The 108,260-nt window shown below is 53.8% G+C and overlaps 7 protein-coding genes across 15 annotated transcripts; 5 read left to right on the forward strand and 2 right to left on the reverse strand.

The window, feature by feature from the left end:
- Window positions 1-6,406: 6,406 nt before the first annotated feature.
- LOC121154364 (anomalous homeobox protein-like) lies at window positions 6,407-10,502 on the reverse strand (the record flags this gene model as incomplete). Its single annotated transcript, XM_040977313.1, has 4 exons — window positions 10,094-10,502; window positions 9,406-9,533; window positions 7,272-7,395; window positions 6,407-6,578 (listed from the first exon to the last, which is right to left on the reverse strand). Coding segments are annotated over exons 1-4 (742 nt in total), but the record flags the coding sequence as incomplete, so codon positions are not given.
- Window positions 10,503-17,923: 7,421 nt separating this feature from the next.
- On the forward strand, window positions 17,924-20,213 carry LRRC14B (leucine rich repeat containing 14B). The gene is made up of 2 exons (XM_040977631.1): window positions 17,924-18,810; window positions 19,568-20,213. The coding sequence occupies exons 1-2, from the start codon at window positions 17,924-17,926 to the stop codon at window positions 20,211-20,213; spliced, it is 1,533 nt and encodes a 510-aa protein (XP_040833565.1).
- Window positions 20,214-23,160: 2,947 nt separating this feature from the next.
- CCDC127 (coiled-coil domain containing 127) lies at window positions 23,161-26,540 on the reverse strand. Of its 2 annotated transcripts, none has more exons than XM_040977633.1 (3): window positions 26,459-26,540; window positions 25,081-25,209; window positions 23,161-24,072 (listed from the first exon to the last, which is right to left on the reverse strand). In XM_040977633.1, the coding sequence occupies exons 2-3, from the start codon at window positions 25,199-25,201 to the stop codon at window positions 23,411-23,413; spliced, it is 783 nt and encodes a 260-aa protein (XP_040833567.1). In that variant the 5' UTR covers window positions 25,202-25,209; window positions 26,459-26,540; the 3' UTR covers window positions 23,161-23,410. The 2 variants fall into 2 exon arrangements, with proteins under 2 accessions (XP_040833567.1, XP_040833566.1); XM_040977632.1 differs by having other exon boundaries at window positions 26,463-26,528.
- Window positions 26,541-26,601: 61 nt separating this feature from the next.
- On the forward strand, window positions 26,602-44,928 carry SDHA (succinate dehydrogenase complex flavoprotein subunit A). Of its 5 annotated transcripts, XM_040977343.1 has the most exons (16): window positions 26,603-26,724; window positions 26,856-26,869; window positions 28,491-28,567; window positions 29,353-29,514; window positions 31,291-31,434; window positions 31,704-31,868; window positions 32,791-32,939; window positions 33,663-33,787; window positions 36,957-37,125; window positions 38,019-38,214; window positions 38,722-38,893; window positions 40,036-40,154; window positions 42,531-42,642; window positions 42,726-42,856; window positions 43,407-43,520; window positions 44,492-44,928. In XM_040977343.1, exons 1-16 carry the CDS (start codon window positions 26,666-26,668, stop codon window positions 44,576-44,578), a joined length of 1,995 nt encoding a protein of 664 aa, XP_040833277.1. In that variant the 5' UTR covers window positions 26,603-26,665; the 3' UTR covers window positions 44,579-44,928. The 5 variants fall into 5 exon arrangements, with proteins under 5 accessions (XP_040833279.1, XP_040833277.1, XP_040833275.1 ...); XM_040977341.1 differs by lacking the exon at window positions 26,856-26,869 and having other exon boundaries at window positions 26,604-26,728; window positions 28,478-28,567; XM_040977342.1 differs by lacking the exon at window positions 26,856-26,869 and having other exon boundaries at window positions 26,604-26,728; window positions 28,481-28,567.
- A 3,202-nt stretch (window positions 44,929-48,130) lies between these two features.
- PDCD6 (programmed cell death 6) lies at window positions 48,131-62,055 on the forward strand. 3 transcript variants are annotated; one of them, XM_040977347.1, is made up of 6 exons: window positions 48,155-48,316; window positions 48,691-48,752; window positions 54,413-54,457; window positions 56,969-57,121; window positions 59,415-59,524; window positions 61,447-62,055. In XM_040977347.1, exons 1-6 carry the CDS (start codon window positions 48,216-48,218, stop codon window positions 61,543-61,545), a joined length of 570 nt encoding a protein of 189 aa, XP_040833281.1. In that variant the 5' UTR covers window positions 48,155-48,215; the 3' UTR covers window positions 61,546-62,055. The 3 variants fall into 3 exon arrangements, with proteins under 3 accessions (XP_040833282.1, XP_040833281.1, XP_040833280.1); XM_040977346.1 differs by having other exon boundaries at window positions 48,167-48,316; window positions 56,969-57,127; XM_040977348.1 differs by lacking the exons at window positions 54,413-54,457; window positions 56,969-57,121 and having other exon boundaries at window positions 48,131-48,316.
- An 8,426-nt stretch (window positions 62,056-70,481) lies between these two features.
- Window positions 70,482-88,360, forward strand: AHRR (aryl-hydrocarbon receptor repressor). The gene is made up of 12 exons (XM_040977314.1): window positions 70,482-70,543; window positions 72,238-72,419; window positions 79,701-79,807; window positions 84,024-84,113; window positions 84,473-84,602; window positions 84,876-85,012; window positions 86,048-86,232; window positions 86,415-86,465; window positions 86,910-86,971; window positions 87,075-87,186; window positions 87,541-87,558; window positions 87,703-88,360. Exons 1-12 carry the CDS (start codon window positions 70,482-70,484, stop codon window positions 88,358-88,360), a joined length of 1,794 nt encoding a protein of 597 aa, XP_040833248.1.
- Window positions 88,361-92,048: 3,688 nt separating this feature from the next.
- Window positions 92,049-105,864, forward strand: EXOC3 (exocyst complex component 3). Of its 2 annotated transcripts, none has more exons than XM_040977349.1 (13): window positions 92,049-92,091; window positions 92,914-93,103; window positions 94,591-94,810; window positions 95,258-95,939; window positions 96,717-96,834; window positions 97,840-97,965; window positions 98,813-98,913; window positions 100,167-100,277; window positions 100,358-100,508; window positions 101,113-101,235; window positions 104,049-104,210; window positions 104,590-104,717; window positions 105,246-105,864. In XM_040977349.1, the coding sequence occupies exons 2-13, from the start codon at window positions 92,960-92,962 to the stop codon at window positions 105,415-105,417; spliced, it is 2,238 nt and encodes a 745-aa protein (XP_040833283.1). In that variant the 5' UTR covers window positions 92,049-92,091; window positions 92,914-92,959; the 3' UTR covers window positions 105,418-105,864. The 2 variants fall into 2 exon arrangements, with proteins under 2 accessions (XP_040833283.1, XP_040833284.1); XM_040977350.1 differs by having other exon boundaries at window positions 92,075-92,128.
- The last annotated feature ends 2,396 nt before the right edge of the window (window positions 105,865-108,260 follow it).

Here is a 108,260-nt window from a genome sequence, read left to right on the forward strand (position 1 = left end):
GAAGAATTTCCGAAGTCCCCAGCTGCTGATGCCCATCGACACGCCAGGCATCAACTCAGCCTGTGACTGGGGCACTTACCTCTGGGGGAGAAAGAAGTCAGGAGCTGGCATGAGGGGCTGCATCACCAGGAAACCACCGACCTGGACTGCCCCTCCACTGCCTGAGCCAGGGCCCTGCTCCAGGTACACATTCAGCAGACTGCCACTGGATGGGTCAGTAAATCCTGCAGAGAAACCAATTTCAGCCCACAGAGGACACAAAGACAGCTGAGTGGAGAAAGTGACACAGTCCAGCACAGCTAGCTGGGGTGGCAACATAAAAACTCAGGAAAAAAACATTGCAACCACAACTGGTAATTGCCTTATTAGTCCTTAGGAGACAAACACAAAGGTTTGTTTGTCATGTAAGATCTTACACCTCCCTCCCCAGTACTGCTCAGCCACTTGTCCCTCCATATAAGCATCAGTTAGCATCCCTGCTGCTCCACTTCTGATCCAGCATCCTGAACATGCAACTGAAAAAGCTGCAGATGATGGCCCAAATCTTGGACCCCTGCACCCATGTGAGAGTCCTGGGTGAAGCTCCAGGCTCCTGGCTTTGGCTCCACTGCAGTCACTGGTGAGTGAGCCCGCTAAAGGAAGATCCACCTCTCTCCCAGCCCCTCTTTGGAACTCAGACATTCAAATAAATAAGACTATATAAAACAAACAAAAAAAATAGTTATGATGGATTGGTCAGTTCTGGGTGATCCTTTCTGACCCGAGTCTAGCAGCATGCGAACAGCCCTCATCTCAGAACCTGCAGGGAGACTCATTTTGTCCTCCTTCCTGTCTACCTGGTAGCTACCTGCCCAGACCAAGGAGGCCTTCCAGACCAGCTGGGGAAAGTCTGGATATCAGGGCTCAGACATAGTGGAAAGATGGGTTCCATCTTCTTCAAGACAAAAGTGGAAAGTCTTGGCACATTGGCCAGGACTGGTGTGTCACATGGCAACTGGTGTCTGAGAGAGAGAGCTGGGACATAGAGCAGAGCAGACTGTTACTGAAAAGGCCCAGGTCTGCAGACACCATTCTTATTAAATTAAAAAAAAAAAATTCTTGAAAAGAACTAAACCTGCAACTGGAGGGTGGGAGCAGGCATGTTGGAGTAGCAATAAAGTTAAGTCCAATCCAACTGCCTGTAAAGGCCTGCAGAAAGCAGAGCATGGTGTGAGTGGCTGGAACACTGTAGCCATGTGGGAGACCCAGATGAAGCTCCTGCTTTTGGCTTGTCCCAGCCTTGGCCATTTTAGTCACTTGGGGAGTGAGCCAGTGGACGGAAAACCTCCCTCTGCCTCTCCCTATCTCTCTGTAACTCTCACTTTAAAACAAATAAATGAGCCAGTTTATATCATAGTGGGTAAAGCCTCTGCCTGTGATGCCAGCAACCCATATGGGCACCAGTTCAAGTCCCAGCTACTCCAGTTCTGATCCAGCTCCTCATAAAGTCCCTGGGAAAACAGGAGAGGATGGTCCACAAGCTTGGATCCCTGTAGCCCCAAAGGAGACCTGAAAGAAGCCCCTGGCTCCTGGTTCCTGTTGCAGACATTTGGACAGTGAACCAGCAGTCCTGGAGCTGCTCAGAGCTCTGGGAACCATGGTTCCAACCAGGCCTGCAGACACTTCACCTAAAAATGACAGGGCAAAAGGAGGCTCCCAGCAACGAGTTTCCAAACAGAAGGTGTGAAACACAGTATCCCTGTTACAAAGGGAGACAATTTTTTAAAAAAGATTTATTTATTTATTGGAAAGTCAGATATACAGAGAGGAGGAGATACAGAGGAAAATCTTCCATCTGATGATTCACTCCCCAAGTGAGCGCAACAGCCTATGCTATGCCAATCTGAAGCCAGGATTCAGGAACTTCTTCCAGGTATCCCACACGGGTGCAGGGTCCCAAGGCTTTGGGCCGTCCTCGACCGCTTTCCGAGGCCACAAGCAGGAAGCTGGATGGGAAGTGGAGCAGCCGGGATTAGAACCGGTGCCCATATGGGATCCTGGTGCGTTCAAGGCGAGGACTTTAGCCGCTAGGCCACGCTGCCAGGTCCAACAATGTTTTTTTAAAATAAAAAAGCACAACTGTAAGAAACAAAAGCAAGTCTGGTGCTGCAGCACAGTAGCTCAGAAGGCAGCCTGTAGCACCTGCTGGTGTCCCACACTGGAACGCCAGCTTCCATTCTGGCTGCTTCTCATTCAGCTTCCTGCTAATGTGCCTGGAAGGTAGGGAACATGGCCCAAGCCAGGCTGCCTGCCACTCCTGTGGGAGGCCAGGATGGAATTGCCAACCCCTGGCCGTGGTGTGGCCCAGAGCTCGTGTTGTGACCATTTGGGAATGAACTGACAAGTGGAAGCCATCTTTCTGTTTCTCTCACTCTGTCAATCTACCTTCCCAGCAAATAGACACTGCAGAGAGGTACCCATGCATTGAGCAGTAAGAAAGGGGGGTGAATGCACTGTGATTCACAAGGTAGGGACTCCAACTCCATTACATTTGATGAGTACAAACCATGTCTAAATATTCTTAAATGTCACTGACAGCTAAGTGGTAGTAAGAGACACTAGTACACTAACAGAGGGGTCTATGCAGCTCAGGCCTCCTCCAGCAGTCGGTGCCCCAGCTGAGTCAAGCACCACAGAGGGGAATGAAGGGTGGAAACTCTCCTGCTTCTCAGGCTTGGGCACACATTCTTTACAAGAGAGGATGAGTGATCCAGGATGCCTGTGGGGCAGTCTCTGATATGGTGGCACTGAGTCTGGGTCTAATTAAAGACCAGGAGTCCGGGCCCGGCGCGGTGGCGCAAGTGGTTAAAGGTCCTCGCCTTGCACGCCCGGGATCCCATATGGGCGCCGGTTCTAATCCCGGCAGCCCCGCTTCCCTTCCAGCTCCCTGCCTGTGGCCTGGGAAAGCAGTCGAGGACAGCCCAAAGCTTTGGGAACCTGCACCCGCATGGGAGACCCGGAAGAGGCTCCTGGCTTCGGATCGGCATAGTATCGGCCCGTTGCGCTCACTTGGGGAGTGAATCATCGGACGGAAGATCTTCCTCTCTGTCTCTCCTCTCTGTATATCCGCCTTTCCAATGAAAAAATAATAAAAATAAATATTTTAAAAAAAAGACCAGGAGTCCCAGCAGAAGAGCCTGGCTCTCCCCACCAACAAACAGGATCTAAGTAGGTCAGTACCGGGTGCAGACACGGTCTGCTCCAAGTAGACTCACCTGTAAGGTTAGGATCGCTGAGGGCAGCAACAGACACAGCCAGAGCATCATCTAAAGGGTGCATCACAAAGTCCTGCCTGTGACTGGGGACCAGATGTCCAGCCTGCAAGGAAATATCCTTGGAGGATGCAAGCGCAAGGGACATCAACCATGATTCAGAGGCCACCAGAGAGGGCTCCACAACACTACTGTTGGCAGGCAGAGTGCAGAGACCAGAGCCAGGGCAGATGGTGAGGACGGAGGCAGGATCATGGCCATGCTCTTCCTGGTGCATCTCACCACCCTGCAGGAACCTGGAAAACATAGCAAAGACTGTCCCTCAGTCGACAGTGGGGGCAACACAATGTAGGCTCGTCTAGGTTCAACCACAAAGGCTGCAGGGCCCAGCACAGCACTAACACACTGCTCCTATTCTTTATTTTTTTTAAGAAGAAGGGTTTTCTTTATTTTTATTATTTTTTTTTATTGGAAAGGCGGATATACAGAGAGGAGAGACAGAGAGGAAGATCTTCCGTCCGATGATTCACTCCCCAAGTGAGCGCAACGGCCGATACTAGGCCGATACTATGCTGATCCGAAGCCAGGAGCCTCTTCTGGGTCTCCCACGCGGGTGCAGGGTCCCAAAGCTTTGGGCCGTCCTCGACTGCTTTCCTGGGCCACAGGCAGGGAGCTGGAAGGGAAGTGAGGCTGCCGGGATAGAACCTGCGCCCATATGGGATCCCGGGCGTGCAAGGTGAGGACCCTAACCACTGCGCCACCGCGCCAGGCCCCTATTCTAAACCTATGACTGCCACTACAAGGACTGTATTCCTAAGAAAAAAATCTAGAAATACAAAAGACATTTATGTAAAAGATTGATTAATTTGAAAGGCAGAATTATAGAAAGAGAAAGAAAACACATAGAGACAAATCTTCCATCCACTGGTTTATTTCCCAAATGGCTCGGCTGAGCTGGTCTGAAGCCAGGAATTCCATCTGGGTCTCCCACATGGGTGCAAAGACCCAGGGAGTTGGTCCATCCTCTGCTGCTTTCCCAGGCTATCAGCAGGAAGCAACTAAAATTTAAACCAGCAACCACACAGAATGGCGGCACTGCAGGGGCAGCTTTACGCACCACACTGCAACGCCAGACCCAGGGCTAGACTATACCAGACCTGGCTTCCAGAGATACTTCATGAAGACCAACCACAAAAGCATTCATAGTTTATTTACAATGAGCTTCAATGCAGTGTTGGCAACTTAACATGATTAGCAAAAGCCCAATAGTCCAGAAAATAAATGCCAGTTGATTTTAAAGGCATACAAGGCAGAAGTTGGTAACGAAGCATTGCATTTCAAGGAACGCTCACTGCATCCCCTCCCTTGACTTCAATAACACACCATTTTACAGCTGGAATCGAGGTCATACGAATCTACCAGAGGCCCAGGTACAAATGTCCTCAGGAGGGACCACATGCAACACAAGCGTGTGACCTAACGATCAGACCTGACATGAACCTCAGGCCCACAGCTGACAAACACTGAGCTCTCTGTACTTTCCTTATCTTTATGAGGCAGCAAATATGGGCTGGTTGGAAAAGCAGCAAAAATCAAATTCTAAAACTCTTTCATGACCTGTTCCTCCTTTTCTCTATCTGCCTACTGTGAGAAGGACTAACTAAATAAGCCAAGAAAAAACACTACACGCTTAAAAATCCTTCACTTAGCAGCAGCATGGCCTCCCCCTAGGTGACTTCTGGACACCTCACCACTAGGAAACCACACCCCCAGCTGCTCTCAGGACTCAGCCTCAGCCTTGGTCTGAGCTTGGATTCTTGGTTCACTTACACTCTTTCGAAGCTGGTGTTGAAGTGTGTTGGGTTAAGCTGCGGCCTGCAACTCTGACATCCCATACTGGACCCAGCAGTCTCAGCTGCTCCACTTCCAAGTTACCTCCCCAGCAATATACCCGGGGAAGCAGTGAAAGATGCCCTGGGTGCCTGGACCCCTGCCACCCAAGTGCAAGACCCGGAAAGAGCTGGTTCCTGGCTTTGGCCTCGCCTGGCTCCAACTGTTGAAGCCATTTGGGAAATGAACCATAAAATAGAAAAAAAATCTCTTGTTCTCCTTTCAAACATATTGTTTTAAAAAGTGCACTTGGTTTTCCTGTAATAAAGCCATATACTTCTTCTCCAAGGTTCAAAAATGCCTGCTACAGGTGCTCAGCTTCTTCCTTCCCACATTACTTCTGCGAGGTCTTCCTGGCAGTACACAAAGCAGAGTGCTCAGACAGCATTCTGCAAAGGAGAAAGGTGCTGACTGCACGGAATGCACAACAGACAGACTACAGCAGACTCACAAACCACAAAAGCTGGGGTCGTCTGCAGGCGAAGTCAATCTCCCCCCTTTTTCCAAACACACATGAAGGTGGGCCTCACTCCATGTCAGGTTCCAGAGTCACAGCTGCTCTGTCTCTGACGTGGCTTCCCTTCCTCCAATCAATCAGCAGTCACTGACCTGGTACCTGTGCGGTGGCCCCAGCACACTCATGCCCACTCCCCATCCTCACCTTCAGCTGAGAAGGCGAACGAACAGGTGAGATGGCCCCATAGCACGTGAGGACAACAGTACCTGGGAGCCAGGGGCCTTGAGATCGTCTCAGCTCCAGGAAGGTCTGTGACCAAGGCCAGGGCCTCCCAAGGTCTTTGGAGGGCGTCTGGAGACTGCGGAGGTACGCCGTCCCTGGGTCAGGCTGGAAAAAACAGAGGGAAGGAGAGGCTTCGTGACTCTATCTCGGCCTCCCTTCCAGCAAGTAGAGCAGGGTGTGGCCACTGGGTCATCAATCTTTGCTGTGAGCTATCCCCAGACCCACATCTACTCCCTGATCCCCACACCGATGCCCATCTATCTCCACATGGCAATCTGGGCACACGGGTGGGGGGCCAGGCACCTACAACCTCACCTACACCATTCCTCGGCACAGTCTGACTCTCTCTACCTTCAGGATTAGCTGGCCACCAGGTGAGGTCTTGACTGTGCTGAACATTGGTGAGGTCTGCACCTATAGCCACAGTGCCCCTGTTCCAGTGTCCCGTAACAGTTAATGCAACGAGGGGGCTTGTCAGAAAGCAAACCTCCAGATACCATGATGCTAGGGCCTTGGAGACACCCACCGGACCAATGACACCAGCGGTCCAGACGTCTCTCCTTTGTACTGGGGTCTTCGGCCACCACCCGCTGGGCTGGCTGCACATGCTGGAGCAGGGACCGCTGGCACCGCCGGTAATTAGCAAACCAGTTGTAGACCTGCTCTGCAGTCAAGCTTGTCTCCAAAGCCAAACTCTCCTGTCCGAAAACAGCACAATTAGCTTTGTTAACTCCTGGTCCGTGCCCACACTTCCACAGAAACCAAGCTGACCTCTCCAAAGGCAGCAGAATCGGCACCAGCTGCGCTGGTGGCTGACCAGGGCCTCTCCTAGCCACCTGCTTGGAGAAGACACAACACCTCCCAGGCCCAGGCTCAGTTCGGGAGTCAGGCCAGGCCAAGCGTCGTAGGGAGCCGAGCCTCAGCAGGCCTTGTAGAGCAGGCCCGCAGTGTCCTGAACCTTGCAGAGCAGGCCCACAGTGTCCTGAACCTCGGGAGGGGCCCGCTGTGTGCAGTCACCGCCCCCAGCACCATGCACCCCACACATGGGGCGACCCTGAGCAAAAGCCCCAGCAGAGAGGGGGGACCCAGCCCAGTAAGCAGCAGACAGGAGAGGCCACCAGGAGGAGCCATGCGACCACGGGACGGATGTGCTGAGGGAGCAGGAACCAGGCACTGTGGGCCAATGCCCCTACCCTCAACCCACACCCAGTACCAGCCATCTCAGCCTCCATGCCTACAGCCACACTGAGAACCTAAGAAGGCGACTGGGACTGCCCTCTGTAGACTAGGCACAGGGCACGCCCTCCCAAAAGAGGATAAAGAACAGGCGTGGGGGCAAAGGCCCAGGGACAGGCAGCTGAGGCAGAGGTAAGGCTTCCACCTGTTCTTACCCGCAGAGCCTTGCTGGGGTTAATGCTCACGGCCAAGGCAAAGTCTTGAAGCCTCCTGCGGACCTCTCTGGGGAAGTTCCGACTCTTGAGGCCATCCGGGCAGAGGCCTGCGGGTGGGGGATTCCTGGAGGAGATGAGAACAGCACAGTGAGGAGGCCCAGCGGTCCCCTGCCCTGTGACAGCAACATTTCTGAGGCAAGGCTGTCCCACAAGTGAAAATCAGCGTCTAACCCACACACCTGCAGGCCATGGCGGGGAGCTCAGCCCCAAGGCCCCCAAAGAGGGCTCCAGGATCTGGGTTCCCACCCCTATGTTTTCACATTTCCATGTGGCTTTTCCCTGTCCTCCCTGTCTGCCCGTGGGACTTATGAGGCAAAGTCCTTGGCCTTCCCACCCATCTCTCAGTGCAGCCCCACCCCCATACCCTTGCGCCCTTCTCTGCCCAGCACTTCCTCCCTAGATTTCACTGAGTTATCATCACTGACTTGCCACCATGGCGCCTGCCAGCCCACTGCACCCCTCAAACACATGGGGACCGCGGCAATGAGGCTGCAGCTGATGTTCTGTGTATTGGCTCCACTTCCCTGCCTCCCTAAGGACTTTCCAGATTCCATTCCAATTCAAGTGTTTCTTGCACCAGAGGCATCGGGGCTGGTAAACATTCTGGCGGCTCTCACCTCCCCCCAGCCCTCCGGCTGCTGCCTCAGTCAGGGCTCTCCCAGTAAAACTTCTCTAGCTTCACCCAGGGTCACTGAGCCAGCTCCTCCCCTCACCACGGGCAGCAGAGGGTCACTGCTGTTCTCCTTTATCACCCTGGACTTCCTTCTCTGCATGCCACACCCCGCACTTCCCCTCACCCCCTCGCCACTCCTCAGCTGACCACTGCAGGGGGTATGAGGAGCAGCTAGGCTGCTCAGGCCACTGGACAACATCCCCAGCACTACTCCTGAGATTGAAGCCTCCTGGAGCTAGGCAGGGGACATGTCCAAGTTGGTCACAGTTTTTCGCCACCACTGAATATATCTTCATTTCTACTGAGGACAAATATCACTTCAGTTGAAGATTTCAGCTGCAAAGCCTATGTGGACGTACATAATGCAGTGGGCACCTTACACATCCCAAATGCAGCTCATCTCCCTGGAACCACTCACCCCACCCCTGTCCTGTGTGCCTTAACAAGAACCACCACACTCCTGGTTCCGACCCAGGGCCAAAAGCCCTGGAATCTCTTCCCTTTTCACTGCATACAACTGTTCTTGGGCCATGATTTGGGTCCTGGACAATGCCTGAGCCGCAAAGAGACACCACCCTTCCTGACAGCCCTCAGGGTCAGCCAGCACCATCAGAATACAGCCCTGGGCTCTCCTTGTGGTTCATCAGTCACTCTCCCCGCAGGTGAAAATTCAGCCACCACCTGTCCCTATGGTTACAGGCGAAGGTCACTGCTGCATTTTCCAAAGGCTGTGAACACCCCTTCAGCCAGCGGACATCCCCTAAACCAGAGGTCTTAAGCCAGACCTCTGAGGTTGCCACTCCCTCTGCCTTAAACACTGGTGCTCACAAGACCACCACCATCCCTCAGGTAGGGTCTCCTTCCAAGGCTGGGACAGACCTGCACTACCAACACTGAAGAAGCCCCTCCCCACAGCCCAGCCCCCTCAGACCACGGTCTCTGCAGAGACCTGCCTGCTAGCGATGATCGATCCGCTAGCACTTCGTGGTCTCATGTCAGTGCCACCTGCAGGAAAGCAAAGCCTAGGGTGCCCCAGCATCCAGACCCAGGGAGTGCTCCCCAAACAGCTTGAGTGACAGGATGCCACCCCTACACTGGTCACCAAGTGGCTGCCTCTGCTGGGCTTCCACTGGCAGGCTGTCAGCCTCTGTGTGGTGGGTCACACAGCCCTAGCGGTCCCAGGCTCACTGACTGCTGGACTCTGAAGGACTTGCCTCACATTGGCCTCCCTGCAAGCAAGCCTCTGTAGTACAATCCATCTCTTCTTCCAGGAGCCACAGGGAGGGGTGGGGTAGCACTCAGAACAAGACCTGTGAGCCTTGCTTGGCAACAGAAAATAACGTAAGGGCATGGCCAACCCCTCAGGAGCCCCTGACACACAGAGCTAAAGCCCAGGAGTACCTCTTCCTGCAGCGGAACTTCTGCACCGGGGTCAGCGCAGCCACACCCAGCTTCCTCCTGGCCAGGTCGTAGTGAATGTCATTCCAGAGCTGCACCAACTCACGGCTGCCTCCTGGCACCCGACAACCCTGTCAAGGAGAGTCCACTAAAGCCACATGTTGGTAGGAAGGACCAGGTCTGGATGGACCCACGGTTAGCAGTGCTGAGGGCTACAGTGGGAAAGGAATAAACAGGCACAAGCTAGAACATGGAACAAGTGACATCAAGCGGCCAGGGAGGCATCAACTGCACAGAGCAAGGTCTTGGCCTCCTGCAGAGGGAATGACATACTGACAGGGATTCCAGGTGCCGCCAGACTGGGGACCGGGGTGATGATGGGTGTACCTGGCCATCTGATCACTGTCAGCGCTTCAAAGCCAGAAAGAAATCAGGTTTCACTCCACCTGCTGTGTTTATGAGCTGGCACCACTTGATGCACATCCAGTACTCAGATTCCCAAGCTGCTTGTAACTCACTCAAGTGAGAATTACCGGAACTAATCTTTGTATAAAACACCTCTCCCAGGCAGCCCTAAGGGGTTGGTCTGTGAGATGTGGGCCAGCAACTCATTGCTAGCTCCCGGCATATGGATAATGCTTGAATGGTGCACCCTGCCCCTCCTTCCAATGGCCACTGAGCCCACATGTACCTCCAGAAGCCGGCAGGCCGCCTGTTGCTGCTCCTGCTGGGCCAGGACACGGGCACACACCAGGGCCACATCTGCATTGTCCAGGAGGTGCGGGCACAGCCGGCTGTCCAGAATGGCAGAAACCAAAGGCTGCATCTGAGTGAGGTCATCTTGGATGTCATGGCATAGGCTGCCCGCGAGGGGCACCAGCTCCGCCGGGGGTGGGTGGGTGTTCCCGTGCTCCCTCAGCAACATCAAGAAGCTCTGCATCATGCCACTCTGCCAACAAAGACCAAGATCAGACCATGTGCACACAGCAGGCCACACTGCAACCTCCATGCCAGATCAGCTGTGGTGCCCAACTGGGAATGGCCAAGGACCACACGCCTGCAAAATTTCCTTCTACCCTCCACCAGAAAAAGTCTGAATCCTGAGAGGGTGACCCCATGGGAGAGTGGCCAGCACTAGTCCACCTCTTTGTCAACACTATTACTGATGTCATTGGAATGAGGTGGGGAGAGAACTCCTGCTAGTCTACTCCCCAAATATCCACAAGAGGCTATGCAAAGCCAGGTGAAAATTAGTATGGACCTCCCACGTGGACAACACAAACGACCACCTGAGCTATCACCCTGAGCTATCACCCGCTGCTTCCCTGCCTCCCAGGGTGCAGTTGGGGGCCAGGCTTGAACCCAGATACCTCACAACGATAGGTGGGATCCCCGGCAGACTTAACTGTTACTCCAGAGCCTGCCCCCAGTCACCTGACTTCCCTGAGCCTCCCTTTTCCGCATGAGATAAACTTGATTCTGTTTCCTCGGGGAGGCCCCCAAGGCGTTCCGGGGCACTTGCCCACTGCCGCTGCTGCTCACTGAAAACGCTCAGCTTCCACAGGTTAGCCTGGAAAGGGCGGCCATGAGCAACGGGGTCTGTACCCAGAGCCTACCAAAAACACTCCCGGGCTAAAGCCTAGGCCTCCACTTCGCCTGGTGCCCTGTGCCACCGCCAGGTCTCACTACAGTGCCAGCTCTCTCCTCACGGGGTCCTGACCCCTCACCGCCTCCTCACTGGGTCCCGACCCCGAGTCCCAGCACCTCCTCACATATCCTCAACCCGTGTCCCAGCACCTCCTCACCCGGTCAACCCCCACAGGGTCCCGACGCCCCCTCACCCGGTCCCGACGCCCACTCAGGGTCCCGAAACCCCCTCACCCGGTCCCGACGCCCCCTCAGGGTCCCGACGCCCCCTCACCCGGTCCCGACGCCCCCTCAGGGTCCCGACGCCCCCTCAGGGTCCCTACACCTCCTCACCCGGTCAGCCCCCTCAGGGTCCCGACGCCCCCTCACCCGGTCCCGACGCCCCCTCACCCGGTCCCGACGCCCCCTCACCCGATCCCGACGCCCCCTCACCCGGTCCTGACGCCCCCTCAGGGTCCCGACGCCCCCTCACCCGGTCCCGACGCCCCCTCAGGGTCCCGACACCCCCTCACCCGGTCCCGACGCCCCCTCACCCCGTCCCGACGCCCCCTCAGGGTCCCGACGCCCCTTAGGGTCCCGACGCCCCCTCCCCCGGTCCCGACGCCCCCACCCGGTCCCGACGCCCCCACCCGGTCCCGACGCCCCCTCAGGGTCCCGACGCCCCCTCACCCGGTCCCGACGCCCCCTCAGGGTCCCGACACCCCCTCACCCGGTCCCGACGCCCCCTCACCCCGTCCCGACGCCCCCTCAGGGTCCCGACGCCCCCTTAGGGTCCCGACGCCCCCTCACCCGGTCCCGACGCCCCCACACCCGGTCCCGACGCCCCCACACCCGGTCCCGACGCCCCCTCAGGGTCCCGACGCCCCCTCAGGGTCCCTACGCCTCCTCACCCGGTCCCGACGCCCCCTCACCCAGTCCCAATGCCCCCTCAGGGTCCCGACGCCCCCTCAGGGTCCCGACGCCCCCTCACCCGGTCCCGACGCCCCCTCACCCGGTCCCGACGCCCCCTCAGGGTCCCGACGCCCCCTCACCCGGTCCCGACGCCCCCTCAGGGTCCCGACGCCCCCTCAGAGTCCCGACGCCCCCTCACCCGGTCCCGACGCCCCCTCAGGGTCCCGACGCCCCCTCACGGGGTCACCTCTCACGGGTCTTCACTCCCGGCGCCAGCGTCCCAAACCCTGGACCCGCGTCCTCCGAGAAACCGGGGCTCCGGGAGACCAGGGCGGTGGAGGTGGGGGAGCTCCGGAAGACAGACGGCAAGGAAGGAGCGCGCACCGGGGCCTCCACCGGGCTCACCGACCTGCCCTACCGTGCCCGCTGCTCTCCTGCTCTCGCTGCTCTCGGCCCGGGTGCAGCCCCTGGTGGAGGCCCAGGCTCACACCCCGTGCTGGGCCCGACTCACCTGCAATACCGTCCGCTTCCCGCTTCCGCTGCGCGGACGTGCCGCACCAGCTCCCTCACTCCCGCGGGACCGGAGGCACCGTCGCCCGCTGGCCCAGGACTGGAGTGGTCGCTCAATGTATCCACCCGCGGCCAATCACGAGGGGGAGACTGGCGGGGCGGAGGCGCTTAGGGGCAGCCGGAAGGAGTGGAGCTGCCTGGGGTGGGAGCCCTCTGCCCGGGGCGGGCGGGAGGAGGCGCGCTCGCCCCACGCGCTCGCCCCACGCGCTCGCCCCACGTGCTCGCCCCTCTCCCGGTTTCCCGGCGCTGGGCGCTGCTCCCCGAGACCCGCTCCCCGTCCCCAGCCTCCCCGGAGAAGGCGCTATTGGAATCCACACGCGCACGGTTCTGAATGCCCCAAAAAGGGCTCTGCTTGTGGGCAGGGAGGGGTTCCGACCCTAGGGCCTGAGCCCTAGTGACCACCGCACCGAGGAAGACATTAGGCACCTGTCGTCAACACCGGCCCCCACGATCTGGCCTCGCCCCTGCGTGCGGGGAAACATGACTCTTGTGCTGCAGACCGACCACGTAGGTTTCCAAGGTGGGCCAGGTCAGACTTGAATACAATTTTATTTTATTTTTATTGGAAAGTCAGATATACAGAGAAGAGGAGAGACAGAGATGAAGATCTTCCGTCCAATGATTCACTCCCCAAGCGGCCGCAATGGCTGGAGCTGAGCCAATCCAAAGCCAGGAGCCAGGAGCTTTTTCCGGATATCCCATGTGGGTGCAGGGTCCCAAAGATTTAGGGTGTCCTCGATTGCTTTCCCAGGCCACCAGCGGGGAGGTGGATGAGAAGCGGGACTGCCAGGATTAGAACCAGCGCCCATATAGGATCCTGGCATGTTCAAGGTGAGGACTTTGGCCTCTAGGCCATCGTGCCGGGCCCTATGTGTATAAACTTTTAAAACATATGACTTATTGGGCCCGGCGCGGTGGCGCAAGTGGTTAAAGGTCCTCGCCTTGCACGCCCGGGATCCCATATGGGCGCCGGTTCTAATCCCGGCAGCCCCGCTTCCCTTCCAGCTCCCTGCCTGGTGCCTGGGAAGGCAGTCGAGGACGGCCCAATGCTTTGGGACCCTGCACCCGCGTGGGAGACCTGGAAGAGGCTCCTGGCTTCGGATTGGCTCAGCTCCAGCCGTTGCGGCCGCCTGGGGAGTGAATCATCAGATGGAAGATCTTCCTCTCTGTCTCTCCTCCTCTCTGTATATCCGCCTTTCCAATAAAAATAAAAGCCTGACCATCTGCTTGCACTGCAACATGGACACAGCACTGCATGCCTGCTCAGCTGTGCTCGGCTGTGCTCGGCTGTGCTCGGCTGTGCTCGACGGGAAGAGAGGTGCTGGGAATACACGTCCCAGAATGCACTTTGAGATACAAGGGGATGGTGCTTCTTGTCCCAGAGTGCCCATTAGATGGCTACCTAGTAGAACATCCTTTGCCAAAATTCCTCACAAAAGGCCTGGGTTAGGAATTGCTGTCCCAAAGTACCCCATGCCAGGCTGGGCAGCGTGACCACATGTTCCAGGGTGCTCTCGGATCAAGTAAAGGTTAGGGCCTGGGACTTCCTATTCTAGATGGCTGATGACCTCTGGTGCCTACTTGCCCACCCACCTGCGCCTGGCTTATGAGCGCACATGCCGAGCCACCACCCAGCTAGGCAGAGGAAGGCTGAGTGGTGTATCACCGTAACCCTAACCACCACCACACACAAGCAAAAATACATAAAGCCCTCTCCGCAGCCCATCGGGGAGCACTCCACTTGCTAAAGATTGTCTGGGGCCTGCATCTCAGGGTGCTCTGCAAGGAGTAGCAGTGGTGGTAAGGTTTCCTGGGACCTAAACTCCCTGAATTCAATGCTTGTTAGCTGATGGGTAACTCCAGCTCCTACAGGGCTTTGAGAACCCTGACATGGGATTCCAGCTCCCAGAGTGCCTGTGGGGACACTGAGTGGGACTCCAGTTCCCAGAGCGCCTGTGGGCACCCTGCCGTGTGACTCCACCTCCCAAGAGTGCCTTGCTGGTGAATGCACCCTGCCACTTTCTATCACAGAGGGCCTGGCTGGTGCAAGGCCCAAGGGTCTTCCATTCCCTTCCAAGCTTTGGCATGCAAGCCGTTCGGCCTTGGACCCCTGATCTTCCAATGACACGTGTCCAGAAACACCATCTGTGTTCCCCACTTGACCCTAAGATGGCTCAGGTTCCTCTGTCTAGTGTTCAGAATGCCCTAGAGGAATAGAGGCAGAAAAGGCAGCTTCACACGCTCTCTCGTGGCCACCAGCACTCACTGCAGGACGCTCCTCCAGGCCTCTCCTGCCAAATCAAGGGAAGCAGCCCAGCCCAGAGAGGCATTCTCTCTCAAGCACCCTCTTTACAGAGGTTGCACAGGAGTCCCATGACAGAAGCCTTACGCACGCCCTCAGGGTCTGCATTCGCATGGAAAAAGCAGTCTAGAGCCACAGCACAGCACAGCACAGCACACAGCACACTCCCTCCCAGGAGCCCAGCAGCTTTCTGTCTCCTCCTTCCTGCCTGCCTACCTGCCTCCCTCTGTCCTATTTGCTTTGATCTTATTTGCTTTGAAACACAGAGGAACAGAGAGGGAAAAGCAGCAATCTTTCTTGCATCTGCTGGCTCACTTCCCCAGGGACCACCACCAGAGCCAGCAGTGGCTGGGCCAGGACAAGCCTGGGAATCAGGAGCTTCCTCCAGATCTCCCACAGGAGCACAGGAGCACAGGGCCACAGGGCCACAGGGTCACAAGCCCCTGCACCATCCTCTGCTGCTCTCCCAGGAGTACCAGCAGGGAGCTGGACTGCAGGGGAAACAGCCCGGCTTTAAAATAGCACCAATACAGGTCATCTGCCTGGGAGGCTGAGACACCCATTCCACTGGGATATCATTCCACCCATGCTGGTTTCTTTACCAGCTCCTTCACCATGCAGGTTGCCTCTCCCCCTGGTTTGCACAACTTATGCCGTTGTGTGCTGTGAGAGCAGCCAGTACAGATGAGGAATCCAGGCATGTTGCTACTCTACCTGTCCTGGTGAGAAGGACCTCTGTGGGGAACAGACATCCGCTCTTGGGATGTCTTGTTGCAGATGGCACATCGGCGATGGCCAATGGTCCATAGCTGGCCTGCAGGAGAGAGAGTCTTGAGTCCAGGATGGCCCTGGTGGAGGGTGAAGCATTCCCTGGTGAACGAGAGGGCAGTGGCATCTGGCTGAGGATGGGTGTAGCGCCCAGGTCGCTGTCAGCACGCCCTGGAGAAGTGGGTTAAGTGCCCTGCTCTAGATTCCCTATCCCTGAGGACATGTGCTCAGTTCCACCATCAGTGTGACATTGGTCAGAAAAGCCGGTTTCTCACTCCCTCTAGTGGCTTCCTTGACTCAGTGCAATACTTTCTCAGCGCGCTGAGTGCTCCTTTCCAGCTTCCCTGTGAAGTAGAGGAAACTCAGGGTTGTGCTTGAGTCCCCAAGGCCGCAGTGCTGATGAAACATTATTTGTGTGGTATGTGCAAACCACATGGGATGGTTCAAATTTCAGCAGCCCCACTTCTCATCCAGCTCCCTGCTTGTGGCCTGGGAAAGCAGTTGAGGACAGCCCAAAGCCTTGGGCCCCTGTACCTGCATGTTAGACCTGGAGGAAGTTCCTGGCTCCTGGCTTTGGATCAGCGAACACCGGCGGTTTTGGTCACTTGGGGAGTGAATCATCAGACAAAAGGTATTTTTCTCTGTCTCTCCTTCTCTCTATATATATAGCTGCCTTTGTTACAAAAATAAATTAATTAATTAAACGTTTTTTTAAAAATAGAGAAAAAATGTAACCTAGGTCACATATGCAGTGTAGTATCTTTTGTGCATCAAACAACACTAACTGAAAACATCACTGGCATCAAGCAACTTAAGCAACACATGTGCAAATACACCAACACACTTTTTTTTCTTTTTAATTTAATTTTTGATAATGTTTACATAGTTGATCAGGGTGGGGAGGGTCGAGGATCAGGGGATGGTGGGTGAAACCATTGTTTACATATTTTTTTTCTTGTATATGTCAAAGAAGGGATTAGGGCCCAAAATAAATCTTTAAATAAAAAAAACATATTGAGGCCAGGCTGCAGCAGGCAAAGCACTTCTGCACTGAAGGGTTGTGATGCCCCAGGAAGTCTGGTCCTGACCAAACAGGACAGTGTGGGTCAACTGGGTAGTTTTTATGCCTAGAGAATGGACCTATAACAGGACAGTGATTGCATCAGGGTGCATGAAGGAGTTGAAAGAATGTGGTTTTCAACAAGACAAACAGCTGCCTTAATCCTGGGGAAACTGGCTCCTCACAGCAAAATTCCCGTGCTGGGAGGGTCCCTGACATGCCCCCATGGCTACTCCTCCAGCCTAGCCCAGGGAGAACTGCTGGTTGGGAGCTCAGGGCCATACAGTCATGTGAGATGTCTCCACATGAGGAAGGGACCAAGTCCCCAACAACCTACAAGCTCAGCTTCTCAGAGGACACCACTTGATACCTGTGACCACCTTGGAACTACTGGTGTAGACTCAACAGGTAATACTGCTGATACAGGCTCTGAAACAACTGCTAACACTACTCAATGACTTGACAGTGTTAATATTTTACTTTGCTGCCTTGAACTTTGCTAGACCACCAGTGTCCCAGTCACTGAGGGATTTATAGGAGTTCATCTGGCCCCTGAATAGCCCCTGGTGCTGCCCTGTGGCCATCTACCATCCCACCTGAAACCCTGAGGAGCCCCTGACCCCACAGACCAGGCACAGCTTGTGTACTTGCTTGTGTCTTCCTCATAACCATGAAGCACCAAGGGTACAGTTGCTAACGTGGGCACCTGGGAAACTGACCGAGCCTCTGGTATCTATCATTCCTGCTCAGCTCCCATCTTCCTGTGTAACTGCCACGCTCAGTCACTACCAAGCAGGTGCTAGATCTGCTCAGAGGTTGAGCACCCACACTCCCTGGCACAATGGTGACCACATCACCTGTTGGCTGCAGGGGCACAACATGCAGCTTCACACACTGGTCTGGGAATGTGTAGCACCAGGTCCAACAGGAGCCCAAGGTCAGGACGGAGGGTGGCATGTATGCACCTGTGTCGAGTGACAAGCCAGGCCACACAGAGGGGACTCCAGAGAGGGCAGGCTGGACATCTACCAACCTGGCATCCTTGCCCTTACCTTGAGGAAGTGAAATCACACTCGCAGGTTTTGTGCAGGCTCCATGTCAAGCTGCTCTGCCTCCCCCCGTGGGGGCCACGAGGTCCAGCATATGCTTCTGGGGTCACAGCCAAGCAGGCACCCTGATCAAAATAGCAGTCACAAGACCTAGGGCAAAGTTGGCAGAAGCCCCTCTCTGCAGTAGCTAAAAATAAGCATGACAGGCCAGGCGAGAGCGGAGGGACAGGCAACATGAGGTCGCTGCGTTGCATGTCGGCTGAGGCACTTGTGTCCCACCCACAGCTGGCCCGGGAGGGCCTGGGCAGTGTGGCCCACGATCTCTACCCACTGCTGTTCAGGGCCAGCTACCTGCTAGAGCAGCCAGAGGTGGTGTGTGCTGTGCTGGGACAGTGGCCCCTGGAGGAGTTCCGCCTGCGGGCACTGCTGGGACCCAGCACCGAGCACTCAGAGGACCTACGGGACCGCGCATGCAGGGCCTGCCTGGAGGCCTGCGTGCAGGGCCTGGTGCGCCATGTGCGGCGGAGTGGCCAGCGGCGACTGCGAGTGGCCGATCTCACGGGCCTACAGGACGTGCAGGAGCAGCGCTGCCCGTGTGGGAGGGCCCTGGGCCGGTGGGGACGCACCCAGCTGCTGGCCAGGACCTGCTGCGAGCTGCAGGAGGCTCCCTGTGCGGCAGGGCACCCCGTGCAGGTGCTCACCGACCTCTTTGTCACCGATGGCAACTTCGAGGTGGTGGTGCAGGCCCTGCAGCCCACCGGCCCCACACCCTTACAGCTGCGCTGCCCCTCGGTCCGCGCTGACAGCCTGAGTCCTGAGCAACTTCTGCATGTGCTGCACCTGGCGGGGCCGGAGTCACTGCGCAAGCTTGAGGTGGTGCACAACGTGCGGCTGCACGCTGGCCACGTGCAGCAGCTGCTGGCCCAGGTGGGCTTTCCGCAGCTGGCCTCGCTCACTCTGCCCACCAGGGCCTTTGATATGCCCCAGGCCTGCTCCCCAACTCCTGACAGCCAAGACTCCCTCCTCACCTCCATTGCTGGGGAGCTGGGCCGCATGGCCCACCTCACAGAGCTGAATGTGGCCTTCTCCACGCTGACTGGCAAGGTCCCCACACTGCTCAGGTGAGTCAGAGTCTTGGGGGAGCGGGGAATAAAACCAAGCAGGAAGCGGGTTACACCCTCCTGGCCCAGTGAAGACACATGGGCTGAGGCTGCCCCTCAGGTTCCAGGGCGTCAGGCTCTCCGGGCTAACCAGATCACGGATGGGGATGGGAGGTGATCAGGGCTGGGCTTCCTCTTGAGTTCTTGTTGCCCCAGGGTCTGCTGGATACTCATGTTGAGTGTTCTGAGCAGTTGTGTGCTTGATGTGAAAGGAGATGAAAGGACTTTACCACCTGGAGTGATTACACTTGGCGTGCCCAGCGCCGCATGGTACAGACCATACATGGGAATGAGCAGGGCTGTGCATGTCCCTGCTCAGCTGTTGAGGGATGCTGAAACTAAGCTGTGCATGGTTCACGTGTGACACCTACATGTGCTTTGCTTCATGTGTTTAAAATGTGTTTTAAATGACCACTCACAGGTTTAAAATGTTTAAAGTATGAGATGCATGCATGTCATGTATCACACCTGCATTCACTTTATGGGTGACACACGTGCTGCACGTGTCACACTTATGTGTACTTCACCTGTAACTTCTGTATGTGCTTTGTGTGTGCTACCTGCACACTCTTCACATGCAACACTTGCTGCTCTTCTGACTTTTGCCACTGAGGACATAGGCTGCTGGAGCACAATTTCTGACTGGACTTGGTGGATTTTGACCTCCAAGGCCCCAGCCCTCTAGGCCTCCTCTTTACCTGTGCTGTTCTCCCTGCAGCTCCCTCAGAACCCCGCTGCGCACACTGGACCTGGCCCACTGCGCCCTGAGCCACACAGACATGGCCTTTCTGGCAGACTGCATTCATGCCACCCACCTGGAGGTGCTGGACCTCAGCGGACATAACCTGGTCCACCTGTTCCCCTCAACCTTTTTCAAGCTGCTTCGCCAGGCGGCTGCAACGCTCAGGGTGCTGACACTGGAGGAGTGCGGCATTGCTGACAGCAATGTGGGCATGATGATTCTGGGCCTGAGCCCCTGCAGCTGTCTGCAGGAGTTCCGGTTCCTGGGGAACCCACTGTCAGCCCGAGCCCTCAGGCGCCTCTTTGCTGCCTTATGTGAGCTCCCCCGCCTGCGGCGCATAGAGTTCCCTGTGCCCAGGGACTGCTATCCCGAGGACATTGCCTACCCGCAGGATGAGCCAGCCCTGTCCAGGTTTGACCAGCAGAAGTATGCAGCAATCTCTGAGGAGCTGCAGGCAGTGCTGCTACGAGCCCAGCGAGACGACATTCAGGCCTGCACGCCCCTGCATGGGAGCTTCGACCCTGACGTGCAGGAGACCAGTGAGGAGCTTGGGGCCTTCCTGCTGCAAGCATTTAGAGCTGCCCTGGACAACTTCTCCCGCATCCTCAGACAGATAGAATAGCCCACAGATTGCCCAGGGGACAGGGAGCAGTTCCTTCCAGAGCAGGTGAGGCCCATGTGGCAGGGGGAGCTGGGTGCCTATGGAGCCTCACAGCTAGGAGGGGACAGAATATGTCAGAAGAGGGCTGAGTTGAGCACATCCACGAACAGTCAGCAAGAGACAACAGGGGTGGCCCCGTGCCTGGAGCGCCCTGTGCCCTTCAGCTTCTCCCGTGTGCTGCAGTTCCTACTCCTGGGCTCTACATAAAAGTTATCTGGACCGCAGGCACCAAAGCCGCCTGTATCCAGGACCACTCGGGCTGTGTGCTGACCAGGCTCCCTCTGAGGACTGCTCTGGGGGCTAATGTGATGCTTAGTGACGTTTGCACCTGGTCTGCTCCCAGATCTGCTCTGTGCCAAGTGTGGCTGACTCAGACATGGCAAGGCAATAAACCATTTTATCAGGTTGGAAACTGGCATGTGGTTTGGTTCACCCCCCACTCCCAATTACAGCAAAGCTGCTGGCACCTGCACACACCAGCCCTGGGTCTGTCCTCCAGGTCCCTCCCCTGCTGTCTATCTCACTAGACTTGCCCGTGGGCACATGCACTCTGGCACTCACTGGATGGACTGCAGTCTGGGGCAACAAGAGGCCTTCATCCCTGCTTACCCAGTCCTGCCCACACACATCTGTTCTTCCTCCTTCCAGATCTGACTGCAGAGTGCAGGACCTACGGTAAGCCTAAGGGGAGCTGGGCAAGGTTGGCTGTGCTCAGAGGGAGTCTGGTGGACCAAAAATCCCAGTTCTCAGGCCAGTCCAGGCCTCAGGTCCCCCTCCCCATCCCCTGGACAGGGTCTGTGCAGCTGCAACTTCCTGGCACCACAGGAGCCCCCAGGCTGAGGGTTCCATGTAGGTCCCAGTCCTGGATTCTCATTGCACCTGCCTGGCCCAACCCTGGGACTCTCCCACCACCACTGTGCTGTACCTGGCCACTCCCCAGCACAGGCCTAAGGAGGAGGGAGAAGAGATGGTCCAAATGGATGGGAAGAGAGATAGACATTTCTCATTTCCTTTTGGAAAAAATACTCTCCTGATTTTCACTGCATCAGAGACTCCATCTTTTGTCCCCAAGTTCATTCCTCAAATGTTTCTAACAGCCAGGCTGGGCCAGGCCAAAACCAGAGGCCAGGGGCCCATCCAGGCCTCCCACATGGGCGTCAGGAATCCAAGTGGTTGGGCCATCTTTTGCTGCTTTCCCGGAGCATTAGCAGGGAGTTGGATGGCAGTACAGAGATTGGACTTGAACCCTGCACAAAGATGTGGGTGCAGGTACCCCCGTGGCTGCCCATCTGCCATTCCAGGTTCCTCTTTATTCTGCTTTGAGGCCCTCCTAAAAGATCTGATGTCAATCCTGGTTCCCAATGGCCTGGGTTCTAATTAGCAGAGAAATGCTGTAACTGCACGGGCACTTTGGCACTCACTTCACACTGCAGCTGTTAAGGTGATCAAGCAGGAGTCTGGCTGCTGCCCCACACAGGTGCTCCACAAACACCGGCCCACATGCCAGGACCATACTGTGCTGCTTGATGCAGATACTCAGAATCAGAGGTGGCCGGGCAGTCCCTCGGGGTCACGTCTGTTCCTTGCTTAGCCATGCCATTGTGTCTTTGTGACTAGAAAGCTTTCTCCTTCTCAGAGAGATAAGCAAAGGGTTGAGCAGATTCTTCATGACTTAGCATGGAACCAGTAGTTGCAATCCTGGACTCCAGGTTCTGTGAGGCGTTTGCTGTCATCACATCTCACCATAGGTGTGCTCCTCGAAGAAAGCCAACCCTGAGTGTGCCAGCCCACATATGCTCACATGCACATGAAAGCACATGTATGAAACATGCAAAAGCATTATGTTTCCTTACCAAAACTTTAACAGGGGAGATGAACATCTTGATTGCATGAGTTGACAAGGGCCACAGGGCTGGCTGTGGCTGCCAGGCGGTCATTTGGATCTCATTACCACCAATGAGAGGCTCCCTGTGCCAAAACTTCCTGGGCAAACTCTGGGCCCCCACTCAACCCTGGTCTCTCCCCTGGAGTCTGGACTGGGGTGTGCCACAGGGAGGATGTGCCATGGGGGGGTGCCAGGTACTCTGCCCCAAATTAAAACGCTGGATGCAGACTTACCAGTACCCTGGCAGACATTTCACGTGTGTAGTCATAGCCGGGTATGGGAGGTGCTGCTACCTGGGGCTTCCCAGGATCCTCCAGATGCTAAGCCCTGTGCTCTCCAGGGTAACAAATCTCAGGCACCAGGTAGGCCAAATCCTAGGAGACATACAGCAGGTCAGGGGCAATGGGAATGGTCCTGGGGACCCCACACAGAAGGCAGTGACAATACTCACATAGGATTAGAGAATTCTATGGTGTCAGGTCATGTCAGCTATGTGTGAAAGGACCAGCACGCCTGCCTATCTCCTGGCTTGAAGCAGCAACTGAGATAACTTTTGCACATGAACACATGGAAGAGACTCTGTGTAGAGGAAGAATCACCTAAGTAGTAAGAGGTGTTCTCACTGCTCTGGAACCCCGGTCACAGGACAACATCCATGCTCATACCTGCTCCCATGGAAACATGACCATGTCCACGTTCACATCTGCTCCCCCGGTCACAGGACAACATCCATGCTCATACCTGCTCCCATGGAAACATGACCATGTCCACGTTCACATCTGCTCCCATGGAAACAGGACAACATGCATGCTCATACCTGCTCCCATGGAAACAGGACCATGTCCACATTCATATCTGCTCCCCTGGTTACAGGACAACATCCATGCTCACACCTGCTTCCCCGGGCTCCTTCCCTCCACAGGATGAGATCCTCCCAACATCACACAACCTCCTTCATCACTGACAACTACTTCCTTCTATCATCACTGATAGTTCGTAAATGTCAGATCACAGAAAAATCACTCAAGCAAGAAACAGTTTATTTAGGGAAAAATCAAAACAAAGCTACTTACAGTAAAGATCAATACTGCATTTCACTCATTACTTTTAGAAAAACAACTTTTCCCCTGAGATAACTGGGAGGCGATGCTGTTCAGGTTGGAAGCCAAACAAGACACCCTGTGCTGCATGAGCTTCACTTAGCCATGGCTCGTGGGGACACCCGGGGCCACCACAGCCAGGACATCACCAGAGTGACCACTGCATGCTGGGCTCACTTCTCTAGGATGACCTTTTCTACCTTCCTGAACTTCTTCAGTTCAACAAGCAGCTCCCAGTACTGGAGATACAGCCACATGAGTCGGCCATTCTGGCGTTTGTTGGTATTCCAGATGCCACCACAATGTGTATCATGCTTAAATATGTCGGTCAGCCCTGACACCATGTCCAGGTCAGCAGCCACTGGGTCAACAGAGGCACGCACCAACAGGCTCTTCTCCATCTCCAGGCGCTGGCCGCGAGGCAGCAACCGACTACAGTAGATGCTCTGGCGCTCTGTGAGTGCATCCTCAAACTCTTGCAGCAGACGCCGAGCTCTCTGCTGCCAGTCCTCCTCCCCCTGCAGGCAGCGCAGGTAGGCACCCCTCAAGGGCTGCAGCTGCCTCGCCTCCTGTACAAGCTGAGCCCGCTCCTGCTCCAGAAGCTTCCTCTCCTCCACCATCTTGCGTCCCTGAGAGATCAGAGCCTCACGAAAACTAGCTGTTCGGTTTTGCTCCTTCTCAAGTTCCAGGGATAGCCGAGCGACGGCCCGTCGACTCTCTGAGATTGTGGCATGGTACTTGGCCTCCAAATCCTGCTGGAAAGTGGCTGTCTGCTCACGATATGCTTCTCTCTCTCTCTCGATTTCTTTTTTGGATTCCCTAGACCAAATCCAACCTGACATGGACAAGGGAGGAGAAAATCACACACTTAGTCAAGTCAGTAAGGCCTCAGACCTCAGAGATACCAGGAACACGACATTCTGTATAGAACCGTACAGCTAAGTTCCCTTTTCTAAAACTTATTTATTTATTTGTAGTAGAGGACGGCTGAAGCCCGTGGGTCCTTGCACCCGTGTGGGAGACCTGGAAGAAGCTCTAGGTTCTCAGCTTTGGACTTGTCCGGCTCCAAATGTGATATCTGCACAGTGAACCAGTAGATAGAAAATAGCTTTCTCTAAATTTGCCTTTCAAATAAAAAGTAATAATTTTTAAAAGTTAATTTACTGGGCCTGGCGGTGTGCCCTAGTGGCTAAGGGCCTCGCCTTGAATGCACTAGGATCCCATATGGTCGCCGGTTCTAATCCCGGCAGCTCCACTTTCTTTCTAGCTCTCCTCCTCTCTATATATCTGACTTTGTGATAAAAATAAAATAAATCTTTTTAAAAAAAGAAAAGAAAGTTAATTTACTTATTTGAAAGTCAGAGAAACAGACACAGAGGGTAAGAGAAAAAATATCTTATAAGCCAGTTCACTTTCCCGGGAAGAGAAAGCATCATATCAGAAGCCCAAAAATGAAAGGTAAGGAAGTCATGAGCAAAAGCTGTTACCAAAGGCAACCCTGTAAAACAAGTGGAAAATCAAAGTCTCTTCAGGACTCCTCCAGCATTCTAAATGCAGGCTAACCCTTCTAACCCACCTGGCCTCCCCTCATGCAGGAGAGCTCGGCCACAGTGCTGAAACGGCAGTTCTGGCAGGAGAGGCACTGAGACCAAGGGAAAGGGTTGCTCTTTGGGGCCAACTGTGGGTCCACAGCTACAGCCCATCCTGCAGTGCCTGGCTGAGTCCATTCTAGCTTTCTGCTAGCGGCACCTGGGAAGCCACCCACGTTCTTTAGGTTCCTCTACTTTGTTGCATCCACACTTAAAGCCCCCAAACCAAAAATGTCAGGAAATCCATGACTTACGGAAAGCTGCCAATCCCAGCATTGGAACTAACAGGGCATAATTCCACCTGCTTCCATCACCTCCATCAGCCCTGGAATGAGGGCGGATATTCCAATTTGGGGGATCATTTAAATTATTCATGGATCTACCTTGAAGTAAAAGAAAAATACCATTAACTACATAGGAGGAATATGAGTACATCTGTCACAAGCGCATCATCCACAAAGGATTATAGGGACGATTTTTTCATTCAAGAAAATGTTTCTAGTTCCCTGGACGCAGCACAGAGTAAGCCCTATGGCACCAAGGAAGTAGAACAAGACCTCAATGAGATGAATGGACCATCTGGAAGGGCAAAAGAGGGACAGATCAGCTCAGGAGCCCACACACAGGCAGAGCGAGACCCACTGTACCCCGACTTGCACATGTCTGCCAGCTATGCTTGGTTTCCTGTGTTTCCCTGACAACTTCCAGGGTGTGTTTGTAAGGAACCTTCTGGATATGACCAGCATTTGATCCTGTAGGACAGTTCCTCACAGCAAACCATTCAAAGCACACACACACAGGTGAACAAGATACTTCCACAAATTCATGGAAAAGGTAACAAGATGCATCTGCTTTGCTGCAAAAATACTTAACATCCGTGCAGTTTCTCCTGACATGTTTTCCATTAAGCTTTTGTTTTGTTAAAGATTTATTTTTTATTGGAAAAGCAGATTTAGAGAAAGAGATACAGAAAGTCCTCCATCCGCTAGTTCGCTCCCAAATGGCCAGATTGGCCAGAGCTGAGCCAATCTGAAGCCAGAAGCCAAGAGTTTCTTCTGGCTCTCCCAAATGCAGGTGCAGGGTCCCAAGGCTTTGGGCCATCCTCCACTGCTTTCCCAGGCCACAAGCAGGGAGCTGGAAGGGTGGTGGAGCTGCCGGAACACAAACCTATGTCTATGAGAGGTCCTGACACATGCAAGGCGAGGATTCAACCACTAGGCCATCAGGTCGGTACCTTCCTTTGTATCCACACTTGCACATTCTACTGCTTCCATCTCTGAAGAAGTGAAACCAGCAACATGGGCTGGCGCTGGGCATGCATACTGCCCACCTCAAAAACGTTGTGAAGGGGGGCATAGTGTTTCAGCAGAAGACACAGCAAAGATTACGCATAGAACGACACTAACACTCCAACTTCCAAGACACCAGGGGCCAGCAAAACCATCCCAGGAGACACGCGACAGGCCAGGAAGCCACCGGCGGGATCGCTCCTTCCCTTCCCCGACCCTCCCGGACCCTCCCGGACCCTCCCGGACCCTCCCGGACCTTCCCCGACCCTCCCCGACCCTCCCCGACTCTCCGACTCTCCCCGACCCTCCAACCCGCCCCGACCCCGCCCCGACCAGGCCGCACCTACAGGGCTGAGGGCGCCAGAACCGCCCTGGTCCCTGGCGCAGCCTTCCGCGGGACCACTCTGCGCAGGCGCAAGACTGCACCCATCGGCCCCAGCGCGGCGAACGCGCAGGCGCAGAGTTTCCGGGTGAGGCCCTCGGCGTGGTGAGCGCGCAGGCGCGGCCGGAGCGAGGCCTGTTTGGGCAGCTGTGCGGCTTGGGGGGCGACATGGCTGGGGTCCGGGCGGTGTCGCGGCTGCTGTCTGCGCGGCGCTTGGCGCTGACCCAGTCGGTGAGTCGGCCCGCGGGCGGGAGAGGCGCTGCGGGCGGGACGGAGACCCCGGACGGACTGGAGCGGAGACTCGTCCTGGTGAAGGTCGTGCCCCGCGGGCCAAGGTCGCGCTGCCCTGGGACCGTAGGACGTGGCCCGGCGGCCAGACGGGGCCGTAGGACTCGGCCCCGAGGCCGGACAGGGCTGCGCCTCAGCCGGCTCTCCTGGGGGACCGGGAGGACCGGGGCGACCGGGGCTGCCTGACCAGCCGGGGCGTTTTGCCTTGATTCCTTGCAGCCGTTAATCCTGCAGTTTGGTTCTTTTTTTCTGAGGAAGAGAAGGTCGGCGAAGAAGGAGTAAAAGGAGGGAAGAGACATTTAGGGTGGGTTTAGGGTAGCTGGCTGAGAGTCTTGTTTGAACGTGGGTGCTGAGGGCACCTCCAGGAGGCTGCGTGCTTCCTTCACCTCGTTTTCACCGACTCTGCTGTTTTCTGCCGTTCTTTGCTTATGGCTGCTTTTACGTTCATTTCCTTTTTTAGCTGTTCTGAGCAGTTTATGGTGAAAGGAAGGTAAAGCCAAGGACTTGTAACTGGCCCCGTGGGACTGTTTTTGTACTTGTCAGGGTTGTGCCTGCAGGCTGTTTGTCCATCATTGTGTGCGTCATTAAAGCAGACTGCCCCTTGTTACATTGAGGATACTGCTAACCCTACCCTTGTCACTTTTTTCTCCATTCTTCTTTCTAATTCAGTCATCTGAACTTAAAAAAAAATTATTATTTGTAAATCAGAGTGACAGAGATAGCTTCTGTTCATGTGCTGCAAATGACTCAACAGCCAGGGCTGGCCCAGGAATGCCATCCTCATCTCCCAAGTAGGTGGCAGGAGGTCCCAGGTGCTCATAGCAGGCTGACGGGCTGTGAGTTAGCCCATTGGCCATTGCTCTGTCCTGCTCCTCTGAACTGAATGTTCCTTTTAGTTATTTCTTAGGTTGTTTCCTTGTGCTGTGATGAACATATCTATCTGTATATATATCTGTTGGAAAATGCTTGACAATTTTTCCACCCAAAAAAATGTTAAATTTCACTCTCCCATAGACAGTTTTGGAATACTCTGAGCCCAATGTTGTGGGATAAAGCTGCCACCTGCAATGCCAGCATCCTGTATGGGCGCTGATTTGTGTCCCAGCTATTCTACTTCCGATCTGGCTCCCTGCTAATGGTCTGAGGAAAGCAGCCAAGGATGGCCCAGGTCCTTGGGCCCCTGCATCCTTGTGGGAGACCTAGATGGAACTCCTGACTTTGGCCTGGCCCAGCCCTGGCTCTTGGAGCCATCTGGAGATTAAACCAGGCTGTGGAAATGCTCTTGTTTTTCCCTCTCCCTCTAATTCTTTCAGATAAATGAATATGGATTAAAAAAAAAAAAAAGACTGCTTCTTTTATTTCAGTTCTGAGTCGGTGCAGAGTCAGTTTGGAAGCCAGCTCCATCCAGAGCTATAGGGTAGAAGACAAGCTGGGGCTAAAACCTGGCCCCTCCACGGTTACTACAGCTGATGTGCAAGGAGGGTGGCAGGTTTTTATTTCTAATTTGTTTTATTTACTTGAAGGGTAAAGAGATGCCCTACCCATTGGTTTGTTCCCCAAATGCCTTCAACAGCTGGGGCGTGGGCCAGGGTGTGCTTCAAGAGAAGGTGCAGCTAGGACTCAAACCCAAGTGGGCACACCAGGTCACTGATGGGGAAGGAAAAGTCATATGACATCTGGGCTCTATTTCAACAGCGGCCAACAGCATTGCGGACAGGAACCCATGGTTTCCACTTCACTGTCGATGGCCACACGAGGGCATCTGCCAGAGTCTCGGATTCTGTAAGTCCTGGGCCTACAGGGAGTTCACTGTCACAGGTTGGAGTGAAGTGCATGGTGCACGGTCAGATGGCATGCAGCAAGTGGCGCAAAAACTAACACAGATACTGATATTTTTTTGTATGGAGCTCTCATGTACTTAAAACTTAGACTGAGTTTAAATTAAGTAAAGCAACAAAATCATTAACTGTGAATGAATAATATTTGCTGTGTTGGATGGTAGGTTTCTTGCTTAGCATAGGACCAAGTAGCCTTGTGAGCGAGGATCCTCATATGTGCGAAGGTGGCGGGAAGTTGGCTCACTAGTTCTGTCCTTGTCAGTCACCGCAGTTATTGAATCCTGAATCCCACTGGGCACCTTCTCAGCCATGTCAAGTCCTTTGAGCACAGCCTAAAACCCAAGGTATCTTCGGTGCCAAGGGAGCCCAGGCAATGTGCTGTGTACATGAGGATCTTGGAGGTCTGCCCTGCATTTGGAGTGAGCCATGTGTGCATGATTTTCATTGGAAAGAAAAGCCACCTTCAAAGTGCTCTTAACATTGCTGCTTCAATTTCCTGCTTTGGTGAGCAATTTAGGCTCCTGGTTGTTAGCTTTCTGGAAAATAAGTTGTGGAGGTATACCTCTACATTGTCAGGAAATGAGCTGAATACCAGTTTCTTGGTCCATGGGGGCTGGTGCCCTCTGAGGGGTGGGTCCCTCAGCCTGGAAGATTTTTGCCCACTGACCTCAGAACTGCCCTCTGCAGGATAGTTGAAGATGTGACTAACAGGTGGGTTTTCTTTTCCAGATTTCTGCCCAGTATCCGGTTGTGGATCATGAATTTGACGCGTTGGTGGTTGGTGCTGGTGGAGCTGGACTGCGAGCTGCCTTTGGCCTTTCGGAGGCAGGATTTAACACAGCCTGCGTGACAAAGCTGTTTCCCACCAGGTCACACACTGTGGCAGCACAGGTCCGAGCAGCCTTGTGTTGATTTCTTAAATGCCTGTGAGGCCCCGTGTAGCCAGCGTTCTCTCCTGTCCCCTCAATGCAGGTAGTCAGCACATTCTCACTTTAGAGACTCAGCCCAGAGCCTCTTTTTTGAGTAACCTGCAGGACTGGACTCAGGCTGTCACTCACATTGGCTCCAGTCATGCTGGGGTTTTCGGTGTTTGTCCAGTATTTCATTTTCCCCATGGCACTTCCTGGGTGAGAAGTTAGAAAGGTGCATTCTTGCTCTACCTGCCTTGCCCAGTACTAGCCAGGCCTCAGTAAATGAAAATGGCGGTGAGCTGAGATGATGGCGGAAAGAGATGCAGAATAGAAAATGCTCTCAAGTTGGGGGTAACTGGAGTTATGTGAAAACTTATGCCGTGATTTTACAATCTTGTTCTTTCTTTCATTCTGGGTCATACAACCTTTTATGTAGGTAGTTTTCCAATTTCAAAGTCATATCTAACTTCTTTTCTACTCTTTGGAACATGTTTCCTGATGAAGGCTGCTTTAAAGCTTTGTTGTGTGCCAAAGAATATTATTTGTATGATAGGAATCACAGCCTAAAAGGAAATAAACATTTAATTTTTTTAAAGATTTATTTATTGCTTGAAAGGCAGACTTAGAATAGTGGGAGGGATATTTCATCCGGTGGTTCACTCCCCAAATGGCTGCAGTGGCTGGGGCTGGGCCTAAAGCTTCTTCCAGGTCTCCCATGTATCAGCAGGATCCCAAACACTCGGCCATCTTCTGCTGCTTTCCCAGCACATTGGCAGTGGGGCAGTAGGCCTCCGACCAATGACCATATGGGATACCAGCATTGCTGGCTGCAGCTTAACCCATAACCCTACAACACCTGCCCAAATAAACTATGAATTTTAAATAATACACCAAGAAATATAGCTTTGAGGCATTGCAATATTAGTAAAAATCAAAAGGAGAAGGAAAGGGTTGTATAAATCAAATACTGGCTTTTGAGAAGGCTTAACCAGAAGAGTAAGACCAGGCGCTGGCCTGGGACGGTCTGAGAACTTGTAGGACTTCAAGGAAGGACCGTGTCCGGCCTCCATACTCGTGCTGCACCAAGTTCCTGTTCTCACAGATGCACTTTTCCTGTTCCATGTTCCTCCTCAGGGACTGACTTTGTTTGTTTTTGGTGGTTTCCCCCCCCCCCCCCACATTGTGCTTGGTTTACATCTGGAGGAAGGAGGGAAAGTGAGTTGGTAACTTTTATCTGTTGCAGGGTTCTTGGTTTATCTCACCTGAAGTGTAAATAAGGAAAATTAGGACAATAGGCAGGAATTCTAGCTTAGTAGATTGACTTTGCTCAAGTAAGGATTCAGTAACAACCAGAAAAGAGAGGAAGATGTTTAAGAATCTGCCATTACCTGTGAACAGGATCATCTAAAGAGGGAAATTGAAGTTTATGCAGGGGGAAGGATGAGTGTGAAATGTGTCCCTGTCCTATCGTATTCTGTGAGCCTTTGCAGGAAGGCAGGGTTCGTGGCCCTGCCCAGGCTGAGGACCTAGAGGGCTGGGAGTTTGTTGACTGGTGGGAAACGCTCCCCCTGCCATCTACACTGAGGAGGTCCTGTCACTTTGGACAAGCTCCAAGTGCCTGTTCAGCACATCAGTCCTCCAGACAGCAGGCGGGGGGGGGGTGGGGCAGCTGATTTTTTTCTAGAGGATTAGGCCCAGAAGACAGACAGAGTGAGCTGTTGTGCGCAGCTTTGTCAGAAGTGCTTGGTGTTTGCAGGGAGGGATCAACGCCGCCCTGGGGAACATGGAGGAAGACAACTGGAGGTGGCATTTCTACGACACCGTGAAGGGCTCTGACTGGCTGGGGGACCAGGATGCCATCCACTACATGACAGAGCAGGCCCCTGCCTCTGTGGTTGAGGTAATGTGGGGGGCTGCGGGCCCTCTTACCATGCATCCAGTAGAAGATTAAAGAAGGGATGCAGAGGTGCAATGAGCTTGGCTAACAAGTTTCCATCATTAACTGTTTGGTCCACCTGACCCATAGGTCCCTCTTTGCTGAGGTGTTGCCATTTTGCTGCAACATTGGAGCTGTGGGTTTCTGGGTAAACCCCCTTCTGGTAAAGATGATTGAAGTATATTACCCTGAGGGCTGCCTTCTTTAGGGTATGGAGTCTTTGTGTCTCACAGCTGGAAAACTATGGCATGCCATTCAGCAGAACTGAAGATGGCAAGATTTATCAGCGTGCGTTTGGCGGACAGAGCCTCAAGTTTGGGAAAGGCGGCCAGGCCCACCGATGCTGCTGTGTGGCTGATCGGACTGGTCACTCGCTCTTGCACACCTTGTATGGAAGGGTGAGGCCACCTGGGATAGGGGATGTGTGACCTGGCCAGGGGAGGGCTTGGGGACCATGCTATCACTGCAGCTGCAAATCCATTCAGGGGCTGAATAAACAGCAGCTGAGGGACCCCGTAGGACCTGTCTCGCCATTGCTGTCAGTGCATAGCCGGAGCCTTGGACTGTGAAACGCTGCTTTGAGGCAGTAGGTCATGCTGTAGAAGGTCTCCTGTGGAAATTTGAATTGATTTGAACTTAGGGCCTGTTACCTTCTGAACTAAGAACATAAATAGTATTTTAAGGCTTTTCATCATGTCTGACATACTGCACTGATCGATTTAATGCTTCATAGCTTAGAATAGGCTGAGAGCTCAAACCCTGCTTTTGAGATCAGTGGGGACTGGCTTGCCAGTGCTGGACAGCAGTAGATCCTCGTGGCCAAGGGTGTTTACAGGGCATGCCTGTCTGGGGTTGAGACATGGGAGCTAAACCAGGCTACCGAGAACTGCTTGCCCTCATTGCAAGGACTGTCAGGTCCAGCTGACATGGCCTGTGTAGTGCTGACCTGCCTGGGGTGGTGTGTGTGTCCATTGTTCAGCTGCCAGCTTCATAGGTCTGCAGGCTGAGGAGCTGTTTTATTTTGATAAGTGACCATTTGTGACCAGTGGCTCCCATCTGGCCTGTGACTCAGTAGTCTGTGAACTTCACAGTGGCTTTAAACTCAGTTGTGCAGGCGACCAGGAGAGCCTGGGAGGCTGTATGCGTAGGACTTGCTGCCGTCTGTGCTATAGCCCTTATGGGCATAGGGTCCCAGCACTCAGTTCACACTGCTCTTGATGTTGCTGGTGTGACTGAGCATGCTGGATGGGAGCTGCAGACTCTGCACAAGCAGTAACACTTTCAGTGTTGGTCTCACATTTACCTAACATCCCTTTTCAGTCCCTGCGATACGATACCAGCTATTTTGTGGAGTATTTTGCCTTGGATCTTCTGATGGAAAACGGGGAGTGCCGTGGCGTGATTGCACTGTGCATAGAAGATGGGTCCATCCACCGCATACGAGCAAAGAATACGGTTATTGCCACTGGGTAGGACTCCAGTTTCCACCATCACTGTGTTTCTCTATAGAAAAGGCATTCCAGAGGTTATGCTAATAAAAATAGAGGCCCAAGCGGATGACAGGTCAGATGCAAGCCTTGCCATACTGTGTGAGGGTGATAACCTTTCTTTCCATTCTTGGCTCCTCATCTGTGAAGAGTGACAGCTAGCTCCCACCCTGGTGGCCGGCTGGGGAGCATCAGCCACCCTCAAGGGTAGGGAGGCTGCCATCCGGTTGCAGCTAGAGGATCGTAGAGTTGACCCCTCTTACATCAGCAGCCAGAAGCTGGACAGGGAGGTCATGTGACATGTGCCAAAACAACCTGTCTAGCAATGGCCACTGTTGACATTAGTTGAAGGACTCAGAAGTGCTGTGTGCCCCCTGATGAAAATAGCCACGTTCCACTTTATACATTGTTGGTTACTTTAACCATGTTAAAAATAAAAGGCTTCTCTACATCCAAGGGAACAATGAGCAGGTGCAGAGTGGAAGAGGATATTTGCCAGCATTAGATAAGGGTCTAACCTCTGAGATTGACCAGGAACTCAGACACACACCCCTGAGGAAGGGAGAAACTGGGATACACTGGGAACCCAGACAGACAGGCACGCGTGCGCGCACACACACACACGTGGAGGGATAAATACCAGATACACTGGGAGCTCGTGGGCTGATGTCTCATGTGTGTTCTGGTTCACTGTCTGGTTTCCAGTGGCTATGGGCGCACCTACTTCAGCTGCACATCTGCTCACACCAGCACAGGAGATGGGACAGCTATGGTCACCAGGGCCGGCCTTCCTTGCCAAGACTTGGAGTTTGTCCAGTTTCACCCCACAGGTAGGATCCTTTTTTGTGTCTCATCATCCTGTGGTGCCTAGTTATGGCTGTCACTGAAGTCCTAACACGCATCTGATTGTTGGATTCCTGTTGGTAACTCCGGTCCATACTGAAATGTCATTTCCTCGAGATTTTCCCTGATATCTGCAAAACCATTGAGATCTCCGTCTTAGGTCTTCTAAGGGACCCCTGGGCCCTGGCTTGTACCCAAGAGTAAAGCATATGCACACAGTGTCTCTCTCAGCTGGGTGGGGCAGGCACCAGTGTCTCATCCACCCTGTGTTTCAGTATCAGCTCTCAGGAAGACACAGTACTTCCTGAGTTGGTGTCCTGAGAGCGAGGTCATGTATTAAGCCAGACTCCAGGCATGGGCAGTTGATGGCAGAAGGCCAGGCCCCACCCATGACAGGCTCAGCCCCCAGGGGGGCGGGCAGGTGAGCTCACCTTGGGGCTGGATGGGTTTCAGAGGCTTTAGTACAAGGGAGAGCTGAAGCCCAGGTTCAGGGACATTCCTCAGAAACAACGGCTGTGAGGCAGTCTCCTGCCTGCTGGGCTGCTCGTGTGAGCTCTGGATGCAGACTGGACTAATGCTGAAGACCAGCCTCCTTTTTTCTAAATTTATCTTCAGACATTTTTATGAAGACTTACTGGTTGAAAGGCAGAGACAGCTCATTGATCTGGTTGTTCACTCCCTAAATGCCTGCAACAACTGATGCTGGGCCAGGCCAAAGGCCAGGAGGATAAAGCAAGGAACTCATTCCGTGTCTTCTATGTAGATGGCAGGAACCTAAAACTTAGGTCATCTGCGCCTCGCAAACCTATTTTGCAAGAACTGGATCGGAAGCACAGAGGAGCTGGGTGTTGCACCAGGCAGTGCACAGTGCCTAGCCCAAAGGCCCTGTTTTCTCTATTCTTTGGTACCTTTTTTGTGATTCCCGTCAGGGATGAAAAAGTAAGAAATGTATTTGTCAGTTTTTTTTCTGTGTTTATCCAACAAAATATTACTGAGCTTCTGAATTCCTTCAGTAGTTTTCAGTGTTGAGAGCTCTGATTCTAAAGCTTCCTATGTATTTATTTACTTGATTTTTTTATTTAAGTGAGAAGCAGAGACGGGTGTCAGCCACAGATGTACCCCCAGATGCTGGAGTGGCTCAGTCGAGGTCTCCCACGTGGGTGGGAGCCCAGGTGCTTGAACCTGCTGTGGCTAGGGTTAGGGTTAGGGTTAATCTGAGTATTCAGGGTGAACAAGCCACCCAGGGTTAGGGTTAGGATTAGGGTTAATCTGAGTATTCAGGGTGAACAAGCAACCCAGGGTTCGGGTCAGGGTCAGGGTCAGGGTTAATCTGAGTATTGAGGGTGAACAAGCCACCCAGAAATGCATGACAGTAGGAGAAACAAAAGGCAGGTGAAAGGCAAAAATTTACATTAGTTATAAAGCTTGTGATTAATCCTTATAATCCTTCTGGTACTAATAAACAATTTAACTTCCAAGTTATTCAATTTTTTCGATAAGTCCCCATCTCTAAAATGGAAGAGCTCTGTGTTCCTGCATGTCCTTAGTGTTACACAGTAAGACATAACTCAGTACACATAAGGAAGCTAGAACTGCCTGTGGTAAGAACAAGAAGCATTAAGTATACCAACAACCGTTGTCTGTCCTTGTTGCTATTCAGGGACTTCAGATATTCTCCAGTTTGCTTATTTCCAATGAAAGTGGTCACCACAATTTTATGGTACAAAAAAATATGAAGAAACTAAAATTGGGGGCTGCATGATGGCTCACTTGGCTAATCCTCCATGTGCAAACACCAGGCTTCCATATGGGCACTGGTTTGTTTCCTGGCTGCTCCACTTCCCATCCAGCTCCCTGCCTGTGGGAGGGAGAGAGCAGCAGAGTATGATCCAAATCCTTGGACTGCTGCATCCTCCTGGGAGGCCCAGAAGAAGCTCCTGGCTCCTGGCTTTAGATAGGCTTAACCATAGCCATTATGACCTTTTGGGCGTGAACCATGGATGGAAGATCTTTCTCTCATCTCCTCTCTGTAAATCTGGCTTTCCAATAAAAATAAATCTTTAAGGGCCCAGCGCGATAGCTTAGTGGTTAAAGTCCTCGTCTTGCATGCGCCGGGATCCCACCTGAGCATTGGTTCTAATCCTTGCAGCTCCACTTCCCATCCAGCTCCCTGCTTGTGGCCTGGGAAAGCAGTGGAAGATGGCCCAAAGCCTTGGGACCCTGCACCCGCTTGGGAGACCCAGAATAGCTCTTGGCTCCTGGCTTCAGATTGGCTCAGCTCCAGCCATTGCTGCCACTTAGGGAGTGAGCCATCGGATAGGAGATCTTCCTCTCTGTCTCTCCTCCTCTCTGTTTATCCGCCTTTCAAATAAAAATGAATAAATCTTTGAATTAAAAAAAAAATCTTTCAAAGAAAACTCTGAGACATTTAGCACATACTAGTTTAGAATCAAAGTCTTGGAAGTTTGCTTCACTGAGTGATCCTAGACCTATTTGTACCATCAGCTTTTATGTTTAATATCTTAAGTGAGAAACAGAGTGACAGAGGGAGAGAACAAGTGTGCAGCAAGTGGAACTGGAACTGGCACTCTGATATGGAATGCTGGCATCACAAAGCGTCGGCAGACCTAGCACAATAGCGGCTAAAGTCCTTGCCTTGCACGTGCTGGGATCCCATACAGGTGTGGGTTCTAATCCCAGCAGCCCTACTTCCCCTCCAGCTCCCTGCTTGATGCCTGGGAAAGCAGTTGAGGATGGCCCAAAGCCTTGGGACCCTGCACCCGCATGGGAGACCAGAAAGAACCTCCTGGCTTCGGATTGGCTCAGCTCCAGCCGTTGCGGCTGCTTGGGGAATAAATCATCTGACAAAAGATGTTCCTCTCTGTCTCTCTTCCTCTATATATCTGACTGTCCAATAATAAATCTTTAAGTTAAAAAGAAAAAAAAAAAGCACTGGTTTAAAACTGTCCCGCAGCATTGGCCCCTTGAGCTTTTTTGATATCTGGGTTTTATACTGTTTTTTTACTATTCCTCTGTCTTATTCTGAGCATCATTGTTTTTACATACCATTTTCCTGTCCTCCAAAAACATCTTAAAACAAAATGTAGATGTAGCAGCCCTGAAAATTCTTTTTGTTTGTTTTGTTTTGTTTTACAGGTATATATGGTGCTGGTTGTCTCATTACAGAAGGGTGCCGTGGAGAGGGAGGCATTCTCATTAATAGTCAGGGTGAAAGGTTCATGGAGAGATACGCCCCTGTCGCAAAGGACCTGGCATCCAGAGATGTGGTGTCTCGGTCAATGACCCTGGAGATCCGAGAGGGAAGGTCAGTGTGGTTCACCTCCAGAATGTCTGTGTGCAGGCGGGCATACTCCACATGGGCCCACACCTGTATCCGTGCCACATACCACCCTGCACACACACCCATATGCACTCTGCCTACATGCATACCCACATACATCCTGTGATCACCTGCACACATCTGCATTCACTACATAACTGTATATGCACTGTGCACACATGGATACTCACAGCCTGCATACACACTATATAACTGTACATGCACTGTGCACATACAGCCACGTTCACCCTGTGCACACCATGCTTACACATGCACCATAGACACACTGCACACATGTCCCCATTGCACACTTTTGCACAACCATGCATTCAGGGCAACCATACACACATTAGTATGTCATGTTTTTCTGATGAGCCGCATTGGGAGAGTAACCAGCATAATGCATAGCTTTCACATCTGAGTGTGTGTGTGGCTGATACTCAGTATGGAATAGAGCACCCAACCAGAGGTCGTTGTGTAAGTCCTGCGTGCTGTCTTGTGTGTTTAATACCCATAAGTGTTTCAACAACCTTTGAGTCTGGATTGTCTATTCTTCTATAAAGTAAGGTAGAGGCTTCCAGTACCTCAACATAGTGACACTTGTTTTTTGAAGTTTTATGTTTCAGAAATGAGGGATGGAGTAGGGTGTGAGGTTTGTTTGTCTTTTGATTACATGGCACAAAGGACTTTCTGATACATGTGCCAGGGAAATGTAGCAGATAATGACCTCAGAACTGACATGTGATGAGTGAGAGCAGTTTTCATTTCCATTCTTAGCCCTTGCTCAGCTCGTGGGATCAGGCTAGCTAACAGTGGATGCTGAGGGAAGATTATGGTCACTCTTTGCCTCACATCATGCTCTGTGCTTCGTCCCGCAGAGGCTGTGGACCTGAGAAGGATCACGTCTACCTGCAGCTGCACCACCTGCCCCCCGAGCAGCTGGCCACGCGCCTGCCAGGCATCTCTGAGACAGCCATGATCTTTGCGGGTGTGGATGTCACCAAGGAACCCATTCCTGTGCTCCCAACTGTGCACTACAACATGGGGGGCATCCCTACCAACTACAAGGGGCAGGTGATGATGGAGGGGCTGCCTTCGGCTCCTCAGAAGCACACTGCTGCATCTGACAGACTGCTTAGTGCAGGCTGAGCTAAGTGTGGTTCTGTTCCAGTGTTTGTGTTCACAGCTTGTTGTTAACTTCTCAGTCCTTCTCCCTCAGTCACAGATAGGTATTTGGAGGTCTTTACCTTTTATGAGTACCTCCAAGAGCTCCTGTTGTTTTCAGCATGAACTTGTCAGTCAGATGATCTGTAATCCATAACTGTTGGGTGTGTGGTTCATAAGGAATTTTTGGGTCCCTGTCTATCTCCCTGTCAGGCGGGATGGTTGGGAATTGTCTGTCCTCTGAGAAGTGGCAGATGAGAGGTGCCCCTACCTCCTACCTCGCTAACACTGGCATTCCTCCTGGCCAGCAGGAGTGGCCAGGGACATAGGGGAAACCAGGCAGAGCTGCCTTTGAGAGAAGATGGGTTCTCCGCCTAAAGCAGATACCTGCCTTGAAGGTGTGTTATCTTCACTCAGGTCCTTCGGCACGTGAATGGCCAGGATGAGATTGTGCCCGGCTTGTACGCCTGTGGGGAGGCAGCCTGTGCCTCGGTGCATGGTGCCAACCGCCTGGGGGCAAACTCTCTGCTGGACCTGGTGGTGTTTGGCCGGGCATGTGCCCTGAGCATTGCAGAGTCCTGCAGGCCCGGTACGTGTCTCCCTCTGTAGCCAGATGGTATGAGGAGGCTGGAGGGCAGTCTTCATTTGCTGCTGGAGGTTTGCCTGCTGATGGCACAGATGTGGTTTGGGTTTTCCCCAGAGGCTAACAGTGCTGGGCTTACTGCCTGTTTATTTTCTTAAAATTACTTACTTACTCATTCATTTATTTGCAAAATTTTTTTTTACAGTCACATAAAATTCGTTGTAAGAAGTTGTTATTCTAAAGGGAAATGTTTCGTGTCTTACTTGCCAGTGTGGTTCTTAGGGAAGCATGATTTAGGGTGTTAAACTATAATACTGTTAAAAAAGAAAACTATAATCCTGCTTAAGGAGGAAGGCAAAGCAAAGTGAAGGGTTGTCCATGTGTTGTCCTCCCTGGCAGTGCAGATTTGGTGGTGGTTTTTTCTTTGGGAAGTTTCCGTGCTCCCCAGCCCACTAAGACTGGGGAAGAGGACCATGTTGGTTGTTTTGCCTCATTGCTCAGAGCAGTAGAGTGAGGATGAGGAGGTCAAGTGGACACCTCTAGGCAAGGATGGTGGGAGGCCCGAGTCCTCACCATACAATGGTCTGGTATTAACTGCTTCTTTATGCACATACCACCTTCACAGATAGCTGTGATGAGACAGGAGTGGGTCAGTGCCCTCCTTCCTGTTTGCAGCTAGGAGGATGCAAGTGGCAAGTTCAGCTTTCCCCTGATCTGGCCACAGCTCAGGTGCCAGTAGAAGTTCTGACTGCAGAGTGTAAAGTCTTGTTCTGTAGGATTGTGGGACATTTCGACAGCTTCTTAAACTCAGAAGCAGAGCAACATCTTATACAGTGTTGCAAGGAGGCTTGTTTGCCCGGACATCTGTGTGATCTCTGCCTGGCAGAATTTGAAGGGTCAAATCCGTTGCATTGTCACTGAAGATAGGAAGAGCCATTCTCTCCTCTAGACAGGACTGTCTTAAAGCTAAAAAATTTAGTCTGCATTCTGTATCCTTGTGAAGGTTATGTGGGCTTGTGCCAATATGGAAATTTGTGGGACTGAGCAACAGAAGATATTCACTGACTCTGATACACATTTGCATCTAGTTTTTCCTGTGTGTTTTCAAAAGTTAAATTCTAGCTGCTTCTTGTTGATTTTTGTTTTAGGAGATAAAGTCCCTCCAATTAAACCAAATGCAGGAGAAGAATCTGTTATGAATCTTGACAAGCTGAGATTTGCTGAAGGCAATATTAGAACATCAGAGCTGCGCCTCAACATGCAGAAGGTGAGGATGTTGCCTGCCAGGTTGCTCTGCCTCAGCCCGGTGCCTGGGTGCATGGGCATGGCCTGTCAGCACTGTCCATTGTCTAGTGGGAGAAATGTTCCTGGTTTTGGCTGTGCAGAGTGGTAGCCACCAAGCACTATTTAAGATGTCGCTTAATTTTCTTTCCTTCCAGTTATGTTGAGGTAGCTGCATGTGTCTAGTGGCTCCTTGTTGTGTAGCAGAACCAGATCAGTAACAATGCTGGTGAAGCGAGACGGCATGAATGTCAGGGATTCCTGCTCCTGTCAACTTGAGGTTGTTTGCAAGAATGTCTGCCAGTGGTGTCAGGAGAAAATGCTTAACAGAGAAATGATTTTATTAAACTACACTGGGGCCATCTTCCATGCTTGTCTAAGAACATAGAGGCTTTTACAGGGTGACAAAGACCGGGATATGCAAGCTTTTGTTAATCACCAGCTTGGGTGGAATTAAGAGTCTAGGGTTGATTTTCCTATGTTAATTAGACTTGAACAAAGCCAAAAGGGAAGAATTTAGCCAAACAGAAAAAGGGAGAGGGGAGGAGATAGCCTTGCGGTTTTGGGGGGTGGGGGAGACTTGAAGGAGAGGTAGCATTGTGACACAAGCTCTAAGCCACAGACACTCTCAGCTCCTTCATAGTGGGCCTTTCCTTCAGAGTGGACTCACACACTCGGGCCCCAAAAGGAAGAAAAAGTGGAGCTCTGTCTCTGCCTCCGCATGATCGAGGGCTGTGGTTGAGGCCAGCGAGGAGATCAGGACTTGTGTGGGTGGGTAGCAGGGCATCCCTGAGGTGTTTGCAATGAAAACCCTGTAAGTGTTGCCCGGTATCTACCATGTGAGTCTGTGGCAAAAGTGATCTTTTCTTTCTTTTTTTTTTTTTTTCTTTTTAAGATTTTCTTATTTTTATTGGAAAGGCAGCAGGTTTATACAGAGAAGGAAATATAAAGCTCTTCCATCTGCTAGTTGACTCTCCAAGTAACTGCAGTGATCAGAGCTGAGCTAATCCAAAGCAGAAAGCCAGGAGCTTGTTCTGGGTCTCGCACATGGGTGCAGGGTCCCAAGGCTTTAGGGTCCTCCACTGCTTTCCCAGACCACAAGCAGGGAGCTAGAAAGGAAGTGGAGCAGCTGGAACATGAACTGGTGTCCATATGGGATCCCAGTGCACGCAAGGTGAGGATTTAACCACTGGGTCATAATGTTGGGCCTAAAAGAGATTGTTCTGCCAACTGCAACTATTCCTGAGAGAATCATAAGACACATGTTGTTCAGTAACAGTGCATGAATGTGGGTGGATGCTTACATAAAAGACTCAGAAAAATCAATAGCCTGCTCAAAGTCGGCAGTTGTGGTACAGTCTAAAGCACCCTCATCCGGAAGGGGGATAGGATGCAGAAATCTGACTGCAGGAGAAAATGAATTAGTGTGTAATACTTGTTGGGCTGACCTGAAAATCCACTGATGATGTGCACTCCTATTGGGTCTACGGAAAGTTAGCTGAAATGTCCTTTAAGTGATACAAACTCTCCTGGGTAGACATTGAACCTGGTGTCCAAGGGTAGAGTGCCTGGTTGGTACTCCCAGCTCCTGGATCCTGCCAGAGTTTCCAGCTCACTTCTGACCTGGTCCCAGACACTGGTCATTTGGAGAAAAGATAAAGAGAGGAATAGGCCTACTGACATGGTGAGGGGTGGGGTAGGGTAGAGGCACTTTTCAAAGGAGCGACCACAAGGAAAGATCATTGTGTTAGAGGTGTCTGTCCATCTGATAGGAAACACAGTTGGGCTCCTGTTTTACAGCTAGCCTAGAGTATGTCCAATTTGTTGGATGGCATGTTCCTTATAAGCATAAGCAATAAACTGTAAAGGCGCTAAGTGTATGTAAGGCACTTTAACAAAGTAACTGGAAGTCCCTAGCCCGCTGAAAGACAGGTAGATGGCTGGGTAGTAAGTGTTCCCGCCCCGTTTCTCCTCCTCTGCCCTCCCCACGTTGCCTCCCCATGGCACACTCAATCCCAGGCCACTCAAGTCATGCCTCTAGCCTGTGAGGGACTGCCATCATCGAGGGTAGGGAGGGCACACCATCCAGATGCACCTGAAGTCTGGTCTGCCGTTCTTGCTGCTTAGAAATGCAAAGTTCCACTGTAAATGAACTGCACACGATGGTAACCAGCGTTTCAAAAAGCTTTCATCATGCTCCACTTTAACATAGAGAGGAATAAACTCAAAGCCTGAACTTCCTAGTCCTTCTGTTGATTTACAGAGAACTAGATGCAGAGAACCAGCAAGCCTGGAGATGCTGCGGTTCTTGGAATGGCCTTTTCTGTGGGTTAGAAGTTCCCAGCCACATTTTGTATTGCAGGCAATGCAGACTCATGCCGCCGTGTTCCGGGTGGGGAGTGTGCTGCAGGAAGGCTGTGAGAAGATTAGCCAGCTCTATGGAGACCTGCAGCACCTCAAGACATTTGATAGGGGTGAGTGTTGGTTCCAGATGTAGCTGTTGGCAGGATGGCCGGTACTTCCTGCTAGGCCTGACTTGGCTTGTATGCTCCCACAGGAATGGTCTGGAACACGGACTTAGTGGAGACCCTGGAACTACAGAATCTGATGCTGTGCGCCTTGCAGACCATCTACGGAGCTGAAGCTCGGAAGGAGTCCCGGGGTGCCCACGCCAGGGAGGATTACAAGGTGTGCTCACCCCCTACCCCTCCATTTGCTCTGCATTTGCCAAAAGTGAATCAAGAAAATGTCTTTTTCTGTAGCTTTCATCCCTTTGTTCTCAGGATTTTTAGTACCAGTGTGGCAACCTTTGCACAGGAATCAGGCCCTCCAGGGTATGGATTTGCTCATGAACAGTAGCTGAGCAGGAGAAATCGGCTGAGTTCACTGTGGAGTTGCACCATCTAACCCACCGGCAGCTAGGCTGAGTTGGGTTTCTTTGTACCTGTGGAAGGAGATGTTGTGCACAGCAGGGCTGAGGCCTCTTTGGGTTGGCCTTTTTTAAGTTAGAAAGATAAGAAAGGCTGAGGTGAGATCCCAGAACATGGAGTGAACAAACTAAGGGTGTCCTATTTCAGTGTCTACCTGCTAGGATCCTCTGAATTCAAAGCAGCCTCCCTTGGTGGAGCTGGGCCTGGTCTGTGGTCACTCCCACAGTGGGTCAGCCTCATAGAATTGCTCATATGTTGTTTGCCATGTCCCTGATTCTGTCTGTGTTGTGTGGTATTTCCAACCCCAGGTGCGGATTGATGAGTATGATTATTCCAAGCCCATCCAGGGGCAGCAAAAGAAGCCGTTCACCGAGCACTGGAGGAAGCATACACTTTCTTACGTTGATGTCAAGACTGGGAAGGTAGGAAGGGCATGTGCTGCTGCAGATGAGCCACACTGTACAGTCTGGGTTTGGGTGAGAAGCCGAACAAAGCAGCCCAAGCTGAAGTTGAAGTGTGCTAGGTGCTGTTGGCAGCCATTGCCCATGGGGAAGCTTCAAGGGAGTTTGAGGAAAGGACAGCCCATGTAGCAGTGGCCAGACTCAGACCTGGGGGGAGCATGGGTGCTGCACCTGGGAAGAGGAGAGGAGGTGGTGCTTCTGGCATCCAGCAGAGACACAGATCTGGAAGCAGATATGGAGCACATATGTGGAAGCAGCCACCGAGAGCCCAGGGACAGTACAGCCCTTGGCCTCCCCTGGGCTCAAGGTTGCAGAGGGCAGGGACATGGAGAGGCCAGTGGGTGTCATAGCAGAGGTTTCCAGGCTCTTCCTACTTAGGCACTGTCCAGCAGTGTGGCATTTCTGCTGGTTATTGAAGCTCGGAAATGTGTTTCTGCCATTAAGCTTTCACAGCTTATAGATCAGCCAGTCATCTTTATGTGCTGTACACAACCGGGTATAGGATGCCCAGTAGGTCTTTAATTCAGTCATAATTGACTTTATCTCCAAGGCACACTTTTCTAACAGTATATAAAAACCAGACTTGTTAGCACAAACCTCTTTTTCTTTGAAGTAGAGAACCCTAGCAGTAGGACAGTATTTGTGGGGTTTGTTCAGATGGCTACCTCCTCTTTGTGAGGTGAGCATTTCTGTGAAGCATTGAGAATCTGGTACATATTCTTGTAATTGCTCTAATCCACTGTCCTCACTTACCATACCTCACGTAGTTAGTCTTCCGTGCATCTAGGTTCTCATCCAGCTACCATAAAAGGTCCTAATGGATACCTTTGTCTTTCCTGTGCTTATAACTCAAATTTTAGAGTTACACTTTCTCAAGACAACATGAGGTGCCTACACATTACATCCTCTTTCTCCCACTTTTATTTTTTAAGGTCACTCTGGAGTACAGACCTGTCATCGACAAAACCTTGAACGAAGCTGACTGTGCCACCGTCCCCCCTGCAATCCGGTCCTACTGAGGAGACCTGGGGGTTACACAATCCGCTTTAGTCATTATGTAAAGTACCCCAACCTGTCGTATCGTACCATCTGTAGTCCATCATAATGGCACTGGTTCAGCCAGTGACCAGAGCCTGCGAGACACCAGTGCCAGGGAATGTTGTGTTTGTTCTATCCCCTGCTTCCTTCCTGTGGAATGACCAGCTGGACATATCCATGTGAAACTTCGCACTGCCTGCCTCAGGCACGTTTGCTGCCCTGAAATACCAAATGCAATTATCTTTTTATTCTGCTTATTCAAATTCCAGAAGTTTTACTAAGTACAAATGACTTTTGGCACCTGAGCAAATAAAGAAAATATGAAAGGAAACCAATTGTGTAAATGAATTTTTTATGTTCAGCCTATTCTCAAAGGTTGGGCTCATTTTTATTCTTTAAAAAAATTTTGTAATTTACTTGAAAGAGTTAGAGAGGGAATCTTCCATTTCCTGGTTCATTCCTCATGACCACAGCAGCCATGACTGGGCCCATCTGAAGCCAGGGGCTGTGGTCCTCTTACAGTGTACAGGCATCACAGGGAAATCCTGCCCCCAGATTGCCAACTCAGCAGGTCCTGGTTGGGCCCAAGAACTTGCAGTTCATAAACTACACCTGGGAGACTTCCCATGAAGGGACAATGCCTACAACAGCCACAGCTGGGCTAGCCCAGCTCCAGGAGTCAGAAGCTCCAGATAGGTGTCAAGGGCCCAAGTACTTGCACCATTGTCGGGTTGCACATTATCAGGAACCAGGATCTGAAGAGGAATGGGGACTTGAGCCTAGGCCCTCCTATATGAAAGGCAGGTTCCCCAGACAACATGTTAAGTGCTGACCCAAATATTCCTTCACGTGGTGGAGTTCTTGAGACTGTTGAGGTAGAAAGGTTGATGTGGGAGAAGGAATTAAACTTAACCCAGATACCCCTGAAGCATGGACAGCAGAAGCACTGGTTTGATTTCAAAGAAACAATCTAGAGGGCAATTTGTCAATATCTGTCTACTTCTGAACCCACAACAAAGCTTTCAACTGAGTATGACCAAGAAATTCCCTAGAATGGGTCATCTGAAAATGCAAGTTTCTGTGCTGCTTCCCTTGTTAATGGGCCATGGACCAGAATATTCCACCCTGGCTTGTAAACATGAGGTTTCAAGTTTCAAAGATCATGCTAGAATTGAGTCAGTACAGAAGTAGAACACTGCCCAGAGATGGATAATTTCTAGTGTGGACTGAAGGAAAAGGTGAGACATGGAGTGATTCACTGAGACGTGCACAGTCCAGTGGCCACAGCCACACTGACTTAACATGACACAAGATCTACAGAGAGAACAGAAGGAAAGATGTATCCACTGGTCCACTCCCCAAATGGCCGCAGTGGCCGGAGCTGAGCCAGTCTGAAGCCAGGAGTTGCTTTGGGCCATCCTCCACTGCTTTCCCAGACCACAAGCAAGAAACTGGATGGGAAGTGGAGCAGCCAGGACACAAACCCCAGTGCCCATTGGAATCCTGGGGCATGCAAGGTTAGGATGTAGCTATTGGGCACGGTATCAGGTCCTACCAATGCCCTTTTACAGGGTGCAGTAAACATCTGAAGGGTGGTCCCTTGGGCTCCATACCAAGCCTGGGATCTACTGGCACACCTTTATTTCCACTGAATACTGGCTAGAGAAAGGAAAGGGAGTGGTAGGTGCAGCTCTGCCCCAGGAATCTCCATGGGGTTGACAAAGACTGTCAGTTTGCCTATGTCACAGCAAAGCCATCAGGAGACCCAAGACAACAGGAAATACACCACGGAGGCTCCAGCAGATAAGTTTGTGTGCATGCATGTGCGTGCTTGCTCACATGAGTACATGCCTCGGCTAGTACTGAGCAGCAGATATTTGCTGAGGGCTGGCATGTGGACAGTAGCACACCCTGGAAAGCTGTAAGGATGCTGGGTATTTAGGGAAGACAGGTCCAATATCTGTGATTGACATCAACAAGAGGAGAGAGTGGCATCTTGCAGGTAGTTTCTCAGCTCCTAGAAAGCTTTGCACAGACCTGGTTTGGAGGGTTAGAATTTGATCGGTGAGGAAAGAGCAGTTATGTAGGGAGATGTGCTTCCTCTGCTGACCACCGTGTCTGCATATTACCTGGCAGGACTGGACAGAAACCCTCTTCTGACAGGAGAGTGTGCCTTGGCAGAGGCGAGGTTGCTTGCTGGGAGTACAGGCCTTTGGGGCTTGCCATCGAGACCGGGGCTGATGGAAAAGGAGGGTCTGAAGCTGTACCAGTGGGAGTGTGTCAGCTTACACCTGTTTGTACATGCAGATGAGTGGGTTTCTTTAAGTTTCATAACTAATCTCCCTTTTAAAATTTATCCTTGGGTTTGGTGCAATAGCATAGTTGTTAAAGTCCTCACCTTGAACACCTGGGATCCCAGATGGGCACCGGTTCTAATCCTGACAGCTCCACTTCCCATCCAGCTCCCTGCTTGTGGCCTGGGAAAGCCATCGAGGAAGGCCCAAAGCCTTGGGACCATGCACCCATGTGGGAGATCTGGAGAGATTCTTGGCTCCTGGCTTTGCGGCCACTTGGGGAGTGAATCATCGGACGAAGATCTTCCTCTCTGTATATCCGCCTTTCCAATAAAAATAAATCTTTAAAAAAATTTTTTTATCCTTGTTGCCACTGAGGTGATGTTAAAGAAGCAAAGTTATGGCTGAATGTGACTGAATCAGAATTTACTTGGTTTCTCTGGGTTTCCAAGTCAGTAGAACACGGACCAGGGTGCCTTGATGCGGGGGAGTACACACGGGATGCGTGCAAGGCATCCCACTCGGGAATTAAACAGGAGGGAGCACTTGGTGCTGGGACACCTGCCTGTTCACAGCGTGTGTGCCTTGCCGAGGCGTTGCTCGCTGGTTGTAGGACAGGTCAGACTAGGGGTCCGACAAGGGCAGATCGTGTGAGGAGAAAACTAGGAACCCCCTAAATGCATAAATCATGAATAAAGTTGAGGTTTGCAGACCGACACTTGTTACAACTCGAGTCTGAGAAGCAAAGTGGGACGAACGCGACCTGTGGCGGGGCCGCGAGCTGAATAATGCATCAGTCCACTGGGAATGGTCTCAGGTGCCGCGGAAAACAGGCCACGGCCTTGGCTCGGCCTCACACTGGGGGCAGCTGAGGTGAAACACTGAAATGCTCAATGAGAGGGGGAAATAAATCTGACGGAAAAGTGCGGTAACTGGGACAGATTTCCGCGTCCCTAGCCCCGGGAGGGACATAGCCCTGGGCACCGGGCAGCCTTTCTGTGAGGAAACAGCGCGGGCAAGACGGGCGCCGCCCCGGGCCGGAAGGGAGCGCCGCAGCCCGCAGCTGCTCTCCGGTCCCCGCAAGGGCGCGTCTCCCTCCCGGCTTTCCTGACACACAGGCCGTACGGCGCACGCGCAGAAGTGCTCATTTATCGGCAAAGTACAGGACCCGAACTGGACTTCGCCGGGCCGCGTGACTCGGAGTTCGCACTTCCTGTGTCCCTGGAAGTGGCGTGTTCAAGCCCCGCCCTCTGGAGGCGGAAGCGGAGTCGCCCCGAGTCGTTCGCTCCACACTAGGTGCTTCAGCCCGGTGCTCCCTCGGCTGATGGCTGCCTACTCCTACCGCCCCGGTCCCGGGGCCGGCCCCGGCCCTGCCGCGGGCGCGGCGCTCCCGGACCAGAGCTTTCTGTGGAACGTCTTCCAGAGGTGAGGCCGCCACGATCTCGGAGTGGCGAGCGGTTCCTGCTCCCGGGGGGCCTCCCCGGCGCCCTTGTCAGACCCTCCTGCGCCCGGGCCCCGCCTGTAGTGGCCTCCAGTCTTCCCGTTGGCGAGGGAGGGCAAGGGGCGCGCGTCCCGGCCGCTCCAGCGGGCTGGAGGAGCCGGAGGCGGGGGCGGAGGCTGCGATTCAGTCTCGGGCAAGTCTGAGCCCGGAAGTCCCCGATGGATGTGGAGGGCGGGTTTGCCCGCTTCCCGGGCGAGGACGGCGAGGGAGGGAACCGACACGTAGTCGGTCCGGCCCGAGCACATCCCTGGCGTGCTGCGGGAAGGGGCCGGCTTACCTGGTCGTTTTGGTCTTGTAGAGTTGATAAAGACAGGAGCGGGGTGATCTCGGACAACGAGCTTCAGCAGGCGCTGTCCAATGGTAAGTGGACATTGGGGGTCTCCTAGGCACTGATGACTTGGTGCTCAATGGGTGTTATTGGTTTGCTGTGTGGAGTGGCTACCGGGTGTACTGAGAAACCGTGCGGACTTGACCCACAGCCCTGGAGCAAGGGCTCGTCTCGCCTTGGAGGGGGACCTTGAAGCAAGGGTTGGAAAGGGCAGGGCGGCAGGTGAAGGTAGTTAGCGTCAAAGTCAGCAGGCAGGCTGATCACTGATTCCCAAACCAGTAAGTTAGGGTTAGATTCTGGAAAATGATTCCCGGTCTGCAAGCCTGGGGCTCGAGAAAGGATTCTTGTTCTCTTTTTGACTACCCTGTAGTCATTTTTAATTAATTAATCAATCACTGGTTTCCCTGGTGATTACTGAGCCTGGCTGAGCCAGCAAAATGTGTCAAAGTAGAAGCTGCTGTGTAGATTTTAGGGGCTAGAAAAGCACATTGGCTCTGCAAGGGGAATTCCATAAGGTACAGAAAAAGTCCTTGACTTCCTCAGGTGAGCCCTGGAGGGCATCCCCACGGGCATGGAAGGAACAGTCAGAGACCCTGGTAGGGTACTACAGAAGGTCCAGGCAGCATCCAGAGGTCATTCTGGTCACTACAGGAGCTGCTGAAAGTGAGAAGGCAGTTGGGTTATGAAATAAAGGGGCTCTCTTCAGAATTCTGTACCTGTTGGTTTCTGCAGGTGAACTCTGAGGAATGTGAATGGAACATTGCTTCATTAAAGGACCAAGTGCAATGGCCTTTCTGAAAGTTGCACTAACCTGGCTTTCCAGAGGTGCCATTGAAGCCAGGAAAGGGCTCATTGTTAGGATGTGATGGAAATGCCAGGAGGTTCGTGTGCGTTAGTGGAAAGCAGCTTGATGTTGGAGGACACTGGATGAAGGAGTGCTGGACACTGCCTCACAGTGTTGCAACCCGAGTCATAAGGGAGCCCCTCTCGGTTGGCGCACACTGGGCATTTAGTGATTTTCTAATCATTTGTATTGAGCTGAAGGTTCTGTGTCTCACAGTAACACCTGTGATTTCCAATGAGCCCAGGATCCCAGTGGTGGTTATCAAGTGTTTGTGCAGCTTGTTTCCAGGAAACTAGGAAGTACCCTAACCCTGGGTCTTTGTTGTTGTTTTTCTTTTGGAAAGATTTATTTACTTATTTGACAGGCAATGAGATACAGAGAGGGGGAGAAACAGAGAAGAGAGATATTCCATCCACTGGTTAACTGCCCGAAATGGCTGCAATAACCAAAGCTGGGCCAGGCCAAAACCAGGAACCCAGGACTCATGCTAGGTCTCTCACATGGGTGCATGGGCTTAAGCGGTTGGGCCATTTTCTGCTTTCTCAGGCACATTAGCAGGAGATGGATTAGAAGAGAGAGCATGGTGGCATAACATGCTAATCCTCTGCTGGCATTTCATATGGGCACCAGTTCTAGTTTTCAGCCAAGCTTTGCCAAATTGTAGACTGCTGGACTTGGTACTTAGTATACTGTCTTGTACCTTCCCTAAGTGCCAATCAAGCACTGGGACATGCTGACCAAAGACAAGAAGAGTTTAGGAGATGATGCTGTGGTTTAGCAAGTAAAACTACTGTCTACAGTGCCAGCATCCCATGTGGATGCCAACTTGAGGCCTGGTTGCTCTACTTCCCCAATGAGCTCAATTCCTTGGACCTCTGTACCCACGTGAACGACCTGGAGGAAGCTCCTGGGTTCAGGCTGATGCAGCTCTAGCTGTTGCAGCTGCTTGGGAAGTAAACCAACAGATGAAAGATCTGTTTCTGTCTCTCCCTCTCCCCTATCTCCCATAACTCTGTCTTTCAGATAAACAAGTGAATGTTACTTCCTTTTTTCCTCTTCCTTCCTTCCTTCTTTCCTTCTTTCTTAAAAAAAAAAAGCGGGCCCAGCGGTATGGCCTAGCGGCCAAGGTCCTCGCCTTGAACGTGCCGGGATCCCAGATGGGCACCAGTTCTAATCCCGGCAGCTCCACTTCCCATCCAGCTCCCTGCTTGTGGTCTGGGAAAGCAGTCGAGGATGGCCCAGTGCTTTGGGACTCTGCACCCGTGTGGGATACCTGGAAGAAGTTCCTGGATCCTGGCTTCGGATCGGCATAGCATCGGCCATTGTGCTCATTTGGGGAGTGAATCATCAGATGGAAGATCTTCCCCTCTGTCTCTCCTCCTCTCTGTATATCTGACTTTCCAATAAATAAACAAATCTTTAAAAATTAAAAAAAAAAAGCTTGATAATACCCATAGAACATTCAAGAACTTACAACAAGGACCAGCTCTGGGAATCAAGCCACTGCTTGCTTTGCCAGAATCCCTTCCTGAAGCACTGCATGAATCCCAGTCGCTTCCCTTCTTCCTCTTTTTAATCTTTTAAAATATTTTTTAAAAGATTTTTTAATTTGAAAGGCAGATTTACAGAGAGAAGGAGAGAAAGAAAATTGATCTTCCACATGCTGGTTCACTCCCCAAATAGCCGGAACAGCCAGAGCTGGGCTGGTCTGAAGCTAGGAGCCAGGAGCTTCCTCCAGGCCTCCCATGTAGGTGCAGTGGCCCCAAAATTTAATTTATCCTCTGCTACTTTCACAGGCCAGGCGCAAGGAGCTGGATGGGGAAGTGGAACAACCAGGCCTCAAACTGCTGCCCCTATAGGATGTTGGCACTGGAGGCAGCAGTTTTACTTGCTAAACCACAGCATCATCTCCTAAACTCTTCTTGTCTTTGGTCAGCATGTCCCAGTGCTTGATTGGCACTTAGGGAAGGTACAAGACAGTGTACTAAGTACCAAGTCCAGCAGTCTACAATTTGGCAAAGCCTGGCTGAAAGTTTAATCCGTGTTGGGTGGTTGATCTTTTCACATGCTGTGCGCATCCAGGACCTACTTCAGAGACTTTCTGTCCAGTAGTTTAATCCGTGTTGGGTGGTTAATCTTTTCACATGCTGTGTGCATCCAGGACCCTACTTCAGAGACTTTCTGTCCAGTAGTTTCAAGTGAATGATGAAAGCTTTGTGATCCACTTTGTTCTTTGCTTTTCAGTTTTGAGAATATTCCACAGGTTCAGGTTTTTTGCAACTTTCTATACTGGGAGTGGTGGTCAAACATTTGTCCTGATGAGTGTGACAGTACAGGCCTACCAACCCTGCAGACTGACTGTGTGTGAGCAGTATACACTTACTCCCTCAGAATGTGTGTGAACAGTACACAGTTACTTCCGCATGGACTGACCATGTGTGAGCAGTACACACTTACTTCCTCAGATTGACCATGTGTGAGCAGTACATGCTTACTCCCTCAGACTAACCAAGTGTGAGCAGTACATGCTTACTCCCACAGACTAACCAAGTGTGAGCAGTACATGCTTACTTCCTCACAGACTGACTGTATGTGAGCAATACCCACTTACTCCTTCACAGACTGACGGTGTATGGATAGTACATGCTTACTCCCCCTGAAGACTGGCAGTGTGTGAGCAGTACACGCTTACTCCCCTATGGACTGACAGTGTGTGATCAGTGCATACACTGCAGACTGGCTCCTTGCGCTTTGGAGGCTTCCAAAGCACTGTGGACCTGCTCTCAACCCTTCCCCTCACTGAGTTACAGCCCTCTGTGCATGCTGTTTGAACCTTTCCCTCACATGCCTGTGTGTCAGCATTTCTATAACATTTTTCGACATGAATGGGAAATGCTGCTTGTTCCAGGGAGTTAGACCTCTCAGTGGTAAGCCACTATAGAAAGAGATTAAGGACCCTACTGGGCCTGGCGCGGTGGCCTAGTGGCTAAAGTCCTCGCCTTGAACATACTGGGATCCCAGATGGGCACTGGTTCTAATTTCGGCAGCCTGCTTCCCATCCAGCTCCCTGCTTATGGCCTGGGAAAGCAATTGAGGAAGGCTCAAAGCCTTGGGACCATGCACCCATGTGGGAGACCTGGAGGAGGTTCCTGGCTCCTGGCTTTGGATTGGCAGAGCTCTGGCCATTGCAGTCACTTGGGGAGTGAATGATTGGACGAAAGATCTTCCTCTCTGTTTCTCCTCCTCTGTATATCTGACTTTGTAATAAAAATAAATAATTTTTTTTTTTTAAAAAAAGGACCGTACTGTTGTTAGTCACTTCCTGGGTGGGACTGAATCTGCCAATGAGTCTGCTGACTACTGTCAGCAGTGTTCTTTGATTTCAGTGTAACTGTCAAGTACCCTGTGGTTGGATTGTTGGCATCAACTTGAGCTTTGATTTTTTTTTTTTTTTTGATCCAGACTGCCTTCATAGTATACCTCTCTGTGTCCTCACAGTGTTATTCAGTGCAGAACCCATCAGTGTGCCATTGCCTGACAAGGCCGCATGAGATGTCTGCCTCCTGCAGGCAGCTACACCTCCAGATGTTAGGTGCGCTGCTCCTGATCCACATACATGCATAGAAAAAGGAGGTCGCAGCTGGAAAAACAGAGAACTGGAGGCCTTGCAGTATTGGGATTGGCTGCCAGGGCTTCTGTTGGGGGTTAGGTAGGTTCTCCCATGTGTGATCACTGCAAGTCGGCACACAACAAGAAGGACAGGAACGGGAGCCCAAGTACAATGGGAAGAGAAAGTGCTGTTCCCATGTCTGAAACTACCTCTCTGACTTGGCCTTGTGGGTTTCTTTTTAACCATTTTTCAGTAATGCTTTTCTGTACATACTCCTGCCCACTGCTCCCTAAACATCTATACAAGAGGCTCCTGCAGCTTGCAGATCTGTGCAGTGGACACAGAGACAGGTGTCCCTCCTCTGTGGGAGGAGTGCACCTTCCCTATACTTGGGCCTGAGGTCCCAAGAGGAGTAGAAGAATCATGTGGCCAGGGGGTTATAGGGTCCCCAGAAAAAGCTTCCCACAGAAGGAGCCTAGGTTGAAATGTCAGGTGTGTGTTTCTGGAGATTTCTCTGGGCTGAGTTGTGTGAGCCCAGAGTACAGGAATGCAAGGGCTGCGGTATTGCAGACCCAGCCACATGCATTCCAGGCAAAACTGCTGACCAGGAATACAAGTATGACTGCCTGGCTCCACAGAGTGTAGGGCTGGTTAGGGCCACTGAGTGCCCCTACTTAAAAAGTTCTTTTTAAGTCTTTCAGTGAGTGTGAAAACTGGTAAATGGACACGTCACTGTGAATCTTGGGCATATGGTGAGCTTCACGTCCTCTCAGTGGAGCAGTGGCTGAGTTTTCAGGACCAGCAGTGTTCCCAAAAAACAGACTGCAGCTTAGGAGGACTCCACAAGTGGGGAAACCATGAGGAAGTAGTCTGCCATGAGTCCCGTGCTCCATGCTGCCTTCAACACAGCTGCTGGGGCCTGTGCTCTGGGCATCTTGGCAACTCCCATGCCATAGACAATGGTGATGAGAGTGAAACCATTGCTGCCTTCTCAGCTTACCTGGTCCCCGCATGCCTGGAAAATTCAGTGTGTGTTAAGGTAACGTGAGATGATTTTTTGGTTATATCTTGGGGAGAGTGAGCCTCCAGCTTTACATAATTGTAGTCAGCATTGAGTGTCTGGCAGGACACTAGATCCACAATGCTTACAGCACTTTCCTGTGGTCATGGCAGCCAAAACACCTCCCAGAGAGTCCCTGTAAAATGTTTTAATTGTGGTTGTTTGCTGTTTATTCCAGGTACATGGACTCCATTTAACCCTGTGACTGTGAGATCAATCATATGTGAGTATCTGTGGGCCTGGGCTGTGGAACCTGAGACTGCCTGGACAGGACTGTGCCTCTCATTGTGTGTGGCTTCACTGTCCCCAAACCCCCACCTGTGAGACAGTGCAGGGAGTAGGACATTGAACCTCAAACTTTTCCCCAAGCTCTGTCCTGTCTTCTGTGTATGTGGGTATGTGTTTGCTTTCACAGATTTTTATTTATTTATTATTTATTTGTTTTTATTGGAAAGTCAGATTTACAGAGAGGAGAGACAGAAAGAAGGAAAAGATCTTTTATCCACTGGTTCACTGCCCCCCCCAAGTGGGTGCAACGGCTGGAGCTGAGCTAATCCAAAGCCAGGAGCTTCTTTCCAGTCTCCCACATGATTTCAGGGTCCCAAGGCTTTGGGCCATCTGATGCTTTCCCAGGCCACAAGCAAGGAGCTGGAAGGGAAGTGGAGCTTCCAGGATCTGAACCAGTGCCCAATAGGATCCTGGTGCATGCAAAGCGAGGAGTTTAGCTACTAGGCTACTGCGCGAGGCCCAGACTTTTTATTTCTAATTTGACCCATCCCTTTTGTTTCTAATTCCTAATTACTATTTGCTTATCCAAAGTCTTTCTTGGTGTGTGTGTGTGTGTGTGTGTATGTGTGTGTAGTCTCTTACCACTTGTACATTTGTTAGTCTTAGTTTCAAGATTTTTTTTTTTTAAGTTGAAGGTAAGTGTGTATGTTTGTGAAAGAGCAGGAGAGAGTATACCAGAGTCTGGAATGTGGAATCAGAGGATGTGTTTGAATACGAAGCATTTTGAAACCTATGCATAGTTTTCTCACAAGGCTCATTTCCGTGACGAAGACCTTAGTATGGCACTCAGTTTGCCTTGTATTCTTGATATCAGTGTGAGATCCTGGGAAGGGTGCTCCTGGACAATTTCTTTTTGGATTGGTGTTTGAACTTCATGTAGACATGACCTGAACCAGGGGTATATCCTGCAGAAGGGTTTGCTTCGTTCATGTGATGCTGGGTAGGAATTCTCCTCTCGGCCTCCCTGGCTGCCCAAACAGCAGGATCTTGAACTGAACTCCAAGTGTAGGAGAGTCCCTGCAGCTGCGAGTCATCTGGAAGGGCTCTGACCCCGCTCTTTGTCTGTTGTTCAGGACTGGTCTTTTCCTTGCCTCTTCTCTGCATCTTTGCTCCCATTGCCTTGTTTTCAAGCTGTGAGCTTAGTCCTCTCACTTCCTGTGTCCAGTGTTTCCCAATGGGACTGCTGCTTGTTTCAGTCAGCTTACTGCACAACTGTAGCCTTGTGAGTATCTTGTGTTTAGATCCCTCCCTTTATTGCATGTGATCACTAGAATCCCTCACTTCCCGTGTGTGTTCTCTAGGATCTGTCACTTGCCATGTGTGGCCCTGTGGGAATTCTCTGACTTCTCTGTGGTAGCATCTGAGTCAATACTGTCTCCTTGTTTGGTAGCTTACCATCCTGTGCTGGCAGAAACTTTGCCTTAAGTCCAGGGAGATGCTGACAGGTACAGGGATCTGCTCCTGTGCTGAGTTCTATCGCCCATAGTGACTGCTGATCTGGGTTCTTAAGTGTGATCAAGTGAGGCAGCTACCTGTATACTCTGCCCTCTAAGCACAGTCTTGTCTCGCCCCTGGCTGCAAGTGTGGCTGGTTGTCAGAAGAAACACTGGTGCTCTTCTCTACACAAATTTTTAGTATGTGAAATTTAAACGAATGCTAGTCACTTCTGATGCAACCAATAACATTGGTGTTACAATCTCATAGTAATACTGTGATTTTTTTTTATTATTATTACTTTTTCATTGGAAAGGCGGATATACAGAGAGGAGGAGAGACAGAGAGGAAGATCTTCTGTCCAATGGTTCACTCCCCAAGCGGCCGCAACGGCTGAAGCTGAGCCAATCCGGAGCCAGGAGCTCTTCCTGGTCTCCCACGCAGGAGCAGGGTCCCAAGGCTTTGGGCCATTCTTGACTGCTTTCCCAGGCCACAAGCAGGGAGCTGGATGGGAAGTGGGGCTGCCAGGACTAGAACCGCCCATATGGGATCCCAGTGCATGTAAGGCAAGGACTTTAGCCACTAGACTACTGCACCCAGCCCCCATCTGCCAGTTTACTCTCCAAATGACCACAGCAGTTGGAGCTTGGCTGATCTGAAGCCAGGAGCTAGGAGCTTTTCAAGTTGGACAACAGGGTCCAAAGTATCTGGGCCTTCTTTTGCTGCTTTCCCAGGTGTATTGGCAGGAAACTGGATTGGAAGTGAAGCAGCTGGGCCTAGAACCAGGGCCACAGCACAGTTGTTCTGAGTCTGCATGTGTTTTGGCTTCACACTGCAGGTAATACAACAATTCAGCAGACAGTGTTCATGAGCCAGCACTGTGATTAAAAGGCTGGGCACCTCGCCAGTCTCCAGAGGAGCCAAGGTTGCTTGGAAGCCAGAGGTGGGTCTCTTGTTGTGCGATGTAGGCATTTGACCTGATGTGCAGTGTGTCTATTCTCTCTTGTCTCAGCTATGTTTGACCGAGAGAACAAGGCTGGCGTGAATTTCAGTGAGTTCACAGGCGTGTGGAAGTATATCACTGACTGGCAGAACGTGTTCCGCACCTATGACCGGGACAACTCAGGGATGATCGACAAGAACGAGCTCAAGCAAGCACTCTCAGGTTTTGGTAATTCACTTACCTTCATTGTGAAGCCTGGGAACCACTGCAGGTTCTTTGTGATTTTGTTCCAGTTACTGATGTTTTTCACTGAGTCTGTGTAATGTTTCTGTTTGTATTGTACAGGTTCATATTTTGGTATATTTGTATCATGAAGGCTTACGTTTGACATGGAGATTTTGTGGTCTTTGAGGATTTCTCACTTCCTGTGTGTGGTTTGTTAGGATCCCTCACTTCCTTCAGTTTTTTCATCAGAAATGAGATAAGGGCTATGCACATTGTCTGTGTTGTGTGGACTGGAGTGGTTTCACCAGCAAAACTGAGAATGTGGTTAACGTGGTTGAATAAAATAAGATGGTGTGGGGCACATTACACTTCATGTTACATCCAAATACAAGAAAGAAAAGATGAAATGCCCCACAGGAACATTGGGTTAGAGTTGTGCAGTTCTGTGCCCATTCTCAGGTGTATTCCGTGTGTGTGTGTGTGTGTGTGTGTGTGTTTGTGTCAGGCTTCAGCCTGTTGCCGTGTGCCGTGCTTCTCTTAGTGTTCATGGCACCTGTCCAGGATGCATCCAAGGGTCTGTCAGGTGGAATGACCCCTTGAATGCACCCTGGGGAGTGGAGAAACCTGACCAAGGCCATGGCTGCAGCAGATGCAGGTTTGGACAATTCCTTCAGATGTTTCATCCAGCTGTGAAGCACAAGCTTTGTTTTACTTAAAAGGCTGCTTACATGAAAGTGCTTCCTGTAGAAAACAAAAGTTAGATTATGTCTAACGATCTCACCTTGTTGAGTCTGAGGGTGGGTTGTAGGGTTAGGATGGCTCCTGCCCTCTCTTGGAGCTCTTTTCTACTCTCCCTCTCCTTTCCTTTGAGCTGGCCCATTGGGTGAGTCAGAACTACTTCCAGAGCTCACCAGCTGTGGGCCAGACTTGGGGCAGGGCAGGGAGAGGTCGCTCTAAATTGGAACTGCAGTACACCTGACCTTGTTTGCCTTGGTCAGGCTTCCCCTCTGGGAAGGCACATCCCTGAGTGGTTGCCTGGAGTGCTGTGAGATCCCACCAGGCTCTGGTTCTGGGAATGAGCTCAGTGGGTGTACATGAGACAACACTAACGCAGAGGATGCCTACCAGGCCTTGGTGTCCTTGTCAGACTGAGAACATCATGGAGATATCGACGCATGGCCAGTCAGGGCAGGCAGTGACAGAATCCTCTCTGCTGTCCCAGTCATTACTGCTCGCACCAGCAGGGGCGTGATGTTGAAGGAGTCAGCCTACGAAGCAAAACATATACTCCCTACTCTGCTGTCGCTAGCACTACCAAGCTCCTGTCTTCTGCTCAGCCTGTGGAGTGCTGTGAAATGGTCCTCATGTAGTTAGGGCCACAGTGTGCCCTGAATGCTCCTGAAGATGCTGTGTACCTGTGGGTGTGTTTGAGTCTTTATCAGTAAAACAGTGAGTTTTCCTACAGGTAATTGACTATGAAATTCACTTAGACAAAAAATGTACACATCCTTACGAATATGCCATGAGACTGAAAACCAGTAGGGCTGTTTGTTTTATTGGAAAGTCAGATCTACAGAGAGAAAAGTACTCTGTCTGCGGATTAATTCCCAGTGGCCACAAGGGCTGGAGCTGAGCTGATCAGGAGCCAGAAGCATCTTCCAGGTCTCCACATGAGTGCAGGGTCCCAAGGCTTTGGGCCGTCCTTGACTGCTTTCTCAGGCCACAAGCAGGGAGCTGGATGGGAAGTGGAGCAGCTGGGACATGAACCAGCACTCATGTGGGATCCTGGCACATGCAAGGCGAGGACTTTAGCCATTAGCCTACCACACTGGGCCCAATGGGACTGCTTTATCACCTGCTCCTCTCTCAATGAGGACAGCTCAGCCGATAGATAGGAATGGTGGAAGGAAGGAGACAGGCAAGGAGTGTTCCCATCTGAAGCAGCCCTGGGGCTATGGCCCTACCAGAAACTCTGGTAAATTTGAAATAAATTGGAGCATTTCGGGGCCTGTGAGAGAAGTTGAGGTTGTTCTAATGTTGCATGGATTCGCTCCTTGTAGGCAGGTATTCACCAGTTCCCTTCTGTGCTACTTGACAGGGAACTGGTCATATAGTTGGTCATACAGGACTTTGGTGGGTTTCCAGAACAGCTCTGCCATGGTGTTCCTTGCAGGGAGTGGACAGTGCTGGTCTCTGAGTCTTGCCAGAGGGCTGTGTGGCTCTCAGTGGATTTGCAGTTGTTTCCCTCCACCTGCCCCAGCCTACCACTGACACTGGTCTCCTCTTTAAGGCTATCGGCTCTCTGACCAGTTCCACGACATCCTCATCCGCAAGTTTGACCGGCAGGGACGGGGGCAGATTGCTTTTGATGACTTCATCCAGGGGTGCATCGTCCTGCAGGTGAGCAGAGGCCACTGGGTGCTGGAAGGGCATGGCCATCAGGCTGGAGTGGTGTGGTCTGGTCTTTGCAGAGGTAACTGCTTCTACAATGGGCATGCCGACAACATCATGTTCCTGCCTTGGAGGTATGCAGCAGTCGATTTGGAGGAGGCCCTTTCTCTGAGTGCTCTGTGCCTCTACACAAACTTCAGTCTGAGAGAACACACTGAAATCTCAGAGCTGCTTCATCATTGGCTGATGCCAAAGGGGAAAAACCAAGGCAGAACATGCAAGGTGCCTGTCAGACAGGGCAGAACGAGGACCTGACCTATTTCCTTGCAGCCCCTGCTGCTGTTTGAGATCCAGGGTCTACAGTTTTAGAAATGCAGTGGTTTCTTAACTGATTGGTAGCTGAACAGACTAATCCTTCATCTAAGGCACCGGCATCCCAGATGGGTGCATCTAAGATATTCCACTTCCCATCCAGCTCCCTGCTTGTGGCCTGGGAAAGCAGTCGAGGACAGCCCAAAGCCTTGGGACCATGCACCCATGTGGGAGACCTGGAGGAGATTCTTGGCACCTGGCTTTGGAGCGGCACAGCACTGGCCGTTGCAGTCACTTGGGGAGTGAATCATCGGACAGAAAATCTTCCTCTCTGGCTGTCCTCTCTGTATATCTGACTTTCCAATAAAATAAATAAATCTTAAAAACAAAAAAGAGTCCAAGCCAACCACTGCCATATAGGATGCCAGTGTGAATTTTGGGTTTTTTAAAGATTCATTTGTTTTAATTTGAAAAGCATATATTTTTTTAAAGATTTATTTATTTCATTGGAAAGGCAGATGTCCAGAGAGACAGAGAGGAAGATCTTCCATCTGATGATTCACTCCCCAAGTGGCCGCAACGGCTGGTGCTGCGCTGATCCGAAGCCAGGAACTTCTTTCCAGGTCTCCCACGCGAGTGCAGGGTCCCAAGACTTAGGGCCGTCCTTGACTGCTCTCCAGGCCACAAGCAGGGAGCTAGATGGGACGTGGAGCTGCCTGGATTAGAACCGGCGCCCATCTGGGATCCCGGCACATTCAAGGCGAAGACCTTAACCATTATGCTATTGTGCTGAGCCTGAAAAGCATATTTTTTATAGAGGAGAAATAAAGGGTCTTTCATCCACTGGTTGACTCTCCTGACTACTAGAGGCAGAACTGAGCTGATCCAAGCTGAGAGCCAGGAGCTTCTTCCAGGCATCTTACATGGGTGCAGGGGCCCGTGGACTTGAGCCATCCACCACTTCCCTCTCTGTGGGCGCCCCCATGGGATGCGAGTGCCACAGGTAAAGGATCAGCCTGCTGTACCACTGCATACCCCCACAAGGTCCACTGGAGTGTTAATCACAGGTTGCACGCTCACTCTGGGCATATCACTTAGCAGTGTGAGCATTGGAGTGCACACCAGCTTCCCAGGTGCTGGCAATGCCGACTTTTGTATGGGTGGTAGAGATCTGTATCCCTGCAGGGTCATGGGGAGGTGGCTCGTCCTCGGATCCTGGCCTGTCTGAGCTACACAGAATTGTGCTGTGGCATGCCTATTCTCTGGTTACCACAGTTCCGAGTATGTCATTCAGAAGGGGCCCTGGACCTTCCTGTTACAGGTTATGATGGCCAGGCTCCTCTGATTGGCTGGAGATGGGTGGGAGGGGGACCCTGAGCCCACACACACAGACAATCTCAAAGTATAGGGAAGGGCCAGGCTACCCTCCCATCTTTGGCAGGCCGGGCCTGTCCTGCATCCCAGTCCGCAGGTAGAAGTTCCCACTGTGAGGAGTCAGGTGTGGGAGGTGAGGTGCCTGTTCCTGAAACTGGACCTCACCTACCTTGGGGCTCTACCTGGTGAGCCTGTTCTGCTATCTGCATCAAGGTCTGATGGCCTGCTGCTCTGTGTATCCCCAGAGGCTGACGGACATATTCCGACGCTATGACACGGATCAGGATGGCTGGATCCAGGTGTCCTATGAGCAGTATCTTTCCATGGTCTTCAGCATCGTATGACTTTGGCGACATCAGCCGTCCATGTTCTTCAGTGTTGTGTGACGTCACCTCTGAATGACAGCATGACCACAGAAGAAAGACTGGAAATGCCAAATTTCTGACCTTTCAATGGAGTGGAGCCACAGATGTTAGATTTTATAGAATCTACCTGGGGACCGGTTGTACATATGTGGATAGCTGCCTACTATTCTCTCAATTATAACATGTCCTTGTAAGCAAACGCTACTGTTGGAACCCTAACCTTAGGGTGTACATGTTGGCTTTGGTGACTAATTGTGCCACAAGGTGAAAATGTCATGATGAGACAATGTGTCAGCAATTATGCTTACAGAAAATGTATCATGTTCATATCCAGGTACCAGTTCTGTAGAGAAAATGGTTTCTTAGCCAGTGGAGACCTTAAACGCACAGAGCTTACACAGGCTTTTCATGTGCCTTACTTTGTAAAGAGGAGTTTATTAGATCTGATGGAATATGTAATATAACAATAAAGTAACAGGTACCAATGAACTTCAGAGAACACACCATGTCTTGATCATGCCAGGCCTTGCCTGGCAACAGCCAGCTCAGACCTGCTTGCCTAGAACACCCAAGAGGTGGTCTCCGGAAGCCCAGCAAAGCTGTGGCTTTCTGTTTCAGGCCAGGGTTTAAGTTGTGTAAGACTTCTCTGCCCAGATAGGGGAGTTTAACCACACTACCTTGTCTCTGTCTTAATTAAAGGTTCTCGCTTTATTATTTGAAAGGCAGAGTTACAGAGAAAGAGAGGTCTTCGTCTGCTGGTTCACTGCCTCTGTGGTCAAAAGGACTGAATCTGAGCTGAACTAAAAGCCAGGAGCCTCTTTCCCGGTCTCCCTCATGGGTGCAAGGGCCAGTAGCTTTGACCAACTTCTGCTGCTTTCCCAGTCCATAGCAGAGAACAAGCACCCATGTGGGGTGCCGGTGTAGAAGGTGACACCTTAACATGCCTATGCCACAACACCAGCACCTTAAATTACATTTTTACACATAGATCATAAGGTACGGTAGCCTCATAGGCTGTCAACCCATGGCCATTTCTGTCAGCTCTGCCATGGCCATGTCACTTGCCTGATGCTAACCCAGCCTGGTTGCTTCTCATGTCTCATGCCCCATGCTGGGGCAAGCCTAAGGCCAGACACCGCAGTCATTCCAGGAGAGCTAGCTGCTCAGGTACCTCGGGACCAAGAACTCTTGCTCCGCCCCAGCCTCAACATTCTGTCGTCTCAGGTGACCTGGGGGTCCCCAGCTGTCCCCCTACCCTCCCAAGGACAGAACATAATGTTTGGCTGCCTTAGCTTCTCCTCAAGCTGTGTTCCCTGGCATCTGCAACTTGGGGTTGCAGCTTCTGTACCAACACCTGCTTGACACAAGTCCTTCCCTCCCTTCGTCCATGCCATTCTCCATGTCACCATGCTCATGGGGAAGCTTCTGGAAAAATGCCTGCTAGGGAAGCCAGCATCTGAAGGTGCATGCCCCCTTGCCACCTGTCACACTTGCTTGGTGCACAGGGCTCTCTGGGAATGAACTTCCACACTCCCAGATGTTGTAGGCCGGGAGTATTGGCCCCATGTCTGCCAACTTGGTTGATGTGGGGGCTTGTTTTCTGCACCTTGGCATCCACCATGCTCGGCTCAACAGAGGACAGCCCCCTCCCCTGGTGCCTATGTGGAAAGCAGTGGATGTCAGCTCACCCTAGGCCATGGAGGGGCTGGAGTTGGAGGAATCAGAAAGTCATGCTTCAGGGGGACTCTGGTGGCCTAGTAGTTTCAGATGCCACTAGCCAGGGGTTCATGCCAACCTTATCCCTTCATCTGGGGCTCCTTGGCTGTTGGCATCACTGGCATTTCGATGTTGAGTTTCCCTACTAAGGTGGTCACCAATAAAGTCTCGGCCCCACGGGCACCCAGCCTCAGCATTCTATCACCTGTCTGGAGACCTGCCCCAACACTATCCCACATAGCCACTCACCTTTCCCAGGTTCATTCACCCTGCCCACATCCAAGTCCCACACTGAGCCATTTGAGCACAGGTGCAGCCCAGATCCTCAAGACCTTGCTGCCCTCCCTGCCCACTTGTTCCCCCTCCCCCAGGCCCATGCTGCCTCCCCTGCCTGCCTGTCTCTCAGCAGACTTGTAGCACCCTTGGCCTGGATATGCTCCTTAGCCAGGATCTCCAGGGAAAGGACCGATTCTTGCTACAGCACCTGCCCCAGCTGCATGATGGTAGCCACCCCTTGGGCCTGGTAGACCACTGGATGTCAGGTGTCCACCTCCTGTGTCAGCTGCTGCAAGGAGGCTTGTGTCAGTTGTGATGAACTTGGTATTTCCTGAAGGAAGGTGACAACCAGGCAAAGTTGACTGTGGGTGGATTAGGGTTCAAACTCAAAGTGTGTATTTCTCAGAGCCCCACAGGTGTGTGTGCTCAGGTATGTGTCCTGGGTCTGCTTAGGGGAACGTGTGGGGGGAGGGCCTGTCAGGATAAAACCCTGTGAGCTTGCGAGGACTGAGTTCTGGAGAGGTTTCTGCTGTAAACCAGCTGATGGGGTGATGAACAATAGTGGGAAGTAGTCTGGGTGTGCAGGTGGACAACCCTGTAACGACTGCTAAACAGAAGGAACCTGGAAACTGGACAAGCACCCCAAGTGTTGGCTTGCAGCTCGGCCACACGGGGGCAGTGTAATCACACCACTACCAGCCTCAAGCTTCTGGCAGGAAGGACCTGCTATGGCCAAGAGGGCCAGAGTTGGCACTGGGCAGCTGTGGAGGAGGCTGCTGCGGGGGCAGGTCTGGTGTTGCCGGCCCTGTGGCTCTGTCCCCCGGTTGTGCCCTGTATCCATTCCCAGTGACCAGGCATTGTCAAGGAGCAGACCCTGGATCCTCTTGTTTCCCCACCTGCAGCACTGGTCTGTCTTGATCACTCACACATTCACAGCCACAACCTGACCACAGTGGCTCCACCATCAGAAATGACCCGGGAGTGGCCAGGATGGACTGAGAGGTGGATCCCTTCTTGAGCTCACCAGAGTTCACCTGGCCCATGCCCACACATAGAAGAGGGACAGTGGGTGAGAGGACTTCCAAGGGCCTAGACACATTGGTCATCAGGATCTGGGCCCCACTCATCAGGAAGGGCTTTAGACAATGAAAACGCCATCCACTGACCCACCCCAGGTTGGGCTCCACCTTCCTATACCTGCTGCTGCCTTGGTCTCCTTTCCTCCAGGGTGGTTTTCCTATTGCCCAGAGTAGGGTAGGAGGAGCTGGGAAATTAGGACACCTCCCATCACACCTGACCCACTTTGAGTACAGAGCAGCCTTTAGAACACAGCAGCCCCTACCTGAGGGAGGCGCCATCCGTGGGCTGCTGTCTCAGCCCCAGTCCCCATGAACTCGCAGGTCTGGGTGACAAACTGGCCATGGGGCGGCCATGTTTCTGACCACATCTTGGTGAAATCAATGACTGCACATTTAAGATTTATTTTACTTGAAAGGATTAGAGAGAGAGAGAGGTCTTCCATCTGCTGGTTCACTCCCTAAATGGCTACAATGGCCAGAGCTGAGCTGAAGCCAGAAGCCAGGAACCCCCTACAGGTCTCCCATACAGGTGCAGGGTCCCAAGGACTTGGACTATCCTCCACTGCCTTCCCAGGCCGCAAGCAGGGAGCTGGATGGGAAGTGGAATAGCTGGGACTTAGGACTTGGAACTGTACTTCCATAGGGGAGCCCAGGTTACCTTCAGACAGTGGTGGCTGCAGTCAGCCCAGAGCTAACTCAGCCCAGGGGAGTTCCATGTGCACCTGGGGACCTGCCCAAGTTCCTGCCAGCAGTCAGAGATAACACTCCCACCATGGCCACCCCTGGCTCTCCTGTACACCCGGCATGTCCAGTATGATGGCTCTGGGGGACTGCAGGCAGTCCAGTGAGGACAAGTGACCCATCTGGTAGAAGTGAGGAGTATGCAGGGCAGAGGGCCTTGAAGGTGAGGTTGCAAGAGCATCCAAGGGCCCCTGGCAGACACAGTCCAGGGAGCTGCCTGCATCCTCCCAGAAGCCCCTCAGGGACAGTCAGGACCGAGTCTTCCCTGGCGGGGTCATCCGGGGGTTGCCTGTGGCTCGTGGGAACCTGAGACTTTCAGAACAGGTCAGGGATGTGGCGATCCGGCAACTGCATGCAGGTTAGAATAAACCAGCACCTCGCCCTCGGCCTGGTGCGGGGCGGAGGACACAAACCCTGACCTGGCATCAAACTGAGGATTTAAAATGCCGCCAAGGAACCGCACCCATGCTGTGCGGGACCACGTATCACGCGCGCTTATCATGGGGACAGCCCGGTCAGGGGCGGGAGGCGTTGGAGGGGCCGGCGAACACCAGGGGTGATTGCGGAGTCCCCCGCGGGGCGCGCTCGGAGGTCACCAAAGGACGGTGCAGGCCGTGCGGGGGCGCGACCCTGGGGCCGGGACAGCCCCTGGGCCTGCTGGGCCGCAGAGCGGGGCCCTCTGGGCGCGTGGCTCGCAGAAAGTCCGCGCTTGTGACTCCAGAGATGGAGCGCGCGGGGTAGGGCGGGCTCCTTGTCCAGCAGTTGCAGCCCCAGGGGCGCGACCCCAGCCCGTCGCGCGCCGGCCGCGGGGCCCCCGGGGGTGTGCGCGGGCGCCCCCTGCCGCCTCCCGCGTCCGAGCGGATCGGGGCGGGGCGGCTCGCGTGCCGGGGTGGGGCCGCCCTTGGAGCCCGCCGCGCCGCCTGGTCCCCCGATGCCCGCGCAGGCAGCCACACCGCCGCAGCTCCCGGCCCGGGCACGCTTCCCCGGGGCGCCCAAGCCTCTGACTCGCTGTCCAGGTAAGTGCCCGATGGAGACGGCCGCCGGACCCCGCGTTCGCGTGTCTGAGTGGGGCGGGTGGCTTCTCGCTCGGGAACCAACTCTGGTGGGTAGTGCGCCCCTCGCACCCACGCACCGACTGCCCGCATTCCTCCGTGTCGGCGCCCGGGGTGCCCGCCCGAGTCTCCAGGGAATGAACCCAGGTCACAGTATGTATTCTTCACCCAGCGCTTCCATGGAGCCATCTGGGCTGATGAGTCGGGCCCCCATAGTGGGTGTTGTGGAACACTGGCCCCCGCCTTGGTCCCAGTTTAGGAAGCACCTGAGAGGATCCCGGGTGTGAAGAGGCAGCCGGGGTTGGAGGTTGGAGCTCTCACTGAGGTCCACCGGAGAGGGTCCTGAGGCCTCCCCTCTCCCTGCCCTCCAGGTTCCTCCTCTGTCTCCCATGTGTGTGCAGGGACCTGTACCCCTCTGCTGACCTATCCAGTCCAGACCTCCATGCTGTAGCCCCTGGACCCAGTGTCAGGGCAACTGTCCCCTGAGCAGAATTTGGGCCTGTCAGTGGCCCAATATCCTCCTAAGGCCTAATCCTTGGCTTGCCTGCCCCCTCTCCATCCAGTCCACTCCCGTCCAGGCCTTACCCCTCACTGGAGTCTACCGCAGCCCAGGCCCAACTCTCCTGTCCCACTCCCCCAACCCGGGCCAAGTCCACTAGGGTCCAGGCCTTATGCCCCTAGCAGAGTCCACCCTGGCCCTTGCTGTGTTTTTGGCTGTGGCTGGTCTTGGACTGGGTGCTGGCCATCCTGTTCGGGGCAGGTGAACCCCAAGTGTGGTCTTAGACTATGGGCTGGCAGTTTTTGCCCACTGTCCCTGTGAGCGGCTAGACAGGGCTTCACATCCACCCCAGGGCAGCGACTCAGTGTATCTGGGAGCTGTATGTGTGGGCGAGAGGCCTGGGAACGCATTTCGTTTCTCTGTACTTTCTGTCCTTCCTGCAACAAGCAAGATCCATTTTAGCACCAGGACAAATGCTCAGGAAACTTGATTTCTCTGAGGCAGCACTCTGTCCCGTGGGCAGAGCCTGTGTCCAAAGAGCCCAGTGGAATTCCACTGGGCCTAGCCCTCTTCCTGTGTGCCCGCACCGGCCACTGCCTGCCACTTGCATAGCACACTCTTGCGAGACCAGGAACACCATTCAGTCACAGGAACGTGGAGCGAGCCTGGGGCCGGGGGGACAGGGGAGGCTCCCACCCATGTGCTTGGCTCATGTTGGGTAGGGCCAGGCATAGACCAGGTCCCAGCCAGCGACTCAGGCAGGGAGACTGGCCGGGACAGAGAGGCCCCCACCTGAACCCTTGGCCTCTGCCAATGCCTGTGTCAGGAGCTGCATCTTGGGGCCAGCAGTGACGTGGTCAACTGATCAGTGGCTAGCCACAGAGCATGGCTGCCAGGCAAGGCTATTGCTGTTCTTGCTACTTGAAGGAGCTTTGGGGTCTCCCCACCAGGTCCTCCTGCCCCTTAGCACCTGCGCCGCCCCCCCCCCCGACACACACACACACACACACCCTTCCTTGGGGGTCTCCCCACCAGGTCCCTCCTGCCCCTCAGCTGTCTGGCCTCTCCCACATCCTTCCTGGTAGAGGCTCTGGGGAGGAGGCATTTGTGGGCAGGAAGCTGGGTGAGGCTGGCAGGACCAGACCTAGGGCCAAACCTGATGGATGCGAATCAGCACTGTCCCCTTGAACCTCTGACCTCAAGGGGTTCAGGGGGGAGAGGCTGCTGAGTGCCTGGCCTCCTGGTCCCTGGCCTGTCCTCCTAGGCTGGGGCCAGGCCTGGGTATGGCCTGGGGCATTTCCTGTCTGTGCTGAAAGGTGGCTTCATATGCTAGCACCCTCAGAGAAGCACTCTGACCAGGCACATGGCCACCTGTGACACAGGGGAAGCTAGGCACTGCCTTACCTTCCTGGAAAGTTTGGACTTTCTGAGGCCCCACTACACTCCAACCACCTCCCCTCCCTGTATTCCATATCCTAGCATTCACCCCCACCTACCGCCAGGGCACCCTTGTGGCTACCTGTGCCCTGATCCCCACAGGACCCTAGCTATTTGTCTCCTGGTAGCCGACGGACATTCACTCAAAGACTGCATTCCCAGTGTGTTCATTGGTCACTGGGGTGAAATCTGTGGGGCATAAATAAAGTGTGCTGACCTAGCAGAAGGAGCACATCTGCCCTCTGACTCTGAACATTCCGTCGTCCGTGCTGCTGGCCACCAGTGAAAGCTGTTGGTCTTTCTGTCTGTGGATTTGACTCTCCTGGGGGTGTCAATAGGAGCAAGTTGGCACGCATGTGTCCAGCTCCTTCACCTGGCCTTCACAGCAAGGAGGGTTGGACATCCTCACAGCCAGGCTGTGTCCCGAACTTGTCTACCCAGTGATGCACTGGTGGACCTGGGTCCTGGTGAAGGACGGGGTGTTCGGGAGCATACTGTGTGGCCATGCATGTCCCTCTCCTGCATGTACACTATTGGGGATGGGGATGCAGAGTTGGCAGGAACCCTGTTTAGCCCATACCTGTTAGACATGATGTCAGGTCAGAGTCAGCTTATGCAGAAGGCTGTCAAAACAATTGTGATGGATTTGTTTTACAGACGTTTTTGTCTCTGCTGAGATGTTCTTGTGCAGTTTGCAGCTTTAAATTATTTCCTGGATTTCTGGAAACAGGTTGGATGCTGTGGGCTCAAGACTCAGGGGAATGTACTTGTGGTAATGTCACTGTAACATGTCACTCAGTCCATGTGCTGGGTCTATCATGGTAGGTGTTTGTGCCCCCAGGATGTCCTTGATGGTGGTCTGAGTGCTGGTGGGTACAGGTGTGTGTCCTGGGAATAAGTGCAAGGACTGAGGGTCCTTGTGGTCTGTGCTGTTCCCAGGAGCATTCAGTGTTGGACTGAGGGTCTTCATGGTTTATTCTTTTCCCATATCAGTCAACTCCAGATGTTGCTTAAAATCTGAGTAGTTTGCATTTTCATTTAATTACAATATTTAAGCTTTTCTCTGAGAAGTTCTCATTTGCCCATCATGATTTAGATTGATGTCACTTTTCAGACAGAAATACCCCACTTACATTTCTAGTTTAATTCTACATATTGGGGATGTGCTATACTTTCTGTTGTTTTAAGTTTGTCAGAAGTTGTTTTGGCCACATGAGCTGGCCCCCCAGTGTTGTGGCTGAGTGAAGTTCATCTTTGTGACCGTGTCCGCCTGTGTCTGGCGTACTCTGCAGTTCTCTGGAGTCCTTCACCTATCGGTAATCCTGCCTGCTTGGGATGTGTATCCTGTTCTCCCTTGGTTCAGCTGCTCTTCCCTCTACTTTGTCTGAAAGCTGTGCAGCTACCTCAGGCTGCTCAGTGTGTGTGTGTGTGTGTGTGTGTGTGTGTGTGTGTGTGTGTGTGTGTGTGTAGCTCACTTAAACCCTTCCACATGGGAGCTGGTTTTGGGTTCACCTTTGCAGCATATGTTTGAGGTCAGTTGGGGGCCAGTGTGAGTGCTTCATCTGTGTGAGGTCAACTGGGAGCTGGTATGAGCACTGCACACACGTGAGGTCAGCTGAGGACCAGGGGCTAGGGTTAGCACTGCCTAGGCTGCAGGAGGCTGGGGGCTGGGGTGTCCACTGTACAGAGAAGCTGATGCTGGGCAGAAAGAGACCCAGGTCCCTGTAGGACTGGGTGAGCTGAGCAGCTCGGCCATAGACCCTCCCCACTGGCTGTGTTGGGACTGACGCCTCACTGTGATCAGCAGGGCCTGGCAAATCCCTTAGATGGGCTGAGGTGTCCGCCAATGAGGAGGCCTGGTGGCCAAGGACTGGAGTGAATGACTGTGGCCACTCTGAGCAGGGAGCAGCATCTGCGGTCAGTGCTGGCCCAGAGGCTCCCCTCCTTCACCTCACAAGAGCACAGGGATGGGATGGGCAGCAGTGCAGAATCCAGCATCACTCCCTGGGGTCCTGCTTGGAGGGGTGAGGCATGAGCCCTGTCCACAGGCTGTGGAGGCCCCAGGGTCAGCCCAAGGCTGATGTGATGACTCCTTTCTCCCACAGGGTCCAGACAATGATCCCTCCTGGGGAGTGCGTGTATGCAGGGAGGACGAGAAGAAAGCCAACGCAGAAACAGTGAAGTATCCTCTATGCCCCTTTTCCCCACTCCCAATGCAGGAAAGGGGCCTGAGTGTTTGGGAGCCATGAACAGCCAGAGATTGTGTCCAGGACCTTCAGATGCATGCTGGGAAGCTGCTCTTCAGGGGTTCCTGATGGACAGGACAGGGACAGGATGAGCAAGGCCCTGTGGCTAGAGCCAAGATGGAGACGTGTCAGTAGTGCTTTCTGAAACCTTCCTTCCCTGCAGTACCTAAGCTGCCTGCCCTCAGCCCCTTCCCAAGACAGCACTGCTATGCAATACACCCAGCTGCAAGGGAGACACCCCTCCTGCCACAGGGCTCAAGGAGGGGTAGCCTCCCTGACCGCAGGTCTCGGGTTGCAGAGCCTAGACTGTGTGACTGGCCCCAGACATGCTTCACCAGTGGTGTCATGAGCCCTGTGCATCAAGCTGATGTTCACTCACCTCCATGGGTGTCCAGTGTGTGTGTGTGTGTGTGTGTGTGTGTGTGAATGTATACGTCCCTATGACTGCTGGTGTGTATATCTGGTGACTGTGTCCAGTAAGTGTGTGTATCCACTCTAACCCATAGATCTCATTAGTCTGACATTAAGCCATGTCCATTATGGTGGACCCCCAGCAGGCTGAGATGAGAGGACATGGTCTCCCACTTTGTCCTCTTCTCGGTCAACTCCAAGGGATCCATCTCACTGCCAGGTGAGAGGCCAGGGGAAGGGAAGGTAACTGAGGGGAGAGGTCAGGGGAAGGGAAGGTCACTGAGGGGAGAGGTCAGGGGAAGGGAAGGTCACTGAGGGGAGAGGTCAGGGGAAGGGAAGGTCACTGAGGTGAGAGGTCAGGGGAAGGGAAGGTCACTGAGGTGAGAGGTCAGGGGAAGGGGAGGTCACTGAGGTGAGAGGTCAGGGGAAGGGAAGGTCACTGAGGCGAGAGGTCAGGGGAAGAGATGTCCCTTGTGGCCATCTCCAGCAGGTGGACCAGATGTGCTGGCAGGAGGCTCCTCTCCTTGTGGAATACATCTTCCTTGGGGTCAGAGAGCATCTGTGTGAAATTGGTCAGTATCTCTTCTGGAGAAGCAGCCAGTTTTTTCTCCCTGATGTGCTCTGCTCTGCTCAGCCTCCTGGTCTGCAGAGGCAAAACAGGCCCTGAGGGCTGGGGCCAGGAGCTTGGCGTCCTCAGGTTGGAGTCAGGAGCCCTGAGGAAGAGTTGGATTGTACTGAAATGTTAGCTTTGGGTCAACACCGTGAACATAAAGAGAATGGATGGATGTGTCATTTCATACATGCACGTTCACAAGCACAGACACATACAAACATGCATGTTCACACACATGCATGCTCACAAACATATATACACAGACACAGGCACAGAGACACATACACACACATACATTGGGGCCAGGATTTCTTCACATACCCTTGTCCCCCACAAGCTTCTGTTCTTGGGCTGCCCACTCTGTATCTCTGCTGAGTCTGGGGTTTGGGATTCATCTGTGGCCCCTCAGTGTGGGCATCTGCATGTGTCGGAAGCCTTAGTTCTCTGTCCTGATGGCAGCTCCCAGGCTCTAGTCAAGCCCCTCCTGAAACAAGTTCTGCCTCACTGACGGGAGGTGGGGGCTGGGGGGCGGTGCACAGTGGAGACACAGCAGCTCCATGAAGAATCTCCTGAACCTTGTCCATGTGGCTGTCCCCTGCAGGAGGCCTGCCCTGGGAACTGAAAAGTCGAACCCTTCCAAGAGGCACCGGGACCGCCTCAATGCTGAGCTGGACCACCTGGCCAGCCTACTGCCCCTGCCCCCTGACATCATCTCCAAGCTGGACAAGCTCTCGGTCCTGCGTCTCAGTGTCAGTTACCTCAGGGTGAAGAGCTTCTTCCAAGGTAGGATGGCCGCTGGGCCCACCTGGGGCTTCCCTAGGTCCACCTGGCTCTTCTGGGCCCACCTAGATCAGAGGAGAGCTGCTTGATGGTTGGTGTATGGCTAGCCAGTCATGGGAAGAGGGAAGTGGTGCCCAGTGCAGGGGCAAGGGCAGCCAGGGCTGGAGGAGAATTTCTGGTACTCTCCCACTGCCCTGCTCCAGAACATACCCCACTCTTAACAGATGGCAGTCCTGCACCTGAGGGTGGGGCCTCTCAGAGCCTGAAACACACCCCTCCCATAGAACCCTGGGCACTGGCTGGTATCCTCTGGGTGAGGGGTTTCCTCCTCTCACCCCAACACAGGGGTGTCTGTTGTAGGCCAAGCAGGTCCTAGGGCCATTGTCCACTCCTCGACCTGCTCCCCAACCTCTTGAGGGTTTCAGGTGTCCATTAGTGATCCTGGGACATCTCAAGGGGTTCAAGGAAATCCACAGACCTGAGTAACCTCTGACTTTGTGGGCGTGAGGTGAGACTGCTCCCAGCTTCAGGAGAACCTTGGAGCCAAATCCCCGACTGGGGTTCAAGCTGCATTTGTCCTGAATGAAAGCAGTCACCCAGGGTGGGACTGGGACAGCCAGGTCAAGTGGGTCTACCAGGTCAGCCCATGGATTTGGGATAGTCCTGAGGTGATACATGGGCAGTGCCAGAGCCTAGTGATCTCAGAGAAGCTCTGATCCTGCTATCTCCAGCAAGCTCAGACCCTGTCCAGGTCTCCCCTACAGGCCAAGTGGCCGCCATCCTTCCACGGCGTTTGGTGGTGCCTGATGGTACAGTTCTGGACACCATAGAGTGTGCATCTGACTTGCTGGCCATGAGCTGGAAAGACAGTTCAGAGTGGGCCACAGGCTCTGAGCCATGTGACTCACCACCGGTGAAATACAGACCGGGTCTCTCTCACACCTTTCACCAAGGAAACCAAAGTTGGCGATTCTGCTAGTAGTACAGGAAATTCTGGAACTTTCCTGACTTAATTTCCAGCATGCAGGATGCTGAGAATCAAGAACTTTGGATTTGTATCTGAGTCTGTGGTGACTCTGGGACACCCAGGGAGCTGTGGGATCTGGATCTTTTCTGTGGTGATGAGGGACACACAGTTAGCTGTGATATTTGGGTCTGAGTCTGTGGTTTCCAGCAACAAGAAGCTGTAGGATCTGGATCGTTGGTGACTCTGGGAAGTTATGATAACTGGATCTCAGTCTGTGGTGACTGAGGAACAGTCAAGTTTGCCTCATCAATGTTCCAGGGAAGCCATTTAGGGAAGGACAGGAACTAGCTAGGAGTTTCTCCCCAAGGATGAGCACAGCCCCATTTTCCCTCACCAGTTCATGGACCCTCAACCATGCTCAAACACATCTGTTGTTACTTTCTCTGCCTGCCTGGAGCATTGCAAGCTTGTTAGAGGACTGGCCAGCCTCTTCTGCGGCCAGCTGCCTAGGTCAGAGTTTTCCACTCTATAAAAACTGTGCTGATCTCAAAAGGGGAAATTCAGGGTTCAAACAAAACCAAGTGGTCTTGTCCTAAGAAGTAGAAGAGCCCTGGGCAGGGCCAGGCCTGCAACTGTGTCCAGCTGCTCCCCTTGCTGGCCAGGGCCCATGATGGTGCTGGGTGGTGGCCCCTGAGGGTGAGACGCCCTGCCTCCTGTCTTCAACCTCAGTCTCAGCAGAATCCCCTAGTCAGCTCAATTGCAGGTCCTGTCTCCCTGGGAGACCTTAAGGCTGGGGGCAAGCCAAGGAAAGGGGCCCAGAAATGGACAACCCTGGGTAGTGACAACAAAGTCCAGCCATGTCCAATGTGTGGGCTGTGTCATGGAATGGATTCCCCTCTTGCCTCTGTCCCCAACCTACCCAGCAGTGGCATCAGGGCCATCTCTCTCTTGGGCCCACGGAACTCGGTACACATACATGGGAGCTGTATGTACTCATCAGGTATAGAACAGGGGGATGAGAGCTGGAGCCAAGTGCATGTCCTGGGATGTCACAGTCAGAAATGCACACCTGATGGCATGTCCCTAAGACCATCCATTATCTTACTGGCCTGTCCCTGAGACATCCATGGTCTTATCAGAATGTCCAGGGCCATGTGCCCCTGAGATGTCTGTGCTTACACAGACCTAACGATGGGGAAACGGCTTTTTGTTGAAATTCTGCCACCTCATGCTCCATATCTGTACTCCCAGAACTGTGTGATCATAGGTGGAGAAGAGGCATTGGAGGGAGCAACTGAGGTTTATCAAGGCGTAAGGGCAGACTGGCAAGAGGTAGCATTTCCCTGTCTGTTGCGTGAGGTGTGGGATGGATGTGGGTGTGATGTGAGGGGTGACTGCCCACGTGGTATGAGCAGTGGCTCTGGGCATATGACATGAGGGGTGGCTCTGGACATGTGACTGGAGGGCAGCTCTGGATGTGACATGAGGGAAGGCTCTGGGTGCATGACTGGAAGAGAGGCTCAGGAATGCCAGGGCTGTGGTGCTGACTGGGAGTAACTCCTGGGTCTGTGGGGCTGCTGCCTTGGTGCATGGTGCATCTGTGGCTGGCCCTGCTTCACTGCCCCCCCCCAAACCCTAGCCCTTCCTCTCCTTCTGCTCTCTGCCCTTGGCTGCTGACCTGAGCTTCAGAATGCTGTATGCTGTCCTTTTTCCTGGACAGAGAGCGATGGGCAGGACCACATCACCAAGAGAGCTCCATGCACCTGGCAGGCCCAGGGCCAGTTTGTGTGTACCTTCTGCAGGGAGCTGCATTCAGGGGACATGATAGTGCCTTCTGAGACTTGGGCACCATGGCTAACCAGGCTGCACGTGGCTTGCACGGTGTGTGGTGTGAGGGTGTGGGCATGTGGCAGGAGCATGTTTGTTTATGCTCTGTGAGGACTTTGAAAAGCATTTTACCCCCTGTGTCCTGCAGCTGTGCCTGAGCACTGGGGAGGAACACAGTTCACACCTGGCTGCTGGCAAGAATCCTCCCCTCCTGTCACACACATGTATCTCACACATACATTTCACATATGTCTCACATGCTTCTCACACATCTCTCACACGTTTCACATGTTTCTCACACATCTCTCACATGTCTCTCACACCCCTCATACAACTTTCACATATGTCTGACATGCATCTTACACATGCACCTGCCCACTCTCTCACCACCAGGCGTTCACAGAAGTCATGTGTGCCCCTCACACCCTCACAAGCACTCTGCTCTCACACAACACTCACACTGGCCTGTATGGTCACACACCCTAGGCAGTCCAGCCCTGCCTCCTTGGAGGGTGTGGCCAAGGGTCAGGAGACACAGACCCTTCTATCCACACCTGTCCTGGTTCAAGCTATGTCCTCACCTGCTGGTTATCACCTAGCCAGCTTCTCACAGGGCTGAACAACATGAGGTTCAGTCATGGAAGCCTCACCTGTGTGTCCATTGACTGGGGAGGAGGTTGGCAGAGTGTGGCCAGGATGCAATGTACCCCCAACTCAGGGGTCCACAGACTGGTTTCCTAGGATGGAGTTGGATGGGAAGATGGTGTGAACATCTGATTAATCCCTCCCAGGCAGGCATGGAGCAGGCACCACCAGTCCCCAGGGTCCAAGCTGAACTGCCAGTTCTGCCTGGGATGGGGGGAGACAAGTTTCCACATGGGATGGAGTAATGAGAAGGTGCTGGAACCTAAGTAGAATGGACTTGGTTTCCTATGCTCCAGGAGCCCACTGCAGCCTGACATGGGTGGCGATGTCCAGGCAGGCCTGGGCATCTTGGTACTGTCCTCACCCTCCACACTACTCTTTGGGAGACCTTCATAGACCCAACACCCCTATAGTTGGTCCCACATGTGCTGGACTGGAGTGACCTACACCCCTGGTGACCTGTGGGCCCTGAGTGCCTGTGAGACCCAGTGGGTGATCAGCCTTCTAATATGGTCACCAACCCTGCCTATAGAGCATAGAGACCATCTGGGCCACGTTTAAAGAGCAGCATCAGGTGCAGGGACGTCATGGGGAGGAAACAACACATTCACTGAGTGGCTCACTTTTCATCCTCCATCATCTTCTTGGGCAAATCTGGAAGACAAAAGGGGAGCCTAAATGTGCCAAAACCCCAATAAAGTCTGTACAGACATCTGCAGGAGCATCTGGGGGAGGGGTGGGAGCCCCGACTCACTCCGCATCCTCCCCTAGCTCTGCCATTCCTGGCAGCAGGTGCATTGTGGTGCCCAGTTGGAAAGATACTGCTGGACATGGCTCACGGTCCTTCAACGAAGAAGCAGTGTCTGAGTAAAGGTCGTCGGGTAGACACTGGGTTTGAGGAATGATTCAGGGTTCCCAAGACCCCACAGGTGGGGCCTGCTGGGGGGTCACTGGACATGAGGGAGTCTGGCTCCCGCAGTCGGGGCGGGGGGGTGCAGATCCCCTTATCTCCAGATCCTCAGTGGCTGCCTGGCCTGTCCCCACTTGGAGGCTGTCCCTATCTGAATCCATTGGTCCAGTGCTGATTCGTCCACTGACACCATGTGAATGCATCTGGACTGGCTTGGGAAGGTTCCCTGTGGGGTTCAAGCTTCTCTGAACCGATGAGACCCTCAGGGGGCAGCCCTTCATGTGTCCCAGTACTGGAGCAGGTACAGCCAGCGAGACTGGCCCAGGCGTTCCTGTCTTACCTATCCCAAAATGCCTACCTTGTGCCTGCTGACCTCAGGGCATCCATAGCAGCAGCCTGGGTCCAGCCACTGCAAGTGTGACCATGCACTAACTCATCACCCTCCTCTCTGCCTGGGCCTGTCACCTCACGCAGTCCTCTCCATCTTGTCCTGTCTTCAGTTCCTGCCCTGCTGGGCCTGGGCTGTCACTTGCCTGCCGAGGATCTAAGTCCACCCCTCATGACAGGCTGAGCCCCAGCTGCTTGTCCACTGCCCAGCGCTACCACCGGGGTGCCCAGGAGCCAGAGGCAGCATGGTGGCATCTCAGAACACGTGGCCCTGTTTGCTCGTTCACTGTCCACGGTCACACCTGGCTTTACCCAGGTACTGGACCATGGATGGCTTCTTGGGGGGAGGGGCCACATGGCTATCGGGACACTTAGCTCTGTACCCTGGGGTGGGAACAGGTGAGGCTGTCTGCGACCTCCCACCCTGTGATTGGCAAGCACCACCTCTTACTCTCCCCATGCTGTCTGCTCCAATGCAAGCAGTGTCAGTTCCTGCAGATTCTGACCCAGTCTGTTAAGGGGAGTTGGGGATTCTTAAGGGTCTCCATCCTCCTCTCCTTCCCTCTAGGGACCCTGGAAGAGCCTGGCTCCCAGTTCATAACCCTGAGGCCAGGGGACGGCCATCCCCAACCTGTGCCTCCTCCAAGGGCCTGCTCCATTCCATGAACCGCCTAAGACCCAGTGGGGGTCAGCCTGCAGCAACAGCTGACCAGAGAGGACCGGCTGGGCCTATGCAGAGGCCGTGGTGGGGACGCAGACCCTTGGGGCGGGGTGGAGCGGGGGCGGCAGCTGCACTCGCACGCGAGGCCCTGGCCGGGCCCCATCGCGTGACAGCCGCGGCGGCGCCGAAGGGAAGTGGGCGGGGGCAGGACAGCCGCTGAGGCGCGGGAAAGGGGGCGCTGGGGATACGGCAGGAGGGGGCGCCGGACAAGTTTGGGGCGGGGCCTGTAGGGGCGCCTGTGGTCAGAGCTCATTGTGGTACCTCAGAGCCCTCAGGCCCGCCCTGGCTACCCACGGAACCCAGACCTGAGCCAGGGGCTGGGTGATGCCGAGACCCACGTCAGGCTGGGGGGACCCTTGGCCGCGTGGAGCAGGTCTGGGAGTCCTAGCCAGCAGTGTCCAACCCCAGACCCCACTCTCTTTCCCTTCTTTCCAGACCCTGGCTGTACTCTGGGTACACAGGGGCAAATGGCCGGGGTCCCAGTCCTCACTGGGGGTGGTGGGGGAATGAGGGTTGAGGTGGAGTTGAATATGATGGTGCTGCCATTGTCCCTGACTAGCCTAGTCTCTAGCCTGGGCCTGCAGGGTGTGGGTAACTGAGGGCAGTGGGCAGCGTTTGGGAACTGCAAAGGACGCCTCCTGTTCTCTGGATTGGGGCTGTGCCCTGGCAGGGACTACGGGCTCCATGCCCAGCAAGTGAACACAAATGCAGGCCCCTGGAAGCAACAGAAGGGCCATTGTCTCCTGGGCTTCCTTGAGGATCCTCTGCACCTCCTACTAAGATCTGTGGCAATGGTCCCTCTGGGGGCAGGGTACCACTGGCTTTGAGTGAAGGATCCCAGCCATGGTGCAGACCTGGACCTCAGACATAAGTCAGATTGGCAGGAGGGATAAGCCAAGCATCTGGTCTGTCGCTGTCCCACAGCAATGGACTTGGTGCATGGAGCCGAAAATAACACGCGTGGACCCTGACTGATGGTCAAAGCTGACGTTTATTAGTGGCATCAGACTTTATACATTGAGGGTCATATGCGATAAGGGAGGAAGTATTGAGCTCATCAACAAAACCCAGTAACAGTTTCTATATATTTTTGTTTGGAACTCCTTTTGTCTTGTTGTATATTTCACCAAGTGTTCTCACACACATACTGTCCACTCAACTGTTCTTATATAAATGATATCCCATCAGGTGTACAAAAGGTAGCCATTTGGTTGTTCTCATGCAAATATTATCAATCAACTTAATCCTGTGCTCGCTGACCTTCTAGGGTCACAATGTCCTCCTACACTGGACTCCAGGTGGGAACCCTGACAGGCCATGGCGGGCGGGGGAGGGTTATGGCGTGGGGACAGCCCTAGGTGACTCATGAACTTTCACCCCTGCACTGGCGGGGCCCCAGAAATGTCGCATGACCCTGAGACACTACACAGGCAGCTGGGATGTCCCTGGGATGTGGACGCCTGCAGTGACTCCTCCTGTCCACCAGGGGGATTGGCCATAACCTGTGAGTGGGTCCTGGGACGCAGCAGGTGGATCAGGACTAGCCTGCTGGGAGGCGTTCTGCCTCTAGGGGGCTCTGGCTCTCTCAGGGGAACCCTTGAGACATGTGACTCAGGGATGTGGGCATTTGTGGGTGGAGCTGCAGGTGTTGGGGCACCCTAGGGTTGGAGCTCCACCTCCACGTGCTGATCTGGCCTGGGTCCTGGTTCCTACCCCAAGCCTGGAGCTGTATTCCTAGGCAGGGGCCACGTCTGTGCTGGGCGGGTGCAGGGGACGCCTCACAGGGCCTTGGTCTGGGCAGAGCTCACCTGTGTTCCTTTCCCACAGCTGTCCAGGACAGACGTGCCCGGCGGCCAGTGGCCGGGGCCAGTGCACCAGGAGACATCCACCCCCGCGGAGGGTCTGCTGTGCTGGAGGGGCGGCTGCTGCTGGAGGCGAGTGCCTTGGTGGGGGCTGGGGGTGCCTTCACTCACTTCATTCTGTGTCTCTTACGTCTCTCCCCCCAAGTTAGGTCCTCAGGAGAGGCTGCCTTGAGCTTCTCCACTTGATTCCAGCCTGGGTTCACACCTGGGAATTCATCCTTCTGTCTGACTGTCCTCAAGGTCACTAGGGGAACCCTCCAGCAACAGACTCTGAGGTGGAGATGTTGCTGCCAGTCCTGGCCCATGTTTTCCTGTGCCAGGATGGAGCTGGGGTGGGCATGGGGGTCAGCAGGGATGTCATGACTGCAGCCCCCAGGCTGTGGGCAGCCAGGAAAAGAAGTGCAGAAGGAGGAGGGCACGTGCCTGCCAACGGGCTCCAGCTGGGCTCCGACAAACAGGTTACCTGCAGAAGTTCCTCAACCCCCTCCCCCAGGTGAAGCAGCGGCCCCTTGTGGGCCAGAGGTTGGTTTGGGTGCAGTGGAGCCTGGCAACAGATTGGCTTTGCTCTCTGCTGCCCACTCTGGCCTGGACCCAGCTCCTACAGCTGCCAATACCTGGTCCCTGTCACACACCTGCTAGCACCGTCACAATCCTATGTCCACTCAGGGGCTACTCTGACTGTGAGTTCCTTACTCTGGGCTGGGGGAGGAGGTGTTTTCCTCCTGCAATCTACACATGAAGTGTGTGTGTGTGTGTGTGTGTGTGTGTATGTGTGTGTACACGCATACAGGTATAAGTATGTGTACATGCACCATCATCCACACAGGAAGTGTATGTGTGTGAGTGTGCACAACTCTTTGTGTGCACTTCAGTTTATACAGGAAGTGTGCATGTGTCTGTGTGTACACTTAGTCTACAAGGAAGTGTGCATGTGAGTGTGCATAGGTCTAAATATGTGCATGTGTACTGCCCACACAGAAAGTGTGCGTGAGTATGTACAGGTCTGTGTGTGCACCGTCGTCCACACAGGAAAATGTGCATGTATTTGAGTGCACAGGTGTGTCTATACATCTTTGAATATGTGTGGTAGGTGTGTACATAGATCACTCCAGTACTTGTGGTGTCAGCCGTCAGGTGTGTTAAAGGCCTTGGGGTCAGCACAACCTGTGGTACTGGTCCTGCACTCTTCCCTGGTTCTATCATGGTCTCTCTCCTCCCTAAGTCCTCAACCCTCCCAGGTGCAGGCTGGGCATGGTCTCATTGTCCACTCGTGTTTTCTGGCGTAGAATACTGACCCTCAGTTCCATCATTTGTGCCTTAGGGACATTATCCCCTTCTTGACCCTCTTGTTCCTGATGAAGAATTCTCATCACTCACATAGCCATTACTAGGGCCCCGTGTTACATCTCAACTGTCCGTGGGGCGTTGAGCTGCAGCTCGGTCATGTGGCTGTCTGTGGGCACTGAGCCGTGTCTCAGCTCACAGCCAGGCCATTTCCACTCTCACTGGAGGCTTTGTCGTGAAAGGTCCACCTGATCTCCCAGCAGGACCTTGGGGAGCCAGGAAGTGCATCTGTTTCCCAGAATTGGGAGTTTCAGCTGCTTCCTTTTCTCCTCGTCCTCTGCTTCAGGAATTGGTGCCCGGCAGCCAGGGCTGTCCACGTTGCTTTAGGTCCCTGGGGCTGTTTTTCCTGTCTTCTGTGTCTGGTTGCTGTGTGCATCCCGGGGAGACTAGTCTCAGGCCTCCTGTCCCATGTCCTCTGCTCGGCCACAGCATGTGTCCTGTATAGGGTCCATGGGCCTCTGTCTTGTTCACGGCAGTTGCCTGTGTGCCTGGCCTGTCCATCCACCTTCTCTTCGGCTCCAGAGAGCTGACCATGGCCATCTTGTTGCTTTGAACGATTCTCAGTGGTTCCTATCTGATTGTCCATCTGGGTATTGGTTCTGAGTACCTTCAAAGGCTCAGGACCCTCACCCTGCCCCACGCAGATGTGGCTAGCTGTGCCACACAGTCGGTGCTGGATTGCCTGGGCTGGCTAAGGGTGGCCACACAAGAGAACAGAACCCGAGAGCTGTTCCCACCTGTGGCCAGAGAAGGAGGTGATCATGGCCCACAGAGGCTGCTCCCCAATATGGACATGGTGGAGGAGATACAGGGAGCATGGGCCCCTCTGACCAGCTCTGCCCTGACACTGCACAGGTCACCTGTGAGGGCTGTGTGCAGGAGCCTCGCTGTGGTGTGGAACAGAACCCTGACTGGGGGGCTTCTGGGACAGTGTCCACAGGTGCCTGAGTTGGCGTGCAGCATCAGTGCCTACATTTGCTGGAGGATAAAGGGCTGTCCTAGCACCAGAAGTTGGTCGTCCATCAGGGTTCCAGACAGGAAGGGCAGAGCAACCCCGCCATGGTGGGTGCTGGGGATACCTGAATCCTGGCTGCTATACCATAGGATGCCGTGTGCTTTCAAAGGCCCTTGATTCCCAGGCCATTTGTCCTCCTGAGGGGTAGGGGCAGGCGGTAGTTCCAACTGAGAACTCCAAACCAGGGTCTGGGAGCCACCTGGGTGAGCAGTGACCTGGCCGTGTTCATCTCCAGGGCAACCAGACAAGAGTCCCTGCTGCCCAGGATGGGGCTGCCCCTGTGTGCCCACTTCACCCAGGGGCTGCACCTTGGATTCAGTGGAAGACCCAGTGCCAGCAGCCAAGCTGAGCTCTGCACTGCTCATGTGTGGATGGGCCCCCAGGGGCTGCCAAGGCGTGTCTGAGGGCGTCTTGGCTGCAACCCACATCTTCCAGCCTCACCCAACCACGACCCTCCAGACTGCACCTACCTAGTCACTGCAGGGTGTAAGGGAACTGCGTTTTCCAGAAGCTTCCACGAGCTGTGGCTGCTTCGTGGCAGGCGTGGGCGGCTCTCTGACCGCCTGTGGGAGCTGTCAACAACCGGTCACTCGCTCGCACGCAAGCCCCTGGCGGCCGTGAGTGATCTGGCTCCAGGCGCCCGAGCCAGTCGCCCGGCCGTCTGCCTGGTGCCCGCTCGCGTGACTAGCGCTCGCGTGCGGCTGGTCGCCGTGACAACGGCCGTCGGGGAGCCACCCCCGTCGTGCGTGACCTTGACAGAAATAACCGTGGAAGTGCCTGCCGTTTCCTGCCGCGGGACTGGAGGACTGGAGGCACTCGTAGGATTTGCCGGAGGAAGTCCCGGCTCTGCTAAGGCTCGGGCGGGCGGGACAGCGTGTGGGGCACACAGGTGCAGCGTCCGCGGCTGCTGGTGCTGCGGTCCCCCGAGACGAAGGGCAACAACTTCGTTATGTGCCCCCAGTTTAAACAGAGCTGTTGCAGGATGAAGGGAGGGGCGTGTGCAGCTCATGCCCCCGCAGTCGGCCCCACGCAGGGACGTGCTGGCGGCGCGGAGCATGGATATTGGAACCAGATGATTCGTCCAGTCCAGGAATCGCTGGGTCATGAGTCAGCTCGTAAAGCCCTTCCTGAGGCTGCTCGCGTGCGCGGGACTTGGCGCTGCCCTCCGCCTTTGAACTATTCTTAGCCGGGCCTCGTGGCGAGGCGGCACGCGCCAGGGCTTGGTACTGAGCCTGGCACTGCCAGCTGCGCCTTCGCAGGCCTGCATGGGGGGCGTACAGGGTGAGCAGATCCAGGGCCCTATCTGTCCGTGCTGGGGCCTCTGTTTCCCGCAACGCTGCACCCTACCTTTGCCTGAACCCCAGCCCAGGGCAGTGGGCAGCGCTGACCCAATCAAAAGGATTAGGCCCTGTGAAATCTGGTCCTGGCTCCTGACTGAGGTGTCCTGCCCATGGAGCAAGGGGTGGCAGTGGGGGGCTAGGCTTTCCCAGCTGTTCCCAGGTGTGACCCAGAGCCCCTGGGCAGCTCAGACTTCACCCTAGCTGGGTAGAGGGAGCAGGCTCCACCCTGGGGTGAGACCGTGAGGGGGCACCATGTCTCTTGGCCCCTGAGCCCCACTGACAGGTGTTGCAGGCAAGAGCAGACCCAGTGCCCATGTGGTCAGATCTGTGACATCATCATGTTATGGGTCAGATCTATGATGTCACTATGCCCATGTGGTCAGGCCTATGACATCATGCTCTGTTGTCAGACCTATGAAATCACCATGTTCTGTGGTCAGACCACTGATGTCATCATGTTCTGTGATCACATTCCTGAGAACATCGTGCTTATGTGGTCAGGATGTTCCCTGAAGGCCACCAGTATGACTTCTGTGCTGGGCCAAGTCAACCATTCCCCCAAAAACACTGCCTCCCCTGTTTCTTGCAGTCCCTGGATGGCTTCGCGCTGGTGGTCAGTGCGGAGGGCAGCATCTTCTACGCCTCAGCCACCATTGTGGACTACCTGGGCTTCCACCAGGTGAGCAAGGTGGATGGTGCCCTGAGACCTGGCTCAGGCCCCTGGGCTAGTCCCTCACTGGCCTTGGGCTTGGGTGCAGGGCTGAGGGAAAGAGCCAGCCCAGGGCAGGGACAGGGTCAGGGAGATGGGGTTCAGTCCCTGCTCCTGCTCCTGCTCAGGATGGCAGTTCCATGCTACTGGCTCCAACCTTGTTAGCCGTCCTGGGGCACCCCTTCCCCACCTGTAGCAAGGCCAGGTCCCTCCTGGGGATTCCCTCCTGGCCTCGCCTGAGAGGGTGTGTGGTACCCCTGTCTGTGGGTTCTTGCCTGTGGGTGTCACCTTGTGTTGGGGTCAGGCACTGAGTGTGGCTGTCCTCACAGACGGACGTGATGCATCAGAGTGTTTATGATTACATCCATGTGGACGACCGCCAGGACTTCTGCCGCCAGCTCCACTGGGCCATGGACCCCCCACACGCGGTCTCTGCAGAGGCAGGTAGGTCATCACCTGGTCCCGCCTCCACTGGGCTGGGGGCTTTCTCCAACCCCACCACTCACACACAGCACAGAAAATGGGGTAGTCTCTGACCGGTGGGACATCGGAGGTGGCAGGTGTAGCTGGGGGATGCACCTCAACTCCACGTGATGATCCGGCTAGCAGATGAGGCCAAACATCTGGACTCGGTGAGGGGGAATGAAGAAGCCATGCAGGATGCTTTCCAAGGTGCCACAGCCTCCCCTGTTGGCCATGGCTGTGGACCACCCTCCCCATGCGCCCCTGCAGGAGAGGACCCTATCCTGGGGCAGCTGCTCAGGGCCCAGGATGGGGGCCCAGGTGTGTCGGCGGAGTTCGCTGCCTTTCTCACTCGCTGCTTCGTGTGCCGTGTCCGATGCCTACTGGACAGCACCTCGGGCTTCCTGGTGAGTGCAGCTCCTTCCCTTGGAGGGGGGTGGGGCAGACAGTAGAGGGTGGGGTGGGGCAGGACCAGGGGTGGAGGGACCTGGTTGAGATACCTGCCCCCTGTGGCCCTGCAGGCACTGAGCCCAGGTTGCACACACGCCCATCTCCCAGCAAGCTTAGGGCCCTCTGTCAGGACCTGTAGGCATCCCCACCTTCGGTCCTGGATGCTTCTGAGACTGCCTTGGCCTCACCCTGAGGCCCTGGAGCTGCACCTACGGAGGTGGCGAACCCATGACTGTGTCTCCCCCACACAGCATAACACAGAGTTAAAATCAAATCATCAGCTAATAAAAATCATCTATTCAGAGTTACAGGGATAGAGAGGTCTTCCATTCCCTGGTTCACTCCCCTAGTAGCCACAACACCAGGAGCTAGGCTGGTCTGAAGCCATGAGCTGGGAGCTCCATCTGAGTCTCCCAGATGGGTGCGGTGGTCCCAGTGTTGGGCCTTGTCCACTGCTTTCCCAGTCAGTGATCAGGGAGCTGAATCAAAAGTGGAGTGCCCAAATGGGATGCTGGTGCCACCGGGAGGATTTAGGCTAGTACCCCACCAAGCCAGCCCCTTCAGCCCTATCTTTTCCAAATGGACCTTTGCGGTGTGATTCTGCTCATCTGAAAATAGGCATTCACCTGGCACTAGGATAACATCCACCTGTCCCAGCCCTGCCCACCTCACAGACTCAGACCCAGGACCTACCCACCTGGACTGTGGCCCAGGGGTCTGTGTGGACTTCCTGTGGACCCTCTGTGGACTGTGACATCAGGAGGTGGTGACTGTAGGTCAGCGGGAACCTGGACTGTCCATTCAGGATAAGGGCTGTTGGGCTGCTCAGGACTTCTTATCTGTCCTGGTGTCCATGGCCAGGCCTCCTGTGGCAACACCTCTGTCCCTGCCCGACAGGCTGTCTATGTGGAGACCTCAGGCAGGGCAAGGGGTGTCATGGCTGGCCCTATGATCTCACCCCCAACACCATGTCCATCCCTCCTCCTTGACAGACAATGCAGTTCCAGGGAAAACTCAAGTTCCTGTTTGGGCAGAAGAAGAAGGCGCCGTCGGGTTCGGTGCTGCCCCCGCGGCTCTCGCTGTTCTGCATTGCGGTGCCTGTTCTGCCGCCCCCCACGGTGAGCACGCCGGCCCCGCTCCTGTTGCCCAAGCACCGGGTGGACCCTGCAGACACCAGGTGAGTGGAGAGGCTGGCGCCGCCACGGTTTGCCGTGGTTGTTTCCGCTGTGAGTGGCTGGACTTCTTAACACAGACGCAGCAGCCCTCAACTGCTACACCCTACATCCACTACACCCCACCAACATGATCCCCTTGCACCCGCCCACACTCTCACCCCGGTTGGCGCTTCTGGGCTCTCAGATGCCCCTGGCGGCTGCTTGATGAACTGCAGGCCCTGCCCTGTGCCCTCTGGCAAGTGCACAAGGTGGGTCATGTGCCCTCTACCCGCTACTCTCTCTTCTGGGCCTGCTTCCCTGGTCCGTGGTCTCAGACGTCCTGCAGGAAGCCCAGGGAGCTGGGTCTGGGCAGTGCAGGGCGATGCAGGAGACTGGCTTGGACCCATCAACACAGGGTTTGGCTCCAACTTAGGCTCCTGATAGGGGGTTAGCACCAGAAGAGTGGCCCAGTGTCTCTGTGTGAGAAAATGAAGGGGGCCTATCCCTGGGCTCCCTGGGACTCTGAATCTTGGGGTCAGGCCACACGGCTGCATGTCTACTCAGTCCCTGTTGGGCCTTCAGGATGGGGGCTTGTGAACTTCACATGGACTGGAACAAAGTCCAAACCCATCATTGGCCCATCTGTGTCCCCTGATCCTGCTGTCCACATGCAGCTGACCTGTCCTCCCCTCCTTCCTAGGGTCAAGGCAACCTGGACCCTGTGTGATGCAGGACTGCACAAGAGGCCTAGCCATGTGGCAGGTGCGTCTGGGACCTGTTGCTTACGGTAGCTCTGGCATCCTGCAGGGACCCTGCTGCTACCCTGCGGCTCTCATGCCACCTCTCCCCTGTCCCTCTCCAACAGGGAGGAATAACGGAGGCAGCTGCTTCTCCATGTTCAGGACGATGCCGGATGCCGGACAATGGGCCCGGGCCCCCTGCCTATGCCTCAGGAGCAGCCCTGAGGAGGCCTTAGAGTAAGTGGGTCTAGCATAGATGGCAGGACAGCCCCACCCGGATGGGGCTGGTAGGAGGTGGTGGTAAATGATGGACTCTTTGGTCAGGGCTGCCCAGGCACCAGCTTTACCCTCCCTGGTCACCATCTCCTTTGCTTACCCACCTCTGCTGGGAAGCCCTTTTCACACCATCCCCTCCTGTGACCAGCTGGGTCATCTCACCCTCCCTATGGACATGGTGCCATGTGGGTCAGTGAGGAGTTAGTGGGAAAGATGTGGGGGCCAGGGGAGGGGCCTAGTGGGTCTCTCCTGGATGGGAGTCTGCCCTGGGGTCCAAACCCCTGATGTTGACCCAATGGCCTCTGTTCTGTGCAGGGATGAGGAGGAAGAGCTGTATGCTGGTGCAAGGGGCCACAGATGTACCTGCCGGTTGGAGACCCCAAGGTCCACACAATCCCCGGGCTGGACGGCAAGCACCCATGGCGATGGTGGAGGAGCCCGGCTGAGACCACCCTGTGTGCGGGCTGGTCCTTGCAGCCCGTGGATGTCCTACCCAGGCATCCAGGCCCCAGCCGGAGCCTTCAGGGGCTCATCTGCACCTCACCTGCCAAACCACCTCCCTGGCTGTGCCAGCCGTAGGAGCAAGCCCCTGCAGGACAGGGCTCAGGGCCCAGGGCCCCTTGCTGCAACTCAGCTCACCCAAGGTGCACAGGTGTCCATCAAGATAGAGAAAGACCCTGGACCTGATGACACCCTGCGTGACTATGACCCTAGTCAGCTGTGGCCGGGAGCTGGTGATGTGGCCAGGACGCCCCTGGCTGCCTTCCCTGCCAGGGTACACCTGAAGGCGGAGCCAGACTCCTGGCACCAGGTATATACCCCGGCCCTGGGGCACGGAGTGCTAGGGGCACCCCTCCATGGTAGGGAGCAGCCCCCCTTTTGCCGTCCACTCTGTGCCTGCCTGGAGCCCCTCCACAGCCTGCCCGGGCTACAGCACCCCGAGCCTCTCTGCATGGCTGGCTGCCATGAGCACCAGCCCCCTGCACCTGGGGCCGCCCCCACAGTGAAGCGCGAGCCCCTGGACTCGCCCACCTGGGCTGTTGCCAGCCGGGGGACTGAGTCTGAGTTATTCCCCCAAGGAGCCGTGACAACCCTGACCCCGCCCAGGGCTGCTGAGTGCCCATTCCCATCCTAGCCACCTCCTCACAACAAGCACTCCTGGGCTTCCTCTACCTGGATGCCCAGAGCCCACTCAGCAGCCCAGCCCCTCAGTGGGTCTGAACCTGGTAACCCTCTGGGACCTCACTTTGCCAGGCCTCTCTGCTTTTCAGGAGTGGTGGCCACTGAGGGCCTGTCCAAGTGGTGCTCCGTGCTCCATGGGGCCACTCCACGGTCAGCAGCTCTCACAGCTTGGCCACCAGTGCAGTGGAAAGCAAGAGCAGAGCAGGCAGGGGGCTTCCCTGGGCTCCCTTGCTTCCTGCCTTCCTCCGGATTTTCATGTCTGGGTTCGTGTCACATTCAGGAAGACTCATTAAGGGCAGGTGGAGGGGCCATTGTCATGGTGGGTCCCCTGGACCCAAACCAAGGTGACACAGGTCCTGACTTCTTCCAGAGTTCCCTGTGGCTGGCATGGGAGCCGCAAAGGAACTGTAACAGGCTGTGTGGTGGGGACAGGATGTCTGCCTCTGGGGTGACCTCTTATGGAGGCCTCAGCCGGGGCCTACTGGCCAGAACCTGTGGCCTGTGCCCTTTTCTGCCAGCAGGGGTTAGCCCTGCCAATGGTGAATGCATGTGGGACACAGCTGTGGTGGGATCCCAGGAGCTGGCCCTCCACTGCCCATCTTGGGAGGATTTACCCTGGGGCAGTGAGGGGGCTGGCACTGCCAACTGTGGAAGCAAGTCAAGGGGAAAGGCTAAGTGACCTCATATCTGCTTGATCCACGGGGCTCTCTGAAACTTGGTGCCAGGCTATGGTGGGCAGGAGCCATGGTCATGGCCAATGGCCTAACTGTCCATGAGCACAGCCACTTGGACACACAGCCTCCCAGGGACTTGGACACCTGGTATGACTGTCCACAAGCTGGCCTAGCGTTGCCTCCTCAGTGGTATTTAGGCAGAGTGGGGCTTTAGCCTCTTCCCTGCTCCCCTCCACTTCCCAGCCAAGTGCCTTCTCCTCCAGTAGGACCGCCTGGCACAGATCCTGGGTGCCCCCTGCAACTCCGGGCCTGTCTGGAGCAGTAGCAGTGACCCACCAGCATGGAAACCCGAGAGTCCCCAAACTAGTGTGTGGAACCAGACATCGCTATGTAGCTGGCGCCTCCTTGAAAAAGACCTCACCCTGTCCTGTGTCCCCCCCGCCACTGGAGCACCTGATAGGTCATGCTGTGTTGGCAGTCTGGCACTGAGGACGCCCACATGCTCCTGCAGCCCCCTAGCTTGCACCAGCCCAAGATTCTGTGTGATCTCGCCACTTCCTCCCCAGACCCTGGTAGCGGGGGACAGTGACAAGAACATGGGGGCAGGTGTGTGATGTCACTAGTCATGAGAACATGAAGTTGCGAGTGTGATGTCATCAGTTAGAGGAATATGGGAGGTAGATGTGTGATGTTACAAGAAGTGAGGGGCAGGTGTATGATGTCACAGGAAGGAGGGAAATGGTGTGTCTGATGTGACCAGGTTCACTGTTTGCATTTTCCTGGTCTGTGGAGCTTTTGCTTATATATGTATACCTGAAAGTTTTTAAAATCAAATATAATGGGGATGGGAGGGAAGAGGGAATGAGACCCACATCCTTCCTTAGGGCTTGTGAATTCCATTGGAAAAAATGGCTTTGCTGAATTTTGAGACTGACACGCTAGGATGCTATTCTCAGTGCCTTTATGAAGCATTCCCTCATATATTTCTCACACGATATTTTGTATTCAGCGTGCAGTAGGACATAAAATAAACCACATGTCAATATGAGTTTAGCCTAAGTGGAGCTGTCTACTTGATTTTCTAAATGAAGCCACTTTACTTCCTTCTGGTGTGTGTTGGTTGATGGACGCCCTGCAATAATAGTTCAACACAGGCATTCTCAGCCCCTCCCCCACCCCAGCAAGGACTGGGGACCAGGAAGCCCTCAGGGGACCACCAGGCTCAGCAGGTGACTCTGCTGGGGAGATGAGCCTCAGGCATGGGCAGGGGCCTCTCCCAAGGCCAGGAAGCTGGGCTTTCTCTTCCTTTGATCAGAGGGCACCACAGATGAGATGCTTGTGGAGCCTGAGGTCACTGTCTGCTGTGGGGAAAGGCAGGACCAGGCCTCCCTACACCCCACATGCTCCACAGGGGAGACCAGCCCAGCCCCCAATCTCTCACTCCTCCCACCCCCATGGCAGCTGCAGAGCCCAGATGTGGAACACAAGCCCATAGGCCATAGATCTACAGAAGCATTTGGCCTGCAGGTAGCACTAAAAGTTCAGTAGATCTACAACAGGCAAGAAAGTTTTATATGAAACGCATTATGGAGGGGGAAAGGAAGAGAGAGTGCGAGTGAGCCAGTGAGTGCGTTTCCATCCATTATTTCACTCCCCAGATGGCTGCAAGGGTCCAGGCTGGACCAGGTTGAAGCCAGGAACTAGAAGCTTTCTCTGGCTCTTCTATGCAGGCGCAGGGTCCCAAGGCTTTGGGCCATCATCTGCTGCTTTCCCAAGGCATAAGCAGGGAACTGGATGGGAAGTGGAGTAAAACTGTTGCCCACATGGTATGCTGGCAAAGGCTTTGTCACATTGTCCGTTGTGGCCTTGCCAAACCCAGTGCCCAAGCTGGGACTGAGGACATACTTAGGAGGAAAAGATGCATACTCCAGGCTGACTCAGAGCTGACATGCATGTGCACATGTGTGAACACAAGGAGCAGAGGGTCAGAGAGTTCCCAAAGGCCACAAGAACCCAGTCAGTCAGGAGCTGAAGGCCAGGGGCAGGCAAAAGCCTCCTCATCCTGAGGACAGACACCAGGCCTAAACGCCCCAGAGCCAGCTCCCCAGCATGTGTTTGCCGGGAACAACCAGGCAGCCTACCAATGTCTTTCTTCAACTCTGCCTTTTCACTTGAGGATGGCTTTGTCCTGTGACATTCGGCAAATGACAGCTTAGCATGGCAGGTTCTGGTCACATAACAAGGGACAGTGTGGTGGTCACAGCAAGAGATAGTATGGCCTTCCTTAGGAGAGTAGGCCCCATCCCATCTTTTCCATCTTGTCCACCTTCCCTCAGTCTGCTATACCCTCAACACATGAGGAACCTTGCAGGCAGAAGCCCCCCTCTGATGCGTAGAGGTCCCCCACCTTCGCTCTGCCTGCGCAGGGTGTCTGTGGTTTCATGATGTGGCCCACCCCAGGGGGACAGCCAAATCCCGAATGGTAGCTCCCAGATCTGCTGGGTCACCTGGGGTGAGAGAATCCATACAGATGGCAAACTATGTGGGCACAGCTGCTTGAGGCTGACTCAGCAGCACGAGCCTGTTCCGTGGGACAGATGTCAGTGGCCAGGACGTCACTTGTGGCAGCAGATACACACTGTGACACCAGATTCTGCTGCAGGGCCACCTGAGTCCTCCGGGTATCGGACCACGAGGCCACCGGCCCGTCCTGAAGGTATCTGACAAATGGCGGCCTGTGACATCAGTGAGCAGGCAGAGCCACGACTGGCAGCAAGTCCCTCCTACAGTCCCCTGCTGGGGCGGAGCTACCTGACAGACCACGCCCCCGGCGCGGGCCACGCTCCCAGGACTGGCTCGGCCGTAAGCCACGCCCCCAGGGCAGTCCCGGCGCAGGCCACGCCCCTAGACCCGGCCCGCCCGCCCAGCCCTCCATCGCCGGAAGCGGAAGTGTTTCTCAGCGTCCACTTCCCATCGGTTCCGGGAGGCGGTGACGGGAGCGGCGCAGTCGGTGAGGTGTCGTCGGTTCTCTAGGCCTGCGGTCCCCGGTCTGTGTTCGCCGGACCCGCCCCTCGCTGTCCCATCCCGGGGAAGTGGGGGCGGTGGTAGACGGGCCGGGACTCCTGGGTGGGGACTCCCCCGGCCCAGGTGTCATCTCTGCCCAGGCCTCCCCTCAACCTAGGTTTTCCCCAGCAGACTGTCCCCGCGCCCATGCTGTGTCTCCTCCGTGGGCATGGGTAGGGAGTGTGGAGGGACCCCAGGACTGAGATTCTGTCTCACTCCTAGAGACTATAACCCGTGTTCAGGTTGTCCTGGGAGACTCATGGGCACCTGGGTGGCCCCCATTTGGTTTTGCTGTCCGGTTCCAAGTGAGCTGGTTATTGCTGTCCGCCTGGACAGGTGCTCCTGGAGTGGTTGGGCCTTCCCATCATGTGTGCTTTTGGAAGATGCCTGTGTCAGAGTTGGGGGCATCCTGGGAGAGGAGTGACAGGGAGGGTCCTGTAGTGGACCTCTGTCTGGGTGTCCATGTCTGTCTGGGTGGGGAGCTTGGGGAGTGGAAGTTTCTGAGAAGGTAGTCCTTCTGGGCCTCTCACAGGTGAGGTAGATGGGGGCGGGTGGCTGAGTCTACACATGAGGGTGTACCTCTGCCTTTGAGGGCCTGTGTGGGAAGTGGGGTCATCCATGAGTTTCTGCATATGAAGGTGAAGCTGTCCCTGAGTTGGAGCTCTGAGAGTTTGTACTTCTTGGGTTCCCTCAGACACGTTCCTTGTGGCACCATGGACTGTATCGGGAATATGTCCTGTGCCTGACCCCTTTCCCTCTGTGCCCATAGGCACCTCTGGTATGAGCAGAGTGGAGTCCCTGTCTGGTGGTAAACCATGAAGGAGACAGACCGTGAAGCTGTCGCCACCGCAGTCCAGCGGGTGGCTGGTATGCTGCAGCGGCCAGACCAGCTGGACAAAGTACAGCAGTACCGCAGGAGAGAGGCCCGGAAGAAGGCCTCGGTGGAGGCCAGGCTCAAGGTAGGGGCCGTGGGGTCATAGTCGTCCACTTCAGCATCTTAAGTCTTTGATGCCTGCTTGACAGTGCCAGCGTGAGCTCAGGATGTGGGAGGGCAAAGCTGAGCTTCCGCATGATGAGGCACCATCATGCACTATCGGGTTTGCAGAGAAAACCAGACCCCTGGACTGAGTGTGTTAGGTTCTGCTGGTTCTGGGCAGAGGAAGAGCAGCACACTTAGTTACTTATTTTTTCCAGATTAATGTATTTATTTGAAAGGCAGAGTTACAGAAGGGAGAGGGTGAGCTCTTTCATCCCCTGGTTCACCCCTCAAATGGCTGCAACAGCTGGGACGGAACCAGGCAGAAGCCAGGAGCATGGAACTCCATCCGGGTCTTTCAGGCACTGGGGCCACTCTCCACTGCTTTCCCAGGACATGAGCAGGGAGCTGGACCAGAAATGAAGCAGCCAGGACATGAACCAATGCCCCTGTGGGATGACAGTGCTACTTAATTGGATGCTATACCTTGCTGTGCCCAGACAGGCTTTGTGAGGCATATGTGAGAGCAGAAAAGGTGTCTTGTGATTTGGTTTGGCTTCAGCCTAACTGCTCTGAAGAGGCGGAGATTTCCTGAAATAGGCACATTAAGAGAACTGTAAGCTTTCAGAGCATGGCTTGCCGCTACCAGCATGGACCTGACCCACCATGAGGACAGTGTGAACTGGACAGCACGCTCACACTGGCTGGGCAGTGAGCACACGCTGCTCAGAAACCAGGGTGGGGTCAACTTGTGTGCAGACAGCTGTGTGTGTATCTCCATGGAGATGTGGGACTGACCAACATTGTGGTGACATGGAGGCAGCTGAGTGTGTGTCCCTGTGGTAGTGTGGGGCTGACCATTGTCATGGTGACACAGAGACAGCCAAATGTATTTCTGCCATGGAAACATTGGGCTGACTGATATCGTATTGGCATGAAGACAGCTGAGTGTGTGTCTCTGATATCGTGGTGACATGGAGACAGCCAAGTCTGTGTCTGCATGGAGACATGGGACTGACTGACATGGAGACATTGGGGGCCACAATGATCCTGGGGCACCCATTGCAAAGCTGTGCCGTAGGAGCAGTTCCTCCCCATCCTGGATAAGTGGCAGGAGCCTCAGCTGAAACAGTCCCTGCATCTCCTCACCCCAGGAGATGGACCCAGGGTATCCCAATGATGTCATGTGAGCCAGGCCTGGGGTGGAGTGCATTATAGTTAGTGTCTGAGATGGTCCCATGGTGCTATCTGTTGTTAGCAGGTGGTGGGGCACTGCTCTGCTCCAGCCATGACTAAAAGGGAAGTGGCTGTTAGGTCACCTGGTACCAGATTGGCGCTTTCTTTCTGGTGGTGATTGTTTCTTCCACTCAGACAGGTCATCGGTAGCTGAGTGTCCTGGGGAGGGTTTGCCCATTGGGGAGTAGTTGGTGGATGTCACTGGCTCTGTTCACTGGAAGGGGTCTTCCCTAGGCTGCAATCCAGTCACAGTTGGACGGGGTGCGCACAGGTCTGAGCCAGCTCCACAATGCCCTAAAGGACGTGCAGGACATCCAGCAGTCACTGGTGGACGTCAGCAAGGACTGGAGGCAGAGCATCAACACGATCGAGAGCCTCAGGGATGTGAAGGATGCCGTAGTTCAGCACAGCCAGCTGGCCGCAGCTGTGGAAAACCTCAAGAACATCTTCTCAGGTACCCTGGCTAGTGGCTGGGCTCAGTGGGTGGGTGAGGGAGACCAGAAATGGGGGCCCCAGGATGGACAATCTTGCTGCTCACTGTTTTTCATGCCCTTGGAGCCCTGTGGCTGGGCAGAGGCCATAGGGTCTCATAGCGTTGCATGTAGTGTGCTATGTAAAGGGTCTCAAAGTGGATGCTGTGTGCAGTGTGCTATGTAGATGGTGTCAGAGTGGACACTGTGTGCAGTGTGCTGTGGATGGTCTCAGAGCGTACGCTTCACGCAGTGTGCTGCATAGACCGTCTCAGAATGGACGCTGTGTGTAGTGCATTGTGTAGAGCTTGCTGCTTCCTCCCAGGTCCTGCCTACATATTGCCCCTTTGGAAAGGGCTGTCCAGGCCTCACCCCTTACCTGCTCAACCCTCCTGCAGCCTGACGGTGTGCTTGTGTCCTCTCCCACCCAGTGCCCGAGATTGTGCGGGAAACCCAGGACCTGATTGAGCAGGGGGCCCTCCTGCAGGCGCACCGCAAGCTAATGGACCTGGAGTGCTCACGGGATGGACTCATGTACGAACAGTTCCGCATGGACAGCGGGAACACACGTGACATGACCCTCATCCACGGGTACTTCGGCAGCACACAGGGGCTCTCAGATGAGCTGGCCAAGCAGCTGTGGATGGTGCTGCAGAGGTCGCTCGTCACCGTCCGCCGGGACCCCACCCTGCTGGTATCTGTGGTCAGGATCATTGAGAGGGAAGAAAAGATTGACAGGCGCATCCTGGACCGAAAGAAGCAGACTGGCTTTGTTCCTCCTGGGAGACCCAAAAACTGGAAGGAGAAGATGTTTGCCATCTTGGAGAGAACTGTGACAACCAGAATTGAGGGCACCCAGGCAGACACTCGGGAATCAGACAAGATGTGGCTGGTGCGCCACCTGGAGATTGTGCGCAAGTACGTGCTGGATGACCTGGTGGTGGCCAAGAACCTAGTGGCCCAGTGCTTCCCTCCCCACTACGCTATCTTCAGGAGCCTCCTGCGCATGTACCACCAGGCCCTGAGCACACGCATGCAGGAGTTGGCATCTGAGGACCTGGAGGCCAACGAGATTGTGAGCCTGCTGACCTGGGTGCTGAACACCTATACCAGGTGATGCCACTCGTGGCTGCAGCAGGGCTACCTGGCCCTCTTGCACTGTCTGCTTTCTCCTTGGTCCACCTGTGGGTTCCTTGGGCTTAGGACCCAGCCCTGGGTCTCAGACCTTCCTGGCTGGGCATCACCTTGGGAGAGTCTAAGTGTCAGTTCGTCACAGCGACAGCACAAGGCACCCCTCTGGCTGACCACACCTGGCTCCAGGATCTGCTATGAGTTACCCAGTGACACCCCACGCCCACTCCCCGTCAGTGGATGGGGAAGGGTCGAATTCACAGCTGTGAGTAGGGAGCAGTTTAATCCTGGGTGCTGGGGCTCTGCAGCACCATTGACCAGAGGTGTAAATGCTCCCCCAGGAACCACAGTCTACTGCCCTCACTCGACTATCTGTGCTGAGGCTCCCTTCCTGAAACTGCCCACTCGGTGTGTGGTGGGTAATGCGTCAGGGACGTATGTGTCCATAAGACTCTGTGGTCTGAACCTCAGGGGTGTCCGGCAGCTTTTTGTCTTCTTGGTGAATCAGTGTGCTTTTGAACACACAGCTCACCTACACAGGGCTGCCTCCTGTGAGGCCAGCACGCAGGCCTGAGGGCCAGGTTAGAGCAGCAGAGGCAGCCATGCCCGCATGGGGATGCTGCTGGGCTCAGGACTGTCTTTGGGCTTGTCTTGCACAGGTGGTGGGCATGTGAGTCAGAAAGTCAGATCCTGGACAGGACTGGGAGTGTCCTGTCTGTGTCCCTTGACCTGTGGTTCCCACTACTGGTCTCATTGCAGTGCAGAGATGATGGGGAACCCGGAGCTGGCCCCGGAAGTAGACGTGCATACACTGCAACCTTTACTTTCCCCAGATGTAGTCTCAGAGTTGCTGGACACCTACATGTCAACCCTCACCGTGAGTAGTGTGGTCATAGTCCCATGGCGGGGTTTGACCGTCCTGGGGTCCCAAACGGGGAGGAGTGAGCATTCCAGGCTGATGCATATCACTGGGCGTGATCTCTGCTGCCACAGTTTTATCTGAGTCTGGAAATGACCACTGCTTGTCAGCTGGGGAGAGCAGACCAAGCTAGGTCTGAAGTGACCCTGGGTGTCTGGACTGCACTTGGTGGTGCCTGCCAGAGCCTTAGTGCTGAGTCACAGTGAGGGTGGTAGTAGGGGACAGTAGGACAGCATGCATGTCATCTGCTGGTGTGGGCAGTCTTAGGAACACAGGGTCAGAGAGGCTCTGACCAAGTGTGATTCAGTTTCTGACTACTGTGAGGAAATACCTGATGCTACTTCCTTAGGAAGAAAAGGCATTTGGTTGGGCTCATGATTCTAGAGCTTTACATCTAGACACAGACCACACTGGCTCAGCCCTACCATGTGTTGCTGCTAGGTGAGTGCCAAGGCAGTTTCGGGAGCCACATGGCCAGAGATGAGATGCACACTTATGTGTCAGTCTTGGTGGACTTCGGTCATGGGTGACCCTCGCAGCCTCAGACAGTGTGATCATGTCCGTGTGAATGTGGATGTCCACTCACAGCCCAGTGTGGTCATGCCAGGTACCATGTTCAAACTGTCTTGCCTCCAGTATTGCTAATTCAAGACTTTATGCGGATAAGTACTGAACCTATGGCACCCACAGTGAGGCAACACAGTGTGCTGAGGGTCTGGGAGTGGAGCTGTGTCCCCTGTCAGGAGTGAAGCGATGGGGGTGATTGATGGTGGATGCACTGAGCCTGATAGGCTGCCTGCTGCCCCATGGCTTGGTCCTTTAGCATGAGCCCATTGCCAGGCTCTGGTCTGAAGCTGAGATTGGTCATCACTGAGGTCAAGGGGGCCAGGGCTCTGGACATGCTGGGTCTGATCCATGCAGCTACTCACTCCCCTGTCCTCTTCCCAATGGCACCTCCTCCAGTCCAACATCATCGCCTGGTTGCGTAAAGCTCTGGAAACAGACAAGAAGGATTGGAGCAAAGAGACAGAACCTGAGGCTGACCAGGATGGATACTACCAGACCACGCTCCCTGCCATCGTCTTCCAGGTGCAGTCCTGGGTGGTCGAGGGATCTGTGTGTCTCATAGACGGATCGGATACACACAGAGCACACCCGACTCTGGTGTCACACACTTGGTCTTCCCTTGACGAGTCCAGGAACAAACCAGGACCCATTTTGGTGCTGGGTACCCGCTGCCTCCCAGTCTTGCACAGGGCTGAAGGAGCTGGGCTTTGCTCCCCACCCAAGTGATGTTCTAGGCCTACAGGCTTGAGGAGCATGGGTGGGCTGCTGAGTACTGTTTCCTGCTCCTGTCCTTAGGGATTCTGTGTGAGAGATGCCTTCAATGTTCAAGGCGCTTTCTGCACTTGGTCCCAGTGCTGGGGTTCGATGACCCTGTGTTCTTGTAGCTCGCTGGTCACCTACTTGTGTGGCTTCCTCTCCTTGAGTGGCATTGCTGAGGGGGTTTACATGGGCAGTGGGCACTGTCCTCAGGTGACACAGCACCTCAGCACTCACTTATTTTGCAGTCAGGACAGATGCTGGGTGAGCAGGGCTGGATGAGTCTGCCCCCAACTCCTCACTGTGTCCCTAAGCCCAGCTGCAGTATTTGCTTCTTGGCTCCTATGAATTCCATTACCAAGTTCTGGAAATTGAATTACTCTCAGGAACAGCCTGGAAGCTCCAGGTGCCAGCCTCAAGTCCAGCACCCAATGTCACCCCTGTGCAGTCCCTGTCAGCCCTTATGTCAGCTATTAACTGTCTTACTCTGTTTTGGGGATAGTTTCATGTTCTCCACCAGGTAGTGGGTGAAGTTTGTGTGCAGTGGGAAAAAAAAACCACCTGTGAGCAGGTCTGTGGTTGCATCAGAACTTACAAGTTCTCTAATTTTTAGATGTTTGAACAAAACCTTCAAGTTGCTGCACAGATAAGTGAAGAATTGAAAACAAAGGTGCTAGTTTTGTGTCTTCAGCAAATGAATTCTTTCCTAAGTAGGTATGTATTTTTGCCACTGTGTAATTTAAAGGTTATGTTTCTAAAAGTTAAAAGCAAATGTGCTGACTCTGGTTGTAAACTACAGGTTAAGTGGCCCCCCTCCTGCTGTGGTGGGTGCTGTGGACCCAACAGGTTCCTGTGGGTACGATGGGCGCAGCACATACTTCTCTCAGTGCCCAATTGCATAGTGGTACTGACAGTGGCAGCACCTCTCCCTCAGCTGATGCTTTATGTCCTTGAACCATGGAAGGTGAGACTGGCACCCTCCCAAAGGACAGAGGGTCTGAGTGGGCCAGTTCCCCACCGGCTGCTGTTCCTTTCAGCTGTTGTGCAGCAGATTTCAGCCTGTGTGTTATTAGCATCTTGTTTGGTGGGAAGAGCTATATATAAGTACCATGTTTCCAAGCCAGCCACACCTTCTACCCCTCTCATTCTCTTATCACAGCAGTGCCACCAACTCCTATGAAAGTGCAGCTTACTCTCCCAGCTGTCCCAGATACCATGCATCAGACAGACTCAACCAATCTGCATGCAGCTAGCCATGAAGTCCCTGGGTCTCCAGCACAGCAGGCAGTCCCTCCCCCTCAAAGTCACTGGTTGCTGAGTGTATGGTGTGCGTATTTTGTCGCCTTGGTATGGGCCTCATCCTGCCAGCTGCCCACACATCAGCAGGCAGCCTTGGAGGTATATTTATTGGCGTGTGCTCACAGTGCAGTCTGTCAGGACACTGTCTGCCCATCTGGCCTGAGGGCTTGAGTGCCGATGGTCAGGCCTCACCCACACTTTCTGTCTATCAGTAGGTGGGGCCCAGGTCCCCTGAGACCATTGCTCAGAGGTAGCATGTGATGAGGAGGTCTTCTATGAGAACAACCTCAATGCTGTCAGTGGAGCTGCCTGGTTGGCTCCTTGCTCAGTCACCAGCGTACAGCTGGCTCACGCTCTGAGCCAAGTACCTCCATAGCACCCACTGTCCAATTCTCGTGGGGTTTAGAGTCTGTCTGCAAAGACAGCTTTGGAATGGGGCCTGGTAGCTTCCGTTTGAGCTGATGAGTGTCCCAATGCTGTTGGGAGTTTCTAGTTGAATTGTGTATGAGATAAAGTTGGGCCAAGCTGTCTGAAGTTCTCACAGAAACCTCAGATTGTTCTCATGATGAAGGTACCAGGCCGACATAAGAGGGGAGCTGGTCAGTCACTGGGGATATGGGTCAGCATGGTGCCCAGAGTGCGACTTACCTGGGACTGTGTATCCTCAGATATCGGGAAGAGGCTCAGCTGTACAAGGAGGAGCACCTGAGGAATCGGCAGCACCCGCACTGCTACGTGCAATACATGATCGCAGTCATCAACAACTGTCAGACGTTCAAGTGAGTGTTTTGGGGCGGGCAGGGTGAGCCACTGAGCCACCGTGCCCGGCCGCCCCTGGACCCTGGATTGTTCTTTGCAGGGAGTCCATCGTGAGTTTAAAGAAAAAGTACTTAAAGAGTGAGGTGGAGGAGGGTATGGCTCCAAGTCAGCCCAACATGGATGGGATTTTAGATGCCATTGCAAAGGAGGGCTGCAGCAGCCTGCTGGAGGAGGTCTTCCTGGACCTGGAGGTAGGTGAGGCTCTCCCTCCTGCTGTCCTGCCCTGAAGAGTACACACCACACACTGGCCAGGTGGGCAATGCAGGTGAACTGACCTGTGTGCTTGCATCTGTTCTAAACATTGAAGGACCTTGCTCCTGAACATGAAAAAACAGAACTGGATGGGTCCCTTCTCAGGAAAGGGAATGACATATCCTGGCCCTGAGGAAGGGCAACTTCAGGCTGGCTGCCAGGTACTGCTGAGGGCAAGGGAGTGCCTTGTATTGGCAGTCTGGGAGCAGTTTGGAAGTGGCATTTCAGACTCTCTTTGGCTCTGTTCGCAGCTGGATGGTGAGGACTAAACACCCCTAGGTAGAGAATGTGCCCATGTAACAGAGCCATAGTGTGTGAAGCAGCATACATGGAGTTTACACGTCACATCACAGAGAACTGCATGTCTGATGTGTGATTTCATGAAACCCATCCCAAGCTGTAGGTAGTGTACACACAACATACGTGATGAGTGTGTGTGGCACTGTAGGGGAGTGGACCTGGCAGAGGTACCTGAGCACAGCCCCCCAGACGCTTGGCTGTTGGGTGCCTTTTGGGTCTGATCCTATGACATGCTTTTTGCAGCAACATCTAAACGAACTCATGACCAAGAAGTGGCTCCTAGGCTCCAATGCTGTGGACATCATCTGTGTTACTGTGGAAGATTACTTCAACGATTTTGCCAAAATCAAAAAACCATATAAGAAGGTAAGACTAGGTTTAGGACACCAGTGTTGGCCTCGGCCTGTAGAGAAGACGACTGTGAAGATGTGCAGCACTTGCCCAGTCTCCCTGGGCCAGAGTTGCCAGCAGCAGGGGCTGCAGTGTTGCTGGCCACAGCAGGCCCCCCAGGGCCTATCTGCACTCTACATGGGCTGGGAAGGGACTGAATGTGCTGCCTTGGGGCCCCACGCCTTGCGCATGTCCTTTAGTTGCTGCAGCTGTGGTTGTACCTATTAGGGAGCTGTTCCTTCTGCTGGGTCACTCCGTAAGTGTCAGCAACAGTGCCAGGCCAGGCCAGGCTGATGCTGGGAGCTAGGTAGATGGCAGAGACTGAGGTTCTTGAGCCAAAACCTGGAAAAGCTGGGTGGGAAGGCAGAGGCAGGAACTGACTCAAAGCCCTCTGCCATGGTATGTAGGCAGAGCAGGGCCCAGCTATTGCCTGTGGTACCCCACACTCTGCATGCTCTGCCTCCAGCTTCTTTTAGGAACCCACATGATGGCTTGTTACTCTGTGTGGGGGATGCAGGTGCTGTTCTCACTGCCAGTGGTCATACCTTCCTGTCCTTCCTTGTCCCACTTGTTCTCATACTGGCTCAGAAACGCAACCAGTGGGTGTCCTGACCTACCTCCTACAGGGAGATTGGGTGTTATATACTGACCAGCTTAGGTGGACTATAAAAGGTGTGTTATGAGAATATGCAGTGTACATTGAGTGTAGGAATATGTGCTGTGTACATGTGTGCGAAGATGTATGTGGTATGCGCATAATGCTGTGTACATGTTACATGTGAATCATATGGGTTGTATGCTTGTTGCATGCAAAGTACACTGTGTATCATAATCATATGTGCAAAATTTGTGAGCATGCATGTTGTGTGTTGCACACATATTGTCATCCAGGTGTGTTGAGTGGGTCGTATGCTCGTGTGTTGCACACATGTTTTGTCATCCAGGTGTGTTGAGTGGGTTGTGTGCTCGTTGTGCACTATATTTACATTCTGGTTTGGTCACTACCAGGGCTCCTCCTACTTGGACCCGGGTTGACTGAGGTGGTCCTGAGGGACAGCCACAGACAGGGGACCAGTTGGCCCTGTGGTAGGATTCCCTGGTAGGTAGGAGTTGGTGCCAAGGCCAGCATGGGATGAGCACTGGGATTCACGCAGCCAAAGCCAGAGGAGTGGCTGGAGGTAGGAGCAGTGAGCCCCCTGCACACACGTAATTGTCCCATGGTGGCCATGGCTTCCCTGAGACCACTTCTTACCCATCCCCGGGGTGGTCTTGCCCTCCTCAGTTGAGGAGCCTGTGTGTTTTATTTCTGTGATTTTGTGCAAGACCGTGAAGGATGATTGACAAATGTGAACAAGATAAGTGTCACCTCCATGGCTTTGTGATCCTGTTCTCATTTTGTATGAGAAACAAAGGAAGTTTAGTGTGAGGTTATGTTGAACACCTTTGCTTCAAACTGCCTCTGTTTTCTGACAGTGACCTGGGGTTTGTGGCAGTTTTAGCTGTGACCTGGGGTGGAGTGTTTGCAGAAGCCCTTTTCTGTCTTGCTGGAGAATCTGACGGGTCTTTCCCGTGGGCGATCAGCTGGGGCAGTAACATGCATAGTGCTTGCTTCTGTGTTATTCAGCTCACAAATTCTACTCAGCTCTTCATGGGTTTGCTCCCTTATGTTAGGATCCTTCTGTCTGCAGATGTGCATGTCTGCAAGTGGCCTGTGTCTCCCACTGGCCTTCTCATTGAGCTTGTGGTGATCTGACCAGTGAGGTGGGGCAGCCTCCCTCCTGTGAGGCTGGAGTCATCTGTTCCTGTTTGAGGCATGGACTTGGGGCTTCCCAGGTGGGAAATGGTTTCTAAGTGGGTAATGCTTGAGTTTTCCAATGCCCAAGTCTCCTTAGCCTCTCTGCCCTGAGGGTCTTTGGTGGGTGGCCTGGTGCCATTTTCTTTCTCGTGTGCTGCTCTGGCCAGTCAACCTAAAGGTGTCAGCGACAGAAAGGTGAAGCCATCACAAGCAAAGAATGCAGTGTGAATTGTCATTGCCTCTCCCCAGGGTCCTGACTTATACCACAGCTACTAACCTACCTGAGTGTCCTCCTCAGTCACGAGCTCAGGGCCGTGTCCACACTCCCAGAGGCCCTCACTGTGCGCGTCTCTCTGTCTGTTCGCAATGCCAGGTTGTAGCCATGGGAAGGCATCCCCTTCTGCCCCATGTGGCTGCGCCTCTCTCAGCAAAGGCCTTGGGAGGGAGCAGTCCACCCTGCATCCAGAGGAACTTTGGCCAGTAACACGCCCCTCAGTAACAGCCTCTGCCCCAATCAGCGCGATGGCCACAGCCCTCTTGGCTCTCCTTCTGCTGGGTCACTAGTCTTCTCCCCCAAGCCCTGCCCATCTTCTGTGCTTGCTTGCCCCTGCTCTGGATATGGAACCATACAAGGACTTGGGTGCTGCTGGTCCCTCCCCGTGTGTGTCCCCAGGGTTCCCAAGTAAGGGCCCTAGCCAGGTGTTAGGATACAATCCTCAGAGGTCCACTATTGCCTGTGGGGACAGAGCCCAGACACTGGAATTTGCTCAGGGAAGGACCATGAGCCTGTAGGCACTGGTGTCAGGCAGGCATCCACCCCACATGCCTGTAAGGACAACCACAGACCTGGGATCTTTGCATTTGAGGATGGGGCTGTAGCTTTGGCTTCCACAAAGACAGCACCCTCAGGTCTCCCTGCAGCCAGGTGGCCACAGTGACACCTTGAGCAGGTTGGAAATCAATGGAGGTGACTGGGCTGTCCTCCTCTCTGCAGAGGATGACGGCCGAGGCGCACCGGCGTGTGGTGGTGGAGTACCTGCGTGCAGTCATGCAGAAGCGCATCTCCTTCCGCAGCGCTGAGGAGCGAAAAGAGGGTGCTGAGAAGATGGTGCGAGAAGCGGAGCAGCTGCGCTTCCTGTTCCAAAAGTTGGCAACAGTGAGTGCCACCCTGCGGGGGCAGCATGAGCTCATTCTCTGCCTGGCCCCTCCTACCCTGTCCTGTGGTAGGAAGGTCAGGGGTCACCACTACAGAGGCTGGTGCACTCTGGGTATCTTTCCCCCTCCCCTGTCTGCCACTCAGTTCAGTTCTGAGGCTGGCTGCCACCCTCTGACTGGACCCCTCAGCCAGGCAGGGATGTGTCTGGCTCACCTCACCCTAGGCCCCCAGTCCTCTCAGTAGTCCCAGAAGACCCACCCATCAACCCTGCCTTTGGGGTGGATTGTGAGGGGATTGTAGAAGAGAGATGCTGGCCAGAAAGGCATCTGACCATGCAACTAGGGAGATGTGTCCCTCATGTCATCCTGCTGTCATCCAGGGATTTGGGGAAGATGTAGATGGCTACTGCGACACTATCGTAGCTGTGGCTGAAGTGATTAAGCTGACAGACCCATCCCTGCTGTACTTGGAGGTCTCCACTCTGGTCAGCAAGTACCCAGATATCAGGTATGTGGTCACAGCCCCTCGGAACAAGGCAGCCAAGCCACTGCTACTTTCTAGCTCTTCCATGCCCTGGGTGTGTGTGTGGCATCCACTAGCCCTGCCCAAGGCTGCTAGGATCTTTGTCCCAGGCTCACACACCTGCAGATGGGCATAGGTCTGACAGTCCAGGGGGAACAGGTTGAACCCCAGGAAGGGGCTGAGCCAGGAACTCCGGGAACCTCCTTAGAGGTCCCAGAGCCATGAAAGTAGAGTCCTAATAGTTAAGGGACAGATGTGGCACACCTCCATCAGTGGTGCTGCCTCCAGGCCTGACCCAGCCCTGTAGCAGGAGGCATGTGGTAAGCTCGGTGGATGCTCTCAAGGCCACAGCATCTCTCACTCCACCGCCCTGCAAAGGGACAGGACTGGGTTCTGAGCTCCAGGGTCCTCTGGGTGGAGACCTCGGCAGACTCAGGAGTATTTTGTATGTGGTGTCATTTCTGCCCTGGGGCCTGTGGGGTGTGCATGGATGGACTGTTGTCTCCTCAACAGGGACGATCACATTGGTGCCCTGTTGGCTATGCGGGGGGACGCCAGCCGAGACATGAAGCAGACCATCATCGAAACACTGGAGCAGGGCCCCACACAGGCCAACCCCAGCTATGTGCCCATCTTCAAAGAGATCATGGTGCCCAGCCTGAATGTGGCCAAGCTCCTCAAGTAGCTACAGGCTGCCCACCCATCTGCATAGCCTTGCCCCGCCCCCAGATCGACAGTCGCCACCTCTGCCCAAGCTGTGGGGCCAGGGTGTCCCCTCTGGCCCTGCAGTGGGGTTCAAGGAATGTTTGGTGTACGGTGGGACTGCTTCAGGCTCTGGATTCACCTCCTCTACCCCCTCCCTACCCCACCTGAGGATCCCAGTCAGAAGTCTGAAATCAAAATGGCCTCTTTTCTGCTCATATCCCCTGACTTGTGTGTGCTGGTCACCAGCGAACCTCACAGCCTAACTGCAGGACACCCTGCTGCCCCGGTCTTTTTTTTTTTTTTTTTTTGTAGATAAGGAACCCACTCCTCTCTTCTGGCATCTAGGCACAGGGTCCCAGCCAGGCCGGTTATGTGGATAGATGAGTGCTGTCAAGTGCAAATTCAGATAAAAATCTGTGTGGATGCATCCATCTCTAAGTTTGGCTTATTCCCGTCTGTCTTTGAAGGTGGGTTTATTTGTAAGGCAGAGCATCAGAATGAGGGAGAAACCGAAGGAGAGATCTCTTATCCCTGGTTTACTCCCAAGTGGCCACAGGGCTGAGCCAAGACAAAACCAGGAGCTGGAGCTTCTTCTAGATCTCTCACATGGACAGCAGAGCCCCAAGTAGTTGGGCCAAACTCTACTACTCTCCCAGACCATTAACAGAGAGCTGGATCTGAAGTTGAGCCACTGGGACTTGAACCAGTGCTGACATGGGATGCCCACATCACTGTAACCTCATGGCCTGTGTGCTGGCTGCTGGGTGTAATTCATGGCAGTTACTGATGCAGGGATGAGGTCCAGCTAATGCAGTCCTTGAATGCTCCCCCTTAGCCCCGTGAAGAACCTCCCCAGGCTAGGGAAGAGGGATCCTGTTAGAGGCATTCTGCACGCTAGCAGCCTGCCCTGCCATGGTGAGTACAACTGTTGTCCTGTCAGCAGTGAGAGCCTGGTACTGGTCACTCTGAAAGGACACATCGAGGGACAGCACAAAGGTATGGTGTGTCCTGTCCTTACTGACTTTTGGCTATCATGCTAGGCTCTCCCTGGGGCTCATAGGACCTCAAAGCCCAACAGTCCACTTGAAGCACGGATGGACTGGAGGCTCCGGGTTCTCTCTACCCAGCAGGGGTTGCCTGCAGGCAAAGGCCAGAGCCTACTGCCTGCGTGGGAACATGGAGGGGAGCTGAGGTGAAGGTAGACAATGCCCTGGGCGTGGGCCCTTGTCACTCGGTGCAGGGGTTATACTTTCAGCTCTCTGGGGTTCCAGCCACCAGGTGTGGCCCAGAAGAAGAGCCAGCTGTGCCCAGCCCTTCCTCACAGCGATGGCAGCAGAGGTGAAGTCCACCCTAGCAGGGTTGGGTGAGGCCTCCAGCACCCTGATTCTAGGCTGCCAAAAGGCACTTCTTGTGACTCTTTCCTGTGGTGGTCTCCTCATGTCAGTTTTGAAGTGGCTATAAGTACAGACACCACTCTGATGGGCAGGTGGACATGAAGGACTGACCACCTGCAGAGGTCAGGCTCTACGTGGACAGAGGCATGGCTGTCAGGGTCCTACTCCATTTTAACCCAATAGAAAGCCCCTGTGGCCACCCAGGCTCTGGACCCCCTCTCTGCTACTGCGGGCTGCTTACTTTGGTTCCTAAGGTATCTGAGCCTCCCACTCTGACCCCAGTCCACGACTCTAACAGCACCCTGGAGCTCCTGACTGCTGCTCTCCTCTGAGCAGAGTCCCACAGAGGGACTGTTTCCCAGCATGCCCACTTGATGGCTGGCAGTGCAGGAGACTGCACCTCTCTGGTTCCCAGGGACTCCTTGTTTGACAGTTTGAACACAGGACACCTCACACAGGTTTGATGGTGCAGGCACAGTAGCTGCTGCATGTTCAGGGTACTTTAAGGCACAATTTTATTATTAGGATTCTGGTTACACCTACAGAACTAACAGTTTTCACTACTCATCACTTAGAATACACTTTATCTCTGCTCTTGATATCCTTGTTGCTGTAAATCTCCTTTGACTACAGACCGACTGTTTACAGTATGGTGAGCACTGTAGCAAGTTAATTTGAAGAAAATCACAAGTGAGAGTAGTGGTTTCCTACGTTTGTGTACTTCACAGTCTACCACAAAGTAGGCCGAAGTTCAGCATTAAATAAATATTCCTCCCTAATAAAAACTTTACAGCAGTTTCCTAAGGAAATACATTCATGAAACTGTTTGCATTCTGTTTTACAATATTGGCAACAAGGCTTTTCATCTGTGAAATGCAACCAGTGTCAGTTGTGTCTCTGTGTGTGTATACTGAGCCCTGTGGGTGGTACTAAGCATTGTGTGTACCAAGCCCTGTGTGTATTGAGCTTTCTGTGTATGCTAAGCCCTGTGTGTACTGAGCCCTATGTGTGTAACAAGCCTTGTGTGTCCTGAGCCCTCCCTGTATGCTAAGACATGTGTGTATATATACCAAGCCCTGTGTGTATTGAGCCCTATGTGTATGTACTGAGTCCTGTGTATGCTAAGCCCTGTGTGTATATACTAATCCCTGTCTGTATGTGCTGAGCCCTCCCTGCTGCATCTATGCATGTGAGACAGCAGCTCCTGGGCAGTTGTCCTTACAGAGCTAAAGTTCTGTGGGGGTCTTGCTCAGCCTGGTGGTTCACACAGACACGCTGACCACTCCAGACATGGGAGCTGAACATTTAACCACATGGCAGTTGCAGGGCACAGGAACTGCAGCATCAGCAAGTAGTGCCAGCTGACTGTGCTGTGGTCACTCTTCTGACCCATGCCAGGCAGGCACTTGGAAGGAGGCCATGGTGCCTC

Source organism: Ochotona curzoniae, unplaced genomic scaffold (assembly GCF_017591425.1).
Source record: "Ochotona curzoniae isolate NIBS_2020 unplaced genomic scaffold, NIBS_Ocur_1.0 contig_2754, whole genome shotgun sequence".
NCBI lineage: Eukaryota > Metazoa > Chordata > Mammalia > Lagomorpha > Ochotonidae > Ochotona > Ochotona curzoniae.

Bases quoted from the DNA above. Each gene is read 5' to 3' on its own strand.
- AHRR (XM_040977314.1), top strand. From the start codon at position 70,482: ATGATCCCTCCTGGGGAGTGCGTGTATGCAGGGAGGACGAGAAGAAAG. The intron at 86,233-86,414 runs GTGAGTGGAGAG...CTGGGCTCTCAG, and splicing joins GTGGACCCTGCAGACACCAG to ATGCCCCTGGCGGCTGCTTG. The intron at 86,466-86,909 runs GCAAGTGCACAA...CCTCCTTCCTAG, and splicing joins GCCCTGCCCTGTGCCCTCTG to GGTCAAGGCAACCTGGACCC.
- PDCD6 (XM_040977346.1), top strand. From the start codon at position 48,216: ATGGCTGCCTACTCCTACCGCCCCGGTCCCGGGGCCGGCCCCGGCCCT. The intron at 48,753-54,412 runs GTAAGTGGACAT...TGTTTATTCCAG, and splicing joins TCAGCAGGCGCTGTCCAATG to GTACATGGACTCCATTTAAC. The intron at 54,458-56,968 runs GTGAGTATCTGT...CTCTTGTCTCAG, and splicing joins GACTGTGAGATCAATCATAT to CTATGTTTGACCGAGAGAAC.
- EXOC3 (XM_040977349.1), top strand. From the start codon at position 92,960: ATGAAGGAGACAGACCGTGAAGCTGTCGCCACCGCAGTCCAGCGGGTG. The intron at 93,104-94,590 runs GTAGGGGCCGTG...GGTCTTCCCTAG, and splicing joins CGGTGGAGGCCAGGCTCAAG to GCTGCAATCCAGTCACAGTT. The intron at 100,509-101,112 runs GTAGGTGAGGCT...TGCTTTTTGCAG, and splicing joins AGGTCTTCCTGGACCTGGAG to CAACATCTAAACGAACTCAT.
- LRRC14B (XM_040977631.1), top strand. From the start codon at position 17,924: ATGAGGTCGCTGCGTTGCATGTCGGCTGAGGCACTTGTGTCCCACCCA. The intron at 18,811-19,567 runs GTGAGTCAGAGT...TTCTCCCTGCAG, and splicing joins AAGGTCCCCACACTGCTCAG to CTCCCTCAGAACCCCGCTGC.
- SDHA (XM_040977341.1), top strand. From the start codon at position 26,666: ATGGCTGGGGTCCGGGCGGTGTCGCGGCTGCTGTCTGCGCGGCGCTTG. The intron at 42,643-42,725 runs GTGAGTGTTGGT...ATGCTCCCACAG, and splicing joins CCTCAAGACATTTGATAGGG to GAATGGTCTGGAACACGGAC. The intron at 42,857-43,406 runs GTGTGCTCACCC...TTCCAACCCCAG, and splicing joins ACGCCAGGGAGGATTACAAG to GTGCGGATTGATGAGTATGA.
- CCDC127 (XM_040977633.1), bottom strand. From the start codon at position 25,201: ATGAATAATTTAAATGATCCCCCAAATTGGAATATCCGCCCTCATTCC. The intron at 24,073-25,080 runs GTAAGTCATGGA...TGTCCATGTCAG, and splicing joins GCTGGGATTGGCAGCTTTCC to GTTGGATTTGGTCTAGGGAA.